The sequence below is a fragment of the Hyperolius riggenbachi genome, chromosome 3 (assembly GCF_040937935.1).
Source record: "Hyperolius riggenbachi isolate aHypRig1 chromosome 3, aHypRig1.pri, whole genome shotgun sequence".
NCBI classification, from domain to species: domain Eukaryota; kingdom Metazoa; phylum Chordata; class Amphibia; order Anura; family Hyperoliidae; genus Hyperolius; species Hyperolius riggenbachi.
In genome coordinates, this window is record NC_090648.1 from 457,565,010 (window position 1) to 457,709,188 (window position 144,179).

General features: G+C 45.5%; 1 protein-coding gene across 1 annotated transcript; it reads right to left on the bottom strand.

Annotated features, from left to right (window-relative positions):
• Positions 1-33,501: 33,501 nt before the first annotated feature.
• STING1 (stimulator of interferon response cGAMP interactor 1) lies at positions 33,502-81,693 on the bottom strand. The gene is made up of 7 exons (XM_068273005.1): positions 81,604-81,693; positions 76,320-76,570; positions 75,496-75,682; positions 67,727-67,835; positions 63,270-63,508; positions 43,671-43,857; positions 33,502-33,945 (listed from the first exon to the last, which is right to left on the bottom strand). The coding sequence occupies exons 2-7, from the start codon at positions 76,568-76,570 to the stop codon at positions 33,839-33,841; spliced, it is 1,080 nt and encodes a 359-aa protein (XP_068129106.1). The 5' UTR covers positions 81,604-81,693; the 3' UTR covers positions 33,502-33,838.
• Between the last annotated feature and the right edge of the window lie 62,486 nt (positions 81,694-144,179).

A 144,179-nucleotide genomic window follows, 5' to 3' on the forward strand; every position in this document is an offset into this window, starting at 1 on the left:
GGCCGGGTGGGCGAACAGAGCTCACTCTGCTTCCTACTTTCCTGCTACCTATATGCTGACTGGAACCTCTAAGTATTTCCATTGTATATGTAATCTGATATGATGTATGCTGTACATAGGTAGTCTAGAAGATGTAACGTAGTCTAGAAAGAAGGTAACTGACTAACATTCAGGAGGAAGGTTAGTCAAGAGCTGTAACGCCAAGAACTTAAACAAAAGAAGTTGCTTTGCTAGGATATGATGAACTGTATCAGTATATTTGTTTCCTGAATAAATAACTTGTACTTTGAAGAAACCTGAGAAAAGTCTATCTCCTGCTTGCTGTGTTGAGAGTCAAGGTATCTCACAGTCTGTGAGGCGCAACTATAAGAAGTTGCTGGTGTCGAAGCAAAAAGGTGAATTATAACACTAGGCACTGTACATACACATGTCTATCTTATCATGTCAAATGTCAGTTCGGGTATCCTTTAAATGAAAGCACCGCATGCTGCTGTTGCTTGCTGAAATTGTGCTGAATGTGGGTTCCACACTAGTTTTATTTAAAGAGAAACTCCGACCAAGAATTTAACTTTATCCCAATCAGTAGCTGATACCCCCTTTTACATGAGAAATATAATGATTTTCACAAACAGACCATCAGGGGGCGCTGTATGACTGATTTTGTGCTGAAACCCCTCCCACAAGAGGCTCTGGTACCGTACGGTACTCTGGGCAAACTGCCACAATGTAACAATGTTCACAGACAGGAAATGGCTGTTTATAGCTGTCTGCAAGGCCAGAACAGCTAGAAACAGCTACATAACCTGCCCACAGTAACAATGTCACCATGTAATACATGTCAGAATGTGAATCTGGGAGAGGAAAGATTTTACAATGAGCAAACACTGACTAAATCATTTATACATAATTATTGTAAAAATGAAGCACTTTTTTTATTACATTATTTTCACTGGAGTGCCTCTTTAATAAAGGTGAAAGTTGATTTTTTTTCTGTACAGTGTGTGAATTATTATTCATTTTCTTTTAAGAAAGAGTGCTGTAAATGATCAGCTGTTACATTTTGATCTCTCAGTTAATAAGGATGTAAATGAGCCCATTCAGGTGGAAGGGTGTACAGGACACTGATTTAATGCAATAACTGCAATGTTTTAAGTAGTATTTTTTTTACTCCTATGAATAATTCACCAAATTGATCAATTTTTCCCTCCAACAATTATGGTCCCTGGATACAATTACATTCCACTATGGCATAATTACCAAATTAATTTTCTTCTGGTGAAAACACATTTATATGCTTAGAGAGAATTTAAAAAAACAACCCGATAATATGGAGCAGAAGTTTCTTGTGGTCTCTTGAGTCCAATTAGGAGCTATTCCTCATCTCCCTTGTTAATTCCGGCCTGACTTTTCCATCAGAGCATCCACCTTGCTATCTAGTAATCTGTTCACTATCTGCAAATTACTAGATTACTAAACAGTCTGGAAACCTGAAACTGGTTGATGGAAGTTCATAAAAGTAGAAACTGTAGTATCTCTCACATAAACCAGTATGTTCTGGCGCACATGAGGATTCTAATATTAGTTTTGAGGCGGGTTTCACACTGCGGATTGGCAGCAGCGGTGTGGTACGGCCCCCAAAAACCAAAAACAAGCCTTCAGGGATTACCGCGTTAATGCGTGGTAATCCACTTCTGGCTGACAGCCAAACAGGAAGTGACGCTTGCTTGTGCTCACTTCCTGTTTTGGAAACACTGCAGTGAATGGAAGCGTACTGTAAAAAAATACGATACCGCGTATGCCCGACGCACCGCCACCACCATCATTTTTTACATCACCTGTGTTGCCATAGACTTACATTACTTCCGGTCTGCCGCACGTCGCTGCAGCTCAATGCATAACTGCGCAGTAACGTAGGTGTATCCGAGTGGCAGGGACAGGGCGAGAAAGTCTGTCACATTGCACTGTACTGCGTCAAGATGAAAGCCCTCATAGACTTTCATTGCCCTGCGGTGGGGTGTGGTAAAATTGCCGCCCGCCCCAGGGTAAGAGGGTCCTAAAGGAAATCAAAACTAAATTTATGATTTATGGCTTCTTGCAGCCCCCCGCAGTCATCCGGTGCCCGCGCCGTCCTTCCAAGATCCTCCGGCCAGCAGCGATGACCCTCTGAAAGCTGGCCCGGCCACACACCTCCTCGTTGCTTCCCCATGTACAGCAGCATTCTGCGCATGTGCAATACAGGAAAAGTCACAGAACGATGCTGGCAGTAGGAGCCTGATCAGGTTGCGTGAGGATCCGGGCCGTGCATGTGCAGTAGCCTCCAACTACCCTCGCCCAGACAGTTTTCAAAGGGTTGACGCTGCATGCTGGAGGGTCCCAGAAGGACAGCATAGGCACAAAATGACTGCAGGGGGTTTCAAGAAGCCCCAGGTAAGATAAACTGATTTTTCTTCAGGCTTAAGTAACGCTCTAAATATACATGCTAGATTATAGTCAGCTGAGGAGGCCGATAATATCCACCTCTATGTGTGTACAGCAGACAAATGCCACCTGGTCATTAATCCGCCCGGGGCATTAACTCCACTGAACAATGACCGATAGGTTTGTTTTTGCCGCTCGCCCTGCCCACAGAGTGAAGTCACATCAACGCAGCTCCAATCGGCCCTTCTCCCCCTGCATTGCAACAGAAAGCATTGTTGGCCACAGTCTTGGCCCCACGATGCCGCCCGAAAGATTGCGTCCTGATCCGACGACATCGATCTAATGTGTGTATGGGCCTTTACTAATACATTGTCTGAAGTCCTTTACTGTTTTCCTGTACAACATGTGTTAAAAAAAAAAAAAGTTATTTATGGAAATGAGGCAGTCAACCAAAACGTCATATTTAGTTTAGTGTTCCGAAAAGTAAATAGAAGGCAAAACACTTTTACCTGGCTGAGGAAACTCTACTGATAAGGGAGGGTTCAACTTTTATCAGCTGGAAATACAAACGATTTCTCACATGCGATTTTTCAATCAATAGCGTGTTTTTCTGCATTATAAATGCGGGCGGTTCTTTACAGCAGCAATGATTGATGAAAAATAACCTGCAGCATGTGGAAAAAGAAAAAGAAGCTGCGCCATCTCACCACATAATGCTGTGCTGTGTGTAGAAGGGTGCAGGAGACAGGAACACCACTCCTAACGACCATATAAGGACAAGTTGTCCACACTCCTTCATCATATTAAAAATCCATATCTTTATTCGACCATTATTAAAAGGTACAACTGTGGTACATGGCAGCACAAGAGCTCTTGCACTGCCATGTACCACTGTTGTAATTTTTAATGATGATCGAATAAAGATATGGAATTTTAATACGATGAAGGAGTGTGGACAACTTTGCTTCATAACGTGCTGCGTGTGAAAAAGTTTTTAAAATGCTGAAAAATCACTGATGCTTTCTGAAATCCTGGAAGGGCCCACAGAAATCCATTACTGATGTTTTTGCATGTGATTTAGCCAAGTGCTACTCCTGCCTTGAGGTGCAGACACACATTAAATTTTGATTGACCAACGATTGCCCAATTTTACCACCTCCATATGGTATGAGGGTTAACAGATATCGGCCTTTGTTCACAATATCATTGGCCTTTATTTACAATAACATGTGCGGTAATAAATATAGTTTCAAAAATATTGAACAGGTTGGCCTTTATTCACAATAACATGTGTGGTAGTAAATAGAGTTTCAAAAATGACTGTAATCGGTAACTACCGGTTTTTCCCAAATTTACATAAATTTTAACAAGTGGAGTTAAGTTTAGTAAAAGATTGAGGTAACATTGTGTTAACAGTTAAAAAATAAAAGTTTGATAAGAGTTCGATAGAAATGTGTAATAAGTGTATAAAATACTGTTTAGCAAACACAGCTCAAAAGGCTCTATACTACATGTGATTGGATGGGATGTGAAAAATAACACCAGGAACTTAAGGTACCAATACACCTAGCAACTTGGCGGCCGATCGACCATCCAATTTGATAATTATTATTGTATTGGATGAAAATCAGTGCCGCCATGTGCATGCCTGATTGACAATGCGACCAATTTCGGGGCGAGGATGTCGATCGGACATGCTGCAAGATGTTGGGGCGTGGTAATCGGTCAGGTGTGCGACGTTAGGGGCGAGCAATATCGGGACGAGCAAAAAACACAACGAAACCCCCAACGCTGCCCCCCTAATGTTCAATGTGCCCCCTTCTCTTGCCCAGTGCACTCTACTTTACCTTTCCACATCCGCCACTGGCTCCGAGTGCCGTCTTCCATCCATACACGTTCCCCATGTGGTTGGTGGCATTCACGTGGGCATGTGTCTGACATCACACACGTGCCCATGTTACTCTGGCAACCACGTAGGGTGCGTGTATCGATGGAGGACGGCGACCGGCGCCAGGCCAGAGCTAGCGGCAGACTCGTAATGTATAGTGCACTGGGCACTAGGGGATACATTAAATATTAGAAGGGTCAGTGCCGGGCCGGCGAGTTGGCGGATGTGGTGTCACAAGGCCGATTTTGGATCGATTTCAGCATGATATTGATTGGGAATCGGCCTGCGGTGTGTGGGCAGCCGACAGATCTCTCACCGATCAGATTTGATCAGAAAGCGATCTGCTTCTTGGTTGATCTGCCCATACTGTACATCATCTGATATATGGGCACCTGTACAGGAGCGAATCAGTAATTAACAATAAAAAAGTCAATTTTTCATGGACTTTTACAGCCATGTTACAGCGCTTTTATTCCATTATTATCATATTTTTGTATGCAAACAGTCATTGCGGGCAGAAAATATTGTGAATTTTAACATGTTATTACCGTAATCTGTAATTTACCAACATATGGTTACTGAATGTGTTAACTCATTGAGAATGGCGGCCATTGTGTAGGTGAACTCTCATACTACAAGAAAGTGGTAAAATTGGCTAATGATTGGTGGCCAATCAAAATTAGATGTGTGTATACATCATAGAGGTTGTTCGGGCAATCAGAGAATTGTGATCAGATTGACAGAAAATAAAGTTAGTGGATGTTCCCAATTGACCTTGAATAATTCCTTAACAATTTGTTTGATGGCAATTTTTGTCGATTGGAAAACATTTTTTATTATTGGTTGTGATGCATAGGACGTACAGATTGGTTCGTTTGCTGGTGAAATAATCAAAGTATTACAACATGTTATTTCCGATTGAATTTATCCAATCACTCGAATGATTCTAAAAATTGGACCATCAGTGGCCACCTTTGGGGTGCATACACACATCCAATTTTTATTGGCCAATGAATGACCAATTTTATCACCTCCAGGTAGTATGAGAGCACAATCTACACAATCTGTTCATAAAATTGAAAATATATTGACCCTAATGTTACAGTCATAGTGCTAGAGACAAAAATGGTTGGCACCAGATTCTGGCTGTGGATTGACAGTGCAATTTACCACCCTGAGTTGTGCTCATGTGAAGCAATTCAATCAGTTGTGGAGAAATGGATGACGGAGCACCAACTCTGCTCATAGGATTTATTTGGCATACAGACGACAAGCAAGTTATAGGATAAAGATATTGGCCTTACAGCCATTTCACGGCAACTGCTGCTTCCTCAGAGACCAACAAAGGTATGTTACAGTCATGGCCAAAATATTTAAGAAAGGCACAAATAAGGGGTTTCAAAGTTTGCTGTTTTAGTGGTTTTTTGTGTGTTTTTGTAGATTTTTTTGTCAGTTGTTTCTATGGTGATTAAAGAAAAATTACAAGCATTTCATACATTTCAAAGACTTGTATTGACAATTACATCAAGGTTATGCAAACAGACATTGGGCTTGATTCAGAAAAGAGTGCTAGCTGATAGCATGGCCGTTTTCGTGCAAATTTTTGCGTTACGCGAGAAAACGTCGTTTTGCGTGCAAACGCGAAAATTTGCGCAAAAACTGCCGTGCCATCAGTTAGCACTCTTTTCTGAATCAAGCCCAATATCTGCAGTGTAGGCCCTTTTTTTTCAAAACCTCTGCTATTCACCTGGAATGCTGTCAATCAACATCTGGGCCATATCCTTACTGATGGCAGCGCATGCTTTCATAATCAATGCTTGGAGTTTGTCAGAATTTGTGGGTTTTTATTTGGCCACCCGGCTCTTGAGGATTGACCACAAGTTTACAATTGAATTATTTTCTGAGGACTCAACATGTCAATGTTCCCTGAGTCACTTAGTTATCTCTTTGGCCTTATGGCACGGTGCTCCATCATGCTTCAATAGGCATTGTTCTTCACTGTTCTTGGATGGTTGGAAGAAGTTGATGTCAGAAGATGTTTTGGTACCATTCGTTATTCATGGCTGTGTTCTTAGGCAAAATTGAGCCTGTCCCTTGGATGGGAAGCAACCTCACACATGAATGGTCTCAGGATTAGAGATGGCCCGAATGGTTCGCCTGCAAACTTCGGTGGTTCGCGTTCGTGAATGAATGGTATTTCAACCCGCCCCCTATACTACATCATTAGGATCAACTTTGACCCTATACAGTACATCACAGTCAGCAGGCACAGGGTAGCCAATCAGGCTACACTCCCTCCTGGAGCCCCACCCCCCTTTATAAAAAGCAGGCAGCGTCAGCCATTTCACTCACTCGTGTGGCTGCAGTAATTAGAGAAGGGAGAGGTGCTGCAGAGACATTAGGGAAAGCTTAGTTAGGCTACAGTTAGGCTTGTTAGGTTGCTCTTTCTTGCTGATACTTATTGCTAAAAAGCACTCCTCATCCTCAACAGCTCTTTTGAGAGCTAATGTTGTTCTTGTGATCTATTTTGTGTGTGTGTGTGTGTGTGTGTGTGTGTGTGTGTCCCACAGACACTTGTGTTGCATATACATCCCTGTCAGTCAGTCTTAGCTGCTGGACCTTGGCCCCTTGGTAATTCCTACTGTGCCACTGCCAGGCCCAGCACATTCAGTGACTACCTGTGTGTGTGACAGCAGCACATTTGTAATACCCATCACTGCATACCTACCTGTTGTTCAGTGCACCCACCTACCTACGTGACCGCACACAGAACACCTCATCTTCCTCAGCTTCCGCACGGAAACATGACATATCTTCCTCCTCTTGCTCTGATTCTTGCACCCAGGGGCGTAGGAATAGGCCCTGCAGCCCCTGCGCCCGCGGGGGGGCCCGCCCCCCCCCCTGGGGCCCGCTTGGGGCCGTTTTGTGGGTGCTGGAGGGGTGGCAGCATGAGGGGAAAGCCTTGCCCACAGTCGGCGGGGAGAGGGGTAGTTCCCCCCTCTCCCTCACCTCGGGGCTCTCCCCTCTGTGCTCCCCTCCAGCTCGTAAGTGTCTGTGGGGCTGTGGTGGGCAGCGAGCGGCGGGCAGATACATACCTGCTTCCGTGCGTTCCATCGGAGACTTCTCCCTCTAGCGGCTGACGTCACTTCCGGAAGTGACGTCAGCCGCTAGAGGGAGAAGTCTCCAATGGAACGCACGGAAGCAGGTATGTATCTGCCCGCCGCTCGCTGCCCACCACAGCCCCACATTACTGCTGCCCTCATTACGATTTTCAGGTGTCTGCTGCCCTCATTACGATTTTCAGGTGTCTGCTGCCCTCATTACGATTTTCAGGTGTCTGCTGCCCTCATTACGATTTTCTGGTGTCTGCTGCCCTCATTACGATTTTCAGGTGTCTGCTGCCCACATTACGATTTTCAGGTGTCTGCTGCCCTCATTACGATTTTCTGGTGTCTGCTGCCCTCATTACGATTTTCAGGTGTCTGCTGCCCACATTACGATTTTCAGGTGTCTGCTGCCCTCATTACGATTTTCAGGTGTCTGCTGCCCTCATTACGATTTTCAGGTGTCTGCTGCCCTCATTACGATTTTCAGGTGTCTGCTGCCCACATTACGATTTTCAGGTGTCTGCTGCCCTCATTACGATTTTCAGGTGTCTGCTGCCCTCATTACGATTTTCAGGTGTCTGCTGCCCTCATTACGATTTTCAGGTGTCTGCTGCCCACATTACGATTTTCAGGTGTCTGCTGCCCTCATTACGATTTTCAGGTGTCTGCTGCCCTCATTACGATTTTCAGGTGTCTGCTGCCCACATTACGATTTTCAGGTGTCTGCTGCCCTCATTACGATTTTCAGGTGTCTGCTGCCCTCATTACGATTTTCTGGTGTCTGCTGCCCTCATTACGATTTTCAGGTGTCTGCTGCCCACATTGCGATTTTCAGGTGTCTGCTGCCCACATTGCGATTTTCAGGTGTCTGCTGCCCACATTGCGATTTTCTGGTGTCTGCTGCCCACATTACGATTTTCTGGTGTATGCTGCCCACATTAGGATTTTCTGGTGACTGCTGCCCACATTGCGATTTTCTGGTGACTGCTGCCCACATTGCGATTTTCTGGTGACTGCTGCCCACATTAGGATTTTCTGGTGTCTGCTGCCCACATTACGACATTCTGGTGACTGACTGCTGCCCACATTAGGATTTTCTGGTGACTGCTGCCCACATTACGATATTCTGGTGACTGCTGCCCACATTAGGATTTTCTGGTGACTGATGCCCACATTGCAATTTTCTGGTGACTGCTGCCCACATGGCGATTTTCTGGTGACTGCTGCCCACATTGCGATTTTCTGGCCCACATTACGATTTTCTGGTGAACACTGCCCACGTTACGATTGTCTGGTGAATGCTGTCCACGTTACGATTTTCTGGTGAACGCTGCCCACATTACGATTTTCTGGCCCACATTACGATTTTCTGGTGAACACTGCCCAAGTTACGATTGTCTGGTGAATGCTGTCCATGTTACAATTTTCTGGTGAACTCTGCCCACATTACGATTTTCTGTCCCACATTACGATATTCTGGTGAACACTGCCCACATTACGATTGTCTGGTAAATGCTGCCCACGTTACAATTTTCTGGTGACTGCTGCTCACGTTACTATTTTCTGGTGACTGGTGCCCACATTACGATTTTCTGGTGAACTCTGCCCACATTATGATTTTCTAAAGGCCCACATTACGATTTTCTGGTGAACTCTGCCCACATTACGATTTTCTGGCCCACATTACGATTGTCTGGTAAAATGCTGCCCACTTTACAATTAATTTACAGTGAAACGCTGCCCCATTACGATTATTTGGCACCTATGGGGGGGGCCCCATCCAAATATTCGCAGGGGGGCCCAGTGATTTCTAGTTACGCCCCTGCTTGCACCCCACTTAACACTCAGTCGGCCGCCACCACCAAAGTGGCATCACCCCAGGGCTCAGCGGTGTGGAAATTTTTTTGTGTGTCTGCCTCAGATGAGAGCAATGCCATCTGTACTCTCTGCCACCAAAAATTGAGCCGTAGAAAGACCAAGACCCAAGGGACAACTTCCTTACGAAGGCACATAATGACAAAGCACAAATTGCATTGGGATGACCACCCCAAAAGCAGCACACAAAAGCAAAGCCACACACCGCAGTGTAAGATACCAGGCCGCAATTATTTCTCAAATAAGGCGATACCCAAACTGTACCGTGATGTTGAAAGGCAAGTGGTGTCATCTCTGGCACACAGCGTTGGGTCACGGGTCCATCTGACCACGTGGTCTGCAGAGCACGGTCAGGCCTGCCTGAAGACTAAGTCAGTCCCCACACACAGCATCTCTGCCTGCACCCCGTGTGACTGCCTGCCCCAAGACTAAGTCGGTCCCCACACAGCATCTCTGCCTGCAGGCCACTTGACTGCCTTCTCCGCCACCACCAACAGGGTCCAGGACTCCAGGTGGATTTACTGCATTTTTAAGGCCGTTGCTAGCAGCGGCCGCTATAATAATTTTTCTGGTGCGTGTACATGCCTGCCTAATTTTTCTGGCTGCACTGCAGCTGCAACAACAAAACAAAAGGCATGTGCCAATTCCCCTTCGTGATCATTACCTTGCGACGGTGTAATAAGGTCGTTGCTTCATTGTGGACAGACCAAATTCGATCAGCTGGACAGTCACTGTTCTGTCATTCAGCTACCTCAGCCTGGCGACAATATGGGCTTGAAAACCGCCATGGCCTACACTCTCGCCATGGTGCACACCAGTCCAGCAAGGACGTCACTACACAAACGGCTGTTTGCGGTGCGTTACACAGTGAGTTTGGTGTGTCAGTGTGAAGCAGTACTCTAATTACACTACCTGATTGATGTATACACATGCAAGATGTTTTAAAGCACTTTATGCCTGCAATTCAGCATTGCAATGTGATTTCTTCCCTTAAACCGCTGCTGTGCGTCAAATCCAGATTTTTCCCTGGGACTTTTGGCGTCTATTCCACTCATCCATGCAAAAACTCAGATATTAGACCCCTTGAAACATCTTTTCCATCACTTTTCTGGCCAGAATTAATGTTTCTTGTTTTCAAAGTTCACCTCCCCATTGAAGTCCGCGAAAGTTTGCGCGAACCAAACTTTTGCGGAAGTTCACGTTCGAGGTTCGCGAACCGAAAATCGGAGGTTCGTGCCATCTCTACTCAGGATGCTTTACTGTAGGCATGAGAAAGGACTGATGGTAGCGCTCACCTTTTCTACTCTAGGCAATCATTTTACCTCTCATAACTGACAAGCAGTGTTTTATGCCCAACACATTTCCCACACTCAGAACATGGATAGGGCTTATTTCGAGTGTGAAAACTACCATGTAAAACAAGCTCTGATTTCTGTGCAAAACATTTCCCACACTCAGCACATGAATAGGGATTCTCACCACTGTGAGATCTCTCATGTGTGACAAGTTGTAATTTCTGTGCAAAGCATTTCCCACACTCAGCACATTAATAGGGATTCTCACTACTGTGAGATCTCTCATGTGTGATAAGTCGTGATTTCTGTGCAAAACATTTCCCACACTCCAAACACAAATAGGGCTTCTCACCAATGTAAGATCTTTTGTATCTGACAAGTTGTGATTATGTACATAATATTTCCCACACTCAGCACATGAATGTGGGACTACATGAAAAGGGCGCCGGTAAAAAAGGGCGCCTGGTGGAGCCCATATATACCAACTTCGGCTACAAAAAAGGCGCCTGGTGTAGCCCATATAAAAACTTCGGCTACAAAAATACTCCGGGATGTGTTAATTACTATTCCTCCTCCAGGCCGCCATGGATAGTGGGGGAATGAAATAATTCGGCTTCCAGCACTTGTAGCCCATATAAAAACTTTGGCTACAAAAAAACTCCGGGATGTGTTAATTACTATTCCCCCTCCAGGCCGCCATGGATAGTGGGGGAATGAAATAATTCGGCTTCCAGCGCTTGTAGCCCATATAAACACTTAGGCTAGAAAAAAAGGCAATAATATGGGCTACAAAGGGGCACCTTACTGTAGCCGAAAAAAATACGGGCTACAAAGGGAAGCCCGCTTGTAGCCGAAAACCTTGTAGCCGAAAAAATATGGGCTACAAAGAGGAGCCCGCTTGTAGCCTATATCAAAACTCGGGCGCCCTTTTCTACACCTTGTAGCCCATATTTCCAGAAATAACATTGATGTCTAAGGCGGCGCCCTTTTCATACAGGCAGCTCGGGCGCCCTTATCAACCGATCCCATGAATGTTGTTTCTCACCAGTGTGAGTTCTCCCATGTTTGACAAGGTGTCCTTTGTTGCCAAAATATTTCCCACAGTCTGAACATTTCCACCTTAAACTGAAATAAAAACACAACCATGAAAAAGTCCTTTAATGATCTTAGTTAACCATAAATAATTACCTTTTGTTATTTCCAAGACCGTATCCTCGAAAATGATCCAGCGCCATATCCTCTTGATACCCAATGAATGGAGAATGCAACACATGTTGATCCCTTCCCCAACAACAGACGAACAGCAACGCACATGTCAATCCCATTTCCACCACTGAATTTTCTATACTAAGTATAGCAAGCCTCAATGGCATTCTGAATTCTGCTGCAGAATGCGATTTTGCTGGCTTAAAAAAAACATTTTTTCTTTGACGTATTCAATTTTTTTTTTCAACAACTAGAAGGTCTTTTTGAAAAAATGTTTTTCTCTTGTTCCCACAGTTCTCCTTAACATACCATGCAAATTGGGTGATACATATTTTTTTGCAAAACATTTTGCCATTGATCCCCCTCTGTCTAGGTTTTTGGACACTTTGTACACCTTTTTCAGATACATTTTAGCTGTAGTGATGCCCTTTATCACCACAATATTTCTGAACATTTCTTTGAAGTAATCAATATCTATTTTCTCAAAAACGACAGGATCTTTTTGAAAAATGTTTTTTTCCCTTATCCCCACTCCTCTACATACTCTGAAAATGTGCTGATTTTAGCATGCATAGGGGCTTTGATGGAGATGTAATTCATGGTCTGGCAACCACCTTTCACGCCCCACACAGTATTACATTACTGCTATGGGGTGCCATGCGCCGAAACCACCTGCTTTGATCTCGTGGGCATCCTATGCAATGGATAATTCTGAGTTTACTGTTAGGCCTGGAACTGGAGTAATGCTAGGTACACACGATTTAATTTCCCGTCCGATTGACAGGAATTGGACTATTATTTCTTACATGTCCAATATGCTTTTGATCGATAATGGGATCTATTTTGTGAAATTATCATTGGAAATTATCATTATCGATCCTGGTATTGATCAGGAGCAGTTTGGACATGTATAATACTACTTCCTTAAGATTACCCGTTGATCGGATGGAAAATTGAATCATGTGTACCTAGCATAATAGCTGTATCCTATGATCAGAGCAGGATCATGCGCCAGACAACCTAAGCAGGTGCCTGGGGCCTAGTGGATGTCAAGGGGCCCACTAACGACTTGCTCTGACCACAAGGGGGGCCCAAATCTACTACATTGCTTAGGGGCCCATTACATCTTAATCCATCTCTGCTATGATGGTGGCCCTGTCTGTGTGTCTGTGTTGCATGTGGGTGTGTCTTTCTAGGTACAGGAAATTACATTACAACTGCTTCTGCCTGACACAAGGTCCTCCGGGAGAGGAACAGGAAATGCTCCTCCCAAATAATAAGTATTGTGTTCATCATTAATAATTGTTAAAGCGCAGCACTCTACACCTGTCAGTAGTGTAATGTTCTACCCATCAAATATAGAGCTGCCAATAATGCAAATGTCCCTGTATTGCAGGCTATCGCAAATGTCCATGCACAGATGCCAAAAATAGAAAAAACTTTCCCAAAGTCCACTTCTCAACATCCAACATGGGCATAGAACCATCACATTAGTAGGTATCTCTCTCACCAGATAGGTTGGCTGATTAGGTACAGTCAGCATATAAAGCATGATACTATAGTTGAGCCCCACGTTCCCAGTTCTTCCTCCTGTTTATGGCTCAGAAACAAAAAGCACACACATAGCGTAATACTGTTAGGAGCTAGAAGCCTTAGTCCTCCACCAGTGTGAAAGCACCAACTGTGCTAATAGTGAACCACACCACTGCTCTGTGTATCCACAAATAGTAAAACTCAAAGCTCACCAGATATCAAGGCTGACCATGACAGTCCAGCTATAAGCACTTCATAATCCTTCTTGCTTTAATGTAAACAGCCTTCTCCCTTCATAAACTCAAATAAAAGGTGTCATAGCGTAACTCCGTTTGTTAAAATATATATCAAATAGTAGTGCACTCACATTCAGAAATAAAAACATGCGCATATAGTATAGGTAGTAGCAGGACGTCCTCACCGCCGCCATTCTAGCGTCTCCACAAGCGCCATGAGGCCACGCCCTACCGGTTTCGTCATGTGATTCATCAGGGGCTGTGTGTTGTGTTCATCATGACTGAGGGCTGGTGCACTTTTAAAAACGCTAGCGGTTTGAAAATAGCTTGGGTAATGTATTTCAATGAGATGGTGCACACCAGATCGGTTCAATTTTTCTACAAACGCAAACTTGGGGGCTGCAGCATTTTTTAGATTTCTGAGGCGTTTCTGCCTCAATGTTAAAGTATAGGAAAGGGGAAAACCGTTCTGAAAAACGCTACATCAGAGCGGTTTTCCAAGAATTTTTGTTACAGAAGCTATTCAGTAACAGCTATTTGTAATCTGCTACACAAAAACGCTCCAAAAACCGCTAGGTATGTTTAGAAAACGTCTCTAAACATGCCTAGAATCGCTCTGAAAATCTGCTTCAAAAACCTCTAGCGTTTTGCGGATCTGCTAGATGTTTTTGGTGTACAATGGGCCTAAATCCATCTGTATGGCCTGGTGCACACCAGAGGAGTTTTTCTGTCCAGTGTGCACAGACACATAGGATAACATTAGCAGCAGATTTAAAAACTCAAAACGCTCAGAAAAACTCCTCTGGTGTGCACCAGGCCTTTGAGCACATTACAAATGGCACAGGCAAATTTGGGATTAGGGTAAAGCATGCCATACTGTATATACTATTCCATTAATGGGAAATTTGCCATTTCCTGGTGGCAAAATTACCTTGTTTTTTTTTTTGTTGCTAATTTGAGTTTCGGCTATTGCCGTTGTAATAACAGTTGATGCTGCTCAGCCCACTCAGCCTAAATGCTAAACGCCATCACGTGCTTACGCTCCGACACCCACGTCATCTCCTTTCGACAAATTACTGTGCATGCTTGATATAGTGCTGCTGCACAGTAATTTCAATGTCTCTGTCTGCCTCCGCCCCCCAGCTAGCGACATTGTAGAATCCGCCCACCGTTGTCCCCACCTGCATCTGTCCCTCTAGTTAAAGGGAACCTAAATTGAGAGGGATTTGGATTTTTCCTTGTAAACAATACCAGTTGCCTGGCAGCCCTGCTGATCTCTTTAGCTGCAGTATTGGCTGAATAACACACCTGAAACAAGCATGCAGCTAATCCAGTCTGACTTCACTCAGAGCACCTGATCTGCATGCTTGTTCAGGGGCTGTGGCTGAAAGTATTGGAGACACAGGATCAGCAGGAGAGCCGGGCAACTGGTATTATTTTAAAAGGAAAAATCCATATCCTTCTCAGTTTAGGTTCCCTTTAAAGAGACACTGAAGCAAACTTATTTTCTCCATTTTACCTTATAAGTCGCTTCAGTGCTCTCAAGCCAAGTAATCCGCTGTGTCCACACCGCTAAATGAGCGCTGCAGAGACACCAAATCCATCCGCAAATATCCACAACCAACTTGATCGTGGATTTTCTGCGCTGAGGGGCAGAACTTCCAGCTGTAGCCAGTGCAGTTTCTAGGCTAAAATGCACCCAGGGCGAGGGTGTGAAAAATTGCGCCCCCCCCCCCCACATCCCCGAAGCAAGGTATGGGTGCCCGCAGTATAGGTTAGCCAGGTCTAGTTGCACTCAGTATAGATTCCCCCAGTATAGGTAGCCCAGAATAGGTACCCCAGTATAGGTAGCCAGCTATAGGTCCCCCCAGTATAGGTAGCCAGGCATAGGTGAGCCAGTATAGTTGTGTCCAGTATAGGTTAGCCAGGTAGGTGCCTCTAGTATAGGTAGCCAGTATAGTTGCCCCCAGTATAGGTTAGATAGGCAGGCACCCCCAATACAGGTTAGCTAGGTGGGTGCCTCTAATATAGGTAGCCAGAATAGTTGCCCCCAGCATAGGTTAGATAGGTAGATGCCCCCAGTATAGTTTAGTTAGGTAGGTGCCTCCAATATAGGTAGCCAGTATAGTTGTCACCTGTATAGGCTAGCTAGGTAGGTGCCCCCAATACAGGTAAGATAAGTTAATGTTCCCACTATAGGTTAGATAGGTAGCTGCCCCCCAGTATAGGTTAGATAAGTAGGTGCCCCCCAGTATACGTTAGATAGGTAGGTGCCCCCCAGTATAGGTTAGATAGGTAGGTGCCCCGCAGTATAGGTTAGATTAGGTAAGTGCCCCCCAGTATAGGTTAGATTAGGTAGGTGCCCCCCAGTATAGGTTAGATTAGGTAGCTGCCCCCCAGTATAGGTTAGATTAGGTAGCTGCCCCCAGTATAGGTTAGATTAGGTAGCTGCCCCCCAGTATAGGTTAGATTAGGTAGCTGCACCCCATTATAGGTTAGATTAGGTAGCTGCCCTCCAATATAGGTTAGATTAGGTGGCTGCCCCCCAGTATAGGTTAGATTAGGTAGGTGCCCCCCAGTATAGGTTAGATAGGTAGCTGCCCCCCAGTATAGGTTAGATTAGGTAGGTGCCCCCCAGTATAGGTTAGATAGGTAGCTGCCCCCCAGTATAGGTTAGATAGGTAGCTGCCCCCCAGTATAGGTTAGATAGGTAGCTGCCCCCAGGATAGGTTAGATAGGTAGGTGCCCCCCAGGATAGGTTAGATAGGTAGGTGCCCCCCAGTATAGGTTAGATAGGTTGCTGCCCCAGTATAGGTTAGGTAGGTGCCCCCCATGATGGAGGGGGGAGCCACAGCCGCGGGGAGGGCAGCCCGACCTCTCCCTCCCTTCCTCTCCCCGGCCGCCCTCCGTGCTCCCCCCTCCAGACTGCAGACAGCAATGGGCAGGGAAGCGCTATACAAAACTACTCACCTCCCTGGTTCCAATCGCTGCTCTCTCGCCGCCAGTCTCCTCTCTCCATAGACGCTGATACACACGCTGCTTCCTGTTTAGCCGTAAGCAGCGTGTGTGTGTATCAGCGTCTATGGAGAGAGGAGACTGGCGGCGAAAGAGCAGCGATTGGAACTAGGGAAGTGAGTAGTTTTGTATAGCGCTTCCCTGCCCATTGCTGTCTGCAGTCTGGAGGGGGAGCACGGTGGGCGGCCGGGGAGAGGAAGGGAGGGAGAGGTCGGGCTGCCCTTCCCGCGGCTGCGGCTCCCCCCTCCATCACAGCGCCCCCCTTTCAACAGCGCACAGGGCGCCCGCACGGGCCGCACGGCCCTAGAAACGGCCATGGCTGTAGCTCTGCCCCTCCTGACGTCAATCACCGCATGGATCGCCGCCTCTCTCTGCACCTCTTTGTGAAGGAAGAGTGAGAGGGGAGGGGAGAGGCGGCGATGCGCCGCGATTGACGTCAGGAGGGGCAGAGCTGAAGCTGAAAGCTCTGCCCCTTCCAGGAAATGCCGGCCAGATTGCCCCCCGGGGATTTGGGGGCTCTGCAGCGCTTGTTTTGCGGCGGGGACACGGCGGATTACTTGTGATGAGAGCACTGAAGCTACTTATAAGGTAGAATGGGGAAAATACGTTCGCTTCAGTGTCTCTTTAAAACCCATTTTATTTTAATAGATTTCAGCATGAGACACAGAGAAAGCCCAGTGAATGAGGGTGGTGGCTGGGGGTGGAGCCTAATGGTGATGAGGGGAGGGGTCTGTGATGTCGCTGGTGGAGGGGTATTGTGGAGCAGCACAAATACAGACATGCGCAGTGATACGTGCGCACGCAGCAGCACAACGTGCAGGGCAGCACAAGCCGTTACGACGCCGGCACCCAAATTAGTCACTGACCATCGCTATAGTCATAATTCCGTCCAAATCATCGACGCCGTGCTATGCTGAAATTAGCTGTCCCAATCGCTTTGAAAAAAGTACCAATACTGAATTTTTCCGTGCCATTATCTCAAAGTCAAAAGTTGTACAGGATGCTGTTAACAAACTTTGTTTACCCGCAGCAGAATGTGTTGAGTCTGTACTGCTGTTATCAGCACTGGACAAGGAGATATCTATCAAAATAAGTCTCGATTTCCTGTGATGCATAACGCCATTCTGTATTTGAAGTTTAGGGAAATTCAGAGAGGCATCATTCATCAAGATATGTAGCCACTGATACAAAAATCCAATTCACTTTAACATTACTCATCTATCTTCCTCTAAGGTGACAGAGAGTGTGGCACCAAAAGGCAAACTTTGAATAAAGCAGCCTTTAGATGAGACACCCATTTGCTTGAAGAGTTTATGGAGGAGTTTTATTTTGCTGTTAAACCTGGTTTATGACAATTCCGAAGGAATAAAATGATTCAAGATTGTGTATGGCCTATGCAGAGCTATTTCATCAGAATAATGAAACATTAACTTAGCAAGAAAAAATGGAGGCTGCTTGGGAGGAAATGTAATGAAAGCTCTTTATTAGTAGCTGTTGCGGAATAGCTGCAGTATTTTTCTACAGGCGTTTGTACACAGCGTGACACTCACAATGCTGCAGTGAAAACAATGACATTCTTAAAGGATCAGTCCACTGAAAACCGATCACTTTGCTTTAAAGAGAAACTGTAACCAAGAATTGAACTTCATCCCAATCAGTAGCTGATACCCCCTTTCCCATGAGAAATCTTTTCCTTTTCACAAACGGTTCATCAGGGGGCTCTGTATGGCTGATGTTGTGCTGAAACCCCTCCCACAGTATGATGTCAGCACCAGGGTTTTGACATCACACTGTGGGCGCCTTGTTGCATTGTGGGAAGTAACAGCTGTTTACAGCTCTTTCCAACTGCCAAAAAAAAGCAAGCAACATCTCCTTCCACTGACATCACCTGCCAGCAGTTAAAATGTCACCATGTGATAAATGTCAGAATGTAAATCAGGGAGAGGACAAACACTGACTAAATCATTTATAGATAATTAGTGTAAAAATGAAGCACTTTATCATTACATTACTTTCACTGGAGTTCCTCTTGAAGTGGATGCCAGGGCATACATCAAATAAGGGTGCCAGAAAAAAAGGGCGCGGGTATACACAACATTTTAAAGAGAATCTGTACTGTAAAATTCTTACAATAAATAAATAAATTATGTTCTCTTGGGCCCCTCTGTGCTGTTTCTGCCTCTCCCTGCTGCAATCCTGGCTTGTAATTGCCATTTCTATCCAGTGTTTACAAACAAAAGACATAGCAAGTGATACGCTGACAGTAGCTCAGTGTGTGAGTCATACAGAGTGTGCAGGGGGCCTGGAGAGGGTGTGTATAGCTTCTATCCAATCACAAGCAGCACAGCACATTCCAGTCTGACTGCCTCAGCTCGACAGAGCTGACAGAGGGGAGAAGATTAGATCATATAACAGAGATAACGCAGCCACTGTGCAAATAGGAAATGCTGCAGTTAGACAGAGCACATTAGATCAGGTATAGGAACTTATAGGATAGAAGAAATAAGGATAAAAATGTTGTTACAGAGTCTCTTTAAAATATTGTCAATAACAATATTTTTTTTATCATTTCTTCATCTTATTTGAGATAGAATAATAAATATGTTAAAGTAACGGAAGTAAAAAGGGCACTGGGCGAAGCCAAAATCGCTAACTATCGTCTATAACAATGAAAATGAAAATATATTTACAGTTGTAATAAGCATAGTAAAACACTAGTAAATACTACCGATATTTTACTACTACAAAACCTAACCATACTCTCACACAGAACCCTCCCCTTACCAATGCCTAACCCTAACACCCCCTGGTGGTGCCTAACGCTAAGACCCCCCTGGTGTTACAACCCTAAAACCCTGATTCCTAGGACGTATCTCTTAAACTCCCTTATCGATGCCTAATGCGAAAATCCCCTTCGCTGAAAATAACGTTAATACAAAAAAAACGATGCATTTCTAAGATAATGATTTTCAAAACAATAATTTACAAAATTATAATTCTCAAAACGATCTTCAAAATGATAAATAAAAACTTAAAGCGATAATTTACTAAATTATAATTTTCAAAACGATATATCTTCAAAACACTAATTTTCAAAACGAAAAAATTCAGGCTGTTTTATAAGGAAGCAGGCAATTTGGGCACCCTCAAAACTTCAGAAGTTTTGGTGCCGCCTTAGGCAGCATGGTGGCATAGTGGTTAGCACTCACACCTTGCAGCGCTGGGTCCCTGGTTCATATCCCAGCCAGGGCACTACCTGCAAGGAGTTTGTGTGTTTCTCCCTGTGTCTGCACGGGTTTCCTCCAGACACTCCATTTCCTCCCATATCCCAAAAACATTTAAATAAGTTAATTGGCTTCCCCCTACATTTGCCCGAAACTACGATATAGACATATAACTGTGGTAGGGACTAGAGTGTGAGCCCCTCTGAGGAACACATAAAGCGGACCCAAACCAAACATTTTTTTAATTCACAATATTTAGTTGCACCACTCTGACACATACAAAGATAAATAAACACTCCTTCAAGCCTATGAGCATTTCAGTACATGCTTTTCACCTTTCTCTTTTCATAACTAGGGTTATACAGGTGGCAGCCATTACTTCTGAGCTTAGTAGGAGGTTTTAGATCATGGGTGTGTTTGTCATCAGCTACCCTCCCTCACAGGGGCGTCGTCTATGTGAAATCTCACACAAGCTGAGATCACCTCCCCTGTGACATCATCAGTAGCATCCTGTGTTTTGTTTTTTATCTCCTCCACCAGTCTGATGGATTCTGTCCCAGCAATATGAAAGGAAGTGAGGGGTTCCTTCAATAAATGTAAAATATTTTATATTCGTCATCATGCAGCTGAAAAAAGGATGCTATTTATTATTATAATTTAGAAAATAGATTTTATTTCTAAAATCTTGTATTTTTAATTTGGGTCCACTTTAAGTGGCAAAACAATATACTCTGTACAGTGCTGCGGAATATGTTGGCACTATATAAATACTAATAAATAATAATACAAATATTGTTTATAGCAGGAAATTCGGGCGCCGGAGCAGTGCTTGATATTTAGTGTTTTACTATAAACAATATTCAATATTTAGCTTTGTTTGAAGGGGGGGGGGTGTTAAAGGTTAGGCATTGGGGAGGTTAAGGCTAGGCATCAGCAGGAGGGTTGGTTAGAGTTAGTTATCAGAGGGAGGAGGGGTTAGAGTTAGGCATTGGAGGGGGGAAGGTTCTGTGTGAGAGTAGGGTTAGATTTAGCTGTAGTAAAATATCGGTAGCATATGCAATATCTTACTAAACTGAACTGAAAGTTCATGCTGTAAAGTAGTAAAATAATCGTAAATGTTACCGGCTTTATTTTGCATATGCATACTCATATTATGAGGACTATATAATAATTTTCAGCGCACAAAGTTTTGTGCATTTCTCAGTAACTTTTGTATTGTTTTATTATTTTGTCAAGTTTTCAACATGGTCATCCTGTTCCAATGTCAGATGCTTTGCATCTAACAAACTCCTTCCCCTATTCCATTATCAGCCATTTTAGGCAGCCAAGGAGGACCTGGGAAGGGGCACCAGCAAGACTTTTATTATGCACATGAGCTAATCGCCTGTCCCCACCCACTTTTCTACTTATATGGCTAAGGGATTAGCACTTTGTGGTCAGCACTGCAGCTCTGGAATATCTCATCCTCAATTTCTGTCTTTTTCCTCCCTACTTGTGGTGTGTAGTAAGGCATTTATCCTTTCTAAAACCTCCCCAGTGTTTTTCTTTCTGAAAAAAAGGTTAAAGGACCACTACCTAAAAAAAATGTAAAGTATGTGTAAGAATGTGTGTATGAATACATAAAAAATGCAGTGTGAATTACTCGACTTCTACGTCATTGTTACTTACAGTAGATTGTAAAAATGTGACAGAACAGGTTTTGAAATAGTGAATGGTAGTTCCTCAATCCAACTGCCAAAAAAGTGTGCAAGTGAGTGTGGAGGATAGCCAATATCTTTGTATAGATCCTTTCTAGGAAGTACTTTTGAAAGGAGATACTGAAAATCCCCCATGAAGAGATATACTAGTCCAAAACCTGCCAGTTCTATAAGATTGTTACTACCTACTGTAGTGAAAGCAACACAGGAGAAAAGTAATTTATATTGCATTTCATCTGGGAGGAATGTATATCTTATAAATATGTGTACACATGTATTTTAATGGTTACAATTTTATGCAACATTATCACCATATTGCGCATAATATAAATAAATGGTCTATACAGAAAATGCGTTCAGATTCAGAGCACCACAAAAGATGAATGGTGCTCCTATATAGGGTACATTTAAAAAATACATTTTGATTAGATAATTTCGTTCAATTATCCTGTTAGAGCAAATATAAAGATTTTTCTAACATGTCCAATTGGATTTTTATTGAAAAAAACCGGATACTCGTTTTTCTTGATCGAAAAAAAGATTATTTTCAACTTCCATTCGATTTGATCGTTTTGGTCAAATAAACTGGAAAATCTAACGTTTGATTGTACTGTGTATGGGCACCATTAGGCTAGGTTCACAGTGGTCAGGTGCATAAGCCAAGTGTTATAATAAGTGTGAACTGCAATGTGAGTTAAAACAATGCAATCAGTTACAACACAGTGCTGTGGACTGCTCCATAGAAGTGTATGGGCAGTAAGTTGACAGGCAGAATTATTCTGCAATGCAAGTGATCATCGCTGTGAAGCTAGCCACTGTAATGCCTGGCAGATCTCCTTCTTTCTTTCAGCTGCTATACCCCAATCTATCACCACCTGCTTCAACCCAATGTGGCACGTCCCTGCTTGAATGGGAGGTGAGTAAATAACACCTGCCCGACTTCAGTTACATCTAGGCCTTGGAGGTGCAAGATATAGCAGCTGAGGCCTAGAAAGCCAGAGTACCACCAGAGGTCACCATTGAGGCTAGCAACACAGTTCTGCAGTATCACATACACAGTTTAGCCAGAGCAGTCCAAGTAATATATTTTCATGCAAAACTATTCAACAGCAATAGTAATTGTGATAAGAGTTATTGAAGTAGTTCCAGTGGACTTGCAGGCAGAATAGCAACAGATGATAATAGATGTGAATAGTGCTTTCCCGAGCGCTTTTATGAATAAATGTATTGTATTTATTCATTCCCGGGTTAAAGAATTTCTTCCTGACTAACGTCAGGAAGTGAAAAAATCATTGCTGAGCAAAAGCGCTTAGAAAAGTGCTTTTCTAAGCGCAGATCGCTGGAAAAAGCTCTTCAAAAATCAAAGTATAAACTGTTCAGCGCATTCGATAGCGCTGGCGATATATAATGTGAACAAAGACTTTAAGTACACTATACAGGTGTCCGATCTAACAGGAGAAAAGAGGCGCCAGCAGGATAAAAATTACATAAAATTCTTAAAAGTAGGAGGGCAGTATTGGGCTTACCCCATCCCAAGTATACCAAATACATGTGATGTTTTATTAAACAACATAATTTATTTCAAAACTCCATACAAGACTTGCAACGCGTTTCGCAGGCGTGACCCCGCTTCTTCAGGCAATAAAAAAGGGGAGCAAAGAACTTTTAGCATCCAGGTCCACGTAAAGCACCTCTGGGTGTCCAATCTAATTTCGATTATTCTGAACCAGGATTCATGCCTTGCTAGAGGCGTCTGAATTCATCCACACAATGCATAGGAACTTCAGTACTTATTTGGTATCAGTCATGTATAAACTCAAACTGCTCTTCTGTAATAATAAAGGGTAAGAATGGGTCCTCCTCTTGAAGTCTGTTCCTTCACCCCTCCCTCTGTCTGTGCCAACTCGTTGCCAGCCATGGACATGCAAGAAGGAAAATAAGGTTAGGAACTCTCCTCAATGGGGTAAGTAATGAAAAAGCAGCAAATCCTTTATTGAAATAAAAGTGAATGTTACTTACATTATGAGTCTTAATGCCAAAAAGACTCAATAAAACCATAGCAAAGTACACATCAATAGTAACCATTATACACGTGCAGCACGGTGGCGTAGTGGCTAGCACTTTAGCCTTGCAGTGCTGGGTCGCTGGTTCAAATCCCAGCCAGGGCACTAGCTGCAAGGAGATTGTATGGTTTCTGTGTGGGTTTCCTCCGGGTACTCTGGTTTCCTCCCACATCCCAAAAACATACAGGTAAGTTATTTGGCTTCCCCCCTAAACTGGCCCTAGACTACGATAAAAACCCTTCTCGATACATACATAGACATATGGCTATGGTAGGGATTAGATTGTGAGCCCCTCTGAGGGACAGTAGTGAAAAGACTATTAACATACTCTGTTCAGCGCTGCAGAAGATGTTGATAAATACTTAAAATAATAATAGACTCTTAAGTCTCGACCATTTTTTTCACCATTAGGCGTTGTCAGGGAAGGCTGGGACCTCGTTTACATACATTGGGCCGTATGCAATTCACTTTTTCACCTGAGTTTTTTCCTAGGAGATAATATTTCATTTTCTACTTAAAATAATTTTCAGCACTTTGCAACTGAAAAAGTACCATAAGGTTGGTGAAAATGTATTATCAACATTATTTTTAGTATTTTCTTACTTGCTGGTGTTTTTACATATATTTTATTCACAATTTTGAATATATCACCTAGGAGAAAAATTAGGAGAAAAATCAGGTGAAAAAAAGTGCATATGGGCCATTGTGTGAGACTGGGCAGCAACGCATAATTTATGGTTTATTAGGTTTGATTGACTGCTGGGCATCGGTTTCTGGAGGAGTAGCACATGCAGATCCTTATCAAGGCAAAACAGGAATAAGAGATCACTTGCAAGGAAATACTGAGGTCTGCACAGATTGGATTTAAAGGTGAATGAATGTGTTTATTTACAGAAGTGAAAATTAACCCTTTCTGGACCAGCACCCTTTGCCCCCTTAAGGACCAGAGGGTGCTGGTCCAGCAAACTGCCGTTTCCCGACGAATCGCCGCAAGTTACCGTCGCTCCCGCCGTACATGCCGCTCTGTCCCCGCCGCAGGCTGCTCTCTCTGCCGTAGCTATGACGGCAGAGCACTGTGCGCCGGTCAGGAGCCGCTTTCATTGGCTCCTGACCCTGTCACTCCATGTAAGCCAATGGGATTGGCTTATAGGAATGACAGGGCCAGGAGCGATGCGGACGGGCTGGGGCGCGCGGTCAATGGGACGTAGAGTTTACGTCCTGTCAGGACCGCAGCGCCCCCTGCCCGTCGTAGATTCGCACTTGCTCGGTCCGCAGGTAGTTAACACATATACACACATACAAACAATATGCATGCAATCGTACAATATGACCACAGTGCCCCGATATCACCCTGACTAACTAACAAATAATTACAATAAATATGCAAAGACACGGGTCACACAATATATACAATATATACAATGGCAGCACTCAGGAACACGGATCACACAATATATACAATAGCAATAATAATACAATATATACAGACACGTATCAGCAGAATCAGCACACAGGAGAATTGTCGTACAGGCCAGAATCAACGATCGGAATATCAGAAGTGTACAGACAGTGGGCAAGAGAATAGTCAGACAAAGCAAGAGGTCAATACCGGGAGATCAATACAAAATACAGGAGGCAAGGAGCTAGGAACAAGGATGGGTGACCAGAGCACAAGGCCTAGAGCACAAAATGATCTAGCAATGTTCTTCTGCTAGAGGCAGCCTTAAATACTGCACAATGGTCAGGTGACTGTTTACAGAGTTCCAAAGATGAGGTGAGACCTCTGCTGGTGGACAGCGGAAGTTCATGTAAAGTCCATAGTGTGACACCAGCAGGAATTGAAACAGCAGGCAGCATGACAGCTGTATTGGAGTCATCCTTAAAGTGAACCCGAGGCGGTGCAGGGGGCAGATGGGACACAGAGGTATGTTCCCCGCTGCAGGACATGTCACTGTGTCCCCTGCGCTGCTCTCTGCCCCCCCCCGCCACGCTATCACCCCCCCCCCCCCCCCCATATTGATGGCATGCGATTGTCGACAATTTTGAGGGGAAAGGGAGGAAAGGTATTACCTGCTGAAACCCCCACTGGGGGCGTTCCTGCAGGCCTTCCCCAGCTACTATTGGGCAGCTCTGTCTCTCCCTGGCCGCTCCCCCTGTCACTCCCCCACCTCTCTGCACGCTATTTTGTGTAAGACACACAGAGCAGCTCTTCCAGTGTTGTGACCCCAGGGGTCACGGTATTGAAAGTAATGTATGACAGGCCGCTGGAGCAGGGGAGATTGCAGCTACCTGACCTGCCAAGCTCCCCAGATCAGGTAGCAATTCTTTTTTTTAATTTTAATCCTCACCTTGGGTTCACTTTAACTAGTGTTGAGCATAATGAGTAATTTCGATTTTAGTGCAATTTTGTGTAATTTAACTACAGTACTTTTGTTTTCGTGAGTAATCTTGATTTTGCATAATTTATAATTTTGCATAATTTTCGCACAAATGCATTCAAGTGTACGAGGCATTAAAAAAAATGGTTGCATATGAAAAAGGAGGAGGAGCAAGCATATACTATCACCTGCCTTCAGGGCTGGGCCGAGGCAGAGGCGAGAGAGGCTCCAGCCTCAGGGCGCAGTGTAGGAGGGGGGCGCACAACTCACTCAGCTATCATTCCCCTATTGTGTTTGAAGCAGAGAGAAATAAGAAAATGGGATACATGGCAGTGACTGCAAGCCAGATAACTAGAGAATAAGATGTTAGGGGGATTAGGGGCCCTGGGGCACCTCTTAATCTAATAGCAATCAGTGTGTGATGGCTGCGGTGGGAGGGATGGAGGGGCACACTTTGGTGTCTCAGCCTTGGGTGCTGGAGGACCTGGCCCCGTCTCTGCTGGTGCATCAATGTTGTTGAGGGTTCATGCATTGTGAAGAAGAGGGTCTGTACATTAAAGTATACTGTATTAAAGGAAATATACATTAATTTAAACAATTGCTAAAACTGAGGCGCCAGGTAAGGATAAAATAGTTAAAAACTGTTTACAAAGGGAGTTAGTGGTGAACTTACCTCCCACAGATGGACTCGAAAGTCAATTTTAACTGTAAAATTTGTTTTATTCAAGAAAATCTCCAAAATATAGCAACATGTTTCAGGAGTAATATCCCGCTTCTTCATGGCAGTACAGGGAGTTTGTCACCAGTGCAGCCAGGTATGAGCGCCTCTGCCTGAAGAAGCGGGATATTACCCCTAAAGTGTGTATTGGCTGTCGAGTCCATCTGTGGGAGGTAAGTCCACCACTTCCTCCCTTTTTAATCAGTTTTTAACTATTTTATCCTTATCTGGCACCTCTGTTTTACCAATTGTTTATTTTGTGTTTCCACCCCTGGTGAAGGGGTATCACCCCATTTTCCTTTTCTACAGAGAGCGGCATTCTTAAAGTGGTCTGAAACTCCGACATAACATTCAATAAAAATGTGTTTTCCTACTTTTTATTACTTATACATTTAACGTTTTATTTTGTGCATAAGTAATATTGTCTGTTTACAAATTACACGTTTCCAAAGTGCCCTAAAAGCTGTCATTGCATATTATTCAAACTGCTTTTTATTATATATTAACATCTTCTAATGAGTTATTCTGAACTGTGTGTGTGTCTGAAGCACAGAGAGCTTCACAGAGAGCTCATATTCACTTGTTACGCTGTGTTTACACACATTGTAACAACATTGGAATGTAAACAAATATACTGTTATATCCAGTTTGGATGCGGATTGAAGCTGAATAGCAGGACAAAGTGCTTTGTTTAACCATTTCAGTGATGTTCTGCTAAAAACAAATTCTGGGATAGTAGCTTTCAAGCCATGAGGAATCTTTTAGAGCTAAGTAGAAATGTTGGCTTTCAGACCACTCTAAACCGAGTGGGGTCGGGTGTAATCTCCCCAACTGCCGTCACAGTGGTTACCAGTGGTAACCCACCTTTATGAGTATACTACCACATTCATTTATCTTATGAAAATTGCATCAACATATTGCACTATTGGGGTTATCAATTACGTTTGTCTTTCATATACATTAATTTGTGTAACTCTACTTTAAAAACAAAATAGCACGTATTTCATAGTTTTTTTTTTTAATTTATTGGCATCAATTACAGTCTTTAAACAAGTTTTCACTTTCCAAAACACCAAAAATAATTATTATTATTTATACAGCGCTGTACAGAGTATATTGTCCCTTAACTGTCCCTCAGAGGGGCTCACAATCTAATACCCACCATAGTCACAAGTCTATGTATATATACTGTAGTGTATACATCATAGTCCAGGGACAATTTAAGGGGAAGCCAATTAACTTATCTGTATGTTTTGAGGATGCGAAGGAAACAAAGGAAGCATACAAACTCTGTGCAGATAGTGCCCTGGCTGGGATTCAAACCGGGGACCTGGTCTATACCACCTGCTATTCTTCCAATCATAGTAACAGTCCAAGAAAAGTAAGGGCCCGTTTCCACTGGCGCGGTTCCAGCGCCGAATCTGCAGAGTTTCCCCGCATGCAAATCGCGCAGGGAAAGTCTGCCATAGGTAACAATGGCACTGCCGGCTAAATAACTTGCTCTAGCGATACGGCCAGCATTTTCATCCGAAATGGTGCAGGAGGCTGTGAATCCTATAGCCGAGCATTGCACGGCTGATGGGATTCATCTCAGGATCCACACACCAGGAAGTGACGTAGCGCGTCTTGCAGATGCGTGCGTCACTAGTGGAAACGGGCCCTCATGAACTCTCATGTCATTGTTTCAATGCATTTTTAAAAGTATGCCAAGAGTAGGAAGTAACATTTTTTACATCACCTGCATGGCCTTTGAGTTTACAGCAACAAATATTTAATTCACACAAATAGGATGCAAGGGATGTCTTATTTTACGCCAGTGGCGTAGCAATAGGGGTTGCAGAGGTTGCGACTGCATCGGGGCCCTTGGGCCAGAGAGGCCACGTAGGGCCCTCCCTCAACTACAGTATTAGGTCTTTATTGGTCCTGTGCTCATAATAATCACTTCTATGGATGCTTTGAATAGTAGTTATCATTAACAAGCTGTTCCCCATCCTGGTAGTGGGTAGGTCAATACAAAATGCCTTGATAGCATAGGGATAGAATATAGGCGCTCTCTTTCCCCTATGCTATCAATGCATTTTGTATTGACCTGAGGAAGCAGGCCATAACCCGTGAAACGCGTTGTCAGATTGCAGATTGCTTTTTGGATAAAAACTTTTTTCCGGTTGAACTGGTGTCTATATCTTCTGGATAGTTAAGCAATTACCTCTCTTTTTATTATATAATTTTTTATTTGCATTTAAAAATACCAAACTAGAACATATATTGGGTGCCTCCATCCTACCCACTACCAGTTAAACCTCCTTTGGAGGTAATAGCTTTGCAGTTTTTCTGAAAGGTCTATCGTACTGCATGAGAGCGACCATCCAGTATCCAGCAGCACCTGGAGTACCGAGCAGGGATGGTTAATTTCATGCAGGCCTATACGGCGGTTGTGAGTATGTATTTATATAAGTTTATCCTCCCTATACCTGACGATACTGCACCATTGGGCTCCCGGTCTTTCCCTACTTCTCACCTAGGTATTCTTGGCCCTTACAAGAATCACCAAAAGGAAAAAAAAAACCCTATATGTCCACTATCCCCTTCTTGCACCTCTGACACTGTGTTGCCCTTGGCAGGTTTTAGTGAGCCGTATCAATTGTTATGTATATAGTGCTGGGGGGAGGTGTTATGTAAAACTCACACCGGGGCCTATAACTCCTTAGCTACGCCACTTTATACGCCAAAATGTAAAAAAGCAAAAGCATGCAGTAAAGCTTGCTAAACTATTTACATTAGAGTATAAATTTGATCTGATGAACAAATGTTAAAGAGACACTGAAGCAAAAAAAAAAATATGATATAATGAATTGGTTGTGTACTATGAATAATTACTAGAAGATTATCAGCAAAGAAAATATTCTCATACTTTTATTTTCAGGTATATAGTGTTTTTTCTAACATTGCATCATTCTCTAATATGTGCAGATTACACAACACTCAGCATTCAAAATGAGTCTTTCAGAGCAGTCAGTGAAGTAATGAACTCTCCTCTGGCAGAGGAAAAGTAAACAGTTCAATTACAGTTGAGATAATAAAAGTCAGATAACAGCCCTCTCCACGACTAACTTAAGGTGCCCATACACTCGTCAGATTGGCAGCAGACAGATAAGAAATGCATCTGATGATCTATCTGATGCGTTTTTAGAACATTTTTTACCAGGATAGAATTCCAATAGATTTCAGTTTGAAATCTGTTGAAATTCGATCTGATGGCATTTTTTTGCCATCAGATTTCCATTAAGGCCAATGCAAACTGATAAGCAATCTCATCAGATCGACCTAAATTTTCCACCCTGCTAGTTCGATGGAAATCCATCGAAATCGATCGAAATCGGCCGTCGATCGGTCGATTGGCCAACCGATTTGCGATCGATCGATCGATCGATCGCGATCGATCGGTCGGCCAGAAAATCGGCTGAGTGTATGGGCTGCTTTAGTCGGAGAGCTTAGTAGCTTTTTTGCATAGAGATAACAACTGGAGTTTCTCAACTCTTCCTGTACTGGAAACAATTAGACTGATGTATCTGATCTTAATGTTTTATTTCTTAGCTGTACTACACATACAAATCATAATATCATCATTTTTTTTTCGCTTCAGTGTCTCTTTAAGAAAAAAATCAATGTTAAAATGTATTTACATTTAAAGGGCATCTGAAGCCTTAAAAAAAAAAAAAAGTAAAAGTAAGATAATATGACAAATGGAAAGGAAGCAAAATATCCTAAGCAAAAATAAAATAATTCAATCATTTATTATCACATTATTTAAAGGTCTCTGGGGGAGCGCCTTAGTGAGTGGGTGGATTCGATGCTGCAGCCTTTGGTGAGACGCCTCCCGGGTTTTATTAGAGATACTAAGCATCTCCTTTCGAGCTTGGAAGGTCTTGTGTGGAAGGAACGTTATATATGGATTACCATTGATGTCAAGGCCCTGTATTCATGTATTCCTCATGACCTTGCCATCAAAGCCATTAGGTATCATCTCTTAAGATATTCTGCCTATCCTGAGGATCTTCGGACCTTCATTTGTTTAGCCGTCGAGTATCTCCTGACCCGCAATTATTTCATGTTTGACGGCGGTTTCTTCCTCCAGAGGTGTGGCGCCTCCATGGGGGCCAAATTTTCTCCGTCCCTAGCCAACCTCTATATGGGGTGGTGGGAGGAATGCCACATCTGTGGGGGCCGCCGTCTGGGGGATGTTGCGTGGTACGGGAGGTACATCGACGACCTTCTCCTGGTTTGGAGGGGGGCATCTGAGGATATTCCCGCATTCATAAGTCATTTAAATTCTAATGCTCTTAACTTACAGTTCACTTCCAATTGGGATGTGAACTCTATAGATTACTTGGACGTCACCTTGGTAGGTGATCCCACTAGCGGGACAGTACACACTAGGACTTATCGGAAGCCCTGCAGTGGGAATACCATCCTCCGAGCCACGAGTTGTCATCCTAAGCATACCATCCGCGGGGTCCCTGTTGGTGAGTTCATCAGGGCCCGTCGCAATTGCTCAGAGGCAGCCTGGCTCGGAGAGGAATTTGGAAAGGTGGAAGAGAGATTACGTGAAAGGGGCTATCCCGAGTGGATGATTAGGAGGGGCAGAATGCGGGCCAACTCCAGGGGTAGGGACCAGCTTTTGGAGAATGTGGATGGCAATAGCGGAAATAATCCTAAGCCCACATTCGTCACCACCTATAGTGTTGAGTATAACAAGATCATATCGATCCTCAAGAAATACCTCCCAATTTTGGAGGGGGATGAGGATCTACGCAGTGTCTTACAGCAGGGTGTACGCTTCGCAAATAGGTGTCCTCCCACTTTGGCCCAAGTGTTATCCCCGAGCCTATATGATTCCAGGCCTAGGAATACTACTTGGCTTAACATATTGGGTTCTTATAGATGTGGAGTGAGGACATGTCGCTACTGTAATGTTCACACTCGAACACAGGAGGCTATCTCCACCTCCAACGGACGCAGGTTCCCCATTAAGCAATTTATCAATTGTGGTACTCGATATGTTATATTATATCTTGTTACGTGTAGTGAATGTGCCCTGCAATATGTAGGGTGCACCACTAGACCTTTACGTACTAGAATAGGGGAACATTACTGCGGTCCAGGTTGGTTGAGTGCGAATGTTTCAAATGTGGCGAAACATTTTCGCCAGGTACATCATGGCGACATGTCCTCTTTCTCTTTTCATGGTTTGGAGAGGGTATCTCAGAGTACAAGGGGTGGCGATATATCCAAACAACTTAAGAGCCGTGAAGCCTTATGGATTTTTAGGCTGGGTACCAGGCTTCCTAGAGGTTTGAATTCTCGCTGGGATCTAGCTCTGATTACTTAAATGTCCTTATTTCTAGCCGCCGCTGTTCAGTTTAAGTATATACTTATTGATTTTATTTATTTTATGTCAGGTACGCTTAATAGTTCGGTGATTGTTTGGGTATCGGTCTTTAGGTATGAATGATGATTGATGAACTTGAATTTCTATTCCCGATATCTACTATCACGCCATTTGTGAATATCTCCTTCTGTCTGTGGAGGGTGTGTCTATGGTTGATGGGGCCGCCCTCTCCACAGAAGGAGGGTATATAAGCTTATTCTGTGTCAGTCTACCTCAGCTATGATTAAGGACCAATTGGTCTAAAACACGTCAGCTGGAGATGCGTGACTATGTGATGTGAATTTTTGGATACGTCCATAATAAAGGATTTTGATTTTAGGACATCGTGCGGGCCTTCCCTCTTTTTCACATTATTTAAAATAACACTGTAAAACCATAATCTGGCATATCAGAGGGAAAGAACATCTGTAACAGTGACCACTGGTATATAAAGAATATAGTTCCGTATTTCAAAAGGAAACTCCAGCACTTCATAAGCCAAAGAGGACAATTTGTAATCCACAAGAGTATAGGATAAGAAGCACAGTAAAATATTTACATCAGTGGGGGGAGCATCGTACTACAGATAGTACTGAGATGTCTCTGATCTTCCTACACTCCTTTGTTCCTCCTCTGTGACTTTCTGAAAATCTTAAACATTAATCCGCGCTCTTACATGGAGGGGAGTGTGGCCACAAGCACAATATTCAATCATGGTGCTTGCTGTCACGCTCCCCTCCATGTAAGTGCGCGGTTGAAAAGTACGGGCTGCACCTCTGCAGTAGAATGGAGCCACTTGTGTAGTGTTTTTTCCTCCATGCACAAGCACTACAAGTGCTTCTGCGCAGGTGTGAACCCTACAGTTCAGCCACGCTAGTACATGGAGAGGAGCAGGGGAAAAAGGTCCCAGCTGGCAGCAGAGGCTGGTTACGGCTATTGGGCAAGCCTCTGAAACATCCAGAAGTTTCCCCCTACAGTGGTAAGTATCTAACTTTTTTTTAACACTTCAGTGTTGCTTTAAAGTGTACCTGAGACTGGAGGATAGAAAAAAATGTATACATACCTGGGGCTTCGTCCAGCCCCCTTTGGCCTGATCGCTCCCGTGCTGCTGTCTTCTGGATCCGCTATAAGGGCTCCTGTAAGTTCGGCCAGTCGGGCCAGTTGGCGCATGTGCAGTGCAGCTGCGCATGCTCCCCCGTCGCGCTCCTATAGCTGGGGGCGTTCTGCACAGGCGCAGAATGTTCCCAGCCATTGGAGTGCAAAGGGGGGCGTGTGTGGCCAGGTATGTGCAGTAAGCCCCGACTGGCAAAACTTACAGGAGCCCTTACGGAGAATCCAGAAGGCGGAGGATGGTGGCAAGGGAGCGATCAGGCTAAAGAGGGCTGGAGGAAGCCCCAGGTATGTATACATGTCTTCTATTCCCCTAACTCAGGTTCCCTTTAAGGAGCTAAAGAATAACTAGGAGGAAAAATGTGTCTTTATATTTCTTGACATTTAAATTAAAAACCTCTTCAACTGTCTTCAATGAGATGCCAATGATTCCATCTTTCACAAACATCCTGCAAATTGCATGCAGCTTGGAATTGGACCAATTAAATCAATCAGGATGTGTGTTTGATTGGCCCAATTTCAATCTGCATACAATTTGCATTAAATATGCATAAAAAACTGCAATTATTTTTATCGTATTGGCCTTCTCCACTGCTCTTCGGTGCACACCTGCTTATAGTAACTCAGCTCCATTCTAGTTCATGAAATCATGTTCTCAAACAGAGATCATACTCTTCGGAGCGTTGCTGCTTTAAATGCTTCAGTATTTCTTCGGACAGCGTGTGCTCACCATTGCCTTCATATTGCCGACAATCTGCAACAATACAAAAACATCATTTTATTACAATAAACTCAGTGCTGCGTTTTGGCATCTATCACACTCAGATAACTTCTCTGGGGAAAAACGCCCACAGCTGTACATATGTTTGTTGACGCCGCTACATTGCAGAGGGTTAAAGAGGAACTTGAACTCAAGATTGAACTTCATCCCAATCAGTAGCTGATACCCCCTTTACCATGAGAAATCTTTGCCTTTTTTTGAATAGATCATCAGGGACCTCTGTATGGCTGATTTTGTAGGGAAACCCCTCCGACAGTATGATGTCATGACCATGGTCCTGACAGTTTCCTGTCTGTGAACCTCATTGCATTGTAGGAAATAACAACTTTTTGCAATTGCCAAGCAAGCAGTATCTTTCTCTGTGCATAGAGCTCTAATGGTGCCCATACATGGTACAATTGTTTTTATTTCTTTACGATTAGATCATTTTGTTTGATTATTCCGTTAGATCTAATAGAAAGATTTGCGATCATATTTTTATTGAAAAAACGGGATAATCGTTCATTTTTCTTGATCGAAAAAAGGAATTCTTTATGACTTTCCTTCGATTCCATCCTTTTGGTTGAATTAACTGGAAAAATCAAACGTTTTTATTGTACTGTGTATGAGAACCATCAGTAATGTCACCTGGCAGAACTAAAGATGTCACTGGAACTGATAAATTTCAGAATGTAAATCAGGGAGAGTTTACAATGGTCAAACACTGACTAAATAATGTATAAATGAATATTGTAAATAAAAAACAAAAAACATTTTATTCATTATGTTATATTCACTACAGTTCCTCCTTAACCACTTAACGACCAGCTAATGCCGATAGGCGGCGGCTGGTCGTTTGTGGTTTTACATGGAAACGGCCGCTGCATGTCAGTTCACGGAGGGTGTCTCCGTGAACAGCCTTCAAGCCTCCGATCGCGGCTCGCAGGCTAATTGTAAACACGCGGGGAAGAAATCCCCGCTCTTTACATCAATACGGCGCCGCTGGGAGCGAAGGGGAGGGAGGGAAGAAGAGAGAGGGAGGAATCGCGCTGCGGAGGTGGGCTTTGAGGAGCCCCCCCCCCCCAGCTGGGCCACGCGGAGAGGCGGCGATCAGACCCCCCTAGCAGGTCATCCCCTAGTGGAGAAAAAAGGGGGGAAATCTGATCGCCCTGCTTCAATCCTGATCTGTGCTGCGGGCTGGAGAGCCCACGCAGCACAGATCCTGCAAAACACCCCTGGTTGTTAAGTGGTTAAAGGATACCCGAGGTGACATGTGACATGATGAGATAGACATGTGTAGGTACAGTGCCTAGCACACAAATAACTAGGCTGTGTTCCTTTTTTTATGTCTCTGCCTGAAAGAGTTAAATATGTATGTAAGTGGCTGACTCAGTCCTGACTCAGACAGGAAGTGACTACAGTGTGACCCTCACTGATAAGAAATTCCAACTATAAAACATTTTACTAGCAGAAAATGGCTTCTGAGAGCAGGAAAAAGATAAAAAAGGGTAAATAGTTCATAGATTTTAGCTCTGGCATACTTCAATGAATGTGCCATTGAGCAAAAACAATAAAACTGTTAAAACTTAAAAAGAAGATTTAAGCATAAAATAAAACTGGAATATCTTAAAAAGTCATTTCAGGAGAAGGAAGATAGATACAATCATTTATTTCATTAGTTTATTTTAGCCGTGGGTGTCCTTTAACTTTCTGCTTAGTCTGTGGTCAAAGGGAGCCCACCAAGATAATTTTGCTGGGGGCACAGACCACTAACTTTATGCTTTACGCCTCTCGTCATAGTGGTCCTTTGCATTAAACCGAGGTAAAAGTGATGATTGTTTATAAGAAGGCTACATGTGGCTATGGTAGGGATTAGATTGTGAGCCCCTCTGAGGGACAGTTAAGTGACAAGACAATATTCTCTGTACAGCACTGCGGAAGATGTTGCGCTATATAAATACTAATGAATAATTAGTAGTAATTACAGAAGTCCCAGTACTGTAGTTATGTAACGATGAGGACATCTAGTGAGATTTTATCTCACATTTCTGCTGAGTGAGGACCAGGAAAGGTAGGCTGTGCCATTAATGACATTATAAGCTAACCTATGAATTTGGAAGACTTCAGTGTACTGGCATACAGGAGGGTGTGTACTGAAAGCAAGCACACTTCCTTCCCATAGTCATTCAGCCTGACATATATTCTTTTCCTCTTAACCCGATGACCCTCACTATTTGGATAAAACACAATAGCACAAAACCACAGGAATTACGGAAATAGAAATGCCTTCCAGATGTTTCAGAATATGATTCATTATCATGCACCCAGAGAAGATCAGTGATACTATAAGGTCTCTCTTTCAAGATGTCATCGTCGAGATACACGTTAAGAAGCAAATCAAAAAGAAATACAACTACTTTTTACTGGTTCTTAGTTAATAATAATAAACGTCATAGAGAAACAAAATAATATATGATGTGATTTAATGTTTGGAAAGGCAAGATTTACAGTCAGGAAGTTAAGAGGGAGCTCAGATGTCATTAACCTCCTGTCACCAAATTTCAACATTAATACACTAAATATCAAAATATTATAGATTTCTAAATAGAACTTTCTTGGATTCCCTAATTCTTATTTTGGGTTTAAAGGTTGAAAATAGCTGAAGTCTGAGCCATGTGTAACATCACACTTGCATTACTACCATACATGATGACCTACAGAACTTTTAATCACTATCCGCTTAAAAAAAAAAATAGCAGCCAAATTGTAAGTAGAATTCAAAGTACAGAATATGTTTACATGTTTATCTCATGATGCCATATCACTTAAAGAGACCCTGAAGCCTCTTAACATTTATCTTTTTATTTAAAGCGGAATATAACCCTGCATTTCAACTTTGCTCTAAAACATTATTTACAGTATATTATATGCAACCAGCATTTTTTTTTTACTAGACCAGCATTGGAAGGGTTACACAGGGCTTTAAAGTTCCTGGAGATTTCTGCAGACGCATCCGAACCTGAAATAGATACATTTTGTTTACATAAATGTATCTAAGTGTGGCATGTGACTCATCTCTCTCACTGAGAAGGAGTTGGAGGACAGCCAAAGAGTGTGTAAAGTTTATCAATAGATACATCTAACTAAATAGAATGTATCTATCTGAACTTCTGCATATCTCTCCACGGAACTTGAAACCTCTGTGTTTAACCCTTCCAATGCTGGTCTAGTAAAAAAAAAATGCTTTTTGCATATAATATGCTGTAAATAATGTTTTAGAGCAAAGTTGAAATGCAGGGTTATATTCCGCTTTAACAATCCCCTTCTACACTATCACCCCATCTAAAACGCCGCTATCCCGTGGCAGACTGCTGTGTTTAACACCCCCCCCCCCCAAATCTCCGGGGCAATGTTGGGGGAGCACTTCCTTGTAGAGGCAGATTTTAGCGCTGTAGTTCTGCCTCTACTTGCATCAACCATCGCATCTCCCCGGCCCTCTCAGTCTTCTTTCACGTAGAGGGGCGGGGGAGAGGCGGCAATCAGCAGTGATTGAAGCTAATGGAGGCAGAGCTCAAAGCTCTGCCTCCCCGGGCAGCAAAATCCATGACCAGGAAAGTCGGATTTTTGCCCCAGTGTTTGGGGGGGGGTTTAAACACAGCGTTCTGCAGCGGGATAGCGACATTTTAGATGGGGTGATAGTGTAGAAGGGGATTGTTGGATAAAAAGATGAATTTTAAGAGGCTTCAGAGTCTCTTTAAAGCACACTCTAAAACGTAGGTTTATGCAAGTAAAAAGGGAAAAACTTTATAAACTGTGAAAGATGCCCAAATAATTGTTGTTCAGTCAATATTCAGTAATGTGTGACCATAGCATGCCAGTCCTTTCTATCCTCTACTACCTCTTGAAGCTTATCCAAGCTTATCCAAGCTCATATTTGTTGCTTCCATGATACTATCGAGCGTTCTCATTCTCTGTTGTCCCCTCCTACTTTTGTCTCTTACGAGAAAACTTGCAGAAAAATTGGATCGGGACCTGTGTGTCGAAAGTATTTCCGTTTCTGTTGCATTGCTCCTTCAAATAAACAGTCTGGGTTAATTCCTTTAAGGATTGACTGATTGGATCTTTTTGTAGAAGTTCAAGGGATTCTCAAAAATCTTCTCCAGCACCACCTTTGGAAGGCATTGATTTTCCAGCGCTCAGCCTTCCCTATGGTCCAACCCTCACAAACATACATTACTTTTGGAGAAACCATAGCTTTAACTATACGAACCTTTGTTGACAAGATCTTTCAATAGTATATCAGCACACCAATTTAAAATGTCTTCTAAAAAAGGATGTTATAAATGTATGAACTGCAACATTTGCATTGCTATAATTGTTGGCCCCGAATTCCGTCATCCGAGGAGTGGAAAGAAATATTTGATGAGAAACGATTACAACTGCAACACTTACTATTGCGTTTACATGCTGAAGTGCCCCCGCGGTTTGGCTTATGTCGGTAAAACCACATCCTCGTTTAAGAAAAGGTTTCAGAAACACAGGAGTGATGTTAATGTGGCATGGAGAGCAAAAGAAATGCCACAACTCTGTGCAGGGACGTAGCTACTACGTCCCTCCCCACTGCACGTTCCAGCTCACCCCCCTGCACTTTTTACCGCTGCCGATCGTTAGCACTAGATCAATGAACACAGTTCCCATTCATTGATCTAATTCCCCGTGTGAAGGACCGTAGCCGTCTATGAGACGGCTCCGCCATTCACAAAAACCCTCCACGCATCACTTCCTTTATGCTTACTAATACTATGCATGAGAAAGTGAGCGGTGAGGACATCTTGTGGCCAAAAAGTAAAACTACATCTACATTTTTTTTTCAATAAAGGACATATTTTAAACATATTCTTACATTTAAAATATTAACCCCTGACCTCCCACCTCCCATTAGCTACCAAATGTATGTATTTAAAAAAATAAATAAAAAAATACATTTACAAATTAAAAAAAACATAAATAGTTACCTTAGGGACTGAACTTTTTTAATATGAATGTACAGAGGGTATTTTACTGTTACTTTTTAAATTATGGGCTTGTAATTAGGGATGGATGCAAAACTGAAAAAAATGCACCTTTATTTCCAAATAAAATATTGGCACCATACATTGTACTAGGGAAAAATGTTAAATGTTGCAATAACTGGGACAAATGGGCAAAAAAAAATGTGTGGGTTTTAATAAGGGTAGCATGTATTATTTTAAAACTATAATGGCCGTAACTGAGAAATAATACATTTTTTCAATTTTTTTCTCATTATTCCCATTAAAACGCAGTTTGAATAAAATAATTCTTAGCAAAAAGTACCTCCAAAGAAAGCTTAATTGGTGGCCAAAAACACAAGATATAGTTTTGTTGTGATAAGTAATAACAAAGTTATAGGCGAATGAATGGAAGAAGAGCTGACAGGTGAAAATTGCTCTGGTTTTTTAAGGGAAAAAACCCTTGGAGGTGAAGTGGTTAAATACCTTGACCCATAAATAGGATCGAGGATATGTTAATTATTACAGTGCTAGAAGCATTTTTTACTATAGTCTCCTCCTCCCCTTACTACTTTAGTTTTTGACATCAAATTCAAAATGAGCCTAAAATTGACAAAAAAGAAAATAACACTTCTCAGTTTTTGAATTCGGCTATATTATCGTTGCGTTATAAACAATTACAGTAAATAGTGAGTTCATGCAATTGAATTCTCACATTCTGTTGTTGTTTACATTTTATGCAGCGTCCCAAAATTTTGTTGGAATTGGAGTTATTGCTTGTTCATCCGAGAGCTACACAGACACTATTTCTGATCTGCTCTATTATATCTGCAATCCAAGTACAATCAGCGCCGCCGATGTTTGCCGCTAGTGCACTTTGTGTTACTCCGTTGTGCGTAAAGGCCTGCCGCTGTTCTGTGTCTCAACAATGTAAGTGCATTAAATTACGGCTTTCAGTGCAATTTTGAGTAATTTAAAATGAAGCTATTAAGTGCAGCTATACTTTATCACTCCCTGGTCCTGAATCCTGATATATTATTGCCGTAGTAAGTGGCAATCACCGGTGATAGGGAAAAAATCCAGATTGCGGTGAACCCATGACTCAGGATGTCACGTTGCGGACTTATTAACCCTTGGCCAGCCGTCCGCTGTGGTTTTATGCTTCAGGCGATACCTGCGGTGATTGCTAGAAAGTAGGAGACGATGCTGTTTTTATCCATAGATTTTGTTGAGAATTTATTTTTTTTGAAACAACAATTTTTCCTAACATAAATATATTCATATTTAACAGTAATAATAGTAATAATATTTATTATTATTACCATTAATATATTTTCATGTTTAACCAGGACACTTAAAGAGAACCTGTAACAAAAAAAAATTTCGGTAGGGGGAAGCCTCAGGGTCCCAATGAGGCTTCCCCCTCCGATGTAGCTGCAGGCAGGGGCGTAGAAATAGGGGTTGCAGAGGTAGCGACTGCATCGGGGCCCTTGGGCCAGAGGGGCCTCGAAGGGCCCTCCCTCAGCTGCAGTATTAGCTCTCTATTGGTCCTGTGCCCATAATAATCACTTCTATGGATATTTTGAATAGTGGTAATCATTAACAAGCTGTTCCCCATCCCCTTCTTGTATCTCTGACACTGTAGTTGCCATTGGCAGGTTTTAGTGCATCATATCAATTGTTCTGTATAGAGTGCTTGGGGGGCCCCATTGTAAAAATGGCATCAGGGCCCACAGCTCCTTAGCTACGCCACTGGCTACAGGCAATCCAGCACTGGCTCCCCCGAAGTCTCCGGCAATCCAGGCTCAACAAGCCTGACAAGCTACATTTATTTACCTTCCCTGGCTCCAGCGGGGGCGCTGTTGCGGCTCTCAGCATGGAGATAGGCGGAAATAGCTGACCTCCGTCAGGTCCGCTCTACTACGCAGGCGCAGGAGGCTTGCCCCTTCGCAGTAGAGCTGACCGACAGCGATTGGCTATTTCCGCCTATCTCCGAGCGGAGAGCCGATACTGCGCCGGAGTCGGGAAGGTAAATATTTACATCCCCGCCGTTCGGAGGGCCAGAGCGACACTGCCGTGGGACACAAGAGGAAGGAGGCTTCCCCCTAACGAGATGAGTACCCCCAGGGGAACTTTTTGTCGTTACAGGTTTTCTTTAAGGACCAGAGACTTTTAAGGTAAAAAAACGGGGCTCAAATAAATCTTTGCCGATATGTAAACTTACTTACAAAAGTAGGAACTGCCCTAAAGAATTTGAGGGAGTCTGGTCGTCTTGGTGCGACAAATATCATAGAAGTATATTCACTGACATGTAAATCCCCATAGTTTTGGTAATATAATATAAATACTGTACATGCTAGGCTCTGGAGGCAAGTGCAGCCAGTATGATCAGAAATGTGCAATTTCTTGTACGTATTTCAGATACACCATGATGCTTGTCTACTGTAATATTGTCCTTTAATTGGGTTCTCTGTGTCACTACTAAGATTACATACTATTTAAAGCTATAAAGGTATAATGATATATTAATTATCTCCTGTTCTTTTTCTTTTCCTCCTCTTTCTTTCCTACATCACCGATATCAAAATAATAACTTCGAACATAGGATTATCTCTTCCTTCTTGCTTTTACTTACCTTTCCTTCCCCTCCACCTTTTAAGGGTGGATTGCTGGGGTGGTCATGTTGACCTGCGGTTGACCTGTATGTTAATGTCTTGTTGCTATGATAAAACTCAATAAAATTTAAACTGTTAAAAAAAAAATGGGGCTCAACGATTTCACGTCACACAGACTTGTCTCTCGCCATTCACACTGCTCTCCTGTCACTGCAACCCACTCGCTGTGCTGTCAGTATGACAGCAGAGCTCTGTGAGCCGGTCAGGAGCTGATTTCATTAGCTCCTGACCCTGTGATCACTGTGAGACAATCATAGCCAATCCCAGTGATCACAGGGTCAGAAGCCAATGAAATCGGCTCCTAACTGGCTCACAGAGCCTTGCTGTCATACTGACAGCAGAGCGAGTGGGCTGCAGCGGCAGGAGAGCGTAGAGATCGGTGGGAGCGTACGGCAGGGATAACAGGTCCCAAACAGGGCTTATTTCATTTCCTGTGGTCCAGAAGCAGATAAAAAGCACAGCGCAGTCTCTCTCTTTTTCAGACATCTTTACGTCTTACCTAGCCATTCATGTTGGATGGTCATTGGATAAAAACTACGACGAGTCCAAAACCCAACAGATCTGTTCGATTTTTACTATCTACTGTAAATGACAGCGACATGAGAAACAAAAGTAATTTACTCTACAGCAGTGTTTCTTAAACCTGTCCTTACTACCCAACGGTGCATGTTTTGCAGGCAACCTCACCTATGCACAGGTATCCCCATTTCCATGAGAATCTGCCACAGTCTATCATGCTTTACACATTCAAAAGTGTTTGATTAGTCAATAAAGCAAAAGTAAGCATTCTTTTGGAATTCCCTTACTTTCTCTATTTTCAATTGAATGCTGGAAATATGGTCCCTTGTGCCTCTCCCTCTTCTAAAACCAGCTTCCTTATTAGTGGAAGTAGAATGAGCGGCGCTGGACACAGAGAGGACCGACTGCATGTGGAGCTCGACTGCATAAAGACGCAAGAGGTGAGTGTAACCGATGCCCGCTGCTCTGCAATAGAGGGGGGAGCACAGAAGGGGGGCTCAAAGTGAGGGAGGGACGAATCGGTCCCCCCTCCCCGCAGCTCCCTCCCTGGCATCAGTAGAGTCTGAATCACCAGATTTCAGTCAGAGCACCTGCTCTGCATGCTTGTTCTGGGTCTATGGTTAAAAGTATTAGAGGCAGAGGATCAGCAGGACAGCCAAGCAATTTACATTGTTTTGTAATTAAAAGAATATGTCAGCCTCCATATCACTCTTACTTCAGGTTCCCTTTAAAGCAGAATAAAACCCTGACATAATATTCAATAAAAACATGTTTTCCTACTTTTTATATGCCATACGGTTAGCATATTTGCTTTTGTGCATAAGTATTATTATTCATTTAGAAATTATACATTCCTAAAGTACACTAATTTTACTCTGAGAGCTGACTTTGCATTTTATTTATAACTACTTTATTCATCCTCTAACTTAATCAGAAAGCATCAGAAAGCATTTATGCTTGCCTCACTGTCTTTGTGAGACCCAGTGGTGTGAGAGAAGGCTTTGTTTACATTCCTGATTTGATACAATTAAACACTAGATAACGTTATGTAAAGTTTCGGAAGCGGCCAGCTCTGCTGGAATGGCAAGCTACTAAAGCCTGTGTTAACCCTTTGAATGTAGTTCTAGTAAAAAAAATGCTGGTTGTATATAATATGCTGTAAATAGTCTATTAGAGCAAAGTAGAAATGCTGGGTTTCATTCCGCTTTAACAGGAACACTCACTGACAGGTGCCCTTAGCAAGACTCCAACTCCAACAAGTAATAGAGATCTTTGCAGGTGTAGAAATGATAGAAAGTCAGATACAGGGCATCCTATAGATAGAACTCAGGCACCAACGACCAGTTTTGTTTGAATGAACTAGTGAAAGCTGGCTATGATAAAGCTAAAGCTTAGTTTACTAGCATATTCAACACGCTTAAAACCAAAGTTGAATAGATCTAAATTATTCCTCCCCCAACTCTAGTTGATCCCACGCTGCCCAGATTTCTCTTACCATCATAAATGACAAGTCGGAAAGCATTGTGGCATTCCACTGAATTTTCAAGGATATCCTTCAGGGTGCGACAGAAGAGTTTGGCTTGCTGAATGCGATCCTCCTTACTGAAGGCGGCACTGGCTACATCCGACATTTCATACAGAGACGCCAGAGGTGTAGCGTATTCCACTATACAATAATACGGCTGCGAGAAAGAGACAGAAAGGAGAGAAAAAGCATAAAACAATGATAGTCCATCAAGCAATGCACAATGCAGCGGCAATAATTCATTACAAATCCAAGCATCCCAGTTCAAATATTTCCTTTTTTAATTCCCTGAGGGAGTTACCTGATGGGTGGAGGATTCCAGAATTACTAGGAAGGTAAAGGCCACTTGCAAATGTCTGAGATCATAAATTATGCCATATTATATAAATATAACGTATTATTGGTTAAGGTGGACCTGAACTTGGCATGCATCTGTTCTGTGTTCTTAGGAAAGATTAGCCATTCCAAAGAATACATTTTTAAAATGCTGCGTGCTAATTTAAAAGCTTGGCGGATTAGCTTTTTGTCCCTAGGTTTTCACAAAGGACTAGAGGTCATGATCTGTGCATAGAGGAAAAACGTTTTAGCCATTTATTTAGGAAAGGGTTCTTTACAGTAACAGTGATTAAGATGTGGAATGCATTGCCACAGGAAGTAGTTATGGCAAATTCTATATCTGCATTTAAAGGGGGCTTAGATGCTTTCAGAATCAGAATCAGAATCAATTTTATTTCACCAAGTAAGTTTGCACCTACAAGGAATTTGTCTTGGCAGTTGCTTAACAAACACAAACAAAAAACAATGCAAGGACAGACAGTATGTATATTACAAGTCAAGGACATTATGCAAGTATAGTGGCAGTAAGCAATGTGCGAATTGTTCATTTACAGTTCTGTGCTGATTACTTTCAAGTCCTAGCAGCTCTAGCGTCGTTCAGCATTAAGTATGGCTACCGCTTGAGGTAAAAAAGCTGTTCCTGTGTCTAGAGGTTTTGGTAGCGATTGACCGGAATCTTACTACTGAAGGAAAGAGCTGGAAGATGGAGTGAGCTGGGTGAGTGGGGTCAGAGGCAATTTTGGTTGCTCTCTTTCTGCACCTGCTAGCGTAAAGATCCTGCAGGGAAGGTAAGCTACAGCCTTGTGTTGAAAGACATCCATGGCTATGTGTATATCTGATTGCCATCTGGAGTCGGGTAAGATTTTTTCCCTTTTGTGGCTATTTGGACCATGCCTTGTAGGGGTTTTTCGTCTTCCTCTGGATCAACGGGAATATGTGAGGGAGCAGGCTGGTGTTGTACAGAATGCCGCTGCCAGACTGTTAACAAGCCAACCCCGCCATTGCCACATAACACCAACCCCTCGCTCACTCCACTGGCTACCCATAAAACCCACTCCTGCTTCCCTACTGCAATGTCCTCTATACAGGCCTTTCAAATAAAGACCTACACCGCCTGCAGCTAGTACAGAATACCACTGCAAGACTGTTAACAATCCCCCCCCATTGCCATATAACACCACTCCTTTGCTACACTGGCTACCCATAAAATGGAGAATCGAACATTGGCTTGCTAATATTCAAATCTACATGACCTAGGCCCCGGATACCTGAAGGATTTGTTGCAACTGTGTCACGCCTCCCACAACCTCAGATCAAAAGGATGCAATAACTTGACCACCCCCAGAGTTCAACTAAAAACCTTTGGAGCCAGAGTTTTCTGTCATGCTGCCCCTACCCTTTGGAATCCCTTGCCAAACGTATTCAATACAGCTCCAACCCTGGACACATTTAAATCAACTGAAAATCCACCTATCTAGCCTGGCATTTATAATCACATAACTTCTCCACCTGTACACATCTCTAGGTACTGATCTGAGACAAGCTTATGCACTTTGGGTTCTACGGGAGAAAAGCGCTTTACAAATGTTTCATTGTTGCTGTTGAACAGTATAGAATGCCATTATTTAGCGATTTGATATAATTTAAAATGTACCCAAGGGGACGTGTGACATGATGAAACAAACATGTGTGTGTACAGTGTGTATACAGTGGCTGGATAGTGTAATGGTTAAGGGCTCTGCCTCTGACACAGGAGACCTGGATTCAAATCTCGGCTCTGCCTGTTCAGTAAGCCAGCACCTATTTCAGTAAGGTGTTTCTTGGACAAGTCTCCTTAACACTGCTACTACCTACTGAGTGCGCTCTAGTGGCTGCCTCGCAAGCGCTTTGAGTCCGACAGGAGAAAGGCGCTATACAAATACTGCAATTATTATTTTTAGTACAGTACACAACATACAAATAACCAGGCTGTTTTACTTGTTGTATTTTGCAGCCTGAAAAAGTTCATTTTTAGGCACAGCTTCAGTCTTTTCCATACCTTGTCAGGAATATTGTAAACCACACTGATAAGCAGATTACAGCTATAAACGTTTTCCTGGCAGAATACAACTTCTGAGAGCAAGGGAAGATAGAAAAAGGTCAAGAGCTCATGTATTTTAACTCTGGGACACTTAATAGACTTCCGCTGAGCATAGACAGCAAATCATTCAATCTATTTTGCAAATGTTTAAAATTAAAATAAAACCATGGGATGTCTAAAAAAGTCATTTTTAGGAGTAGGAGGATAAATACAATTGTCTATCTCATCAGTTTATTTTCACCTCAGGGTCACTTTAAGGCAGGGGTGTCAAACTCAAATACAAAGTGGGCCAAAGCTGAACAATGGGACAGAGCCGTGGGCCAACCTCAATGTCTACTGGCCTCCTTCCTCCCTTGTAAAGTTCCCTGGTGTCTAATGGCCACCTTCCTCCTGTATACAGTTCCCTTGTGTCTTGTGGTCCTCCTCCCTTCCCTATACAGTTCCATGGTGTCTAGTGACCCCCCACCCTCCCCTATACAGTTCCCTGGTGTTTAGTGCTGTCCCCCTACCTCCCCATATGACTTTTCTGGTGATCTAGGGCTTCACCTCCAATATAGCTTCCCTGGTAGTCTAGAGAGGGCCAAACATAATGCAAAGTGGGGAAACCACTTGGGGGCCAAAATGAATGGTCCTGAGGGCCAGATTTGGCCCACGAGCCGGAGTTTGACATGGATGCTTTAAAGCATTCAGAAAACAGAACTGGCGTAGAGTATATTTTGTTGCATCTAACACAACTATTGTACAATTCCACCATTCCCAGCACAGCACTTTGGCTGTCTATACTGTTTTTAAAGTTTCTTTTTTCAAAGAAGAGAATTTAAGTCAAGCATCACACGGTCTTGCGGTTGATATAATGTCTCCCAGGCATGCTGCATATGTCAGAGAAGAAACCTCTGGTACTTCTGACAGCAGACAGAAATTATTGGAAATAACAATACAACAGAGACTTCTACATTTATCAGACCACGAATTGTCAAAACCTGAAAACTCCGTCCTTTGAGGGTTCTGACATTTCTCCTAACTGCTAAACTGGCTCTTATATAATTATTCCAGATAGGGAGGGAGGAACGTGTCCACGGACCGTAAATGCATATTATTCAAGGATAAGGGTGAATACATTAATGACACTGATAATTTGATAATGAACTCAGAGAGAATGAATACCATTATAATGCTGATAATTTGATAATGAAGTGAAAAAGTATCTGCTTCTCACCATCATTAGAGCGGAATGGCATAACAAATGAAGAAAGAAACTATTAAATGATTTAGCTGATTGATAAAGAGATTTGATAAAAGTTTAGTGTTGTGCTAATGCTAGAAAACTTTATGTCAAGCAAACCTCTGCACCAAGTATGCCCCAATTTTTTATTTTTTTTTCAATTTGTACACCTGTTAATTTGAGCACCAGTTGAGACCAGTATTGACCATTTTTGGGCACCAGTTGAGTTTAGTTTTGCTGAAGAATGGTCGAAGTGTCGGGGCTCTTAAGATTTTTGGCGGCAGGTGAGTGGGTGAGGTTACTACCACAGAATGTGACGGGGGGAGGGGGGGGGGTGTTTCGCACAGCCGTGGGGAAGCATGACTGGCTGCAAATGGAAGATATGCCTGGAGAGACAGTGGAGGAAAGGAGGGCCCAGGAGGACGGTGATAGAGCCCATGGCCTACATGATTCTGGAGGAAGTCCCAAGTAAATATAAAAGCTGCTAGATTAAATTAGAGATGGCACAAACAATTCGCCAGCAGACAGTTCCCGGCGAACTTAGGCTGTTTGCGTATAATGTAATTAAAAAAAATAAAATTCGCGTTTTCCATTAAAGTCAATGCCTGCCAACTTTAGCGGTTAATAGCAAAGCCCCCTGTAATGATCTGCTCAGCTGTCTGCACGGGCAGACAGCTGTTTGACTATTCTTTAGGTCGGAATGCTACAGGTCTCTGGAAAAGAGACCTGTCTTTCTTCGCTTTGCAAGTTTCAGAGTTGCTCTGCTGAGGAATTTGCATATACTTGTCATGCAAATTGCGAAGCTGCCTCTTTTGATGGCTTGATGTATAAATACCTTTTGCTCCCAGAATCCCTGGCTGGTCATGATGGTTTGTTCCTGCAAAACTCTTGGAGTATCAGCCTTGCTATCGTTTGCTAAAGATTACCTTAGAGTAATTCCTTGGTACTGCACTAGGCATCCCTTCTAGTGCAGTCAGGTTGTATTATCTGTATTGCCTTGTTCTGTCTCTCTGTCTCGATTGTCTTGTCGCCAGCGGTGGTCGACAGGAAATCGTTCTGTTTGTCTGGGAGTGTAGGCCAGAGCTGCGGTTGCTACTGGCTGCTCCATCTGTCTGGATTGCATTAGCTCTAGTGGTAGTGGCAGTGCTTCTTTCTGTATTCTGCCTTAGGGGTGCTAACCAGAGCAGCGGTTGCTACTGGTAGCCGCATCTGTTTGTCTGTCTGGATCGCATCCGCTCTAGCGGTAGAAGCGGTGGTTCCTTCTGTGTTCTGCCTTAGGGGTGCTAGCCAGAGCAGCGGTTGCTACTGGTAGCCCCATCTGTCTGTCTTGTCTGCTATGAACGCTTGCTGTAGGCTCGGTGAGGTAACTGTTTAGCAAGCGTTCGCGTTCTCTATTTCGTGTTTGTGGTTTATTGGTTAGTTAGGATGGCACGCTTATCACTGGGCGCCTAATGCGCGGTGATCGTGTTTAAACGCGTTCACTGTTGTGAATGAGTTCGGTGTTCGCGTTTAGCTAGCGTTTGTTATTTTCCTTGATGTTCTGATTGTTCTTGCTTGCTGTGCCTTTTGCTACTCTCGTGTTCTGTCCTGCTCAGTCTTGTGTCTGTTGGCAATCGCCTGTCTTGCGAATGCGTTAGTACTTTGTTTCTACGGATGTGTGTTCCCCGTTGCTGGGTGGCGACTAGATTGGTGGACACACATTCGTTCTGTTTCTGTGCTCTTTCTCTACACTTGTGCTCTGTTTATTCGGTCTTGTGTCACTTTTGGCAATCGCCACTCTTGCGATTGCGTTCCCACTTCGGTTCTGTTGTTGTGTGTTCACCGTCGCTGGGTGGCGACTAGATTAGTGGACACACATACATTCTGTCTCTGTGTTCTCTCTCTTTAAGGGCTATCTTGCCCTGCATTGCTGCAACTCGTACAATTCCCATCTGGCATATGTGGCCGTGCAGAGGCTGTGCTCGTCTGCACTCCACAGCTCCATCTGCCGGTGGGAATCTCCCTCTACAGGTGCATAGCACCATAGCTGGGTTCTCTCAAATTACACGCTTGTGGAGGATTTCCGCAGTGTCAGCGCGTCCTGTGCGCTGATTAGACCAATGGGGATCCTTGAAGCCAAATTCAAAGATGCTTTAGCTCTAGCTATACTTAGTATAGCTAGAACTGCGTGGGGAGCGGCTGTGTGTGGCGACAGGTGCGCAGTGATCCTCAATCAAGGAAAGAAGGTTGCAAGATAGAGGATATTGGCGTGGGATCATTTTTTTTAAAGGTACAGGTAAGTATTTCTGGTTAATTGAGAATATTAGGGACTTCCATGTTGTTGTATTTTTATTTTACTTAACCTTTTGAGAAAATGGGTAAGGGGTACTATACCCATTTCTCCTAAGAAGGGGCTGGCATCTGGGGGTCCCCTTCTTAAAGGGTAGTACCAGATGCCACCATGACCCACCCAGGCCGTCGCCGACCCCCACCTCCTCCTGGGTCACCGGAGGTGGGGAAGAGACCATTGTCCAAGGATTGAATTTTTTTTCCTTTTCTTCCCACTGCTCTCCTTAACATACTCTGCAAATTTGGTGTTTCTAGCACATAAGGGGCTTGATTCACAAAGCGGTGCTAACTGTTAGCACGCCTGTGAAAACCCCCTTAGCACGTCTAAACAAGCTTTTCGCGCATAAAACTTTACGCGCGCAAAACTTTATGCGCGTAAAACTTTACGCGCGTACTGCACAGAGCACAGGGCGCTCCGCGCGAAGTGCCCATTAAAGCCTATGGGACTTAGCGCGCGTAAAACTTTGCGCGCGCAAAGTTAGCGCACGATCTGATTGAGAAATCCGGTGCTAACCTACTTAGCACCCTGGTTAGCACGTCTAAACACTTTAGACGTGCTAAGTAGGTTAGCACCGCTTTGTGAATCAAGCCCAAGGAGGCTTGGCTACTAACCGCTAAAGGTGGCTGCTGTTCACCTGCCATTTAAGTCTATGGAGCCCGTTGCGAACAGCCGGTTTGTGAACATTTGCGGTAAATTTGCATTCTCAAACTGAAAATTTGATGTTCGCTACTAGATTAAATGTCTCAGGCTTTCTTTAAAGGGCTTACACATTATAAAAAAAGCACTTTTTAGTTTCATAAGTTTTTATTAGTTTGAAGTGCAATTATAAAAAAGTGCATAAAAAAAATCAAACATCAGCCATTATGTACAACGAAGGGCACAAAGCTTGGAACAGTTTAGCACAGTAGCTAATAAATACATTTGGTACTGCTACTTTCGTGGGATTTTTGTCACTCTTTCCCCTTTATTGACTATCCCTGCATTTCACCCTTCTTCTACCTAACCTCGAACCCTAACTTCCCCCTAAAGTAACTTCCTTCTCCTAATGTTAAGTCCCTCCTGATGCCCCCAACATCAGTACCTTCATAATGCCTAAACCTAACCACCCCTCCAACATACAGTCCTGTCTTACATCTGACCTTAAAGTGGACCTGAAATCTTGCACAGGACAGAAGGAAAACAAAGAGAAATGCACCCTGTATGCATTTAGAGTGTTTAGCCTGTCTAATTCCCCTCATCTGTGTCTAATCACAACTGTAATTTGATCTCTTCAGCTGTGTAAGCTCAAAGAATGTCTTCTGCCGCAACAGAGCTGCTAGTTTGTAAACACAGGATGTTAACCCTATGTCCTCTTCCATGAAAGCAGGCAGTAAAAACAATGCATATTTATTGCAGGATTTGTATCAGCTGTAAGAATTTTTTTTCTTTTAGGGTCCGTTCACACTTAAAACCGCAAAACGTCGGCGATTACCGCAAGAGTTTTGCGGGAGTGATTTCTCAGCGATTAACACGGAAAAAAAAAATCACTGGACACTGCAGCGGTTTTGGAGCGATCGCGATTAGCGATGCTATGCATGCTAATCACGATCGCTAATCGCGAATCACTGGCAAACCACTGCATGTAACACGTTTCCAGTTAACGCTAACCGCAAACGCGGCAGTGAGAACACTGCCATAGTGTTACATGTGCTAGCGGTTTTTAAAAACCGCTAGCGGTTTGCCTTGAGTGGGAATTGCGTGATTCCTGCTCAAGTGAGAATGGACCCTTAATGTTATTATGCTGTTGCTTATCTTTCAGTGCAGAGAGGAAGTTCTGCGTATTAACTTCCTAACTGTAATTGATACTTGTAACTCCCCCTCAACCCGACCCCTAACCGCAACACTCCTTACATAGTGACTTACCATAAGTTCTCACCCTAAGCTAGACTCACCTTCTATTATCTTAGTTTCCGGTTATCTCATCTAGGTTTTGGCACTTTTGGGTTGGCTTCAGCTAAACAATAGCCAAAAGCCATCACCCAAATCAAACACCTGGCACCCAAAGTAGCATATAGCTGTTAATGTACATTAAGTTAATAGCAGTGCCCAAATTATCAGCTAGGGCTAGGCTATTTGCCTGCTTTGCTTTGCCATGAAGAGACTTCTTAAACGGTAACTAACGCACTGATAATGATAGCAAAACCTGCCATGTCATCACAACCACTATGGGTGAGCTTCTAACATTTTTAAAAACAGAACCAGTTCTAAGACATTGGCCTGACAGAGGTTCACACATACTTTATATGTCCAGACTTCATTTTTTTCTGGAGTTATTGTAAGAACACCGTGTATGGGAGCAACCCACATCATTACACATCACCACTGTAATGCATAATGTAACTGGTGACAGGTGTATTGGTGAAATATGGTGAGATGTCAAAATGTGCATAGAAGAAAATTGAGGTCACCTTTAGCACTAAGACAAATAGCATGCCTTATCAGAGTTGACAGACCTTATCAGAATTAACATGCTTTATCAGAGTTGGGACACCTTATCAGAGTTAACATGCCTTATCAGCATTAACGCGCCTTATCAGAGTAGCATAGCGAGTGCTGCAAACTTCTGCCTGCTAATTGGCAATGACGAGAGCTCCACTCAGGGTCGGACTGGGACACTGGGGGCCCACCAAAGAAATTTCAACCTGGGGCCCACACATCCCATGATTGCGGTGAAAAAGGGGCGTGACCATGCACCGGAAGTTGGGCGTGGTCATGATGTATTATTGACAGGGCCAAATGTACATGATCTTAGCAGCATTGTAATTCAGAGACACTGCTGCCCAGCAAAACTTTGCATAGAGTCCCCTCCTTCAATATAAAGTAATGTCCTACTTTGCAGAGGTTGCGACCGCAGAGGTTGCGACCGCAGAGGTTGCGACCACATCGGGCCCTTGGGGCAAAGGGGCCCCTGAGGGCCCTCCCTCAACTACAGTATTACCTCTCTATTGGTCTAGTGGTCATAATAGTAACTTCTATAGATACTTTGAACAGTGGTAATCATTAACAAGCTATTTCCCATCTCCTTCTTGCACCTCTGACACTGTAGTTGCCATTGGCAGGTTTTGGTGCGTCGTATCAATTGTTATGTATAGAGTGCTTGGGGGGCCCCATTGTAAAATTTGCATCAAGGCCTACAGCTCCTTAGCTACGCCATTGGTCTCAGCATGAGTGATTACAGCACTGAGAAGAGAATTTTTGTGCTGCAGGCAGCAATTGGAGCTCTGTCAGACAAGGAGGGGGGCCCACCAGAGACCTGGAGGTTGGGCCCACCGAGGGAAAAAACTGTACTACTGTGGCCCAGTCCGACCCTGGCTCCACTCGTCCTGCCCTGAGCCCCTGCTGGTCCAATTACTTTAAAGGACATTATTTCTGCACTTTGTTTGGCCCAGTAGGCTGCCTGTCTCTTGACAGGAAACTTGACAGGCAGCCTATTGGGCCAATCAAAGTGCGGGGATAATGTCCTTTAAAGTGATTGGACCCGCAGGGGCTCAGGGCAGGACGAGTGGAGCTCTTGCCATTGCCAATTAGCAGGCATAAGTTCGTAGCGCTCGCTATGCTACTCTGATAAGGCATATTAACGCTGATAAGGAATGGTAACTCTGATAAGGTGCGTTAACTCTGATAAGGTGCGTTCCTTCTGGTGAGGCTTGTTAACTCTGATCAAGGGGCCGTCCACTATAGGGAGTCCTGGTGTAGGTTGTTCTCTTCTAAACAAGATAAGCAATAGTGGGAACCAGTACAGGCCCAGATTTACATCACAAGAGCCTATAGGCACAGATGTCCTGGCACCCCAGAATTCACCCTCCATGAACCTACAAACACCCAGCGAACCGCACTGCAAGTGTGCTGGCTGACCCAGCTATCACTTCTCCCTTACTTCCCTTGCCTGTCATAGGTATCTACAGGTGCCCCCAAGTAATAGGTAGCCAGCGCTATCCTCAGTATTGAGTAGCTAGAAGTGCCCCCAAGTATTAGGTAGCTAGAGGAAACTCAGTATTAAGTAGCTAGAGGTGCCCCTGACTGAAGGAAGATCTTGTCAGTGGAATGCCGAGAGCTGGGTGAGTAACCTCTCATTTACACTCTGTTTGGTACTCTGCATAGGGAAGGAGGGAGGGAGGCACTAGGGTAGGAGACTTTCCACCTTTCCATCATCAGCACCTGTAGGCACATGCCTACAGTGCCTCATGGTAAATGCATCTCTGAACCAGTATTTTGCTCTCCAGGGAAAATAAACTGAGATATGGAATCCTAGCCACAAGCAAGAGGCATCCTAAATGTTAAAACAATTAAAAGTATGAAATTTGGGGTAAAAGCATCTCCCGAATGAAAAAAAAAATGTACACATGTGCAGACCAGATTTTATCCACAACCTGTTCCTCAAAGGGAAAAAAAACACAAGACCCGCTCTACACAACTAGACTGTGCAAGAGATATGCGAACCTCCACTTTCCACTCATATGTATGGAATCCAAACAGAAACAGCCTGTGGGCAGATAAGTGATATTACTCCTAATGAAAACAGGTATTTCAAGCTATGTGTGTAGTGCAGATTCTGGGTAAGAAGAGCTTACCCGGAAATTTGCATTCATTTTCGAGCAACGCAAGGCTGCACAATCTTTTTAACTGCATTACTGTTTTCTGTACTGCCATAAAGAATGTACAAATTGTACATGTTTAGTGAATACCAAAATACTGTTTAATAACCGCATATGGTGTTTAAATGGAACCTTAAAGGGACACTATGGCGAAAAATTTGGAAATGTAAAATATGTACAGACATATACAAATAAGAAGTACATTTTTCCAGAGTAAAATGAGCCATAAATTACTTTTCTCCTATGTTGCTGTCACTTACAGTAGGTAGTAGAAATCTGACAGAAGCGAAGGTTTTGGACTAGTGTATCTCTTCATGGGGGATTCTCAGGGATTTATTTATTTTCAAAAGCACTTAGTGAATGGCAGTTGCTCTGTCCAACTGCCAGAAAACTGTGTAGCGAGCAGGGAAGCTGGCCAGCATCATTGTTTAAATCCTTTTTAGGGAATATCTTATACAGAATAAAAGCCTTGCTGAGAATCCCCTATGAAGAGATGGACTAGTCCAAAACCTGTTGCTTCTGTCAGATTTCTACTACTTTCTGTAAGTGACAGCAACATAGGAGAAAAGTAATTTATGGCTCATTTTATTCTGGAAAAAAACATGCCTTTAAGTGACGTGACATAATGAGACAGCTATATATATATGTACAGTGCATTGCACACAAATATGCCGTAATGCTTTTCTTCTTTCTCTGCCGGAAAGAGTTAATATTCTGCTATGCAACTGACAGTTTTTCCCCAGTCGGAGTACTTATAAAGAATTACAGCCATAAAATATTTTTCTCTACAAGCCCAGTTCTCTTCCAGGAGAGGATAGATAAAAAAAGGTCAATAGTTCATATATTTGAGCCACAGAGACAGACTGCTTCATTCAGCTGAGACAAAACAATAAATCTTTTTTTTTTTTTTAAAGAAAAAAAAGTTCCCATGAAGGGTACTCACCTCGGGAGGGGAAAGCCTCAGGGTCCCAATGAGGCTTCCCCCATCCCTGTAGCTGCAGGCAGTTCATTGCTGGTTCCCCCGAAGTGTACCGGAATCCTCCCTCGACAAGCCTGACAAGTGCTGATTTATTTACGTTTCCTGCCTCCAGCGGGGGCGCTGTTGTGTCTCTCCGCACGGAGATAGGCGAAAATAGCCGATCTCCATCGATTCCTCTCTACTGCGCAGGCGCAGGAGACTTGCGCCTGCGCAGTAGAGCGGCCCGTCAGTGAACGGCTATTTCCGCCTATCTCCGAGGCAGAGAGCCGATACTGCGCCTGTGCTGGAGCCGGAAAGGTAAATATTTACATCCCTGCTGTTCGGGAAACTTTATCTCCACCGCCGTAGGACCGAGGAGGACGGGGGGAGCCTCAATAGGATCCAGAGGCTTCCTACACCGCAGGTGAATACCCCCCCAGGGGAGGTTTTTCTCAATACAGGTTTTCTTTAAAGTTTTTAAACATAAAATAAAACTGTGGGATATCTAAAAGTCATCATTAATATTGGGAGGATAGATACAATTGTTTATCTCATAACTTCCTTTTCATTTCAGTGTCACTTTAAAGTGGCGAATTATGCAAGAAAATAAGAATAACTGAAGAAGAAGATATCTAGTGGAATTACATTAAATCCATCCAGACGTCTTGAGTAATGTATGTGACAGTTCTTTACTCATCCAAGCCACATCATATTTAGAGAGTACTCAGGAAGCCCAGCTGAAGTTAATTTATGTCCGCAAGGTACACCAGAACCTGCGTAAAGGAGCGCATTCATAGAGGCAGAGAATGACTAAGCTTTTACCTAGGAAAGACACTTGAAAAGAAGAGGTGTCTGGAATTCCAGAAACAATTACAGCCTCTGTATTGTTTCATATTCTCAGGAAACCTCAGCGACAACCAGACGAGACATAAGCACAAGGCAGACCTATAGCTGGCAGAGGCCTGCCATTTCAGTGCTTGAATAGCAATTTGCTGCATGCCAGGCATGAAGGAGCCTTCAGCTTATTTAGGACTTTTTTTTTAGTGCTTAAAGCGAGCCCGAGCTGAAAATAAACTGATGAGATAAACAATTATATTTATCCTCCTACTCCTAAAAATGACTTTTTTTTAGACATCCCAGGATTTTAACATTTAGAAAGTAGATTGAATATTTTGTTGTCTCTGCTCAGTTGCAGTCTATTAAGTGTCCCTAAATGAAAATACATGAACTATATTGACCCTTTCTCTCTCCCTCTGCTCTCAGAAATATGTAGAAAAAATGTATGCTGTCAGGAAAACTTTTATGACTGTAATTTGCTTATCAGCGATGTTTACTATATTCCTGACAAGACAGAAGATATCACCTCCAGCCTTAAAAATTAACTCTTTCAGGCAGCAAAATAAAACAAGTAAAACCACCTGGTTATTTATATGTTTAGTACTGTACATACACATATTTATCTCATCATGTCGCTTCGGGTACACTTTAAAGTCGGATAAAACTCTAACATAACATTCAATACTACTTTTTTTTTACCCCTACATATACTTTATTTGCTGTTGTGCACAAGTAATATTGTCTTTTTACAAAATACAAGTTCCTAAAGTACAGATTATCTGCCCTGAAAGCTACAATTGCATTTTTTCATACCTGCTGTAATTATATATTAAAATCTTCTAGTGATCATTTCTCAACTGTGTGCATGCTTGAAGTAGAGACAGCTCATTTTCAGCATAGCTAGGAATGTAGCTGTAATGCTGGGGGGGTCATACTTTCTGACCACCCAGCACAACAAGGCTAAGAGCTGGATAATGGAAGAGGTTACACAGGCTGCCCAGAGAAACTGCAGCTCTGGGCTTCCGCTGATATCGCTACAAATAAAACACAATGGCAGCGCTGTGCGATGTTGCGCTGCCTTAGCTCGCACTGTGCTGCTCTAGCGATACCAAGCTTTCAGACAGATACAAGACAGGACTATAGATTGGAGTGTAACTAGTAGCAACCACAGCTCACAGTCACGTCCACAGAAGCAGAGCAAGCAGGCTAACAACAGTCACCAGCAAGCATCCACCAAGGCAAGACTACAGGATAGAACGTAACTAATAGCAACTGCAGCCTATAGTTACGTTCCCAGAAACTAGAGTAGCAGGAATACTACAGTCACCAAGGTGGTGATGGCAGAATCCAAGCTATCTGGATAATGGACTTCACTGATCCACCGCGAATGCAGCGAACGTCCATCAAGCATGGAACTAGGCAATACACAATAATAAGGAAAATAACAAATGGCTGAACTAATTGATACATATATATTAGCAAGTCTGCATGTATATTTATCAGAAACTAGCTAAAGCACAAGTAATAAGGTTGCATAAAACTACAATAACAGAACTATACAGAGTAACAAGGTGCCCAGTAGATCAGCGTAGTGACCACTATGACGGGAGGGGTATAAAATGGGAGGCAGACTTTTATCCTGGCATCAGCCAATGGACGCAGGAATGCAAATCTCCACACAGCTGAATGGTAATCACTCAATCCTGAGCTGGCTTGATTACCATTTGCTAGCTGGCTGTGAATGCAAAGGACCCCCATAAGAAATACATGCAGAATTATGTAACAACATGCATGCAGGAAACCCAGGGCTATCTGGCCACAGCTCAGCTGCCACAAGCAATTGGTGGAATGATGACAGCATCCTGAGCTGCCCAGAACTGTAGAGCGATTGCAAATGACAATGAGACCCATTGCAGATGCACAACCGAATGCAAGCGGGTAAGCCAGAACTGTCCGTTTGCAGCTCCACTGCAATGGACAGAATATGCCACAGTAGGGATCCTTACAGTACCCCCCTCCTTCAAAGGTGGATTCCATTGCTTCTGGATGTAACGCATTTTCCTCAATAAAAAAATATTAAGTACCAAAAAAAAAGGACGATTCCAGACGCCTATAGAAACTGGCATAATTCTCTTGAACCACCCAAACCAGAAAATTAGATGTAGAAAGTCCAGCAAACTGATCTGACTGATAACTCATCGGAACCAGAACCTTCAGAACCATGCCCATCAGCACTACAAGCCCCAGTGTGATACCCATCAGAACTGATTTTCAGGAAAAAGCCCCCTGAAACTCTCTGAGCGATACCCACCACCTTCCAGGGACTGTCCAAAAATGCCAAACCTTTTAATGCAATGACCACCGGAACTGTTCTTTCCAACACAGTACCCAGTGTCGAACCAATGCAAGGCACCAGGACATACCTCCTGCATGGTAATAGATGGAAAACATTTGCAACAATTATGCAGGTCCCACGAATGTTCAAAGGAATATTGTCAAATGTTTAAAGGAAACACAAAGTGAATCTAAACTGATGAGATAAACAATTATATCTATCCTCCTTCTCCTAAAAATCCTTACACTGTTAATGGCAGAGGCCTCAGACCTGGTACAGTCGATCATTGGGTGACTGGGGTTCAAATTCACTAAACGGGGTGGAGCCACAAACAGCCAATCTGATTTATTTGCTGGAGAACTGAATATAACTTAATTTATAAGTTTTTTTATATTATTTTAGAAATTATTTAGCCAGTATTTGCCTGGTGTAAAATCTCTCTTCACCTTAATTTACATTCTTAAATTTATCTCAGGTGGGAACATCTTTAGTGCTGGCAAGATACATCACTGCGGAATGTTTTTGTTGTGTGTTGTGTGCAAAAACAATACCTGGGCCCATATGCAATTCACTTTTTCCCCTGAGTTTTCTCCTAGGAGATTATTTTTCATCTTTAAATGAAAATAACTTTCTGACACTTTTCAAATAAAAAGTACCAAAAAGTAAATGAAAAGCACTATCATAATTATTGTGAGCCATTTCTTGCTTTCAGATGGCTTAAAATGCATTTTATTGACAAATTTAAAAATATCATCGGAAAAAACTCAGCATAAAAAAGAGAATTGCATATGGCCCCTGGGCCCACTTTTTCTCCTTAGTTTTCTCCTAGGTGATATTTTTTCATCTTCTCTTAAAAATATCTTTTCAGCATTTTGCAATTAAAAAAGTAGCAAAAGTAGTAGAAAAAAAGTACTATCAAAATAATTTTGTCCAGCTTCCTGCTTGCTGGGGATATAAAAGGCAGTTTATTTACAAGGCCCCAGGGCCCATATGCAATTAAATTTTTACCTCAGTTTTCTCCTAGGTGATATTCTCACAACTCATCAAAAAAAGTGTCTTTTAACCACTTCGCATCCAGACCTTGTTTTCCCCTTATTGACCAGAGCAGTTTTGACACTTTGGCGGTGTCCCTTTTTAATCAGCAATAACTTCATCTGTACTCGTGCCACTTAAGTTATCTATATATCATTTTTTTCAAGACAAACTAAGCTTTCATTGGGGGTATTTGGTACAAAGTAAAATGTTCCTCTCTATGCATTTTAATGGGAAAAAATTGGGAAAATTTTTAAAAAATGCATTGTTTCTCAATTTTGACCAATTCCTGTTTGGAAATAAAAAGTGAGATTGACATAAAAACTGTGCCGCCAGTTAAAGTCGCCCCAGTATAGATATCCAGATGTGTCCCCAGTATCACCGCCTCCCCCAGTATAGTCAGATGTGTCCCCAATATCAGCCCCCCTAGCATAGCCACATGTGTCCCCTGCGTTTGACAGCCCCAGAATAGATTGACAGACGCACCCCCAGGAATAGTGCCCATCTTTATAGCCATATGTGTCCCCGGATCATGATTAACCCTATTATGGCCAGATGTACCCCCAGGATTAGTGCTGCCCCCCCCCCCCCATTATAGCCAAATGTGCCCCCAGTATATGATAACTCCCCCCCCCCCCGTTGCCCAGATGCACCAAATTAGTAACCCCCCCTCCCCTTAGTCAATTAGATGCCCCCAACAAATATCTAAACCCCCCCTTTTATTTGCTACCCCCCACCCCCCAGGATCGATAGCCAGATGCCCCCCCCCCCATGAGGCAGCCCCCTCCGTGCAGAAATCCTAAAAAAAATCATCCAGAAAGCAGCCTCACTCACCTACCTCGTTCCTGCGACGATCCTGAAGCCTGATCCTCTGTTCTCCGCTCTGCAGTCAGCCGCATATTGCTGGTAACCCGGGTCCCGGCTTGATGACGTCATCAAGCCGGGACCCGGGTCACCGGCAATACGCGGCTGAATGCAGAGCGGTGATCGGAGGATCAGACTTCAGGAGCGTCGCAGGAACCAGGTAGGTGAGTGTGGCTGCTTGCTGAATGATTTTTTTTAACTCTTTGTGCGCCGAGGGGGACAGATGAAGGATCGCTGCAGTTCACTACTGCAGCGATCATTCATGGGAGGGGGGTGGACTAATTGGCCAAAAGGGAACATGTTCCCTTCCACCAATTAGTATTGCAGCTGACAGTGCCGGAGGGTGCGCTCTGAAGCGCACCCGACCGTGCACAGCAGGGCTGCAGCCAGGTCAGTATATCTACGTCGCTGTGGCTTGGAGGATGCCACAACTGACGTAGATATACTGTAGCGGTGGGGAAAGTGGTTAAACTACTAGCAAGCAAGAAAATACAATTTTGACAGTACTTTTTCACCTACGTTATGGTACTTTTCAGTTGCAAAGTGCAGAAAAGTTATTTTAAAAAGGGGATGAAAAATGATCTGCTAGGAGAAAACTTAGAAGAAAAAGTGAATTGCATATGGCCCCAGGGGCCATATGCAATTCACTTTTTCACCTGAGTTTTCTCCTAGGAGCTAATTTTTCATCTTCGATTTATAACAACTTTTTAGGATTTTTCAATGGAAAAAGTACCAAAAAGTAGGTGAAAAAATATTATAAAATTTATTTTGAGTATTTGTTTGCTTGGTGGTTGTGTAAAAGGCATTTTATTTACAAGTTGTGAAAATATCACCTGGTAGAAAACTCAGGAGATAAAGTGAATTGCATATGGCCCCAGATGTCTTCCACACCTTCATGTGGTTCAAGCATTAGGGCCCCTATGCAATTAAAGTGAACCAGAGACGAAGCACCCTCGTGTATTTCACCATATATATCAGTGGGAAATTTAGAGAAAACGCCTAACCTGCTCTCTGTTTCATCCCTCACTGCCCAGCCTGCTTGTTATGAGCATTTGGTGAAATGCTGACAGATTACATCTATTTTTGGGGGACACACTACGGCAGAGCTCAAACTTCCCTGGCAGACATTTTACATCACTGCTAAGGTCATGTATATTTGGCCCCACCCATGACCACGCCCATGTTATGCTTGACCACACCCATTTTTTGGCACGCAGGGGTTTTAGGGTGAGTCCACTCACCTCCTTTCCCAGGACTAGACCCCTGGACAAGACTATATACTCTGTACAGCACTGCAGAAGATGTCAGCACTATATCTATATGTATAAAATCGTGTGTGTGTGTGTGTGTGTGTGTGTGTGTGTGTGTGTGTGTGTGTGTGTGTGTGTGTGTGTGTGTGTGTGTGTGTGTGTGTGTGTGTGTGTGTGTGTGTGTGTGTGTGTGTGTGTGTGTTATACAGATCCCTTACTACTTGGAAAGATATTTTCTGGGGGTTTCGTTTCCCCCCTGCACACCTGGGAAGAACCACAAACAGCTAATCAGATTTCGCCCATTCATGTCAATAGAAAAAATGAAAAAGGCTGCCATTCTCACCGTAATAAATCCAGAGTCCCCAAACTTGGCAGAGTTGGTCACTTGGTGACCGAGGTGAAAAATTAAGGGAAAGTGGGTGGAGCATAAACCAGACGATGAAATATCAGCAATTCATTTTCAATGGGAAAATGTAAACTGCAGACAATCTTACATTGTTAATAGCAGAGGCCTCAGACCTGGTACAGTCGGTAATTGGGTGATTGGGTTCAAATTCACTAAACCACAAACAGCCAATCTAATTTCTTTGCTGGATAAACTGCTTCCATTCACACGATTTGGAAGCCAGGAACCAAAAAGCTCACAAACGTGGTCATTGAGTGACTGCGTGTCAAGGTTACAAAATAGTGGGCGGAGCCAAAATAAATTTTACTGGGACAAATGTAAACTGCAGCCATTCTTACACTGTTAATGTCAGGGTTCTCACACTTTGCACAGTTGGTCACTGGGTAACTTGGATTAATATTCAGGAAAAATGGGTGGAGCCTACAAAAGCCAATCAGAATTCACCTATTGATTTTCAAAGGGAATATTTAAATTGCTGCCATTCTTGCACTGTAAATGGCAGAGGCCTCAAACCTGGTACAGTTGGTCATTGGGTGACTGGGGTTCAAATTCAGAAAAGGGGGTGGAGCCACAACAGCCAATCAGATTTGTTTCCTTTCAATGGGAAAAATACAAATTATTGATGCCAAGAACCCCAAAGCTCATAAACTTGGTCATTGAGTGACTTTGTGTCAAAGTTAGAAAATGTAGACAGAGCCAACAATAACCAAACACATACCCGGGATATGCCGGGTCATCAGCTGGTGGAAAATAGTAATACCATTATTAGAATATTGGTAACAGCACTTGACAGATGTTCTAACCATCAGCCTTACCCAACTCTCAAATTAACAGGTATACAAACTTTGAAAACCTTTTATCATGTTTGATGTATGTTGATGTATGCAGGCCCTTTTGTGTCCTGTAATGATCTTCAGCGTCAGAAAACTTGAGTCATTTAGAACTTGATGCAGTTAAGTCTGGCAAAGTTGCTGTACGAAGGGAGCTCACGGCAATTTTACCATTTTTAGTTCAAGGGGAACAATGGCTGTTAACCCTTAGCGCCACGTGCATTACCACGGTAATGCGTGCATTGATGTGGTAGCATGCATTACGCTGCACGCTACCATAGCAGCATGCACATTACCATTAGCATATGGCGCTAAGCGTTAATGTTCTGTGCTTCCCCTTCGATAGAAACGGCATAATGTCGGCAAATGTGACGTGCACTCCCCGGCACATTTGCCAGACTTTACTGCATCCGTCCCTTAGTGCCTTTGTTTATAGAATAAGTTAAACTTAAATACCCTGTGATCTTCATCCAGAATGCGATAAACATTGTTTTTAAAAACTCTCTTCTTGATGCCTCCCCGGTCTTTGCAGAGCGGAGGGACCTCCTTGACAAATGTTAAATTCTTATCCCCCTCCTTCAAGTCTCCATGAATTCTGCAGCTTAGAGGTATCAGAATATGCAGCCTGCCAGCCTCCGAAGATTTCAGTAAGTTGTTATTTTCTTCATTAAATGCTCTCACTGACTCCTTTAAAGCTGTAAAACACATGTGCAATATTAAGTAAGCTTGCAAAATCCAAAGAGCAGTCATAAGTAGACCACATTACTCAAATAAAGATGTTACTGTCACTTGTATTTACACTATATACAGGAAAAACAGGAAATAAAACCTATAAACAAAACCTTGCCACTAGATGTGCAATTAACTATAAGATAAGTTAAGAATTCTTTTTGCTGGGCGCAAACCTAACATTTGTCCCAAACAAACAGAAATGATTTTACAGGCACAAAATACAAATACCTTTTGATCAGTCCAGCACAAACATTCGGTTCCCAGAGCAGGATTTTTTGAATTTACCAAATTAACCTTTCTCACCTAAACACCTGTCTCAGAGAGAAAACCAAATCCTAGAGTCGATTTGCTAAAATGGCAATGTAGAGGAGAGAAATTTAAGACACACGAACACTTCATGCATCATTTTTCCAAACTATATACCTTTTGTAATGCTTCTGTCAGAGGAAAATAACCTTGAGTTGCCAGAACATATCTCTAACTAGGGTTTACTGGCCAGAATAGTGGGCTGACAGTTAGATCCGGTTATCCTGCCGGATACAGTATGTATTATAGGCGCAGTTAACCATGCTACTGTAAGCCTATTGAAATTAATGAAGATGGCTGAATTTTTCAGGTAATACAAATGTCTTTGACACATTACAGCTAAATAGAGACGGGCAGTGAGGTACAATTTTTCTGATGTGCAGACATATTTAATTCAATTTGTACACAGCTTGGAATAGGGTCAAGCCAAAAAAAAATATCACCTCATTGACCATCACCGCTGGAAAAGACAATACAGTGTTCCTGAAAGTATAAAGTGAGGCTCCGCCCCATTTTTCTTTATTTTAGCACCAGATAAACTGAAGAAGGGTTAATATCCCTGTAAGGTATTTACTGTATTCTTGTCCGAGTCCTATTTAGCAAGCATACTTACTGTATGTGTCATCAGAAAGATTTAGTCACATAGGGCCATATGCAATTAATTTTTTCACCTGAGTTATCTCCTAGGGGCTAATGTTCATCTTCTCTTTAAACTAAATTTTCAGCATTTTACAATTAAAAAAGGACCCAAAAGTTGGTGAAAAAGTACTATCAAATTTATTTTGAGTATTTTCTTGCTTGTTAGTGGCTTAAAAGACATTTTGTGACAAGTTGTGAAAATATCACTTAGGAGAAAACTTAGGTGAAAAAGGTGATTGCATATGGGCCATAGTCTTTGGTCACAGGTAAGAAGAAGTAAAGAGAATTTCTCTAACAAGGCTGCAGACAGCCAAACTGACAGATGATCTAATCGCATCTGACCTTTTCTCACTGAGGACACAACTAAAATGTTAAAACATGCTCATATTATATCTTGCCTGGACTATTGTAACATACAACTTTGTGGACCACAACTAACAGACTAGCACCACTCCAATCTGTACTGAACTCTGCTGCTCTTCTCATTCATCTTTCTTCTCGCTCTTCCTCTGCTGCCCCTCTCTGCCAAGCTCTACATTGGCTACCAGTTAACCAGAGGATCCAGTTCAAACTCCAACTTACAAAGTTCGCCACAATCTTTCACCTGTGTATATATCCTCACTAGTTTCCAGATACCAACCCAACCGCAATCTCAGATCTTCACATGACCTTATATTGATCCTCCTCTATAATTACCTCCTCGCATTCACGTATACAAGATTTTGCACGTACTTCACCCCTCCTCTTGAATCCCCTGCCACATGACTTACGTCAATCTCCAACTTTTGATATCTTTAACCGTGCCATCAAAACTCACTTTTTCCGTCAAGCATACACTCTACCTTAGGCCAGTTTACCTGTTGACCACTGGCCAAGTTGTACTTCTTACTAGATAACCTAAAACACACTTCCTCTAGGTGTGAATGTTGTATACTACCCCACCTCTTGTTCCTTTAGATTGTAAGCTCTTAAGGGCAGGGCTCTCTCAACCTTTTGTGTTTTGGATTTTGTTACACGTTTATTCATATTAATTCTGTCACAGTTATTTCCGACTCTGTACTTTGTACTGATTCTGTATTAAGTACCAACTCTGTATTTTGTATACTGGTCTACATCATTGTCTGTATTATTATGTACCCCATGTTTGTTTTTTACTTTGTACAGTGGCATGGAATATGTTGGCGCTTTATAAATTAATAATAATAATAATCTTTCCTTACCCAATACAACCCAATACAAGACTAATAAAAAAGACAAGGCTTTGACCAGACTTCTACTTGTGTGTTCTTCTATCTTATTTGTTTTTTTGTTTTCTTTTTTCTTCCCACCATTCTCCTGACATCTATGTGGCATTGGTGTGATCACATTTTGTACAGTATTATGATTTTCATTATGCTTTGTATATATATATATATATTTGCCTTCATTCATTGATTTATTGGTCACAATCTCTCTCCAGTCTGGGTCTGTGGGCGGAGCAGGGTCTCTGGAAGTCAGCGCGGTCAGTAGTGTGGCTCTTCAAGAGAGTTTGGCGTCTCAGCAGCTCCCGTGGGCTCACATGGACGGATTTAGCGTTGCCGGGCGAAGGGGACACTTGGCATACACTCTCCGATGCAGTCTCTGAACCAGCAAGTGGTTGACTCATGCAGAGTTAATCACTAAAGACATATCTGGGTTCCCATTGGCTGGCTGCAGTTAGATTTCCTGATTGGCTGTTGCCAGTATTTAAGTTAGGACAGTGCACTGGGTAATTGCCAATGATAGCTTTATGTTGCTAGAGCTAGCTGCTGGGCTTCCCTTGCTGTTGCCGCCTGTTACTTACCCAATACTTTGCCTGGATTTGCCTGTTTGACCACTCTCCTGTCTTATCCCTGTACCTGTCTGATCTTGTGTGTCTGACCTTTGGCTTGCTGACTATTGATTGTTCACAATTAGGATTGACTGTCATCTGATACATGTGTATGGCCCCTGGCTTCCTGACTATGAGATTGTATACAACAGTCATCTGTCATCTGCTACTTGCCTGTATCATAGCTTTGTGGGAATTTGTGGTACCATTGCCTTAACGCCTTCAATCCCTATACCTTGCGCATTAAGGCCTGGGTGTAACCGTAGTCGGGCAGACACACTTGTCTCCCGTTCAAGCGGGGATGCACCTTACAATTTATTAAGCTGAGCTGCTAAAGCAGCAGAGCTTAATGTGAGGGATGCGAGATGTGCGCACACTACGCGCAGTAGTCAAGTGACAGGCAGCCTATTGGGCCAATCAAAGTGCGGGGATCACGTCCTATGAAGCCACTGGACCCGACAGGGCTCGGAGCATCTGTTATGTGAATGGAGTGTGCGTAAGTTACCAGCGCACCCCACGCTGCACTACTGCGTGAAGTGTGCGCACAACTCGCGCTCTTTACAGTAAGCTGCGCTGCTTTAGCAGCCAAGCTTAATGAATCAACCCCATGGCGAGGATTGTGGAGGTAGATTGGGGCTTAGGGACTGCTATAAGGTGGTGGATCTACCAGTCCTTCCATTTACTCTGGGACAAATTTCCATCTTATATATTTTTTTAATTTTAAGATTTTTCATGACAGTGGTCCTTTAAGAGCAGCAGCAAGAGAGCGCCGTATAATGGATTTCTTATGCAAAACTGTTTAGTTTTGACAAACTGCTGTAAAAGACACGGGCCCATATGCAATTCACTTTTTCTCCTAGGTGACATTTTTACAACTTGTCATAAAATGCCTTTTAAACCACCAGCAAGCAAGAAAATGCTCACAATCATTTTGACAGTTTTTTTCTTCACCTACTTTTTGGTACTTTTTCATTTGTAGAGTGCTGAAACGTTATTCTAAATTGAAGATGAAAAATGATCTCCTAGGATAAAGCTCCAGGATAAACAGTTAATTGCAAATGGCCCATGGGGTCCTTATTCAATTCACTTGTTTTCCTGACTTTTCTCCTAAGTTAAAATAACTTTTCAGCGCTCTGCAAATGAAAAAGTACAAAAAAGTGTGTGAAAAAGTACTGTTTTTTTTTATTCTTGCTTGCTGGTGGTTTAAAAAGGCAATTTATTGTGAAAATATCACCTAGGAGAAAACTTAGGAGAAAAAGCAACTTGAATAAGGCCGTGGAATTCTTTGGGGCCCAATTTGATTGGAAAGTTTGATTCCCGTTTAACACTGATACAATAGTAATAGCAAGACTCCACTATGCCATCACTGGTCTAGGCTGTGCCTTACCTGGCAGAACAAACTTGAGGTAGCCGACGTAATAAGACCAGGCAAGCCCGTGGGCGACATTCAGGTGCTTCTTTTCTGTAATTTCAGAAATAGCGGCAAGTGATGGATCCTGGAGTAATAAAGGGAATGTGCATTGTTTATATTTCTTTACACAGCATGGTTGTTTTGCACTAGGTTTATTCAGATTCATCTCGTTCTACCAGTGGTGTAGCTACGGAGCCATCAGCACCATTGCAAATTTTACATTTGACCCCACTGTCCCTTCCTTTCCCCACCAACACTGTGTTTTATAAAAATAACAATGTGGTACAGACCATGACAACTGACCTTTTGGATGACATCATCAAGCCGGGTCACAACACTAGAGGCAGAGTGGTGCTGGAGCCAGTATGAATCATTGGTTCAAAATTGGCAAAGGAGTGCGACAAGGTTACATACTGTCTCCTTAATTATTTAACTTATATTCCGAATACGTAATACAGAAAGCTGGTTTGGATGAGTCACATGCTGGCATTAAAATAGCTGGTAGGAATATTAACAATCTGAGTTTTGCTGGTGATACCACTTTGACGGCTGAAACTGAGGAAGAATTCAAGAGCTTAATCTTGAATGTCAAACAAGAAAGTGCCAAAGATGGTTTAATGATTAAGATCAAGAAAACTAAAGTCATGTCATCTGCTCCAATGAACAATCTACACATAGATGGAGAAAAAGGTGAAGTTGTAACAGATTTAATCTTCCTGTGATCGAAGATCTCTGCAGATGGTAACTGCTGCCATCAGATCAAGAGATGCTTGATACTGGGGAGGAAAGCTATGGCAAATTTGGACAAGATACTTAAGGATAGAGATGTAACCTTACCAACAAAGATCAGGATAGTTAAAGTTATAGTCTTTCCAGTAATAACATATGGCTGTGAAAGTTGGACTATAAATAAGATAATGTGAAGAAAATTGATACTCTCAAATTGTGGGTTTGGAGAAAGCTACTAAGAGTTCCACGGACTGCGAGACGATCTAACCAGTCAATACGTAAATAAATAAGGCCAGAGTGTTCATCAGAAGGGCTGATACTACGATTAAGATGCAAATACTTAGGACACATTGTAATTGTAATATTAAATACTTTATGCAGAATGAAGTGAAGGTAAGACTAAATAAATTAAAAATAGATAAGGCACTTGGCCTGGATGGCATGCATCCTCAAGTCCCAAGGTAATTAAGTTCAGTTATTGATAAACCCCTTTATCGTATCTTTTGTGACTCGCTTTCAACTGGCAGAGTTCCAATAGATTGGTGTACAGCCCATGTTTTCCCATTATTTAAGAAGGGCAAAGAATTAGATCCAAAAAATTATAGACCTGTAAGCTTAATGTCAGTTGTGTGCAAACTATTTGAGGGGTTACGAAGTGATATTATACAAGACTTCATAGCAGAAAATAATCTTACTTCTCAGCATCAGCATGGGTGTACTAAGGACAGGTCTAACAGGACTAACATGCTCAGCTTTTATGAGGTAGTAAACGCTAATAAGGATATTGAGAATGCTATAGATGTGATATACTTGGACATTGCAAAGGCCTTCAACATTGTTCCCCACAAAAGTCTGGTGCAAAAGTTGAGGATGCAAGGACTGGGGAAGAGTCTGTGTGCATGGACAGGGAACTGACTAATGGACAGAAAACAAAGAGTTGAGGTCAATGGATATTATAAATAATGGGTGATTGTTAGTAGTGGGGTCCCACAGGGGTCAGTATTGGGTCCAGTGCTCTTCAATTTATTTATTAATGACCTAGTAGATGCAGTAGAAAGCAATGTTGCTATTTTCGCAGATGAGACAAAATTGTGCAGTATCATCAACTCTCATGAAGATAGTAACATTGCAACAGGATCTGGATAGGATGGCTATATGGGCACATAAATGGCACATGAAAATTAATGTTGAAAAATGTAAAGTCATGCATTTTGGTCATACCAAGGGTCTAGCACCATACAAAATAAACAGGATACAGATGGGGACATTAAACTTGTAGAAGGACTTAGGAGTACTTATCGAAAACAAGTTAAATAATCGTATTCAATGCCAAGCTGCTGCAGCTAAAGCAACATGGCCGTTTCTACGGCCGTGCGGGGCGTGCCGCCACCCGGGGCGTTGCTGGAAGGGGGGCGCTGTGATGGAGGGGGAGCTGCAGCCACGGGGAGGGCAGCCCGACCTCTCCCTCCCTTCCTCTCCTCGGGTCGCCCTCCGTGCGATCCCCCCTCGGAGTGCAGAGTAATGCTGCAGGGAAGCGCTATGCAAAACTACTCACCTCGCTGGCTCCAAGCGCTGCTCTCTCGCCGCCAGTCTCCTCTCTGCCTACACGCTGATACACACACACGCTGCTTCCTGTTTAGCAGCGTGTGTATCAGCGTGTAGGCAGAGAGGAGACTGGCGGCGAGAGAGCAGCGCTTGGAGCCAGCGAGGTGAGTAGTTTTGCATAGTGCTTCCCTGCTGCAGCATTACTCTGCACTCCGAGGGGGGATCGCACGGAGGGCGGCCCGGTGAGAGGAAGGGAGGGAGAGGTCGGGCTGCCCTCCCCGCGGCTGCGGCTCCCCCCTCCATCATGGGGGGGCACCTACCTAACCTATACTGGGGCAGCTACCTATCTAACCTATCCTGGGGGGCACCTACCTATCTAACCTATCCTGGGGGGCACCTACCTAATCTAACCTATCCTGGGGGGCACCTACCTTATCTAACCTATACTGGGGGCACCTACCTAATCTAACCTATACTGGGGGCACCTACCTACCTAACCTATCCTGGGGGCACCTACCTATCTAACCTATCCTGGGGGGCACCTACCTAATCTAACCTATACTGGGGGGCACCTACCTAATATAACCTATACTGGGGGCACCTAGCTATCTAACCTAAACTGGGTGGCAGCTACCTATCTAACCTATACTGGGGGGCACCTACCTAATCTAACCTATACTGGGGGGCACCTACCTAATCTAACCTATACTGGGGGCACCTACCTATCTAACCTAAACTGGGTGGCAGCTACCTATCTAACCTATACTGGGGGCACCTACCTAATCTAACCTATACTGGGGGCACCTACCTATCTAACCTATACTGGGTGGCAGCTACCTATCTAACCTATACTGGGGGCACCTACCTAATCTAACCTATACTGGGGGCACCTACCTAATCTAACCTATACTGGGGGGCAGCTACCTAATCTATACTGGGGCAGCTACCTATCTAACCTATACTGGGGCCCTGGGGGCAGCTACCTATCTAACCTGGGGGGCAGCTACCTAATCTAACCTATACTGAGGGGGCAGCTACCTAATCTAACCTATACTGGGGGGCACCTACCCAATCTAACCTATACTGGGGGGCAGCTACCTATCTAACCTATACTGGGGGCAGCTACCTATCTAATCTATACTGGGGGGCAGCTACCTATCTAACCTATACTGGGGGGCAGCTACCTATCTAACCTATACTGGGGGCACCTACCTAACCTATACTGGGGGGCAGCTACCTATCTAAGCTGGGGGGCAGCTACCTAATCTAACCTATACTGAGGGGGCAGCTACCTAATCTAACCTATACTGGAAGGCACCTACCTATCTAACCTATACTGGGGGGCAGCTACCTATCTAACCTATACTGGGGGGCACCTACCTATCTAACCTATACTGGGGGGCAGCTACCTATCTAACCTATACTGGGGGGCACCTACCTAACCTATAGTGGGGGGCAGCTACCTATCTAACCTATAGTGGGAGCATTAACTTATCTAACCTGTATTGGGGGCACCTACCTACCTAGCTAGTCTATACAGGTGACAACTATACTGGCTACCTATATTGGAGGCACCTACCTAACTAACCTATACTGGGGGCATCTACCTATCTAACCTATGCTGGGGGCAACTATTCTGGCTACCTATGTTAGAGGCACCCACCTAGCTAACCTGTACTGGGGACACCTACCTATCTAACTTATATCGGGGACGCCTGCCTATCTAACCTATACTGTGGGCAACTATACTGGCTACCTATGCTGGAGGCACCTACCTGGCTAACCTATACCGGAGGCAACTATACTGGCTCACCTATGCCTGGCTACCTATACTGGGGGGACCTACAGCTGGCTACCTATACTGGGGTACCTATTCTGGGGGAATCTATACTGAGTGCAACTAGACCTGGCTAACCTACACTGCGGGCACCCATACCTTGCTTCGGTGGGGGGCGCAATTTTTACACCCTCGCCCTGGGTGCATTTTAGCCTAGAAACTGCACTGTAAAGCAAATTCAATTTTGGGAAATAAAACTTTGGGATGCTAGCATAATATTTCCCCTGTTTAACTCTCTAGTAAGGCCACATCTGGAATAAGGAATTCAATTCTGGGCACTACATTACAGGAAAGAAAGTGCAGTTTTAGAGCAAGTGCAGAGACAAGCAACAAAATTGATGCAAGGGATGGAAAGTTTTGCTTACCAAGAAAGGTTAGATAAACTGGGTTTATTTAGTCTGGAAAAAAAGACGCCTTAGAGGAGATCTAATTAACAGAGGGAAATATAAAAGCTTGGTGGATGAGCTTTTTGTCCTTAGGCTTTTACAAAGAACTAGGGGACATGATCTGCACATGGAGGAAAAACGTTTAAGCCATTTATTTAGGAAATAAAGGGTTCTTTACAGTAAGAGTGATTAAAATGTGGAATGCATTGCCACAGGAAGTAGTTATGGAAATTTCTATATTTGCGTTTAAAGGGGGCTTAGATGTTTTCCTTGCGTTGAAAGAAATTCATGGCTATAATTACTAGGTTATGCCCGGTGGTGTTGATCCAGGTATTTTATCTGATAGCCATCTGGAGTCGGGAAGGAATTTTTTCCCTTTTGGGGCTAATTGGACCATGCCTTGTAAGGGTTTTTCGCCTTCCTCTGAATCAACAGGAATATATGAGGGAGCAGGCTGGAGTTGTACTTTACTTTCTGGTTGAACTTGATGGACGTATGTCTATTTTCAACCCAAATGACTATATACTATATAAATTGGGCCATATGCAATTACCTTTTTTTCCTGAGTTTACTCGTTGGAGATATTTTTCATCTTCTATTTAGAATAACTTTTTAAATTCAACACTTTGCAATTGCAAAAGTACCAAAAAAATAGGTGGAAAAGGACTATCAAAAGTATTTTGCTGGTGGTTTCAAAGGCATTTTATTGACAAGTTTTAAAATATCACTTAGGAGAAGTGAAAGTAAAAATTTCACTTTGTGATATTCACTTTTTCTCGGTGGTATTTTCACAACTTGTCATAAAATGCATTTTAAGCTACCATTAAGCCAAAGAATGTTCAAAATAATTTTGATAGTTCTTTTTCACCAACTTTTGAGTACTGTAAAATTATTGTGAAGAGAATATGAAAATGATCTCCTAGGAGATAACCCAGGAGTTAATTGCATATGGGCCATTCTGAGAAAGCCAGATTCTTCAGAGAAATCCTCGATGCTTGGAAAAATTGATAGTAAAAGAAGAAGAGGACGGCAGAGGCTAGGATGGATAGACAGCATATGTGAAGCTATGAACATGCCTATGCAGCACCTGAAAGAAGCTATGATTGACAGACACATCAGGCTCGCAGAAGTACATATGCTCACAAAAAGGCTTGTGTAATGATCCGCTCAGCTGCCTGCGCATGCAGGCAGCTTTTTGACCACTGTTCAGGTCTGCATTCTGCAGGTCTCTGGAAAAGAGACCTTTTGTCAGTTTTGCAGCTTGCTGCTGCTGAGGGATTTGCATACGTTTGTCATGCAAATTGCCTAGCCACATCCTTTGCAAGCTTGCTCTATATATACCATGTGATTCCACAGTACGTCGCTGGTCATAACGGTTTGTACTGTGAAACACTCCTGGAGTGTCAGCCATGCTTATTGTTTGAAGATTAGCTTAGAGTAATTCCTGGGACTGCATTAGGCATCCTTGCTAGAGCAGTCAGGATTGTATTATTTGTATTGCCTGTTCTGTCTGTCGTGCTTGGATCACACTAGCCTCTAGCAGTAGCAGCTGTGGATCCTTCTGATCTACAACTCGCTCTGTTTCAATACTTGGATCACACTCGCTCAGGCAGAAAGAGCAGTGGATCGTATCTCTCACTTATTCCTGTTTTTGTGTATCTGTCTTGTCTGATACGAACGCTTGCTGGAGGCTCGGTGAGGTAACCGTTAAGCAAGCGCCCGCGTCCTCTGTTTCATGTTTGTCTGTCGGTGGTTAGTTAGGCGTGCTTGTCTCTGTTGTGCTTAACACGCGGAGACCACGCAGTAAACGCGTTCGATGTTGCGAATGAGTGCGGTGTTCGCGTTTAGTTAGCGTTTGTTATTTTCCTTATCTTCTCATTGTATGATTACTGTGCCTTTGCTACTCTCATGCCCTGTCTTGCTTCAGCCTTGTGTCACCTCTGGCAATCGCCGCTCTCGCGATTGCGTTCCTACTTCGTTTCTGCTGTTGTGTGTGCACCGTCGCGGGTTGGCGACTAGATCGGGGCACACACATACATTCTGTCCCTGTGCTCATTCTCTTTCGCAATCGCTTCTCTTGCGATTGTGTTCTCACTTGGTTTCCTTTGTTGTGTGTCCACCGTCGCAGGTTGGCGGCTAGATTGGTGGACATACATACATTCCTCATCTGTGCTTATTCGGTCTTGTGTCGCTGTTAGCAATCGCCATCTCTGGCGATTGCCTTCTCACCTGGTCTTCATGGTTGTGTGTTCATCGTCGCAGGGTGGCGACTAGATTGGTGGACACACATACCCTCTGTTGCTTTGATCTCTCTCTTTCAGGGCTATCTTGCCCTGCGGTTCTTCCCTTCGTACAATTCCTGTCTGGCGTCTGTGGCAGGGCAGAGGACCTGTTCCTCTGCACTCCACAGCTCCACCTGCCGACAGGAATTTCCCTCTACAGGTGCGTTGCACCTTTTGTTGGGTTCCCTCAAATTATACGCTTGTGGAGGTTTTCCGCAGTGTCAGCGCACGTCCTGTGCGCTGATCACGGAGAGAATTCCACAATCGTTACAGCTTGCTCATAGCTAATGGAAATCTTTGTATGTGGGGAAACACCTGACAGCCTGCTCCATTTTTTCACACATAGAGCATTATATCCATTTTTAACATTAGCTACTGTAGAAAAAACGCACCTAGAAATATGTAGTTGGTAGTAGAAATACCAACACAGAACAAGCAAACAATAACAGTGCAACAATGTGAAAAATGTGAAAAGTTTTTGCAGCAGTACATTATAAGAAATGATTTAAACATAAGAACCTTGTTCTCATTAATACTATGTCGCAGGCACAATAAATTGTAGATATGTATGATAATATCTACAAGATAGGGTCACCAAACACCCTAAAATAGAAGAAAAAAAGGGGCAAAGGCCTTATAAAGGCCCTCTGTATCTGGATCTGATACAACTCTGGCAGTTTATTTGGCCTGAGGAAGTGGGCGCAGACCCACGAAATGCGTTGCCTGCACTTATTATAATTCATATTTATATGAATTTGTTGTTATTGAGATAAGCCACCTCTGTTTTTATATTTTCAGCTGTTTTTAACTCAGTTTTATCTACTTCTGGGTGCCTCTTACCCCATTTATGATAATATCTAGGTTTGCACATCATCATATTCATCAGTTACAGTGATAAGAAATCAATAGCCTATTATAATCACTTGATGAATTATAGAAATGAAGATATAATTGTATATATCATACCTGAAGACCAAAATGCTTGCACAGCAAATTGCAGACAAGTGTGATAAGCAAGTTCATCCTGAAGGAGAATCGTGGAAATGCCACTTCCTCAGAAAACGTATAGGTAATGATGCTGATTAAAGTGACAAGAGATAAGTGTCTCACATTCAGGCTTGATTTTAGCACGTTGAAGTAATTTCCATGATACCTTTAAGAAAATAATAGATGGATATTATTTTTCTTGAATTACTGTTCAACAGATAACAACAATATATCAGCTTGCATTAAACCAGTACTTGAAAATCTCTGCACCTGCGCAGGACGCTCCCGGCAACGCAAGGATGTGCGCCTCCAGGACCACTCAGGTGCAGTGGCCATTGACTGACTTGTTGGTGTAAACCGAAACTTAGCCACCGCGGGGGACCGGAGGATCGTTCCAGGACAGCGTGGGCACAGGACGTCTGCTAGGGGCTGCTAGAACCCCTTAGGTAAGTGAAACTTTTTTTTTTCATTTTGATTTAGGTTTCCTTTAACAATGACCTGTTTGGCCATTAAAACAGGGTGATGGCCAAGTCTGTAAACTACTTCTTTGCTACTGCTGTAGGTGTCGCCTCTCATATGTTTGACAGCTCATCATTACCAAGCTCATCCACTGTCTACATCAGGGTGTCACCATCTAATGATTGGCTGAACATCAAACGAGCAACAAACTTAAAAAAGAATTATCAAAAATAAAAAAATGAATTATGACAATTAATGAGAGATATGAGCTGCATAAAGAAAATCCTTCATTTTCCATGCCTCATCTAATCATCTAATGATTTGCACTATGTTTGTATAATTACCTTGTATGCACATGTGCAATTTCTTCAAAAAAATCACAGAGGCTGGCAATCAAATGACAGACTTGAGTGATGATAAAAGTCACTGCCATGCTATAGGCAAACTGAATGCTGGTATAATGTTCAAGTCCATGAACGTACAGGATTGCAACACACATGAAAATAAGGAACCAGGTAGCCTTAATAGCGCGGATCCCTCTAGGTAGAGGAATAATGGAGATCATTTGAGATTTACGTTGTATCAGGGAATCCATCTGAAAAAAAAAAAAACATGCACATAAAAAGTATTAGCTGCGTATAACAGTAAACTGCAGATACATTCATCACTATCACACATTTTCTTTTAAGAAATCAGTTTATTGATTTGAACAGATGCCCAGTGGGCACAGAACAAAAAGTACAATATAGTACAAACATAGTCATATATACAGTACAGTGTAGAAGTATAGTCATGGCCAGATTTACCAGAAGGCACTATAGGCACGTGCCTACAGGCGCCTGATGATGGAAAGGTGGGTCACTCCCCTCCCCAAGTGCTTCCCTCCCGCCTTACCGATGTAGAGTCCTGAGCAGAGTGTAAATGAGAGGTTACTCACCCGAGTCTCCGCATTGAACTGACCAGATCTCCCTTCAGTCAGGGCACCTCTAGCTACCTAATACTTGGGGAAAATCTCTAGCTACTTTAACACTGAAGATAACTCTAGCTACCTTATACAAAGGAGCACCAGTAGCTACCCATGATTGTCAAGTGAACTAAGTGACAGCTGGGCCAGCCAGCACACTTGTAAGTTCATGGAGGACGAAGTCTAGGGTGCCAGGACATCTGTGCCTATAGTCTCCTGTGATGTTAGTCCGGGCCTGAGTATAATGGACAGCAGAGGTAGAAAGCAATCAGAATTGCCCGCATGTAATATTATCAGTTATGACAAATACAAAATGATAATCTGTAGTTTATTTCAGACAGGCAAAAGCAGGTATACAGGTAGTCCCCGACTTACGAACGCCCGACTTATGAACGCCTATACGAACGGCATGGATTCTGTGTTTCCATGGGAACATGTAAAATAAACAATTTTTTAAATTGGACTTCTAGTTTTTGAGAAAAACGATTTTAAAAAATTCAAAGAAAAAATGGCTTTTAAACTGGTATAAGCAGATACAGAGGGAAGGGGTGACACAAAGGGGGATATTGGAGGCGCAGGGGGGCACAGAAGAGGTACAGGGGCAGAGATGGCATAATGTTCAGACTTAAGAACAGATTCAGGTTAAGAACGAACCTACAGTCCCTATCTCTTTCGTTAACCGGGAACTACCTGTAATTGCAGATAGATACCACATTGAAGTCTTAACGATGGCTCAGTATTTAACCAGAAAATCCCCAAGCTTCTGAGAATTAGAAGGGAGAACCAGACAAGAAAAAGACTAGACAGAAGAGAACGATATCACACTCCATATTCTTCAAAACATTGATTCATGAGCCACTCTTTAGCGTTATTAAATTACCTTTTCATTTATTTTTCTGTTCACACTAAATTATTTAGATTATGCTTCCTTGCAACCATAGAAATGATCCACCAATGATCCATTTTTTTCCTATTTCTGCTTGTCTGCGTAGTCCAGGTTCAGGAACTTTAGCATTCCCAGTGATGGGGAACATGTGGATAGCCAAATACCAATCACAGCCAAATAGCCACAACCAGCTAAAGTGTCCAGACCTCAACCCTATAGAAAATCTGTGGCATTGCTAGCCGAGGTGCAACCAAGAAACCTAAAGGATTGAGGGCTGGTTCACACCAAGAGTGCTTTTGAGCACTTTTAAAAGCACAAGCATTTCAAAACTTGGCTAAAGTGTTTGAATGGGCTAGTTCACACCAGAGCGATGTGATTTTTTACCCCCAAATGCAAATGAGTGTCCTGCAGCATTTTGGAGGCATTTACACCTCAATGTAAAGTATAGGAAGACTGTAAAATTGCTTTAAAAATTGCTGAACAGAGCAATTTTCAAAGTGTTTTTTTTTTTTTCCAAAAGCTGTTCACTTCCATGTAGACTACTGGAAAGCACTGCTGCAGTGTAGCCTAGGATATGCTGATGATTACACTTCTACAGAGCAGCTCTCTTCAAAAACATGGAGATTACTTGATCATATCGTAAGCAAGCATGAATGTGCCCATACATCAGGCTTCCCTGTGCCGGTGCCCATGCTCTGAAAATTCTCACCTGTCTGCCGGCGCGACTCCTGGCCACTCCTCCACCATCACCTTGTGTCCACCATTACCTGTATCATTTGGCTTGTGTACCACATGGCATGTGTGTGACATGAGGGGTGACACAGGGGTGACGGCAAAGGAGTGGCATGGAGTCGCGCCAGATTGACCATGTGTGATCAAGAATTTTCAGCATGTCTGGTTGATGTTTTTTAATTTAGACCAAAAATCGATTGAATCATGGATCGGGTGTACATGTTGCAGCACCAGTTTTTATTTAATTTGATAAAATGATGGAATCAGATGGTTGATCGGGTCTGTATGTAATGGGTAAATATATGGCTAACTTCAAGCAAACCTGGAAAATCAGCCATGCCAAAATATGGATACTTACCGCAGGAGGGGGAAGCCGCTGGTTCCTGGTAGTGCGAATGCGCAAGCTGTCAAGACAAGCATTGACATTCCGGTTTTCGGGGGTCCCAGTGCTGGTACGGAATGGGGAAAGCCACTCCAGGATCCAGAAGCTGAGTATCCCCTGTAGAGGCACTTTTTTCCATACAGGTACACTTTAAGGCTTCTTTTAGTTTGTTATTTTATTTTTGATAATGCTCACATTGTGTAAGCAAGCTTTGTAATAAAACAATTTGGAATGTGGACACCCAAAACTCAACAGGCAAAGAAACTAATTGTTATCAGTATCTCAGTATCACTTTTTTTTAGATCCAAAGGACACAAGCAATATGAATTAAAACGTTCTATTGATCTCTGCACTGATGGATGGTGTAAACTCAAAGGGTGAATTTACACTGCAATATGGAAATTCATGTGCAATTTTGCACATGCAAAATAAAAACACGCTGCTATGCAATTTTGGACATCATGGACATTTTTGTGAATAAAAGTGCATATTTTTTGCACACCATTTTCCATCTGAGGGACCCATGTGGTTTGCAGAAAAAAATCAGAGCAGAGTTATGAGTTTTGGTAACAGAAATTTGTGTTCCCCTTTTGTAACTCCTGGCTTATAAAGAGAACCAGAGATGAAGCACCCTCTTGTATTTTACCTTATAAATCAGTGGGAACATGACAGTAAACACCTAATCTGCCCTTTGTTTCATTGTTCTCTGTGTAATCTGACTGTTATCACCTCTGATAAGAATCCCCGACTGAGCAGTCAGGCTGCTCCGTCTAGCTTTGCTACAGAAAGATTATAGCTAAGTCTGTCTTCTGTGGTGTTATTTCAAGCCCAAGCTTGCCCCCTTCTGGCTCTGCTATAATGACTCAGCAATAATCATTCCCAGCAAAGCAAGATTTAATTGCTCAGTCTGGGATTCTTGTGACTGCTGATAACAGACACTTTTAGCAGTGAGGATGAAACAGAGAGCATGGTAAGTGTTTTCTCTAATGTTCTTACTGATATACATGGTAAAATACACAAGGGTGCTTCGTCTATGGTTCCCTTTAAAGAGAACCAGAGATGAAAGCTCAGAATAGATTTATACATACATGGGGCTTCCTCCAGCCCCATCAGCATGCATCACTCCCACGCCGCCCTCCTCTGCCGCCTCTATTGCCAGTACCGGGTCCTGTCACTTCTGCCAGTCAGGGCCAGTCGTCTCTGGTTTTCCTTAAAGTGTACCTGAGACTTTGAAATGAAAGGGAATTATACTTACCTGGGGCTTCCTCCAGCCCCCAAGTAATCTGTGGGCTCCCTTGGTGTCCATCCGCTCCAGGGGCAGACTGACCATTAGGGCACTCGGGCATGGACCAAGGGCCCATGGTCAGTGTGGGGGGGTACCTACCTATCTAATCTATGCTTCGGGCACCTACTTCTCTAACCTATACTGGGGGTAACTGTACTGGCTACTTATATTGGAGGCACCTATGCCTCCGCCGTGCAAGTGGGTGTGGCTTGCGGGTGTACGGGGATCCATTATCTCCTATTGCCTGGGGGCCCCATGAGTTGTCAGTCCGCCCCGATCCACTCCCACAACTGGCAGTCCAGGTAAATCCCCGGACTAAGCCAGTCAGGGACTACTTCGCATGCGCAGCCCTGGCGCCTCCTTGGTCACGGTCCCTGCTGTGCAGTTACTAACTGTGCAGGGACAGAATGATGGGGCCGCACATACATAGGAGTTTCCAACTACCTGGGCTGACACTGGGAGAATAGATGGGACAGGATGGACATGGAGGGAGCCCAAAGCCTACAGGGGGCTGGAGGAAGCCCCAGGTAAGTATATAAATCCTGTTAATTGTAATGGCTCGGGGATCTTTTACACTACATGCAATTCCGATTGTGTTTTCCTTCTTGTGCTGCTGGCATCCAGTGAAAATCAGAGATGAAAGTAAACTAATGAGATAAACAATTGGATCTGTCCTTTTACTCCTAAAATGACTCTTTTAGATATCTCAAGGTTTTATTTTATGCATAAACATTTACAAAGCAGATTTATTGTTTCATAGTCTCTGCTCAACTGCAATGTCTCAAGAGTCCCAGAGTGAAAATACATGAACTATTGACCTTTTTATCTTTTGTTCTCACAGTAAAAAACCCAGGTATCTGCTTAGGAAAGTGTTTTAAAGCTGTAATTTGTTATCAGCGAGCCGACTGACTCCTGACTGGAGAAAAACTGTCAGTTCCATAGCTAATTATAAACTCTTTCAGGCAGGGAAAAAAGAAAAAAAAGCACATCACAAGTGTCTGTATGGTTGCCACTGTATATGAACATGTCTATTTCATCAAGTCACATGTCATCTCTGGCATATATTTTATAATTCAGAATAACTCTTTCACTGTTGATTGTTTTTTGTTTGCAGTATTTATAAGACACATTCATCACAATGCACACGTAATAAAACGATTCAGCAATTACTGAAAGTTTTTCCAAATATTGCTTTTTTTACTGCAAAGTTGTAGTTACAATAACAGAAACCTGCCCTGATTACAACCAGGAAGTAGAGCACAAAAGGTGGATGTACAGAATGCACACGTTATTACATGTCAGATTACAGGTCATATACTATAAACGTTTACTTTTCTAATTATCCATGTTTAATCATTGACAAGCATTTATCAGCTTACCTTGACTTAGGTGATCTTGTCCCTTAAATCCCCTGCATAACAAAGCATTAGAAAACCAGAAATGTATGTAGCTGTGTGATTCTCAAATTCCCGAGAAATGAAACCAAAAGCAAAACTGTCAGTACAGGGAGTGTGACACTGAACTGCAATCTGTTATGTATGCAGTGATATCCTGTAATGTACACTTTGGAAATCGGAGAAGAGGAAGTTCTCATATTAACTAATATGATGCTTTTGGATTTCATATACCAACATGTGCTGAAAAAGATCAAAAACATTTGCTTGGTGATTGGTGGTAATGCAAAACAAAGGCATCCTTGTTTCACAGCTCACTGTCTAATTTTTTTTAGGGAAATCCCCCACCCCTCTTTCCTCTTCTAAGGCTATGTTCACATGGGGGTGTTGCATTGTGTTGCGTCAGACCAAATAATTGCATTGTCACTGCAATGCAAGAATTATATTGTAATGATACGTTCACATCGGTGTGTTAGAAGTATGGTGTGACTGAATCCGTAACACAATGCATGTTCTGTGGTACCACATAACGTGTGTGTTGACCAGTTCCAGGCTCCTGGCACTGGAGATTGGTACGGGCATGGAGTCTAAAGGTGGCAACACACGGTACAATAAAATGATCCGATTTTACGGCAATTCGATAAAACCGATCAGATCTTCCCAAAAAATCAAAAGCTTTTTTTTCATTCGACTGAAAAATCCGATCGGATTTCCCACTTTCTTTGATTTTTATTGATCCGGAATGCCAGATATTTTTCTTCAATCTTTCTAAAGATTGTATGGTGTGTGTTAGATTGTCAATTTATTTATATACACACCTTAGCAATTTTATCAGAGTATCCAATCATTTTTATCATAATTGGGGAAAAATTGAACATAGGTGTGTGGTACATTGGTCATATTTTTGAAAAGTTACAATCAGTCAGAAAAATTGATTGCAATTCTTGAATTTAACAGATATTTAAAAATTGTATGGTGTGTGGCCACCTTAAGTGAGCATGCGTCTTCACCAGCACACCTCGCCAGTGATGATGGGCCATCACCCCTAATAGGTGGTGGACTACTTTGCTGCTGGTGCCCAACAGGTCACGACCCCTAGAACTGCCCCACCAGAGACAAGAATAACAGAAGTACTGAAGTAATAGGACTGTCTGGACAGGACTGACTGGACAGGAAAGAGTGGGCAGGGCAGACTGCGTGACAGGGCAGGAACAGCGTGGACACACGCCACCGCTGTCTCGATGCATCAGCACTGAGCAGCAATCGGTCGGGGTTTCAATACCCTGACCTTCGCGCCAGTGCTGAGGCTACACCCCCCGACCTGTCGCCAGCATAAAGCAATACAGGGTGCACACACGCCTATACATATATATATATATATATATATATATATATATATACCATAAGATGCTCAAGAGCATAAGATGCTTTAGAGGAGTAAAGAAGTTACTTTAGAGGACAAAAACCAGGGTAAAAAAAATATACTAAACCTGGTGCATCTATGGTGCGGAGACGTCTTGTGTATCTTCTCCCTAAATACCTCCCAATTAATATGTCCCCCTAGTGCCTTATGTTCCCCTTAATACCTCTTGTGTCCCCTTTGTATATTGTGTGTCCCCTTTGTACCTTTTATGTTCCCCATGTGTCCTCCTGTGCCTGTCCCCAGTGTGTCCCCCGACCCTCCTGTTTTCCCACAGCAGAGGGCACAGTAATCCCCAGCAGAAGCGGCAGCTCACCAGCTCTGAGCACCTCCATGTAATGAGCACTAGAGGGAGCCGAGTGGGAGAGAAGACACTGCTCATTAGGTTTAGGTGCCTGGAGCAGGTGTGCTGTTGCTTCCTCTGCGTAATACTCTGCACCGGGCAGGAGGAGCACAGTGCAGGGAGACCCCAACATGGGGACTCCCTGTATTTGGTCCATAAGACGGACTGACTTTTCCTCCCCACTTTTTGGGGAGAAAAGGTGTGTCTTTTGGTCCGAGATATATATATATATTCATTCACATTGTGCTGGCTAGGAGCTATACTCCTACAACCTGATTGTAGAACCTATATTCATTCTTTTCACATCTATATAGTATAAATACACATGAACATTTTTTTGTAATTATATCCAGTATGTGGCTCCTCATATTACAAAGATGTCAATTAATGGAAGGAGCGAGGTACCCCAATTATAACTCATGATTAAAACACAAAAACTTACCTCCAACACGAGACAGACCAAGTATCTGAACTTTTATATTAAATGTAGTGGGTGAGATCGCTCAACCTCTATTACCCAAGGCAAGGTGCTGGAAACCAGTGCGGCAGATCAGGATACAGGAGGAACAGAATCCGCACACCCGCAGGTAGAGTCCAAGGGTTTTTATTCAATGCAATTCACAATGTTGCGAGGCACTACAGGGAGAGGCATGGTTGCAATATGGAGGGTTTCTCATTTCAGGGAATTGAGAGGGTTACTGCCCCTTTTAGACGTTGTGATCTCTATATGAAATTACGTACACGGGAGGCATTTTGGATCCTACAGATGGGCACTAGGGAACCTAATGGCCTCAATGCTAGGTGGGATATTAATTTTATATACTGATATCGCTTTAATCTTGACTTTTTGCATTTTTGTATTTTTGTACATCTGTAGTTTTATATTACTGTATTGTATTTTTCTATTATGTACTTTGTTTTTTAATTAGTGTATTTGATATACATTGGAATATCGGGACGGTGGATTTCCCATATATATATACCCCATTTATACTCCTGTGCAGGTTTTTACTCCTGCAGCTTTAAGTCCTCTTGGCCTCTTGTGTATACACACCCTGGGGCGGAGCCGGGCTAGTATATATGGTCCACCTTGATCTCAGTATGTTTAGGCTATGAGTAAGGATATGATCCGAAACATGTCAGCCATTTTACTGCCTTTGTGAATTGCATTGAATAAAAACCCTTGGACTCTACCTGCGGGTGTGCGGATTCTGTTCCTCCTGTATCCTGAACTTTTATATTACTTGGTGTATCTTGTGTTTGAGGTAAGTTTTCTTATCTTTGAAAATCTTTTTACCAATTTATATATTTTTGGGGGCATGTCCTCCCATTGATTAGTTCCTCAACTCCTACAGAGGTTGTTTTATGTGGGGTGTTTTGTTTTTTTTCAATTTCCCTAAATACCAGTAAGTGGATTTTGGAGAGCTAATGCATCTATCCAGGAGTAGGTGTGCCAGTCAATTGGCCAATTACTACTAAAGACAAGAGCTTTACTGTTGGAAACCAGGGAAAGTGAGTCCCCCCTTTTGTGAGCTTGTATATTACCTCCTATCATCAGATATACTACACTATATGGCAGGGGTCCCCAAACGTTTTGGGTGAAGGGCCGGGTCAACATACTTCAGACTGCTGGGGGGCCCGGAGTATACATACAATGATGTAGAAATCTTTGCGGGCCAGACAGTAAAGCATACCCAGGTGACAACCTGCAGTCCAATTGGACAACAGTGTCACCTGATGTGGCATTTGATTGGAAACCAGATAATTACTGCTTTCTGGCTTCATTCTATATGCAGACCACCAATATTTAAAGATGTAGTTGACTGCATCTTTAATACATTTTGTGTGTGGGGGGCCGGAAAAAAAGCCTCAGGGGGCCACATTCGGCCCGCGGGCCTTAGTTTGAGGACTACTGCTATATGGGGATCCTGGCCTTTTTCTGTCTTTTTTTTTCCCCTCTGGAAGACCTGCAGGTCATTCCAGATATCTTTATGATTGGCAAAGTTTGGGTAGTCAGACTGTATAAAAAAATTGGTAAGCTATTTGCCAGAATGGCCATAGACTGTGCTAGTGACATTAGTGGCATCACCCTGCAATTGATGAATCATTGGTACCTAAATGTACTTTTATCTGAGGAATAAAAACACAGACAAGGGTAAAGTTTAATACATTTATTATAGAGAAAGAAATACAGATACATAGCTAGAAAACAAAATAATTAAATAAATAAAATGTACAAAACTGTACTGTACCCTCCCATATCGCAGTTGATCCAGAGGCAGGTGAAAAACCCTTACAGGGGCCAATTAGCCTTAAAAGGGAAAAAATTCCTTCCCGACTCCAAATATGGCAGTCAGATAAAATCCCTGGGTCAACACCATTAGCCAGAGGTACCTGCCACCCTGTATAGGTAGCCAGATGCAGCCCCTCCCCTCCCCGTATAGGTAGCCAGAGAGCCCCCCACCATTTAGTTAGTTAGAGAGTGATGGAGTAGAACATGCAGCGTGCACAGCGGGGATCCGCACACACTGCATCTCCTACCTGCTTCTAGGCATCCTGTCTCACTAGTAATAGCGCCACCTAGAGGCAATGTCCTACCCATAGGGAGCCAGAGAGCACCCCTGTAGAGAGCCAGAGTGCCAACCTGCAGGTAGCCATAGTGTCCCCCCATTTAGGTAGCCAGTGGGTGATGGGGGAACTCATGCAACGTGCACAGCGGGGATCCGCACACGCCGCATCTCCTACCTGCTTCTAGGCATCCTGTCTCACTAGTAGTAGTGTTGGGCGAATACCTGGATGTTCGGGTTCGCGAACGTTCGCCGAACATGGCCGCGATGTTCGGGTGTTCGCGCCGAACTCCGAACATAATGGAAGTCAATGGGGACCCGAACTTTCGTGCTTTGTAAAGCCTCCTTACATGCTACATACCCCAAATTTACAGGGTATGTGCACCTTGGGAGTGGGTACAAGAGGAAATTTTTTTTTAGCAAAAAGAGCGTATAGTTTTTGAGAAAATCGATTTTAAAGTTTCAAAGGGAAAACTGTCTTTTAAATGCGGGAAATGTCTGTTTTCTTTGCACAGGTAGCATGCATTTTGCCGCCATGCAGTCATAAATGTAATGAAGATAAGAGGTTCCATAAACAGGGACCGGCAACGCTAACCCAGCAGCAGCACACGTGATGGAACAGGAGGAGGCGCAGGAGGAGAAGGCCACGCTTTCAGACACAACAACCCAGGCCACAGAGTGGCAGTAAACACAATGCTATATAGTGTGGGTGAGCGGTGTACTACTATTCCCAGCAGCGACACAGAGCACAATGCTATACAGGGTGAGCGGTGTACTACTGTTCCCAGCAGAGAGACACAGAGTGGCAGTAAACACAATGCTATATAGTGTGGGTGAGCGGTGTACTACTATTCCCAGCAGCGACACAGAGCACAATGCTATACAGGGTGAGCGGTGTACTACTGTTCCCAGCAGACACACAGAGTGGCAGTAAACACAATGCTATATAGTGTGGGTGAGCGGTGTACTACTATTCCCAGCAGCGACACAGAGCACAATGCTATACAGGGTGAGCGGTGTACTACTGTTCCCAGCAGAGAGACACAGAGTGGCAGTAGACACAATGCTATATAGTGTGGGTGAGCGGTGTACTACTATTCCCAGCAGCGACACAGAGCACAATGCTATACAGGGTGAGCGGTGTACTACTGTTCCCAGCAGAGAGACACAGAGTGGCAGTAAACACAATGCTATATAGTGTGGGTGAGCGGTGTACTACTATTCCCAGCAGCGACACAGAGCACAATGCTATACAGGGTGAGCGGTGTACTACTGTTCCCAGCAGACACACAGAGTGGCAGTAAACACAATGCTATATAGTGTGGGTGAGCGGTGTACTACTATTCCCAGCAGCGACACAGAGCACAATGCTATACAGGGTGAGCGGTGTACTACTGTTCCCAGCAGAGAGACACAGAGTGGCAGTAAACACAATGCTATATAGTGTGGGTGAGCGGTGTACTACTATTCCCAGCAGCGACACAGAGCACAATGCTATACAGGGTGAGCGGTGTACTACTGTTCCCAGCAGACACACAGAGTGGCAGTAAACACAATGCTATATAGTGTGGGTGAGCGGTGTACTACTATTCCCAGCAGCGACACAGAGCACAATGCTATACAGGGTGAGCGGTGTACTACTGTTCCCAGCAGAGAGACACAGAGTGGCAGTAGACACAATGCTATATAGTGTGGGTGAGCGGTGTACTACTATTCCCAGCAGCGACACAGAGCACAATGCTATACAGGGTGAGCGGTGTACTACTGTTCCCAGCAGAGAGACACAGAGTGGCAGTAAACACAATGCTATATAGTGTGGGTGAGCGGTGTACTACTATTCCCAGCAGCGACACAGAGCACAATGCTATACAGGGTGAGCGGTGTACTACTGTTCCCAGCAGACACACAGAGTGGCAGTAAACACAATGCTATATAGTGTGGGTGAGCGGTGTACTACTATTCCCAGCAGCGACACAGAGCACAATGCTATACAGGGTGAGCGGTGTACTACTGTTCCCAGCAGAGAGACACAGAGTGGCAGTAAGCACAATGCTATATAGTGTGGGTGAGCGGTGTACTACTATTCCCAGCAGCGACACAATGACCGGGGGACCCTGGCTAGCCTGGCTGGAGAGAGAACTACCCTGCCTGCCTACCCAAAGCTAAACCCACAGACAAATGGCGGAGAAATGACGTGGATCGGGTATTTATTTACCCGAACCACGTGACCCGTTCGGCCAATCAGAGCGCGTTCGGGTCCGAACCACGTGACCCGTTCGGCCAATCACAGCGCTAGCCGAACGTTCGGGTAACGTTCGGCCATGCCCTCTTAGTTCGGCCATATGGCCGAACAGTTTGGCCGAACACCATCAGGTGTTCGGCCGAACTCGAACATCACCCGAACAGGGTGATGTTCTGCAGAACCCGAACAGTGGCGAACACTGTTCGCCCAACACTAACTAGTAGTAGCGCCAACTAGAGGCAATGTCCCACCCGTGGGGAGCCAGATAGTACCCCTGCAGAGAGCCATAGTGTCCCACCATTTAGGTAGCCAGAGAGTGATGGAGGAGTGCATGCAGCATGCACAGCGGGGACCGGCACACGCCGCATCTCTTACCACTCCTAGACATCCTTTCTCACTGGTAATAGTGCCCCCTAAAGGCGATGTCCCACCCGTCCCTAGAAAATGCGCACCCAGTACTCCATAGCCCTCCCAGTATGCCCCCAATATAGGTAGCAAATACCCCCACACCCCTGTAAGGGCCCCCTGTTTTAGGTACACCCCCAGTTTAGGTAGCAGATGGAACCAGCCCCTATAGGTAATCAGGGCCGGATTTAAATACTTAACAGGCCAGATATGGCCCACCGGTCAGTTTCCCCATGATTGCCCTGATCCCTGTATCCCCAGCTTATAAGACAGAAAGAGAGAAAGAAAACGATATACTATAAATTATATAAAAACTACAAACTATATAGAAGAAGACCTGATGAAGTCCTGTCATCCAGCGGCGCCTCAGATGTCCTCCATGGCGGGATAGGGTGCGTCGATGCTGCGTCGGCAGAGTGGACATGTTTGGCTCTCCCTCAGCCAATGGTTAATGCAGGCCCGGTGGAAGAGGTGGCTGCAGGGAAGTCGTCTGCAGAAATAGAAGAAATTTACATTAATAACCAGACTGACAGAGGCTATACGTAACCATGAACACATCAAAACCAATAGAAATGTATAACAGAAATGAGCAGCACATTACTTACCCCACACTCTCTTCCTCCTCAATATCCGAGAGACAGAGGGTGCACGTCTCTACATCTTCCAGCTTCCAGCTTCCTCTGTGTATAGAGAAAATGCTTATTAGCACAATAAAGGCTGAATATACATATATTACTTCCTGCTAATGTCAGCTACATTTTATCTATTAGTGCTGGAAAGTGTTTGAGTTAGAGACATGACTATATATACTTTGTAAAGCGATGTGGAAGATGTCGGCAATATATACTGTAAATAAGAATAATAAGGGATTATTATAATTATTTATACAGTGCCGATATCTTCCGCAGTTCATACAGTGTATATATAAGTCACTTTCCCGCAGAGGAGCTCACAATCTAATCCCTACTATAGTCATTTGTCCACTGCGGTCTAGGGCCAATTTTAGGGGGAAGCCAATTAAATTATATGTGCAGATAGGGCCCTGGTTGGTATATGAACCATGGACTCAGCATTGCAAGGAGAGAGTGCTGTCCACAACGCCACCATGCTGCCCTCATAACATGGTGCTCAGCATGAGCATTAAAGAGAACCTGTACTGAAAATAAACATACACATGCTTGCCTCCTGTGTAGTCTGCTCATCAATCTTTCTCCTCTCCTGCATCCTGTTTGTCCACCATGTTCGATGGAATTCTCTGTCCTCCATTTTGAAAATGGACATTACCCCATAACAGCTTTCTGGCCAGCATACTGTTAAACTGTTATATTGCCCACTTGAGCCATAGGGAAACATGGACATTACCTTGCACATTCAGTTCTAACTGACAGCAGCTGATATGTAACTGACAGCAACTGTTATTTTTCAGATGGAAGGGATCACTGTAAGAAGAAAATGGTGAGCTTCTGAGAGGAACTGATGGCGAGGTAAGTATGTAATATTCATTTGCAGCTACATCATGTGTTTATTTTAAATAATTTTACTCTGTTCAGGTTCCCTTTAAGCCCACCTCTCCTGATCTTGTGCAGAACTCAGTGGCAGGGCTTTTGTTTATATGGAGATGGAGAGGTTTCTTTATAAGCAGATGTACAATAAATCATGTTAAAATGCTTGTTCACACCTAACACTAACCTCCCCTCTCTCCACACCTAACACTATCCTCCCCTCTTCTCCACACCTTTACTAACCTCCCCCCTCTCCACACCTAACACTAATCTCTCCCCTCTTCACATGTTACACTAATCCCCCCCTCTCTGCCCACCTAACACTACCCTCCCCCCACATACACCTAACACTATCCTCCCCTTTCTCTCTACACCTAACACTACCCTCCCCCCCCCCCACATACACCTAACACTATCCTCCCCTCTCTCTCTCTACACCTAACACTAACCTCTCCCCCCTCCACACCTAACAGGAACCTCCCCCTATATACACCTTACACTAACCTCCCCCTGTTCACACCTAACGCTAACCTCCCCCTCTCCACACCTAACACTACCACCCCTCCCTTTCCACACCTAACACTGACCTCCTCCCTCTCCACACATTCACTAGTCTCCTCCCTCTTTACACTTAACACTATCCTCCTCTCTCTCCACACCTAACACTATCCTCCCCTCTCTCCACACCTAACACTATCCTCCTCTCTCTCCACACCTAACACTAACCTCCTCCCTATATACACCTAACACTAGCCTTCCCCCTACATACACCTAACGCTATCCTCCCTCATCTCCACATCTAACACTAACCTCTCCCTGCTCCACACCTAACACTAATCTCCCCCCTCTCCACACCTAACACTATCCTCATCTCTCTCTCCACACCTAACACCATACTCCCCATTCTCCACACTAGACACTAATCTCCCCCTTCTCCACCCATAACACTAATATCCCCCAACATACACCTAACACTAACCCCCCCCCCCTCCACTCCTAACACTATTCTTTTAGGACGATATCGGCTCACCTTCCTTTGATCATTGTAGCACCCAGTCCTCTTCTGTAGGGTCATCTCTCCAGGGGTGCTAGGCCACAGCTCCAGTGGCTCCACCTGTGGCTGCTCCTCATCCTCCAGCTGTTCCTCCTCCTCCGGCTGCTCCTCCTCCAACTCCCCCTCTTCTTGCTCCTCCTCCTCTTACTGCTCCTCTTCATCTAGCTTTTCCTCCTCCTCTTTCTGTTCCTCCTTCTCCAGCTGCTCCTCTTCTTCCAGCTGCTGCTCCTCCTCCGGCTGTTCTTCCTCCAGCTGCTGATGAAAAACCGACAGGAAACATTCCTGTAACATATAGAAGTAGAAAAGAGTAAGCATTCGGAGTTCTTACTTTTGGCTAATGGGACACAGTACTAAGGGGCTTTTCTTGGACCCCTTCAGCAGCCCACTTGAAACTGAAGCAAAACATCTTCATGTGACAACGTTACCCATCACTGGAGCTCTTTCCATTGAAAATATGGAAATAAAATCTCTTACCAGAAGGAGCCTTCTGAACATCAGCTCCAGATCATCTGGCAGCTGATTATACCCACGTGGCCTAGACCCATGGGATGTTTCTCTCAGTTCGGCAGGGGGCGCTGCAGGGGCTCCAAAGGATAACAGCAATTCCAATGGAGAGGCGGATTCTACAATGAAAAGGAACATTTATTATTTAATGTGAAACTTTTCCAAAACCTTTTGAGATTTAAAGAGTTTATATTCATGTTAGGGAGCTTTACTTTCTCTTCCTGCCCCAAAAGCATGATGGGAAGGGAGAGGAAATCTGCCCAGGGTACACTATTTGTCTTTACAGAGTGGGGTAATAGACAAAGTATATCTTACTATAGGTACTTGTTAAGCCCTCTTGGGGGTGTAAGCAATAAACTGCGTTAAGCAAAATTACATGTGTAAAGTTTTATGCATGATGAGCAGAGCGTAATGCATTGCATGTAATGTATTGCATTCTGCGCTACTGATCGAGCGGAAAGACTTAACGCACATAATTCTGCTTAACACAGTTTCTTGCATACACCCCAAGAGGTCTTAAAAAGCATCTACAGTAAAGTAGTAGTATAGTTCAAAAATTAGAAAAAAGGTATAGGGAGCACAGAGCTGGTGTAATAATATATATTAATTTATTGCAACTTTAAATAGCCTATAGACATACAATAGGCTAGTAGTAGTATAGTTCATTTACTCCTCATTGTCCCCAACAAAGGATTGACATTATTCTTAAACCCCGCCACGCCTACCCGCAAAATTGCAGTGGTAGTTTTTGCCTGAAGCCTCGGCGAAGAAGACCGGAGAGTGGCCACTCCCACCTGTGTGGCCTTGGCCCGCCCCCAGCTCGGCGACAGCTAATCAGGCTGAGCTGACACAGTGGTTTTGTGAAAGGAAGGGCAGGGTTTAAGAATAATGCCCATTTTCCATCCAATGGGTTAGTTATTAGGGAAGTAAATTAACTATAAGTTATACCATACTTTAGATACTATAAAAAAGAGAACCTGGGCCCAAATAAATTTCACATAAAATTCACAAAGCAAATACTTACCTAAAGAGAGGGAAGCCTCTGGATCCTTCCATGCTGTCCTCCGAACCTTCGCCACTACCCGGGACCCTCCGTAACCCCGTGGCTGCTCTCCTCTCCTGGCACGAGTGAAGCCAGGCGGCACCCACACAAGCACGGCCGCGTCTGCAGTTTTTCCAATTGTACGATTTCCATTTTCTGATTTCCAACTTTTCGATTTCCGAGGAGTATTTTATTAGTCATTTAGTCCAATGCTTCTGAGTTCTGTGATTGGACTAAAATCACTGAGTTGTTGTAAGTCATATTTCGATGGAATTCAGAAACACAGATTTACGATCGGAAATGCGGAAATGTAAATTCCGCGGAATCAGTATGAGCATCCCTAATTGCATATACAGTGACTTACCCAGTCGAACATTTACAGTGATCTAGGAAAGTGAACGGATGACTGCCAAGGTGAAGTTACGTCCTGTCCAAAAGGTCGTCACGCCCGCACTGACATCGGGTCCAGGATCCTCTTCAGAGCCACCCTGGGAATGAAAAGCAGGCTCTGGATCCCCTTCAGATGGATACATAATGTTAAAACTAAAGGGGATGTTGCTGGAGTCCGAGACGCTGGTAGATTGCTCATCACTCTCCTCAGTGTCAATGAGTGATGCCTGGCCATCCTCCTCGGCTGCTCCGGAGGTGGCGGAGGTTAGAATGTCCTCAACTTGGTCTTCCACTGGAAAGGGGCAAGAGAATATATGGTCAGAAGTCATTATGTTATCGGTCTTCTATCTGGTCAGAATGCTTTACTGGTAAAACAGTCATGACCTCCATTATCTTACAGGGATATTACTGGAAACAATGAGGAAAAAATAATGGTCTTTCAAGTGCTGCATGTTTATAAACTGCTTCTGCATAAAGGAATTTAGAAATTGAATTTCTCCTACTTTATTGCCTTCCATTCAATCTGAATGATCCGATCAAAAATACGATATGTTATTAAAACCTTGCCTTAATGCTGATATTAATTATATATCTTTATTATTATTTTATATTCTTTTCACCCTAAATGGTTTAATGAGATTAACACATTTGTCATTAAATCCAGTACAATAAAAAAATCAACATATCTTGTCACTTAGTTGGATCTGGTGTGTCACAGAAAGGAGCAGCATATGGTTATATGGTGGGACTCCTGGTAGGAGCCATCACTTTCGGACCACTAGGAGATAGGTAAGAAAAGTTGCTAAAATCACCGCATCTGGGAATGTTATGTTATTGATCATTTTTGGAATGATGTCCTAATATTTGCAAATATCACTCAAAAGAGAAAAAAAGCAAGCGTGTGGCACTTTCCACATACATGAAGGTATTCCTCAGTGTTAACTACACAGGCAAATGGCTACATGCCCCACTACATGCACTTCGTAACTATATGTCACTGGACGTGTGCTCCGCATGGAATAAAGAAGAAAGAACCTATTCACAAGTATGCAAAAAATCACAGGAGCGTGCTCTGAATTTATTTCCACAATAGTGACAGTGAAATAGTACAACAGACTTCTTCATTTTTCAAAGTATACTGCATATAAACATTCGTGCATGGTTGGATCTTACATGTCCTTTGGTTAGTGGGTCATCGTAGTGGAGGTGGGTAGTGGGCATAAGGGTGGCAAGTGACGGCCGTTTCGCGTCTCCTGACGCTTGGTCACGCTGTGTACCACTGTGAATGGAGGCCGTGAGCTTCCGGGTTTAAGACGGAGCTCCAGGCTCCGCTTCTTCCGGCCGCACCACTTCCTCCATACTCGAGCTGGTTGTCTAGGCAGCGGGGACGCTAATCCGAGGGCTGGAAGGCGGAGAATCAAGTTCCGCCTCCATCACGCTGACCAATCGGTGGGGATATCCACCATAGTAGCACATATTGTAAACACAATATTAAATATAAGACGGCACAATCATCCAAGTGCACAGTGCAGCCCTAGACGGGGCACCTGTACAGTGGGCATATTATTACAGCCCGCACCGCGTTAATGCCACAAAAAGGTCGTCATATCCCTCTAAGATATAAGCGTCTCCGCAGTCATGACAACCGTGAGAAAAGTGTTATGTGACAAAAAGTGGGCCTTAAAAACACCTGGGGGTATTAAATACGGGTTACACTGGAGTATTTCATTTGTTACAAACAGGTTGGGCATCTATTCAAGGGTCACACAGCAAAAAAGATAAAAGATCACATAAATCCTACACTGCCAATCTTAATGCTCTCGGGACCATAACTAGACCATACCTACTGGTCATATATTTTATCACTCCATGGTCCTCAAGACAAATCCTATACGACAGTGTATATCTCATATATTCATAAAGATCACAGATAGTACCCGTCCTTGTTATAGATATACAAATACTGATTAATACATAATATCAGCTGGTCTTTATCATAGCTAATAATTTAAGGGTCCAGCATGCAAGAAAGTTTTTCATTCAGGCCTGAAGGGCCCATTGCTTCAGTTCTCAAAATTAGCTTTGTCTCTCTCCTCAACAACAACCTCTCCCTATCCCCGCCCCTTGAAGGGATCTCTTGTTTTTCCAGGGCTATGAATCGCAGGTTAAATCTTTCAGTAGAATGCTCATTTCTCATGTGCTCAATAAGTCGGGTACAGCCCCTTCCCGATTTTATAGAACTCACGTGCTCTCCAAATCTTATTTTCATTGGTCTATTGGTCTGTCCTATATAGAACCGACCACAAGGGCATATCAAAGCGTACACAACAAAATCTGTTTGACAGGTAAAAAATCCCCTTATTTGTATCAATTCTCTAGCTATTTTTATGGTCTTTTGAATAATCAGCTTTTTACACCATTAACAATTCCCCGTGGGCAACGTAGCAGTCAACCAGTCCTTATTTTTGGGAGAGACAAACTCACTGCTAGTTAGTATATTGCCCAGGGTAGGGGCTCATCTGAAAGCTACACTGGGGATACTGTACGAGATGCACGCCAGATCAGGATCTCTTTCGATCATAGACCAGTTGGAGTGTATGGCCTTCCTGATTCGATCGGCCATTGATGAATAATCAAATGTAAATGTCGTTCTTACGACATTGGTCTCATCTTTCTCCCTCGGAGTCAATAACGACCTCCTTGCCTGTTTCCAGGCTCGATGTCTAGACCTTTTAAGTAAGTCCAGGTCATACCCTCTTCTCTGAAATCTAGCAGTGAGTTCATCAGCTTGTACAGTAAAATCTTTATCTCTGCTATTATTGCGCCTCAACCTCAAATATTGACCATAGGGAATGGCATCTATCACGTGCCTAGAATGGAAACTTTGTGCATGAAGAATAGAATTAGTAGCTGTGCTTTTTCTGAAACCCTTCGTGATCAGCTGTTTATCCTCAATCATTAGCTTGACATCCAAAAACGTCACTTCACATTCATTGATCTCGGAGGTGAACTGCATGTTCACTTCGTTAACATTTAAATATTGCATAAACTCCATAAACTCATTTTCTGTCCGCGACCACACCACCAGGACGTCGTCCACGTACCTGGATCACCGTCTGACGTGTCTCCTGAATGGATTAAGATCCGAGAGCACGGCAGACTCCTCCCACGCCCCCAAGAAGAGGTTAGTGTAGGAGCAGGCCACGGGGGTCCCCACAGCCGTCCCGGACACTTGATGGTACCAACTGCGGTCAAACAGGAAAGCGTTATGTGTCAACATAAAAATAAGGCATTCAAGAATATATTCAACAAACTTCTCATCTTTATTGGTACGCAAGAGATACTGTCTGACCGCAGCTATTCCCATGTCGTGCGGGATCCTGCTGTACAGACTGACCATGTCAATCGCGGCCAGTCTGTCACCGGGCACCCACGTGGCCTGCTCCACCATCCTTAATACCTCATGCCCCTGAGGTAGGCTGGCACCCCCTCCAACAGGGGGCGCAGGAGGTGGTCCAGGTACCTGGACAACCTCTCCGTGAGGGACCCACAGCCGGAGACTATGGGTCGCCCCAGCGGTGAGGTCAGGGACTTATGGAGTTTGGGTATATGATACCACACTGGTCGTCGTGGATAGAGTGAGAGCAGATCCGTGGCCAACTTATACGAAAGAAAACCTTGCTCTACGCCTATTCGCAAAAGAGTGCGTAGTGTATTTTGTATTTTGTATTTTGATATCGCGAGGTGGGATCAGAAGGTATGGGGTGATATATCTCTCTGTTATTGAGCTGTCTCAAAGCCTCAGTACAATACTGTGCATTGGACATAATGACAAGGTTACCCCCTTTATCCGCCTTTCTGAGTACCACCTCACGATTCTTTTTTAGCCAATTCAGAGCTCTTCTCTCCTCCACGTTAAGGTGAGATTCAACTGAATCATAAATTACAGCCTTTACATCTCTGAGTGTGCACTCCAAAAAATGCTCCAATGTGGAGCCTGGAACTGTGGGAAAGGGCTGTACCGACCTGCATGCCCTAAACGAGCCAACATCTCCTAAACTCAATACTCTAGAGTCCATATTTTCCAAATCTTCTTTTTGATCGGTTTCCATTAACAGATCTTCCAGTACCTGTAAGATCTCCTCATCAGTGGGGTTCAACTGCACCGAAGGAAAGAAACCAAGAGTGCTCGTATCATTAACCCATATCATTTGAGGGAGAGAGGGAGAAAAATCATAGTTAGATGGTAAAATCCCCTCAATAGATGTCCGCAGGGGATTAGGGATATTCCCATCCACACCTGCTACATTCTTTAGTATCATTGGGGCAATAAAGGGAGCTTGCTGTGTCGACCCACTGTACGTTTTCTTATGACTCGTAGGCTGGAGGGGTCATCTTGTTTGAATTTTTGCGCAATGACCAATTTGCGCACAGACTTAAATAAATCTATAGTGAAAGAGACAAAATCAAAATTCTGTGTAGGACAGAAATTAAGTCCTTTCTTCAGGAGTACATAACATTCCGGTGGTATATCAACCCCTGAAATGTTTACTACTTGTAAATCCTCCTTCTCTAATTCTTGGCTTTCCGTTTCTTTTTGACCGGTTTGAGGATACTCGAACTCTCCCAACTGACTGCTTTCAGTCTTCTTACTAATTCTTCTCCTTCCTCCTCTTCTGATTCGTTTCCTAAAGGGGCTGCTGCACCTGATCATTCTTCTTGCTCACTTGAACCTTTTTTCTTTTCCTTATTTTTGTTGTTATATTTCTTAGGATGTCTCTTTTTAACTGGTGCTTTGCCTGCTTTCCCTTTATTATCTTCACTATCTGACCCAGAATCTGTGGTCCAATAGCCTTTTGTTCTAGGGTTCCTCCTTAAAGGGGCTGGTGGTCCCCAACTAAAGATCTTTTTCCTGTCAAAATCTTCCTTATCTCTAGGGGCTTGGCCGCCCCTCTCCCCCCCCCCCCCCCGGAGCACCTCCATACCATGGACCATGCGGGCTGGTATAGCTCAGGGTGCTAAGCCCTAGTCGGGCGGGGCTCCGCATTCTGGCTATCCCAGCCTGCATGGGGGACAAGGGGTTACAGAGGCTTGGAAGGGGGGTACCCACGCCATTTTTTTTTCAGATTTCCCACACACAGCACATAAAAATGATAAAAAAGAAATACAATTTTTTTTTAAAGGACTTCCGAGGCCACAAATGTGAAAAAAAAGTTAAATACCTTTTCATAATCCAGATCCATTGAGGACGCCATCCGCACCCTCCCGTTCATTCCGCCATGGCTCCCGCACTAATAACAGCCCTGGTCCAGTCCCGACCCCTCTAAACGGGTCAGGTTCTCATTCCCCCTCAAAATGGCCACCACAGATTGCCGCGGCTGCGCAGTCCGCATAGACACAATTGTGGCTGCGCAGCTCTAGGACCTCCTCCCGGTGTGTCCGATATATGCACACATATTGATGACGCGGCAGGAGGAGGGCCTAGAGCTCCGCAGCCGCAATCGCGCCTATGTGGACTGCACAGCAGCAGCAATCTGTGGCAACCATATCGAGGGGGGAATGAGAACCCGACCTGTTTGGAGGGGTCGGGACCCGACCAGGGCCGGTATTACTGCGGGAGCCATGGGGGAATGAACGGGAGGGTGCGGATGGCGACCTCCATGGATCTGGATTATGAAAAGGTATTTAACTTTTTTCACATTTGTGGCCTCGGAAGTCCATTAAATATTGTTTCCTGCTATCTTTTTAACGTATCCTGCACATTTGGTGTTGCTAGGATGTAAGGGGCCTTTGCTATTAACTGCTAAAGTCGGCGGGTGATGATAACCAACCAGAATTATAGGGGCGCAAAAGTGCTGAATTCTGCCATAGGCTTCCATTAGGCTCCCTATTTCACTTTCAAAAATCTCAAATCTTTTCAAAGGGCGATGGCACAGCAGTGGAAAATTTTCTAGCATTGTAGGAACTCTTAGGGGGATCATAACTGGTGAGTTTCGGGCCCCTAGGCCAAAGAGGTCATAGCTTAGGGTCACAAAAACCTGTTTATTTGGGCACTGTCAATGGTGGAGATTCTGACGAACATAAATCGCAGCCATGACCGTTAGCAACGTCTGAATCTCACGTCATGTCTTATGCAGGTAGAAGGCATATTGTTATACTTTTACTCCAAAGTTGGGTTCCATACATCTCTGCAAACCAGAGTTACAGGGGTGCAAAAGTGGTAAAATCCCCCATAGGCTTTCATTAGGCCCCTATTTCACTTTCCAAAATCTCAAATCTTTTAAAGGGTAATGGCTCAGCAGTGGAAAAATTGTTAGCATTGTAGGAACTGTTAGGGGGATCATAACTGGTGAGTTTCGGGGCCCTAGGCCAAAGAGGTCATAGCCTAGGGTCACAAAAACCTGTTTATTTGGGCAATTTCAATGGTGGAGATTCTGACGAACATAAATCGCAGCCATGGCCGTTAGCAACGTCTGAATCTCACGACATGTCTCAAGCAGGTAGAAGGCATATTGTTATACTTTTTCTTCAAAGTTGGGTTCCATACATCTCTGCAAACCAGAGTTACAGGGGTGCAAAAGTGGTAAAATCCCCCATAGGCTTTCATTAGGCCCCTATTTCACTTTCCAAAATCTGAAATCTTTTCAAAGGACAATGGCTCAGTAAAAGTATAACAATATGCCTTCTACCTGCATGAGACATGTCGTGAGATTCAGACGTTGCTAACGGCCATGGCTGCGATTTATGTTTGTCAGAATCTCCACCATTGAAATTGCCCAAATAAACAGGTTTTTGTGACCATAGGCTATGACCTCTTTTGCCTAGGGGCCTGAAACTCACCAGTTATGGCCCCCCTAACAGTTCCTACAATGCTAGAAAATTTGCCACTTACTGAGCCATTGCCCTTTGAAAAGATTTGAGATTTTGGAAGGTGAAATAGGGGCCTAATGAAAGCCTATGGGGGATTTTACCACATTTGCACCCCTGTAACTCTGGTTTGCGGAGATGTATGGAACCCAACTTTGGAGTAAAAGTATAACAATATGCCTTCTACCTGCATTAGACATGTTGTGAGATTCAGACGTTGCTAACGGCCATGGCTGCGATTTATGTTTGTCATAATCTCCACCATTGAAATTGCCCAAATAAAACAGGTTTTTGCGACCCTAGGCTATGACCTCTTATGGCCTAGGGGCCCGAAACTCACCAGTTATGATCCCCCTAACAGTTCCTACAATGCTAGAAAATTTTCCACTGCTGAGCCATTGCCATTTGAAAAGATTTGAGATTTTGGAAAGTGAAATAGTTAAATACCTTTTCATAATCCAGATCCATGAAGGACGCCATCTGCGCCCTCCCGTTCATTCCCCCGTGGCTCCGGTCAGGTCCCGACTCACGACCCCTCCGAACGGGTCGGGTTCTCATTCCCCACTCAATATGGCCGCCACAGATTGCCGTGGATGTGCAGTCCTCATAGCCGCGATTGCGGCTGCGCAGCTCCTGCCGCGTCATCAATATGCGTGCATACATCAGACGCACCGGGAGGAGGCCCTAGAGCTGCGCAGCCGCAATTACGTCTATGTGGACTGCGCAGCCGCGGCAATCTGTGGCGGCCATATTGAGAAGGGAATAAGAACCCGACCCATTTGGAGGGTCGGAACCTGACCGGGGCCGTTATTACTGCCGGTGCCATAGCGGAATGAACGGGAGGGCGCAGATGGCGTCCTCCATGGATCTGGATTATGAAATGGTATTTAACTTTTTTCATACTTGTGGCCTCGTAAGTCCGGGCTTGTTTGCGCTGATCTGTGCAGCGTGGGCTCTCCAGCCCACAGCACAGATCAGCAGACAGCCAGGGCGACCAGACTTATCCCCTCCACAGCGATTTTCCGCCTCCTTCCCCTTCCCTCCCTCTCTTCTTTCCCCTGGGTGGCGCAGGACGGAGATCCATCCTGCACCGCCTCTAATAGGCTTCAGCCTATCAGCTGCCGGTGATCCCCGGCCAATTAGAGGCCGGGATCGATGGTCACCTTTACGGTGCTGCTGCCGTATGATGTGAAAAGCGGGGATTTCTTCCCCGCGTGTTTACATTTCGCCTGCGAGCCGCGATCACGGAGACACCCTCCATGAACTGACATAGAAAAGCCGCTAGAACAAGCGGCCGTTTCCATGTAAAACCACTTAACACCTAGGTCCGCCGATCGGCTGACCGTGGTTGTTAAGGGGTTAAAAAAATAAATGATATATATATATATATATATATATATATATATATATATATGTATTTTATTATTTTTATGTGCTGAGTGTGGGAAATCTGAGAAAAAAAATGACGTGGGGTTCCTCCTCCCGAGCCTCTGTAACCCCTTGTCCCCCATGTAGGCTGGGATAGCCAGAATGCGGAGCCCCGGCCGGCTGGGGCTTCGCACTCTGAGCTATACCAGCCCGCATGGTCCATGGAATGGGGTGCTCCGGGGAGGGAGAGGGGCAGCCAAGCCTCCCCCCCCAGAGCCCTTGTCCAATCCATGGACAACAGGCTCTTCCCCACCTCTGGTGCCCCAGGAGGAGGTGGGGGCGACGACTCCCTGGGGGGGGTTCATGGTGGCATCTGGGTGTCCCCTTTAAGAAGGGGTCCCCAGATGCCCACCCCCTCCCAGGAGAAATGAGTATAGGGGTACAAAGTACCCCTTACCCATTTCCACAAAGGGTTAAATGAAATAAAAACACAACCACGAAAAAAGTCCTTTAATTTTCTTAATTAACCAGAAATACTTACCTGTACCTTTAAAAAAAATGTCCCACGCCAATATCCTTGGTAAATGTTCCCACGCCAGCATCCTCTTATGTTGCGATCTTCTATTAAGTTGATTGAAGATCTCCGAAGCCCCCCACCCACATAGCAGAGAATGCGTCCTTTTGGACGCATAGCTGCTAGCTCCCGCTGTCTCTCCCCACCTGCCTGCCTGCACCTGTCAACCCCCACCAGCCTAGGTGGGGGTTGACAGGTGCAGGCAGGTGGGGAGAGACAGCAGCGAGAGCCAGCAGCTTCACGTCCTGCCGAGGACGCATTATCTGCTATACTAACGGCTCATGAATGAGCCGGATCTTTTTAATGAATCGGTTCTTTTTTTAATGAATCGACTCTTTTTTTTAAACTTTAAAATCGATTTTCTCAAAAACTATAAATAAGATCTTTTTGAAAAAAAAATTCCTCTTGTTCCCACTGTTCTTCTTAAAGAGAACCTGAGGTGGGTTTGAAGAATGTGATCTGCATAGTGAGGCTGGATCTGCCTATACAGCTCAGCCTCTGTTGGTATTCCAAACCCCCTAAGGTCCCCTTGCACTCTGCAATCCCTCATAAATCACAGCCGTGCTGTCGACACACAGCGGTTGTGTTTTTCTCTATAGTGTCAGACAGTCTGCTGCTCTCCCCACCTCTTGCAGAACTCCGGTCCCCGCCTGCCTCCCTTCCCTCCTCGCTGATTAGAGGGAAGGGAGGGGGGCAGGGACCGGAGCTCTGCAGGAGGCGGGGGAGCAGCCGAGACTGACACTACAGATGTAAACACAGCTGCACAGCATGGCTGTGATCTATGTCTGATTTCAGAATGCAGGGGGACATTAGGGGGGTTTGGAATACCAACAGAGGCTGGGCTGTATAGGCAGATCCAGCCTCTGTATTCAGATCAAATTCTTCAAACACACCTCGGTTTCTCTTTAACATTCCCAGTAATTTTGGTGTTTCTAGCTTTTAAAGGGGCTTTGCTATTAACTGCTAAAGTCGGTGGGCGTTTAATTTTCCCACAGTCAGAAGGAGTTACTTTAAAATGATTTTCTCAAAAACTATAAGGTATTTTTGTAAAAAAAATTCCCCTCTTGTAGTCACTGAAAGATCTCAGGTGTTAGACACCTTGAAACATCTTTTCCATCACTTTTCTGGCCAGCAGAAATGTTCCTAGTTTTCAAAGTTCGCCTCCCCATTGAAGTCTATTGCGGTTCGCGGAAGTTCGTGCGAACCGAACCTTCCACGGCAGTTCGCGAACAGGGTTCGCAAACCGATAATCGGAGGTTCGGCCCATCACTACTCGTTAGGCCATGCCTGAAAGTTAGCCTTTTGCTGCATATGCACTTGTGCGTTTTCAGTGCATTTCCAATTTGCGTTTTTGTTCCGCACATGCATTTTGCTTGCATTTTAATGTGTTTGTGTTTCACATATATAAATCGTATATTCTTTATGTATGCATTTTCTATGCATTTTTGATACGCATTTTGTGCTAATTACTAGGAAGTCAACATGAAGCAGAAACACATCCTTACAATTGTTTTTTTTTTTTAAATACAAGCTTTAAAAAAACGCAATAAAACGCAATACCTCTGCGTCACCATTGACATTCATTATGTGCGGTTTAGATGCATTTTGGGAAAAAAAGCAGCAAGTTCTGCATTTGAAAAAAATGCACATTGCAGAATGCAAACATATGTGTTTTTCTAGGTGGCCCATTGACTTGCAGTATGAGCATTTTCTGCTGCGCTTTCCACAACGCTAACGTTTCTGCCTAGTGTGTTCCTACCCTGAGTGTTTGTTTTATTAGTTAGTGGTAAATACAACTATGATGGCTAATTTGTGATATTATTCAGGAAATAAACTTGATGTCATGGGGCTTGATTCACTAAACCGTGATAAGTCATATCACGTCCGTTTTCCTGCGCATTTTAGCGTTTATGCGGGATTGCAAATTATTCGGCGCAATCAGGAATTATTGCGCACAATCATGAATTTTTGCACAAAAATTATATCATTTTTGCACGAAAATTTGCGACTGTGCACAATATTTCACGATTATGCACGCAAATCCGCGGTCGCATGCAAACGCGAAAATCCGCGCGAAAATGGCCGTGATATGACTTATCACGGTTTAGTGAAGCAAGCCCATAGTGTATAGCAGGGGCGTGAGAATGTTCCAGAATGTGGGTGTGGTCATGTGAGGAGGTCACAATTGGCTCCCTCCCTCCACAGCTGCAGCAACCATTGTGACATCAGCATGTTTATCATATATTGGCTTGTCTTGGCCCTGAGGGCTCATTTCCCGTGAGATTGGCAGGTGAGTAACTGCTTGTCGCTCATGTCTCCTATTCTAGGATTTCCTCTATTCTTCTATAGGTGTCACTCATATGTAATGTTCCCCACCCTTATATCAGCTGGTCACTGGGGAATCAGCAAAGGGGTTTTATGGGGGTTATACATAATATGATTTATTCTGATGTTTATATAATAATTCAAGCCGATATTTAACTACCAGTGATACACTTGGCAGGGAGGGTGGGAACACACTAGGCCAATGCGTGAAAGTTACCGTTTTGCTGCATATGCACTTGTGCGTTTTCAGTGCATTTCTATTTTGCGTTTTTGTTCCGCACATGCATTTTGTTTGCATTTTAATGTGTTTGTGGTTCACATATATAAATCGTATATACGTTTTGTAAGCATTTTCTATGCTTTTGTGAAGCGGAAACGCATCATAAAAATAGTAAAAAAAAAAGCTTTAAAAAAAGCACTAAAACGCAATACCTTTGCGTCACCATTGACATTTATTGTGTGCGTTTTAGATGCATTTTGGAAAAATATGCAGCAAGTCCTGCATTTTAAAAACCGCACATTACGTGCATTTTCTGCTGCCCTGAGTGCTTGTTTTTTTAGTTATAAGCGGTAAATACAACTATGATGGCTAATTTGTGATATTATTCAGGAAATAAAATTGATGTCATGGGGCTTGATTCACTAAACCGTGATAAGTAATATGACGTCCATTTTCACACTCATTTTAGCGTTTACGCAAGATTTCGAATTATTGGGTGCAAACGTGAATTATCGCGCGCAATCAAACATTTTCACACAACACGATATCATTTTTGCACGATATTTTGCGATTGTGTGCGATAATTCGCGATTGCGCATGCAGATTCGCGGTTGCGTGCAAACCAAAAATTGGCGCGAAAATGGCCGTGATATGACTTATCACAGTTTACTGAATCAAGCCCATAGTGTATAGCAGGGGCATGAGAATGTTCCAGAATGTGGGTGTGGTCATGTGATGATGTCACAATAGGCTCCCTCCCACCACAGCTGCAGCAAGCAACCATTGTGACATCAGCATGCTTATCATATATTGGCTTGTCTTGGCCCTGAGGGCTCATTTCCCGTGAGATTGGCAGGTGAGTGGCTGCTTGTGTTATGTCTCCTATTCTAGGATTTCCTCTATTCTTCTATAGGTGTCACTCATATGTGATGTTCCCCACCCTTATATCAGCTGGTCACTGGGGAATCGGCAAAGGGGTTTTATGGGGGTTATACATAATATGATTTATTCTGATGTTTATATAATAATTCAGGCTGATATTTAACTACCAGTGATACACTTGGCAGTGAGGGTGGGAACACACTAGGCCAATGCGTGAAAGTTACCGTTTTGCTGCATATGCACTTGTGCGTTTTCATTGCATTTCCATTTTGCATTTTTGTTCCGCACATGCATTTTGTTTGCATTTTAATGTGTTTGTGGTTCACATATATAAATCGTATATACGTTTTGTAAGCATTTTCTATGCATTTTTGAAGTGGAAACACATCATAAAAATAGTAAAAAAAAAAAGCAGCTTTAAAAAAAGCACTAAAACGCAATACCTTTGCGTCACCATTGACATTCATTGTGTGCGTTTTAGATGCATTTTGGAAAAATATGCAGCAAGTCCTGCATTTTAAAAACCGCACATTACGTGCATTTTCTGCTGCCCTGAGTGCTTGTTTTTTTAGTTATAAGCGGTAAATACAACTATGATGGCTAATTTGTGATATTATTCAGGAAATAAAATTGATGTCATGGGGCTTGATTCACTAAACCGTGATAAGTAATATGACGTCCATTTTCACGCGCATTTTAGCGTTTACGCAGGATTTCAAATTATTGGGTGCAAACGTGAATTATCGCGCGCAATCAAACATTTTCACACAACACGATATCATTTTTGCACGATATTTTGCGATTGTGTGCGATAATTCGCGATTGCGCATGCAGATTCGCGGTTGCGTGCAAACCAAAAATTGGCGCGAAAATGGCCGTGATATGACTTATCACAGTTTACTGAATCAAGCCCATAGTGTATAGCAGGGGCATGAGAATGTTCCAGAATGTGGGTGTGGTCATGTGATGATGTCACAATAGGCTCCCTCCCACCACAGCTGCAGCAAGCAACCATTGTGACATCAGCATGCTTATCATATATTGGCTTGTCTTGGCCCTGAGGGCTCATTTCCCGTGAGATTGGCAGGTGAGTGGCTGCTTGTGTTATGTCTCCTATTCTAGGATTTCCTCTATTCTTCTATAGGTGTCACTCATATGTGATGTTCCCCACCCTTATATCAGCTGGTTACTGAGGAATCAGCAAAATTGTTTATAATAAAAAAGCTTTAAAAAACGCACTAAAATGCAATACCTCTGCGTCACCATTGACATTCATTATGTGCTTTTAGATGCATTTTGGAAAAATATGCAGCAAGTCCTGCATTTTAAAAAATGCACATTGCAGAATGCAAACGTCTTTTTCTATGTGGCCCATTGACTTGCATCATGTGCATTTTCTGCTGCGCTTTCCACAACGCTAACGTTTCTGCCTAGTGTGTTCCTACCCTGAGGCAGGGAACACACTTGACTTTCAGTTTTCCACACGCATTTTTCTGCATACTTTTTCTGCACACCAAGTGTGTTTCCATGCAGGAAAACGCATGTGTTTTTTCACAGCAGCTAATGTAATTGATAGAGAAAACTTCCAAAATGTGCTGAGTCATCATGCAGAATGTCAGGTTTTTTTTCTGTGCGCGAACAACTCAGTAAGTGTGTACTAGCACATTGATTTTCATGAGTTCTCAGTTTTTCTGTGCAGAAAACGCGTACGAAAACAGTCAAGTGTGTTCCCTGCCTTAGTGTTTGTTTTATGAGTTATAAGTGGGAAATACAGCTATAGTGGCTAATTTGTGATATTATTTAGGAAAAAAAACTTCATGTCCTGGGGCTTGATTCACTAAACCGTGTTAAGTCCTATCACGGCTGTTTTGGCGCGCATTCACGAATTATCGTGCGAAAACTATATTGTTTTTGCATGATAATTTGCGATTGTGCCCGAAAATGCGCATAAAAACCGCCGTGATATGACGTATCACGGTTTAGTGAATCAAGCCCATAGTGTATAGCAGAATGTGGGTGTGGTCACGTGATGATGTCACAATAGGCTCCCTCCCTCCACAGCTGCAGCAACCTTTGTGACATCGGCTTATGTCTCCTTTTCTAGGATTTCCTCTATTCTTCTATAGGTGTCACTCATATGTGATGTTCCCCACCCTTATATCAGCTGGTCACTGGGGAATCAGCAACGGGGCTTTTCTGGAGGTTATACATATTATGATTTATTCTGATGTTTATATAATAATTCAGGCCGATATTTAACTACCAGTGATACACATGGCAGGGAGGGTGGGAACACACAAGGCCAATGCGTGAAAGTTAGCGCTTTGCTGCATATGCACTTGTGCGTTTTCAGTGCATTTCCATTTTGCGCTTTTGTTCCGCACATGCATTTTGTTCACGTTTTAATGTGTTTGTGGTTCACATATATAAATCGTGTTTACGTTTTGTAAGCATTTTCTATGCATTTTTGAAGTGGAAACACATCATAAAAATAGTTTTAAAAAAAACCTTTAAAAAACGCACTAAAAAGCAATACCTCTGCATCACCATTTACATACATTATGTGCGTTTTAGATGCATTTTGGAAAAATATGCAGCAAGTCCTGCATTTTAAAAACCGCACATTGCTGAATGCAAACATGTTTTTCTATGTGGCCCATTGACTTGCAGTATGAGCATTTTCTGCTGCGTTTTCCACAACGCTAACGTTTCTGCCTAGTGTGTTCCTACCCTGAGTGTTTGTTTTATTAGTTATAAGTGAGAAATACAGCTATGATGGCTATTTTGTGATATTATTCCAGATATAAACTTGATGTCATGGGACTTGATTCACTAAACCGTGATAAGTCATATCACGGCCTTTTTCATGCACATTTTCGTGCACAATCACGAATTATCGTGCAAAAACGATATTGTTTTTGCATGATAATTTGCGATTGAGCGTGAAAATGTGCGTAAAAACCGCCGTGATATGACTTATCGCGGTTTAGTGAATCAAGCCCATAGTGTATAGCAGGGTCGTGAGAATGTTCCAGAATGTGGGTGTGGTCATGTGATGATGTCACAATAGGCTCCCTCCCTCCACAGCTGCAGCAAGCATTGTGACATCAGCATGTTTATCATATATTGGCTTGTCTTGGCCCTGAGGGTTCATTTCCCGTGAGATTGGCAGGTGAGTGGCTGCTTGTGTTATGTCTCCTATTCTAGGATTTCCTCTATTCTTCTATAGGTGTCACTCATATGTGATGTTCCCCACCCTTATATCAGCTGGTCACTGGGGAATCGGCAAAGGGGTTTTCTGGGGGTTATACATAATATGATTTGTTCTGATGCTTATATAATAATTCAGGCTGATATTTAACTACTGATGATACACTTGGCTGTGAGGGTTAGAACTCACTTGGCCTTGCTTGAAAGTTACCGTTTTGCTGCATATGCACTTGTGCGTTTTCAGTGCGTTTCCGTTTTGCATTTTTTGTTCATTGCATTCATATGCATTTTTGAAGCGGAAACACATCATAAAAATTGTTTATAATAAAAAAGCTTTAAAAAACGCACTAAAACGCAATACCTCTGCGCAGCGTCACCATTGACATTCATTATGTGCTTTTAGATGCATTTTGGAAAAATATGCAGCAAGTCCTGCATTTTAAAAAACACACATTGCAGAATGCAAAACATATTTTTCTATGTGGCCCATTGACTTGCATCATGTGCATTTTCTGCTGCATTTTCCACAACGCTAACGTTTCTGCCTAGTGTGTTCCTACCCTGAGGCAGGGAACACACTTGACTTTCAGTTTTCCACACACATTTTTCTGCATACTTTTTCTGCACACTAAGTGTGTTTCCATGCAGGAAAACGCATGCGTTTTTTTCACAGCAGCTAATGTAATTGATAGAGAAAACTTCCAAAATGTGCTGAGTCATCATGCAGAATGTCAGTTTTTTTTCTGCACGCGAACAACTCAGTAAGTGTGTACTAGCACATTGATTTTCATGAGTTCTCAGTTTTTCTGTGCAGAAAACGCGTACGAAGTACAGCTATGGTGGCTAATTTGTGATATTATTCAGGAAATAAACTTCATGTCCTGGGGCTTGATTCACTAAACCGTCTTAAGTCCTATCACGGCTGTTTTGGCGCGCATTCACGAATTATCGTGCGAAAACGATATTGTTTTTGCATGATAATTTGCGATTGTGCCCGAAAATGCGCATAAAAAGCGCCGTGATATGACGTATCACGGTTTAGTGAATCAAGCCCATAGTGTATAGCAGGGGTGTGAGAATGTTTCAGAATGTGGGTGTGGTCATGTGATGATGTCACAATAGGCTCCCTCCCTCCACAGCTGTAGCAACCATTGTGACATCAGCTTATGTCTCCTATTCTAGGATTTCCTCTATTCTTCTATAGGTGTCACTCATATGTGATGTTCCCCACCCTTATATCAGCTGGTCACTGGGGAATCAGCAACGGGGCTTTTCTGGAGGTTATACATAATATGATTTATTCTGATGTTTATATAATAATTTATATAATAATTCAGGCCGATATTTAACTACCAGTGATACACTTGGCAGTGAGGGTTAAGCTGGCCACTAACGGTCCAATTTCTAGCGAAAAATCGTTCGAGTGATCAGAAATTCTGATCGGATTGGTTGTAAATAATCTCCATTGGTGGACACAATCGATTATGAATGAGTGAAAAAAATGTCGCCCGAATGAATTTTCGTCGAATGAAAATTTGGATTTTCTTGGTGGTCGTGATAGATAGGAAGCAATGATTGGTTAGTTGATGGTGTAGTGAACGATTTTTCATCCGATCAGAATTTCTGATCGCTCAAACTATTTTTCGCTAGAAATTGGACCGTTAGTGGCCAGCTTTAGAACTCACTTGGCCTTGCTTGAAAGTCACTGTTTTGCTGCATATGCGTTTTCAGTGCATATCCATTTTGCGCTTTTGTTCCGCACATGCATTTTGTTCACGTTTTAATGTGTTTGTGGTTCACATATATAAATCGTATTTACGTTTTGTTAGCATTTTCTATGCATTTTTGAAGTGAAAACACATCATAAAAATAGTTTAAAAAAAACCTTTAAAAAACGCACTAAAAAGCAATACCTCTGCATCACCATTTACATACATTATGTGCGTTTTAGATTCATTTTGGAAAAATATACAGCAAGTCCTGCATTTTAAAAACCGCACATTGCTGAATGCAAACGTGTTTTTCTATGTGGCCCATTGACTTGCAGTATGAGCATTTTTTGCTGCGTTTTCCAGAACGCTAATGTTTCTGCCTAGTGTGTTCCTACCCTGAGTGTTTGTTTTATTAGTTATAAGTGAGAAATACAGCTATGATGGCTATTTTGTGATATTATTCCGGATATAAACTTGATGTTATGGGGCTTGATTCCATAAACCGTGATAAGTCATATCACGGCCTTTTTCATGCACATTTTCGTGCACAATCACGAATTATCGTGCAAAAACGATATTGTTTTTGCATGATAATTTGCGATTGAGCGTGAAAATGTGCGTAAAAACCGCCGTGATATGACTTATCACGGTTTAGTGAATCAAGCCCATAGTGTATAGCAGGGTCGTGAGAATGTTCCAGAATGTGGGTGTGGTCATGTGATGATGTCACAATAGGCTCCCTCCCACCACAGCTGCAACAAGCAACCATTGTGACATCAGCATGTTTATCATATATTGGTTTGTCTTGGCCCTGAGGGCTCATTTACCGTGAGATTGGCAGGTGAGTGGCTGCTTGTCCCTCATGTCTCCTATTCTAGGATTTCCTCTATTCTTCTATAGGTGTCACTCATATAGCTTGAGGATGCTGGATTAATTGAATGATCTAGCTACATTAGCAATGTATTATCAATGACACTACACAATGGATTAGCAATGACACTACACAGAAGAGAAGCATTTTAAGAGAAATTGACTGAATTGAACAGCTGCAGGAGGCAGTCTAATATCAATATGTTGATTAATCAAATCATAAAACACTGCACCACAGTTCACACAACGATTACCACTTAATACAACCAACAGTCAATGGGTTCGCTGCAGAAAGTCCAGTAATTGGATAATCAAGTTCAATTTGTACTGCTGCGCTCTCCAATCCTGTAAATAAAAAGACTCCACATAGGGCAATATTGTTCGGTCTTTTTATTCCACTATTCCATCTCCTAAAAGTCACCAGTGTCTTGTGCTCCCCAGGTGATTAATCACATCTATCTCCCTCTTCCCCTCTCACTAGATGCTCACCAGATTGTAACCACCTCAATTTTCAGGTGGGACTTAGGCAGAGCGTTGTACCAAATTTGCTTGTTTCTGTAGAAAAAGAATCTCCACATCGGGTAATACAGTTCAAATAGCAGAGCAGTTCAATTATTGCAGACACCGTGCCTCTATATTAACACCCGTTGTCCGTGCCACTCCAACTCAATACATGCCACACTGCTCACCAGATGTAGCCCACCTCTTTGCATAGGTGGAAACTGCACTCTGTATTGATCCAATCAATTGAACGATCCCCAATTGTTTGCAAAAGCCTCTTGCAAGGACTTTCCTTTATTCTCACTGTTTAAAATGCTCAATAAAAACATAAAAGAGAAAAGAGACGCATATAGCGTAATACTGTTGAGAATGCCTCTGTGCGCAATAACAACATCTCACTTACGCCTTCAGAAGCAGTCTGCGCATATCATGTACAGATGGATGCCAATGCCCATCCGTCTGGCTCCCGTGTGCCTCTCAGCAAGTCTTCCTCGTTCCACCTCCTCATGCAGTCGCCGGGTCTGATTCTGTGCGCTTCTCGATTGTCCGGCCGGTCTGAGCGCTTCCTGGATCCGTACGACGTCAGACGTATAGCTCCGCCCTATGCGCGTTTTGTCCTCACGCCAGACTCATCAGGGGCTCCGCCTCCTGACGCCTGACATCTAACTACATAGTACCTGCCGCCTGCTGATTGGAGGATCATTGTCACTGTTCTCGGATGGGCATTGTTTATAAAAACACATAAAACTCCATTAAAATTATATTCTATTATCCACAGTTATCACCCTTTATTACATATATTTGTTTAATCATAAATTGCACAATCCCCTTACTTGCGTATACATGTGCACCATCTTGTGGCTCTTCCTGGTAGTATCCACACTGTCTTAATTACACAATGCCCCATGCTTTGCAATCTATAGTGCGCCCTCTTGTGATCATTACTAATATTATTGGGATTAATATAAATCCTGTCACTTCTGTACATAATTCATAATTGTGATTGTGCTTACTCGTGAGTACTATTCTCATGGCCAGACCTCTGTCTATTCTCATGGCCAGACCTCTGTCTATTCTCATGGCCAGACCTCTGTCTATTCTCATGACCAGACCTCTGTCTATTCTCATGGCCATACCTCTGTCTATATGTATTCCATGTGCTCTAGCCTCTATATGTCCAAAGTGCTACGTGCCATTCATTTCAAACCGTATATTGTGTTCATTTAAAGTGCTAATGCCAACATCCATGATAAATATATTAGTGTGACTAAACTTTAACATTACCAATCCACTGCCCAAACTACCTCACTTGCCATAAGTTTGTATTCTCAAAGTGCTACGTGCAACTTGATTCTAAGTATTGCTCTCAATTAGCTGAATACTTCCCTATATTGATCATGCCAGTGCCACATATAATTGCTTAATCATAAATTACACAATTCCCTTGCTTATACACACGTGTATCTACCATTTTATGGCCCTTCCTGATAACATGAGTAGTGTCATGTGTATACATATGTTGATTGTATACCCTGGCAGTTTGAAATCTAAACATTGCGCGATGTTTTGCGTTATTATAAACCCTGGAAGAATATCAGCTTTTTGGCCTAAATATAGCGTGGAAGAAGAATACCACTAATGATGTAAATCATAAAAAGGAGGAAGGTAACTGACAGATTTATTTCACTGGAGAAGTTAATTGAGGACGCTGGATTAATCAACTGATCTAGCTGAAAGCATTAGCAGTGAGACAACACAGAAGAGGAACATTTTAAGAGAAACTGACTGGATCAAACAGCTGCAGGAGACACTCTAATATCAATATTTTGATTCCATGCCCTTGCAGTTTGCAATCTAAGTATCGTGTGATTTTTTGCGTTATTATTAATATTATTATTTATTGTATTTATAAAGCGTCAACATATTACGCAGCGCTGAACAATAAATAGGGATACATACATTGCAACAAGGGGTGACAGACAGAGAGGTAGCAAACGGTTATACAACATAGCACAAGGTTATACATACAATCAGGGTATAAAATGCGGTTTACAGAGACCCGGGAAAACAAGTACGAGTTAGTCCATGAGAAGGGTGTAATTGCCGGGGTAGTAAAATTAAGAAGGACACACTAACCCTGGAAGAATTTAAGCTTTTTGGCCTCAATGGAGCATAGAAGAAGAATACCACTTATGATTTAAATCATAAAAAGGAGGAAGGTAACAGGTGACAGATTTATTTCACTGGAAAAGTTAAATGCTACATAGCTTGAGGATGCTGGATTAACCGACCGATCTAGCTGAAAAGATTAGCAATGACACTACACAGAAGAGGAGCATTTTAAAAGAAATTGACTGAATCGAACAGCTGCTGGAGGCAGTCTAATATCAATATTTTGATTGTATGCCCTTGCAGTTTGAAATCTGAGTATCGTGCGATTTTTTTGCGGTATTATAAGCCCTGGAAGAAATTCAGCTTTTTGGCCTAAATATATCGTGGAAGAAGAATACCACTTATGATTTACATCATAAAAAGGAGGAAGGTACCTGACAGATTTATTTTACTGGTGAAGTTAAATGCTACATAGCTTGAGGATGCTAGATTAATCGACTGATCTAGCTAAAAGCATTAGCAGTGAGACAACACAGAATAGGAACATATTAAGAGAAACTGACTGGATCGAACCGCTGCAGGAGGCAGTCTAATATCAATATTTTGATTGTATGCCCCTGCAGTTTGAAATCTGAGTATCATGCGATTTTTTGTGGAATTATAAACCCTGAAAGAATTTCAGCTTTGTGGCCTAAATATAGTGTGGAAGAAGAATACCACTTATGATGTAAATCATAAAAAAGAGGAAGGTCCCTGACAGATTTATTTCACTGGAGAAGTTGAATGCTACATAGCTTGAGGACGCTGGATTAATCAACTGATCTAGCTGAAAGCATTAGCAGTGACACAACACAGAAGAGGAAAATTTTAAAAGAAATTGACTGGATCGAACAGCTGCAGGAGGCAGTCTAATATCAATATTTTGATTCTATGCCCTTGCAGTTTGAAATCTGAGTATCATACGCATTTTTGCGCTGTTATAAACCCTGGAAGAATTCAAGCTATTTGGCCTAAATGGAGCATGGAAGAAGAATACTACTTACCGTATGATTAAAATCATAAAAAGGAGGAAGGTACCTGACAGATTTATTTCACTGGAGAAGTTAAATGCTACATAGCTTGAGGATGCTGGATTAATCGACTGGTCTAGCTAAAAGCATTAGCAGGGACACAACACAGAATAGGAACATTTTAAGAGAAATTGACTGGATCGAACAGCTGCAGGAGGCAGTCTAATATCAATATTTTGATTGTATGCCCTTGCAGTTTAAAATATAAGTATCGTGCAATTTTTTGCGTTGTTATAAACCGTGGAAGAATTTCAGCTTTTTGGCCTCAATGGAGCATGGAAGAAGAATACCACTTATGATATGAATCATAAAAAGAAGGAAGGTACCTAACAGATTTATTTCACTGGAGAAGTTAAATGCCTCATAGTTTGAGGACGCTGGATTATTAGACTGATCTAGCTGAGACAACACAGGAGAAGAACATTTTAAAGAGACTCTGAAGCGAGAATAAATCTCACTGCAGAGCTCAAAGTTAGCAGCTAAAGCGCTGCTATCGCGCCGCTAAACGGGGGTCCCTTCACCCCCAAATCCCCCCCCTGCATGACTTGGTCGTACATTTGGTCGCTCCTGGAGGCAGGGCTAACTGCTGCAGCCCTGCCTCCAGTCGCGTCTATCAGCGGCGCATCGCCACCTCTCCTCCGCCCCTCTCAGTGAAGGAAGACTGAGAGGGGCGGGGGAGAGGCGGACATACGCGCTGACAGACAGACAGGCGGCGGTTAGCCCTGCCCCAACCAGGAAGTGCTCCCCCGCTTTACGGAGGGGATTTGGGGGATCAGGGACCCCCGTTAAGCTATTTATGAGGTCTGAAGCGAGATTTATTCTCGCTTAAGACTCTCTTTAAGGAGAAGTTTACTTAGATGGAACAGCTGCAGAAGGAAGTCTCTGAACTTTGGCAACCGATTAGAAGAACGGTTGCATTTTTCTTCCCTCTTTTTGGAGTTTGATGGGACTCCAAGAATAAAAGCTTTGGATTCGTTTTTGAGATGACAAACACACCAGCTTTATGTCGCATTAATCATGGTACAGAAGGTGAAAGAGAACAGTTCTTGAAGTTGCTCAGGCATTTAGGTCAAGAAGTAGCCTAGGTCATGTGAGTAGACTCTCCTTAAATATTTTTTTTAGAATCATAATGCCCAACTGTTTTTATCTGTTTAAAAAATACTAAGATTGAGGTTTTTGTTAAAATGTTAATAAATGTGGTAACATTTTTGGTCATCCATTCCAAGTGGAATAATGAATGTGCCAAAAACTACTACTTATCTGGAGAGGACTGGTATGGCATTGGGGAGGAGGAGGCCATACAAAGTGAAAGAGTAAGTTTGCACCTGTTTTTTTGCGGTAAAATCCAACCTTGAAGAATTTCAGCTTTTTGGCCTTGATGAAGCGTGGAAGAAAAAGAGCACTTATGTAGCATTTCCTAAAAATAAGGAAGGTGCTTGACCAATGTATTTTACTGGAAAAGTTGAATGTTACATAGCTTGAGGACGCTGGATTATTAAACTAATCTAGCTGAAATCAGTAGCAGTGAGACAACACAGAAGAGGAACATTTTAATAGAAGTTGACTGGATCGAACAGCTGTGGAAGATGCAAAACGGAAGACGCAAGACGGAAGACTGAAGGCGGAAGACGGAAGATGGAAGACTGAAGACAGAAGACGGAAGACGGAAGACGGAAGACGGAAGGCGGAAGACGGAAGACGGAAGACAGAAGACGGAAGACGGAAGACGGAAGACGGAAGGCGGAAGACGGAAGACGGAAGACGGAAGACGGAAGACGGAAGACTGAAGGCGGAAGACGGAAGACGGAAGACTTAAGGCGGAAGACGGAAGACTGAAGGCGGAAGACGCAAGACGGAAGACTGAAGGCGGAAGACGGAAGATGGAAGACTGAAGACAGAAGACAGAAGACGGAAGACGGAAGACTGAAGGCGGAAGACGCAAGACGGAAGACTGAAGGCGGAAGACGGAAGATGGAAGACTGAAGACAGAAGACAGAAGACGGAAGACGGAAGACTGAAGGCGGAAGACGGAAGACGGAAGACTGAAGGCGGAAGACGGAAGACGGAAGACTTAAGGCGGAAGACGGAAGACTGAAGGCGGAAGACGCAAGACGGAAGACTGAAGGCGGAAGACGGAAGATGGAAGACTGAAGACAGAAGACGGAAGACGGAAGACTGAAGGCGGAAGACGCAAGACGGAAGACTGAAGGCGGAAGACGGAAGACTGAAGGCGGAAGACGCAAGACGGAAGACTGAGGGCAGAAGACGCAAGACGGAAGACTGAAGGCAGAAGACGCAAGACGGAAGACTGAAGGCGGAAGACGCAAGACGGAAGACTGAAGGCGGAAGACGGAAGATGGAAGACTGAAGACAGAAGACGGAAGACGGAAGACTGAAGGCGGAAGACGGAAGACGGAAGACTGAAGGCGGAAGACGGAAGATGGAAGGCTGAAGGCGGAAGACTGAAGACGGAAGACTGAAGGCGGAAGACGGAAGATGGAAGACTGAAGACAGAAGACGGAAGACGGAAGACTGAAGGCGGAAGACGGAAGACGGAAGACGGAAGACTGAAGGCGGAAGACGGAAGATGGAAGACTGAAGGCGGAAGACTGAAGACGGAAGACTGAAGGCGGAAGACGGAAGACTGAAGGCAGAAGACGGAAGATGGAAGACTGAAGGCGGAAGACGGAAGATGGAAGACTGAAGGCGGAAGACTGAAGGCGGAAGACGGAAGATGGAAGACTGAAGACAGAAGACGGAAGACGGAAGACTGAAGGCGGAAGACGGAAGACGGAAGACGGAAGACTGAAGGCGGAAGACGGAAGATGGAAGACTGAAGGCGGAAGACTGAAGACGGAAGACTGAAGGCGGAAGACGGAAGACTGAAGGCAGAAGACGGAAGATGGAAGACTGAAGGCGGAAGACGGAAGATGGAAGACTGAAGGCGGAAGACTGAAGACGGAAGACTGAAGGCGGAAGACGGAAGACTGAAGGCGGAAGACGCAAGACGGAAGACTGAAGGCGGAAGACGCAAGACGGAAGACTCAAGACGGAAGACTGAAGGTGGAAGACAAAAGACTGAAGGCGGAAGACGCAAGACTGAAGGCGGAAGACGCAAGACTGAAGGCGGAAGACGCAAGACTGAAGGCGGAAGACGCAAGACGGAAGATGCAAGACGGAAGACTGAAGGCGGAAGACGGAAGACTGAAGGCGGAAGACGCAAGACGGAAGACTGAAGGCGGAAGACGGAAGACTGAAGGCGGAAGACGCAAGACGGAAGACTGAGGGCAGAAGACGCAAGACGGAAGACTGAAGGCGGAAGACGCAAGACGGAAGACTTAAGGCGGAAGACGCAAGACGGAAGACTGAAGACGGAAGACTAAAGGCGGAAGACGCAAGACGGAAGACTTAAGGCGGAAGACGCAAGACGCAAGACTGAAGGCGGAAGACGCAAGACGGAAGACTGACGGCGGAAGACGCAAGACGGAAGACTCAAGACGGAAGACTGAAGGTGGAAGACAAAAGACTGAAGGCGGAAGACGCAAGACTGAAGGCGGAAGACGCAAGACTGAAGGCGGAAGACGCAAGACTGAAGGCGGAAGACGCAAGACGGAAGATGCAAGACGGAAGACTGAAGGCGGAAGACGGAAGACTGAAGGCGGAAGACGCAAGACGGAAGACTGAAGGCGGAAGACGGAAGACTGAAGGCGGAAGACGCAAGACGGAAGACTGAAGGCGGAAGACGCAAGACGGAAGACTGAAGGCGGAAGACGGAAGACTGAAGGCGGAAGACGCAAGACGGAAGACTGAAGGCGGAAGACGGAAGACTGAAGGCGGAAGACGCAAGACGGAAGACTGAAGGCGGAAGACGGAAGACTGAAGGCGGAAGACGCAAGACGGAAGACTGAAGGCGGAAGACGGAAGACTGAAGGCGGAAGACGCAAGACGGAAGACTGAGGGCAGAAGACGCAAGACGGAAGACTGAAGGCGGAAGACGCAAGACGGAAGACTTAAGGCGGAAGACGGAAGACTGAAGGCGGAAGACGCAAGACGGAAGACTGAAGGCGGAAGACGCAAGACGGAAGACTGAAGGCGGAAGACGGAAGACTGAAGGCGGAAGACGCAAGACGGAAGACTGAAGGCGGAAGACGCAAGACGGAAGACTGAAGGCGGAAGACGGAAGACTGAAGGCGGAAGACGCAAGACGGAAGACTGAAGGCGGAAGACGCAAGACGGAAGACTGAAGGCGGAAGACGGAAGACGGAAGACGGAAGACGCAAGACGGAAGACTGAAGGCGGAAGACGCAAGACGGAAGACTGAAGGCGGAAGACGGAAGACGGAAGACGGAAGACTGAAGGCGGAAGACGCAAGACGGAAGACTGAAGGCGGAAGACGCAAGACGGAAGACTGAAGGCGGAAGACGGAAGACTGAAGGCGGAAGACGCAAGACGGAAGACTGAAGGCGGAAGACGCAAGACGGAAGACTGAAGGCGGAAGACGGAAGACTGAAGGCGGAAGACGCAAGACGGAAGACTGAAGGCGGAAGACGCAAGACGGAAGACTGAAGGCGGAAGACGGAAGACGGAAGACGGAAGACTGAAGGCGGAAGACGCAAGACGGAAGACTGAGGGCAGAAGACGCAAGACGGAAGACTGAAGGCGGAAGACGCAAGACGGAAGACTTAAAGCGGAAGACGGAAGACTGAAGGCGGAAGACGCAAGACGGAAGACTGAAGTCGGAAGACGGAAGACTGAGGGCAGAAGACGCAAGACGGAAGACTGAAGGCGGAAGACGCAAGACGGAAGACTGAAGTCGGAAGACGGAAGACTGAAGTCGGAAGACGGAAGACTGAAGTCGGAAGACGGAAGACTGAAGTCGGAAGACGGAAGACTGAAGTCGGAAGACGGAAGACTGAAGTCGGAAGACGGAAGACTGAAGTCGGAAGACGGAAGACTGAAGGCGGAAGATGGAAGACTGAAGGCGGAAGAAGGAAGACGTAAGACGTAAGATGGAAGACTAAAGGCGGAAGACGGAAGTCTGAAGGCGGAAGACGAAAGACTGAAGGCGGAAGACTGAAGGCGGAAGAAGGAAGACGGTAGACTGAAGGCGGAAGACTGAAGGCGGAAGAAGGAAGACAGAAGATTGAAGGCGGAAGACTGAAGGCGGAAGAAGGAAGACAGAAGACTGAAGGCTGAAGACTGAAGGCGGAAGAAGGAAGACGGAAGACTGAAGGCAGAAGACAGAAGACGGAAGACAGAAGATGGAAGACTGAAGGCGGAAGACTGAAGGCGGAAGATGGAAGATGGAAGAATGAAGGCGGAAGATGGAAGATGGAAGACTGAAGGCGGAAGACGGAAGAAGGAAGACTGAAGGCGGAAGACTGAAGGCGAAAGACGGAAAACGGAAAATGGAAGACTGAAGATGGAAGACGCAAGACGGAAGACTGAAGATGGAAGACGCAAGACTTAAGACGAAAGATGCAAGACTGAAGGCGGAAGACTCAAGACGGAAGACTGAAGGCGGAAGATGAAAGACTGAAGACGGAAGACAGAAGGCGGAAGACTGAAGGCGGAAGACGCAAGACTGAAGACGGAAGACTGAAGACTGAAGGCGGAAGACGCAAGAAGGAAGACTTAAGGCGGAAGACGCAAGACGGAAGACTGAAGGTGGAAGACGCAAGACGGAAGACTGAAGGCGGAAGACGCAAGACGGAAGACTGAAGGCGGAAGACGCAAGACGGAAGACTGAAGGCGGAAGACGCAAGACGGAAGACTGAAGGCGGAAGACGCAAGACGGAAGACTGTAGGCGGAAGACGCAAGACGGAAGACTGAAGGCGGAAGACTCAAGACGGAAGACTGAAGGCGGAAGATGGAAGACTGAAGACTGAAGACAGAAGGCGGAAGACTGAAGGCGGAAGACTGAAGACGGAAGACTGAAGACGGAAGACTGAAGGCGGAAGACGCAAGACGGAAGACTGAAGGCGGAAGACGCAAGACGGAAGACTGAAGGCGGAAGACGCAAGACGGAAGACTGAAGGCGGAAGACGCAAGACGGAAGACTGAAGGCGGAAGACGCAAGACGGAAGACTGAAGGCGGAAGACGCAAGACGGAAGACTGAAGGCGGAAGACGCAAGACGGAAGACTGAAGGCGGAAGACGCAAGACGGAAGACTGAAGGCGGAAGACGCAAGACGGAAGACTGAAGGCGGAAGACGCAAGACGGAAGACTGAAGGCGGAAGACGCAAGACGGAAGACTGAAGGCGGAAGACGCAAGACGGAAGACTGAAGGCGGAAGACGCAAGACGGAAGACTGAAGGCGGAAGACGCAAGACGGAAGACTGAAGGCGGAAGACGCAAGACTGAAGGCGGAAGACGCAAGACGGAAGACTGAAGGCGGAAGACGCAAGACGGAAGACTGAAGGCGGAAGACTGAAGGCGGAAGACACAAGACGGAAGACTGAAGGCGGAAGACGCAAGACGGAAGACTGAAGGCGGAAGACGCAAGACGGAAGACTGAAGGCGGAAGACTGAAGGCGGAAGACGCAAGACGGAAGACTGAAGGCGGAAGACGCAAGACGGAAGACTGAAGGCGGAAGACGCAAGACGGAAGACTGAAGGCGGAAGACGCAAGACGGAAGACTGAAGGCGGAAGACTGAAGGCGGAAGACGCAAGACGCAAGACGGAAGACTGAAGGCGGAAGACGCAAGACGGAAGACTGAAGGCGGAAGACGCAAGACGGAAGACTGAAGGCGGAAGACGCAAGACGGAAGACTGAAGGCGGAAGACGCAAGACTGAAGGCGGAAGACGCAAGACGGAAGACTGAAGGCGGAAGACGCAAGACGGAAGACTGAAGGCGGAAGACTGAAGGCGGAAGACGCAAGACGCAAGACGGAAGACTGAAGGCGGAAGACGCAAGACGGAAGACTGAAGGCGGAAGACTGAAGGCGGAAGACACAAGACGGAAGACTGAAGGCGGAAGACGCAAGACGGAAGACTGAAGGCGGAAGACGCAAGACGGAAGACTGAAGGCGGAAGACGCAAGACGGAAGACTGTAGGCGGAAGACGCAAGACGGAAGACTGAAGGCGGAAGACGCAAGACTGAAGCTGGAAGACGGAAGGCGGAAGGCAGAAGACGCAAGACGGAAGACTGAAGGCGGAAGACGCAAGACGGAAGACTGAAGGCGGAAGACGCAAGACGGAAGACGCAAGACGGAAGACTGAAGGCGGAAGACGCAAGACTGAAGGCGGAAGACGCAAGACGGAAGACTGAAGGCGGAAGACGCAAGACTGAAGGCGGAAGACGCAAGACGGAAGACTGAAGGCGGAAGACGCAAGACGGAAGACTGAAGGCGGAAGACGCAAGACGTAAGACTGAAGGCGGAAGACGCAAGACGGAAGACTGAAGGCGGAAGACGCAAGACGTAAGACTGAAGGCGGAAGACGCAAGACGGAAGACTGAAGGCGGAAGACGCAAGACGGAAGACTGAAGGCGGAAGACGCAAGACGGAAGACAGAAGGCGGAAGACGCAAGACGGAAGACTGAAGGCGGAAGACGCAAGACGGAAGACTGAAGGCGGAAGACGCAAGACGGAAGACAGAAGGCGGAAGACGCAAGACGGAAGACTGAAGGCGGAAGACGCAAGACGGAAGACGCAAGACGCAAGACTAAAGGCGGAAGATGCAAGACGGAAGACTAAAGGCGGAAGACGCAAGACTGAAGGCGGAAGACGCAAGACGGAAGACTGAAGGCGGAAGACGCAAGACGGAAGACTGAAGGCGGAAGACGCAAGACGGAAGACTGAAGGCGGAAGACGCAAGACGGAAGACTGAAGGCGGAAGACGCAAGACGGAAGACTGAAGGCGGAAGACGCAAGACGGAAGACTGAAGGCGGAAGACGCAAGACGGAAGACTGAAGGCGGAAGACGCAAGACGGAAGACTGAAGGCGGAAGACGCAAGACGGAAGACTGAAGGCGGAAGACGCAAGACGGAAGACTGAAGGCGGAAGACGCAAGACGGAAGACTGAAGGCGGAAGACGCAAGACGGAAGACTGAAGGCGGAAGACGCAAGACGGAAGACTGAAGGCGGAAGACGCAAGACGGAAGACTGAAGGCGGAAGACGCAAGACGGAAGACTGAAGGCGGAAGACGCAAGACGGAAGACTGAAGGCGGAAGACGCAAGACGGAAGACAGAAGGCGGAAGACGCAAGACGGAAGACGCAAGACGGAAGACTGAAGGCGGAAGACGCAAGACGGAAGACGCAAGACGGAAGACTGAAGGCGGAAGACGCAAGACTGAAGGCGGAAGACGCAAGACGGAAGACTGAAGGCGGAAGACGCAAGACTGAAGGCGGAAGACGCAAGACGGAAGACTGAAGGCGGAAGACGCAAGACGGAAGACTGAAGGCGGAAGACGCAAGACGTAAGACTGAAGGCGGAAGACGCAAGACGGAAGACTGAAGGCGGAAGACGCAAGACGGAAGACAGAAGGCGGAAGACGCAAGACGGAAGACGCAAGACGGAAGACTGAAGGCGGAAGACGCAAGACGGAAGACGCAAGACGGAAGACTGAAGGCGGAAGACGCAAGACTGAAGGCGGAAGACGCAAGACGGAAGACTGAAGGCGGAAGACGGAAGACTGAAGGCGGAAGACGCAAGACGGAAGACTGAAGGCGGAAGACGCAAGACGGAAGACTGAAGGCGGAAGACGCAAGACTGAAGGCGGAAGACGCAAGACGGAAGACTGAAGGCGGAAGACGCAAGACGGAAGACTGAAGGCGGAAGACTGAAGGCGGAAGACGCAAGACGCAAGACGGAAGACTGAAGGCGGAAGACGCAAGACGGAAGACTGAAGGCGGAAGACGCAAGACGGAAGACTGAAGGCGGAAGACGCAAGACGGAAGACTGAAGGCGGAAGACGCAAGACTGAAGGCGGAAGACGCAAGACGGAAGACTGAAGGCGGAAGACGCAAGACGGAAGACTGAAGGCGGAAGACTGAAGGCGGAAGACGCAAGACGCAAGACGGAAGACTGAAGGCGGAAGACGCAAGACGGAAGACTGAAGGCGGAAGACTGAAGGCGGAAGACACAAGACGGAAGACTGAAGGCGGAAGACGCAAGACGGAAGACTGAAGGCGGAAGACGCAAGACGGAAGACTGAAGGCGGAAGACTGAAGGCGGAAGACGCAAGACGGAAGACTGAAGGCGGAAGACGCAAGACGGAAGACTGAAGGCGGAAGACGCAAGACGGAAGACTGAAGGCGGAAGACGCAAGACGGAAGACTGTAGGCGGAAGACGCAAGACGGAAGACTGAAGGCGGAAGACGCAAGACTGAAGCTGGAAGACGGAAGGCGGAAGACGGAAGGCAGAAGACGCAAGACGGAAGACTGAAGGCGGAAGACGCAAGACGGAAGACAGAAGGCGGAAGACGCAAGACGGAAGACGCAAGACGGAAGACTGAAGGCGGAAGACGCAAGACTGAAGGCGGAAGACGCAAGACGGAAGACTGAAGGCGGAAGACGCAAGACGGAAGACGCAAGACGGAAGACTGAAGGCGGAAGACGCAAGACTGAAGGCGGAAGACGCAAGACGGAAGACTGAAGGCGGAAGACGCAAGACTGAAGGCGGAAGACGCAAGACGGAAGACTGAAGGCGGAAGACGCAAGACGGAAGACTGAAGGCGGAAGACGCAAGACTGAAGGCGGAAGACGCAAGACGGAAGACTGAAGGCGGAAGACGCAAGACGGAAGACTGAAGGCGGAAGACGCAAGACGGAAGACTGAAGGCGGAAGACGCAAGACGGAAGACTGAAGGCGGAAGACGCAAGACGGAAGACTGAAGGCGGAAGACGCAAGACGGAAGACTGAAGGCGGAAGACGCAAGACGGAAGACTGAAGGCGGAAGACGCAAGACTGAAGGCGGAAGACGCAAGACGGAAGACTGAAGGCGGAAGACGCAAGACGAAAGACTGAAGGCGGAAGACGCAAGACGGAAGACTGAAGGCGGAAGACTGAAGGCGGAAGACACAAGACGGAAGACTGAAGACGGAAGACTGAAGACGGAAGACTGAAGACGGAAGACTAAAGACGGAAGACTGAAGGCAGAAGACAGAAGACAGAAGACGGAAGACAGAAGACGGAAGACGCAAGACGGAAGACTGAAGGCGGAAGACGAAAGACGGAAGACGAAAGACACAAGACGGAAGACTGAAGACACAAGACTAAAGACGGAAGACTGAAGACGGAAGACTGAAGACGGAAGACTAAAGACGGAAGACTGAAGGCGGAAGACGGAAGACGGAAGACTGAAGACGGAAGACTGAAGACGGAAGACTGAAGGCGGAAGACTGAAGGCGGAAGACTGAAGACGGAAGACTGAAGACGGAAGACTGAAGGCGGAAGACGGAAGACAGAAGACAGAAGACGGAAGACGCAAGACGGAAGACGGAAGACGGAAGACCGAAGGCGGAAGACGAAAGACGGAAGACTGAAGGCGGAAGACGGAAGACGGAAGACTGAAGACGGAAGACTGAAGACGGAAGACTGAAGGCGGAAGACTGAAGACGGAAGACTGAAGGCGGAAGACGGAAGACAGAAGACGGAAGACGCAAGACGGAAGACGGAAGACGGAAGACCGAAGGCGGAAGACGAAAGACGGAAGACCGAAGGCGGAAGACGGAAGACTGAAGGTGGAAGACGCAAGACGGAAGACTGAAGGCAGAAGACACAAGACGGAAGACTGAAGGCGGAAGACGGAACACTGAAGGCGGAAGATGCAAGACTGAAGGCGGAAGATGCAAGACGGAAGACTGAAGGCGGAAGACTGAAGACGGAAGACTGAAGGCGGAAGATGCAAGACGGAAGACTGAAAGCGGAAGATGCAAGACGGAAGACTGAAGAGGGAAGACTGAAGACTGAAGACGGAAGACGCAAGACGGAAAACTAAAGGCGGAAGACTGAAAGGCGGAAGACTGAAGGCGGAAGACGCAAGACGGAAGACTGAAGGCGGAAGGCGGAAGACGCAAGACGGAAGACTGAAGGCGGAAGATGGAAGACTGAAGACGGAAGACAGAAGGCGGAAGACTGAAGGCGGAAGACGCAAGACTGAAGACGGAAGACAGAAGGCGGAAGACTGAAGGCGGAAGACGCAAGACTGAAGACGGAAGACTGAAGACTGAAGGCGGAAGACGCAAGACGGAAGACTGAAGGCGGAAGACGGAACACTGAAGGCGGAAGATGCAAGACTGAAGGCGGAAGATGCAAGACGGAAGACTGAAGACGGAAGACTGAAGGCGGAAGACTGAAGGCGGAAGACGCAAGACGGAAGACTGAAGGCGGAAGACGGAAGACGCAAGACGGAAGACTGAAGGCGGAAGGCGCAAGACTGAAGGCGGAAGACGCAAGACGGAAGACTTAAGGCGGAAAACGCAAGGCGGAAGACTGAAGACGGAAGACTAAAGGTGGAAGACGCAAGACGGAAGACTTAAGGCGGAAGACGCAAGACACAAGACTGAAGGCGGAAGACACAAGACGGAAGACTGACGGCGGAAGACGCAAGATGGAAGACTGAAGGCGGAAGACGCAAGACTGAAGGCGGAAGACGCAAGACTGAAGGCGGAAGACGGAAGACGCAAGACGGAAGACTGAAGGCGGAAGACGCAAGACGCAAGACGGAAGACTGAAGTCGGAAGACGCAAGACGCAAGACGGAAGACTGAAGTCGGAAGACGGAAGACTGAAGGCGGAAGACGCAAGACGGAAGACTGAAGTTGGAAGACGCAAGACGGAAGACGGAAGGCAGAAGACGCAAGACGGAAGACTGAAGGCGGAAGACGCAAGACGGAAGACTGAAGGCGGAAGATGGAAGACTGAAGGCGGAAGACTGAAGGCGGAAGACGCAAGACGGAAGACGCAAGACGGAAGACAGAAGACTGAAGATGGAAGACGGAAGACTGAAGATGGAAGACGCAAGACTTTAGACGGAAGATGCAAGACTAAAGGCGGAAGACGCAAGACGGAAGACTGAATGCGGAAGGTGCAAGACTGAAGGCGGAAGACGGAAGACGCAAGCCTGAAGGCAGAAGACGCAAGCCTGAAGGCGGAAGACGCAAGACTGAAGGCGGAAGATGGAAGACTGAAGGCGGAAGACACAAGACGGAAGACTGAAGGCGTAAGACGCAAGACGCAAGACGCAAGACTGAAGACGGAAGACAGAAGACGGAAGACTGAAGACGGAAGGCGCAAGACGGAAGACTGAAGGCGGAAGACGCAAGACTGAAGGCGGAAGACAGAAGACTGAAGGCGGAAGACAGAAGACTGAAGACGGAAGACTGAAGACGGAAAACGCAAGACGGAAGACTGAAGGCGGAAGACGCAAGACTGAAGGCGGAAGACGCAAGACTGAAGGCGGAAGACGCAAGACGGAAGACTGAAGGCGGAAGACGCAAGACTGAAGGCGGAAGATGGAAGACTGAAGGCGGAAGACGGAAGACGCAAGACGGAAGACTAAAGGCAGAAGACGCAAGACGGAAGACTGAAGGCGGAAGACGCAAGTCGGAAGACTGAAGGCGGAAGACACAAGACGTAAGACGCAAGACGGAATACTGAAGATGGAAGACGCAAGACGGAAGACTGAAGATGGAAGACGCAAGACTTAAGACGGAAGATGCAAGACTGAAGGCGGAAGACGCAAGACTGACGGCGGAAGATGGAAGACTGAAGACGGAAGACAGAAGGCGGAAGACTGAAGGCGGAAGACGCAAGACTGAAGGCGGAAGACGCAAGACTGAAGGCGGAAGACGGAAGACGCAAGACGGAAGACTGAAGGCGGAAGACGCAAGACGCAAGACGGAAGACTGAAGTCGGAAGACGGAAGACTGAAGGCGGAAGACTGAAGGCGGAAGACGCAAGACTGAAGACGGAAGACGCAAGACGGAAGACTGAAGGCGGAAGACGCAAGATGGAAGACTTAAGGCGGAAGACACAAGACGGAAGACTGAAGACGGAAGACTGAAGGCGGAAGACTGAAGACGGAAGACTGAAGGCGGAAGACGCAAGACGGAAGACTGAAGGCGGAAGACGCAAGACGGAAGACTGAAGGCGGAAGACGCAAGACGGAAGACGGAAGACGGAAGACGGAAGACGGAAGACCGAAGGCGGAAGACGAAAGACGGAAGACGGAAGACGGAAGACTGAAGGTGGAAGACGCAAGACGGAAGACTGAAGGCAGAAGACACAAGACGGAAGACTGAAGGCAGAAGACACAAGACGGAAGACTGAAGGCGGAAGACGGAACACTGAAGGCGGAAGATGCAAGACTGAAGGCGGAAGATGCAAGACGGAAGACTGAAGGCGGAAGACTGAAGACGGAAGACTGAAGGCGGAAGATGCAAGACGGAAGACTGAAAGCGGAAGATGCAAGACGGAAGACTGAAGAGGGAAGACTGAAGACTGAAGACGGAAGACGCAAGACGGAAAACTAAAGGCGGAAGACTGAAAGGCGGAAGACTGAAGGCGGAAGACGCAAGACGGAAGACTGAAGGCGGAAGGCGGAAGACGCAAGACGGAAGACTGAAGGCGGAAGATGGAAGACTGAAGACGGAAGACAGAAGGCGGAAGACTGAAGGCGGAAGACGCAAGACTGAAGACGGAAGACTGAAGACTGAAGACGGAAGACGCAAGACAGAAGACTGAAGGCGGAAGACGCAAGATGGAAGACTTAAGGCGGAAGACGCAAGACGGAAGACTGAAGGCGGAAGACGCAAGACGGAAGACTGAAGGCGGAAGACGCAAGACGGAAGACTGAAGGCGGAAGACGCAAGACGGAAGACTGAAGGCGGAAGACGGAACACTGAAGGCGGAAGATGCAAGACTGAAGGCGGAAGATGCAAGACGGAAGACTGAAGACGGAAGACTGAAGGCGGAAGACTGAAGGCGGAAGACGCAAGACGGAAGACTGAAGGCGGAAGACGGAAGACGCAAGACGGAAGACTGAAGGCGGAAGGCGCAAGACTGAAGGCGGAAGACGCAAGACGGAAGACTTAAGGCGGAAAACGCAAGGCGGAAGACTGAAGACGGAAGACTAAAGGTGGAAGACGCAAGACGGAAGACTTAAGGCGGAAGACGCAAGACACAAGACTGAAGGCGGAAGACACAAGACGGAAGACTGACGGCGGAAGACGCAAGATGGAAGACTGAAGGCGGAAGACGCAAGACTGAAGGCGGAAGACGCAAGACTGAAGGCGGAAGACGGAAGACGCAAGACGGAAGACTGAAGGCGGAAGACGCAAGACGCAAGACGGAAGACTGAAGTCGGAAGACGGAAGACTGAAGGCGGAAGACGCAAGACGGAAGACTGAAGTTGGAAGACGCAAGACGGAAGACGGAAGGCAGAAGACGCAAGACGGAAGACTGAAGGCGAAGACGCAAGACGGAAGACTGAAGGCGGAAGATGGAAGACTGAAGGCGGAAGACTGAAGGCGCAAGATGCAAGACGTAAGACGCAAGACGGAAGACAGAAGACTGAAGATGGAAGACGGAAGACTGAAGATGGAAGACGCAAGACTTTAGACGGAAGATGCAAGACTAAAGGCGGAAGACGCAAGACGGAAGACTGAATGCGGAAGGTGCAAGACTGAAGGCGGAAGACGGAAGACGCAAGCCTGAAGGCAGAAGACGCAAGCCTGAAGGCGGAAGACGCAAGACTGAAGGCGGAAGATGGAAGACTGAAGGCGGAAGACACAAGACGGAAGACTGAAGGCGTAAGACGCAAGACGCAAGACGCAAGACTGAAGACGGAAGACAGAAGACGGAAGACTGAAGACGGAAGGCGCAAGACGGAAGACTGAAGGCGGAAGACGCAAGACTGAAGGCGGAAGACAGAAGACTGAAGGCGGAAGACAGAAGACTGAAGACGGAAGACTGAAGACGGAAAACGCAAGACGGAAGACTGAAGGCGGAAGACGCAAGACTGAAGGCGGAAGACGCAAGACTGAAGGCGGAAGACGCAAGACGGAAGACTGAAGGCGGAAGACGCAAGACTGAAGGCGGAAGATGGAAGACTGAAGGCGGAAGACGGAAGACGCAAGACGGAAGACTAAAGGCAGAAGACGCAAGACGGAAGACTGAAGGCGGAAGACGCAAGTCGGAAGACTGAAGGCGGAAGACACAAGACGTAAGACGCAAGACGGAATACTGAAGATGGAAGACGCAAGACGGAAGACTGAAGATGGAAGACGCAAGACTTAAGACGGAAGATGCAAGACTGAAGGCGGAAGACGCAAGACTGAAGGCGGAAGATGGAAGACTGAAGACGGAAGACGCAAGACTGAAGACGGAAGACGCAAGACGGAAGACTGAAGGCGGAAGACGCAAGATGGAAGACTTAAGGCGGAAGACACAAGACGGAAGACTGAAGACGGAAGACTGAAGGCGGAAGACGCAAGACGGAAGACTGAAGGCGGAAGACGCAAGACGGAAGACTGAAGGCGGAAGACGCAAGACGGAAGACTGAAGGCGGAAGACGCAAGACGGAAGACTGAAGGCGGAAGACGGAAGACGGAAGACTGAAGGCGGAAGATGGAAGACTGAAGGCGGAAGACACAAGACGGAAGACTAAAGGCGTAAGACGCAAGACGGAAGACACAAGACTGAAGATGGAAGACAGAAGACGGAAGACTGAAGACGGAAGGCGCAAGACGGAAGACTGAAGACGGAAGACGCAAGACTGAAGGCGGAAGACAGAAGACAGAAGACTGAAGACTGAAGACGGAAGACGGAAGACTGAAGACGGAAAACGCAAGACGGAAGACTGAAGGTGGAAGACGCAAGACTGAAGGCGGAAGACGCAAGACTGAAGGCGGAAGACGCAAGACGGAAGACTGAAGGCGGAAGACGCAAGACTGAAGGCGGAAGATGGAAGACTGAAGGCGGAAGACGCAAGACGGAAGACTAAAGGCGGAAGACGCAAGACGGAAGACTGAAGGCGGAAGACGCAAGTCGGAAGACTGAAGGCGGAAGACACAAGACGTAAGACGCAAGACGGTAGACTGAAGATGGAAGACGCAAGACGGAAGACTGAAGATGGAAGACGCAAGACTTAAGACGGAAGATGCAAGACTGAAGGCGGAAGACACAAGACGTAAGACGCAAGACGGAAGACTGAAGATGGAAGACGCACGACGGAAGACTGAAGATGGAAGACGCAAGACTTAAGACGGAAGATGCAAGAATGAAGGCGGAAGACACAAGATGGAAGACTGAAGGCGGAAGATGGAAGACTGAAGACGGAAGACAGAAGGCGGAAGACTGAAGGCGGAAGACGCAAGACTGAAGACGGAAGACGCAAGACGGAAGACTGAAGACGCAAGACGGAAGACTGAAGGCGGAAGACGGAAGACTGAAGACGGAAGACTAAAGACGAAAGACTGAAGACGGAAGACTGAAGGCGGAAGACGCAAGACGGAAGACTGAAGGCGGAAGACGCAAGACGGAAGACTGAAGGCGGAAGACGCAAGACGGAAGACTGAAGGCGGAAGACGCAAGACGGAAGACTGAAGGCGGAAGACGCAAGACGGAAGACTGAAGACGCAAGACGGAAGACTGAAGGCGGAAGACGCAAGACGGAAGACTGAAGGCGGAAGACGCAAGACGGAAGACTGAAGACGCAAGACGGAAGACTGAAGGCGGAAGACGCAAGACGGAAGACTGAAGGCGGAAGACGCAAGACGGAAGACTGAAGACGCAAGACGGAAGACTGAAGGCGGAAGACGCAAGACGGAAGACTGAAGGCGGAAGACGCAAGACGGAAGACTGAAGGCGGAAGACGCAAGACGGAAGACTGAAGACGCAAGACGGAAGACTGAAGGCGGAAGACGCAAGACGGAAGACTGAAGGCGGAAGACGCAAGACGGAAGACTGAAGGCGGAAGACGCAAGACGGAAGACTGAAGGCGGAAGACGCAAGACGGAAGACTGAAGGCGGAAGACGCAAGACGGAAGACTGAAGACGCAAGACGGAAGACTGAAGGCGGAAGATGCAAGACGGAAGACTGAAGGCGGAAGACGCAAGACTGAAGGCGGAAGATGGAAGACTGAAGGCGGAAGACGGAAGACTGAAGGCGGAAGACGCAAGACGGAAGACTGAAGGCGGAAGACGCAAGACGGAAGACTGAAGGCGGAAGACGGAAGACTGAAGGCGGAAGACGGAAGACGGAAGACTGAAGGCGGAAGACGCAAGACGGAAGACTGAAGGCGGAAGACGCAAGACGGAAGACTGAAGGCGTAAGACGCAAGACGGAAGACACAAGACTGAAGATGGAAGACAGAAGACGGAAGACTGAAGACGGAAGGCGCAAGACGGAAGACTGAAGACGGAAGACGCAAGACTGAAGGCGGAAGACAGAAGACAGAAGACTGAAGACTGAAGACGGAAGACGGAAGACTGAAGACGGAAAACGCAAGACGGAAGACTGAAGGTGGAAGACGCAAGACTGAAGGCGGAAGACGCAAGACTGAAGGCGGAAGACGCAAGACGGAAGACTGAAGGCGGAAGACGCAAGACTGAAGGCGGAAGATGGAAGACTGAAGGCGGAAGACGGAAGACACAAGACGGAAGACTAAAGGCGGAAGACGCAAGACGGAAGACTGAAGGCGGAAGACGCAAGTCGGAAGACTGAAGGCGGAAGACACAAGACGTAAGACGCAAGACGGAAGACTGAAGATGGAAGACGCAAGACGGAAGACTGAAGATGGAAGACGCAAGACTTAAGACGGAAGATGCAAGACTGAAGGCAGAAGACACAAGACGTAAGACGCAAGACGGAAGACTGAAGATGGAAGACGCAAGACTTAAGACGGAAGATGCAAGAATGAAGGCGGAAGACACAAGACGGAAGACTGAAGGCGGAAGATGGAAGACTGAAGACGGAAGACAGAAGGCGGAAGACTGAAGGCGGAAGACGCAAGACTGAAGACGGAAGACGCAAGACGGAAGACTGAAGGCGGAAGATGGAAGACTGAAGACGGAAGACTAAAGACGGAAGACTGAAGACGGAAGACTGAAGGCGGAAGACGCAAGACGGAAGACTGAAGGCGGAAGACGCAAGACGGAAGACTGAAGGCGGAAGACGCAAGACGGAAGACTGAAGGCGGAAGACGCAAGACGGAAGACTGAAGGCGGAAGACGCAAGACGGAAGACTGAAGACGCAAGACGGAAGACTGAAGGCGGAAGACGCAAGACGGAAGACTGAAGGCGGAAGACGCAAGACGGAAGACTGAAGACGCAAGACGGAAGACTGAAGGCGGAAGACGCAAGACGGAAGACTGAAGGCGGAAGACGCAAGACGGAAGACTGAAGACGCAAGACGGAAGACTGAAGGCGGAAGACGCAAGACGGAAGACTGAAGGCGGAAGACGCAAGACGGAAGACTGAAGGCGGAAGACGCAAGACGGAAGACTGAAGGCGGAAGACGCAAGACGGAAGACTGAAGGCGGAAGACGCAAGACGGAAGACTGAAGGCGGAAGACGCAAGACGGAAGACTGAAGACGCAAGACGGAAGACTGAAGGCGGAAGACGCAAGACGGAAGACTGAAGGCGGAAGACGCAAGACGGAAGACTGAAGACGCAAGACGGAAGACTGAAGGCGGAAGACGCAAGACGGAAGACTGAAGACGCAAGACGGAAGACTGAAGGCGGAAGACGCAAGACGGAAGACTGAAGGCGGAAGACGCAAGACGGAAGACTGAAGACGCAAGACGGAAGACTGAAGGCGGAAGACGCAAGACGGAAGACTGAAGGCGGAAGACGCAAGACGGAAGACTGAAGGCGGAAGACGCAAGACGGAAGACTGAAGGCGGAAGACGCAAGACGGAAGACTGAAGACGCAAGACGGAAGACTGAAGGCGGAAGATGCAAGACGGAAGACTGAAGGCGGAAGACGCAAGACTGAAGGCGGAAGAAGGAAGACTGAAGGCAGAAGACGGAAGACTGAAGGCGGAAGACGCAAGACGGAAGACTGAAGGCGGAAGACGCAAGACGGAAGACTAAAGGCGGAAGACGGAAGACTGAAGGCGGAAGACGCAAGACGGAAGACTGAAGGCGGAAGACGCAAGACGGAAGACTGAAGGCGGAAGACGCAAGACGGAAGACTGAAGGCGGAAGACGCAAGTCGGAAGACTGAAGGCGGAAGACGCAAGGCGGAAGACTGAAGGCGGAAGACGCAAGACGGAAGACTGAAGGCGGAAGACGCAAGACGGAAGACTGAAGGCGGAAGACGCAAGACGGAAGACTGAAGGCGGAAGACGCAAGACGGAAGACTGAAGGCGGAAGACGCAAGACGGAAGACTGAAGACGCAAGACGGAAGACTGAAGGCGGAAGACGCAAGACGGAAGACTGAAGGCGAAAGACGCAAGACGGAAGACTGAAGGCGGAAGACGCAAGACGGAAGACTGAAGGCGGAAGACGCAAGACGGAAGACTCAGGCGGAAGACGCAAGATGGAAGACTGAAGGCGGAAGACGGAAGACGGAAGACTGAAGGCGGAAGACGGAAGACTGAAGGCGGAAGATGGAAGACTGAAGGTGGAAGACACAAGACGGAAGACTGAAGGCGTAAGACGCAAGACGGAAGACACACGACTGAAGACGGAAGACAGAAGACGGAAGACTGAAGACGGAAGGCGCAAGACGGAAGACTGAAGGCGGAAGACGCAAGACTGAAGGCGGAAGACAGAAGACTGAAGACGGAAAACGCAAGACGGAAGACTGAAGGTGGAAGGCGCAAGACTGAAGGCGGAAGACGCAAGACTGAAGGCGGAAAACGCAAGACGGAAGACTGAAGGCGGAAGACGCAAGACTGAAGGCGGAAGATGGAAGACTGAAGGCGGAAGACGGAAGACGCAAGACGGAAGACTAAAGGCGGAAGACGCAAGACGGAAGACTGAAGGCGGAAGACGCAAGTCGGAAGACTGAAGGCGGAAGACACAAGACGTAAGACGCAAGACGGAAGACTGAAGATGGAAGACGCAAGACGGAAGACTGAAGATGGAAGACGCAAGACTTAAGACGGAAGATGCAAGACTGAAGGCGGAAGACACAAGACGTAAGACGCAAGACGGAAGACTGAAGATGGAAGACGCAAGACGGAAGACTGCAGATGGAAGACGCAAGACTTAAGACGGAAGATGCAAGACTGAAGGCGGAAGACACAAGACGGAAGACTGAAGGCGGAAGATGGAAGACTGAAGACGGAAGACAGAAGGCGGAAGACTGAAGGCGGAAGACGCAAGACTGAAGACGGAAGACGCAAGACGGAAGACTGAAGGCGGAAGATGGAAGACTGAAGACGGAAGACTGAAGACGGAAGACTGAATGCGGAAGACGCAAGACGGAAGACTGAAGGCGGAAGACGCAAGACGGAAGACTGAAGGCGGAAGACGCAAGACGGAAGACTGAAGGCGGAAGACCCAAGACGGAAGACTGAAGATGGAAGACGCAAGACTTAAGACGGAAGATGCAAGACTGAAGGCGGAAGACACAAGACGGAAGACTGAAGGCGGAAGATGGAAGACTGAAGACGGAAGACTGAAGGCGGAAGACGCAAGACTGAAGACGGAAGACGCAAGACGGAAGACTGAAGGCGGAAGATGGAAGACTGAAGACGGAAGACTGAAGACGGAAGACTGAAGGCGGAAGACGCAAGACGGAAGACTGAAGGCGGAAAACGCAAGACGGAAGACTGAAGGCGGAAGACGGAAGTCTGAAGGCGGAAGATGGAAGACTGAAGGCGGAAGACGCAAGACGGAAGACTGAAGGCGGAAGACGCAAGACGGAAGACTGAAGACGGAAGACGCAAGACGGAAGACTGAAGGCGGAAGATGGAAGACTGAAGACGGAAGACTGAAGACGGAAGACTGAAGGCGGAAGACGCAAGACGGAAGACTGAAGGCGGAAAACGCAAGACGGAAGACTGAAGGCGGAAGACGGAAGTCTGAAGGCGGAAGATGGAAGACTGAAGGCGGAAGACGCAAGACGGAAGACTGAAGACGCAAGACGGAAGACTGAAGGCGGAAGACGCAAGACGGAAGACTGAAGGCGGAAGACGCAAGACGGAAGACTGAAGGCGGAAGACTGAAGTCTGAAGGCGGAAGATGGAAGACTGAAGGCGGAAGACGCAAGACGGAAGACTGAAGACGCAAGACGGAAGACTGAAGGCGGAAGACGCAAGACGGAAGACTGAAGGCGGAAGACGGAAGTCTGAAGGCGGAAGATGGAAGACTGAAGGCGGAAGACGCAAGACGGAAGACTGAATGCGGAAGACGCAAGACGGAAGACTAAAGGCGGAAGACGCAAGACGGAAGACTGAAGGCGGAAGTCGCAAGACGGAAGACTGAAGGCGGAAGACGCAAGATGGAAGACTGAAGGCCGAAGACGCAAGACTGAAGGCGGAAGACGCAAGACGGAAGACTGAAGGCGGAAGACGCAAGACGGAAGACTGAAGGCGGAAGACGCAAGACGGAAGACTGAAGGCGGAAGACTGAAGGCGGAAGACGCAAGACGGAAGACTGAAGGCGCAAGACGCAAGACGGAAGACTGAAGGCGCAAGACGCAAGACGGAAGACTGAAGGCGGAAGACGCAAGACGGAAGACTGAAGGCGGAAGACGCAAGACGGAAGACTGAAGGCGGAAGACGCAAGACGGAAGACTGAAGGCGGAAGACGCAAGACGGAAGACTGAAGGCGGAAGACGCAAGACGGAAGACTGAAGGCGGAAGACGCAAGACGGAAGACTGAAGGCGGAAGACGCAAGACGGAAGACTGAAGGCGGAAGACGCAAGACGGAAGACTGAAGGCGGAAGACGCAAGACGGAAGACTGAAGGCGGAAGACGCAAGACGGAAGACTGAAGGCGGAAGACGCAAGACGGAAGACTGAAGGCGGAAGACGCAAGACGGAAGACTGAAGGCGGAAGACGCAAGACGGAAGACATAAGGCGGAAGACGCAAGACGGAAGACTGAAGGCGGAAGACGGAAGACTGAAGGCGGAAGACGGAAGACTGAAGGCGGAAGACGGAAGACTGAAGGCGGAAGACGCAAGACGGAAGACTGAAGGCGGAAGACGCAAGACGGAAGACTGAAGGCGGAAGACGCAAGACGGAAGACTGAAGGCGGAAGACTGAAGGCGGAAGACTGAAGACTGAAGGCGGAAGACGCAAGACGGAAGACTTAAGGCGGAAGACGCAAGACGGAAGACTGAAGGCGGAAGACGCAAGACGGAAGACTGAAGGCGGAAGACGCAAGACGGAAGACTGAAGGCGGAAGACGCAAGACGGAAGACTGAAGGCGGAAGACGCAAGACGGAAGACTGAAGGCGGAAGACGCAAGACTGAAGGCGGAAGACGCAAGACGGAAGACTGAAGGCGGAAGACGCAAGACGGAAGACTGAAGGCGGAAGACTGAGGGCGGAAGACACAAGACGGAAGACTGAAGGCGGAAGACGCAAGACGGAAGACTGAAGGCGGAAGACGCAAGACGGAAGACTGAAGGCGGAAGACTGAAGGCGGAAGACGCAAGACGGAAGACTGAAGGCGGAAGACGCAAGACGGAAGACTGAAGGCGGAAGACGCAAGACGGAAGACTGTAGGCGGAAGACGCAAGACGGAAGACTGAAGGCGGAAGACGCAAGACTGAAGCTGGAAGACGGAAGGCGGAAGACGGAAGGCAGAAGACGCAAGACGGAAGACTGAAGGCGGAAGACGCAAGACGGAAGACTGAAGGCGGAAGACGCAAGACGGAAGACGCAAGACAGAAGACTGAAGGCGGAAGACGCAAGACTGAAGGCGGAAGACGCAAGACGGAAGACTGAAGGCGGAAGACGCAAGACTGAAGGCGGAAGACGCAAGACGGAAGACTGAAGGCGGAAGACGCAAGACGGAAGACTGAAGGCGGAAGACGCAAGACGGAAGACTGTAGGCGGAAGACGCAAGACGGAAGACTGAAGGCGGAAGACTCAAGACGGAAGACTGAAGGCGGAAGATGGAAGACTGAAGACTGAAGACAGAAGGCGGAAGACTGAAGGCGGAAGACTGAAGACGGAAGACTGAAGACGGAAGACTGAAGGCGGAAGACGCAAGACGGAAGACTGAAGGCGGAAGATGCAAGACGGAAGACTGAAGGCGGAAGACGCAGGACGGAAGACTGAAGGCGGAAGACGCAAGACGGAAGACTGAAGGCGGAAGACGCAAGACGGAAGACTGAAGGCGGAAGACGCAAGACGGAAGACTGAAGGCGGAAGACGCAAGACGGAAGACTGAAGGCGGAAGACGCAAGACGGAAGACTGAAGGCGGAAGACGCAAGACGGAAGACTGAAGGCGGAAGACGCAAGGCGGAAGACTGAAGGCGGAAGACGCAAGACGGAAGACTGTAGGCGGAAGACGCAAGACGGAAGACTGAAGGCGAAAGACGCAAGACTGAAGCTGGAAGACGGAAGGCGGAAGACGGAAGGCAGAAGACGCAAGACGGAAGACTGAAGGCGGAAGACGCAAGACTGAACGCGGAAGACGCAAGACAGAAGGCGGAAGACGCAAGACGGAAGACTGAAGGCGGAAGACGCAAGACGGAAGACGCAAGACGGAAGACTGAAGGCGGAAGACGCGAGACTGAAGGCGGAAGATGCAAGACGGAAGACTGAAGGCGGAAGACGCAAGACTGAAGGCGGAAGACGCAAGACGGAAGACTGAAGGCGGAAGACGCAAGACGGAAGACTGAAGGCGGAAGACGCAAGACGGAAGACTGAAGGCGGAAGACGCAAGACGGAAGACTGAAGGCGGAAGACGCAAGACGGAAGACTGAAGACGCAAGACGGAAGACTGAAGGCGGAAGACGCAAGACGGAAGACTGAAGGCGGAAGACGCAAGACGGAAGACTGAAGGCGGAAGACGCAAGACGGAAGACTGAAGGCGGAAGACGCAAGACGGAAGACTGAAGGCGGAAGACGCAAGACGGAAGACTGAAGGCGGAAGACGCAAGACTGAAGGCGGAAGACGCAAGACGGAAGACTGAAGGCGGAAGACGCAAGACGGAAGACTGAAGGCGGAAGACTGAAGGCGGAAGACACAAGGCGGAAGACTGAAGGCGGAAGACACAAGACGGAAGACTGAAGACGGAAGACTGAAGACGGAAGACTGAAGGCGGAAGACAGAAGACGGAAGACTGAAGACGGAAGACTGAAGACGGAAGACTGAAGGCGGAAGACAGAAGACGGAAGACAGAAGACGGAAGACGCAAGACGGAAGACTGAAGGCGGAAGACGAAAGACGGAAGACGAAAGACACAAGACGGAAGACTGAAGACGGAAGACTGAAGACGGAAGACTGAAGACGGAAGACTGAAGGCGGAAGACGGAAGACAGAAGACGGAAGACGGAAGACTGAAGGCGGAAGACAGAAGACGGAAGACAGAAGACGGAAGACGGAAGACTGAAGGCGGAAGACGGAAGACGGAAGACGGAAGACGCAAGACGGAAGACGGAAGACGGAAGACTGAAGGCGGAAGACGGAAGACAGAAGACGGAAGACGCAAGACGGAAGACGGAAGACGGAAGACTGAAGGCGGAAGACGGAAGACAGAAGACGGAAGACGGAAGACTGAAGGCGGAAGACTGAAGACGGAAGACTGAAGACGGAAGACGGAAGACTGAAGACGGAAGACGGAAGACAGAAGACGGAAGACGCAAGACGGAAGACGGAAGACGGAAGACTGAAGGCGGAAGACGGAAGACAGAAGACTGAAGACGGAAGACTGAAGACGGAAGACTGAAGACGGAAGACTGAAGGCGGAAGACGGAAGACAGAAGACGGAAGACGGAAGACTGAAGGCGGAAGACAGAAGACGGAAGACAGAAGACGGAAGACGGAAGACTGAAGGCGGAAGACGGAAGACGGAAGACGGAAGACGCAAGACGGAAGACGGAAGACGGAAGACTGAAGGCGGAAGACGGAAGACAGAAGACGGAAGACGCAAGACGGAAGACGGAAGACGGAAGACTGAAGGCGGAAGACGGAAGACAGAAGACGGAAGACGGAAGACTGAAGGCGGAAGACTGAAGACGGAAGACTGAAGACGGAAGACGGAAGACTGAAGACGGAAGACGGAAGACAGAAGACGGAAGACGCAAGACGGAAGACGGAAGACGGAAGACTGAAGGCGGAAGACGGAAGACAGAAGACGGAAGACGGAAGACTGAAGGCGGAAGACTGAAGACGGAAGACTGAAGACGGAAGACGGAAGACTGAAGACGGAAGACGGAAGACTGAAGACGGAAGACTGAAGGCGGAAGACGGAAGACAGAAGACGGAAGACTGAAGACGGAAGACTGAAGGCGGAAGACGGAAGACAGAAGACGGAAGACGCAAGACGGAAGACGGAAGACGGAAGACCGAAGGCGGAAGACGAAAGACGGAAGACCGAAGGCGGAAGATTGAAGACTGAAGGTGGAAGACGCAAGACGGAAGACTGAAGGCAGAAGACACAAGACGGAAGACTGAAGGCGGAAGACGGAACACTGAAGGCGGAAGATGCAAGACTGAAGGCGGAAGATGCAAGACGGAAGACTGAAGGCGGAAGACTGAAGACGGAAGACTGAAGGCGGAAGATGCAAGACGGAAGACTGAAAGCGGAAGATGCAAGACGGAAGACTGAAGAGGGAAGACTGAAGACTGAAGACGGAAGACGCAAGACGGAAAACTGAAGGCGGAAGACTGAAAGGCGGAAGACTGAAGGCGGAAGACGCAAGACGGAAGACTGAAGGCGGAAGGCGGAAGAAGCAAGACGGAAGACTGAAGGCGGAAGATGGAAGACTGAAGACGGAAGACAGAAGGCGGAAGACTGAAGGCGGAAGACGCAAGACTGAAGACGGAAGACTGAAGACTGAAGACGGAAGACGCAAGACAGAAGACTGAAGGCGGAAGACGCAAGATGGAAGACTTAAGGCGGAAGACGCAAGACGGAAGACTGAAGGCGGAAGACGCAAGACGGAAGACTGAAGGCGGAAGACGCAAGACGGAAGACTGAAGGCGGAAGACGCAAGACGGAAGACTGAAGGCGGAAGACGGAACACTGAAGGCGGAAGATGCAAGACTGAAGGCGGAAGATGCAAGACGGAAGACTGAAGACGGAAGACTGAAGGCGGAAGACTGAAGGCGGAAGACGCAAGACGGAAGACTGAAGACGGAAGACTGAAGGCGGAAGACTGAAGGCGGAAGACGCAAGACGGAAGACTAAAGGCGGAAGACGGAAGACGCAAGACGGAAGACTGAAGGCGGAAGGCGCAAGACTGAAGGCGGAAGACGCAAGACGGAAGACTTAAGGCGGAAAACGCAAGGCGGAAGACTGAAGACGGAAGACTAAAGGTGGAAGACGCAAGACGGAAGACTTAAGGCGGAAGACGCAAGACACAAGACTGAAGGCGGAAGACGCAAGATGGAAGACTGAAGGCGGAAGACACAAGACGGAAGACTGACGGCGGAAGACGCAAGATGGAAGACTGAAGGCGGAAGACGCAAGACTGAAGGCGGAAGACGCTAGACTGAAGGCGGAAGACGCAAGACGGAAGACTGAAGTTGGAAGACGCAAGACGGAAGACGGAAGGCAGAAGACGCAAGACGGAAGACTGAAGGCGGAAGACGCAAGACGGAAGACTGAAGGCGGAAGATGGAAGACTGAAGGCGGAAGACTGAAGGCGGAAGACGCAAGACAGAAGACGCAAGACGGAAGACAGAAGACTGAAGACTGAAGGCGGAAGACGCAAGACGGAAGACTGAAGGCGGAAGACGCAAGACTGAAGGCGGAAGACGGAAGACGCAAGACGGAAGACTGAAGGCGGAAGACGCAAGACGCAAGACGGAAGACTGAAGTCGGAAGACGGAAGACTGAAGGCGGAAGACGCAAGACGGAAGACTGAAGTTGGAAGACGCAAGACGGAAGACGGAAGGCAGAAGACGCAAGACGGAAGACTGAAGGTGGAAGACGCAAGACGGAAGACGGAAGGCAGAAGACGCAAGACGGAAGACTGAAGGCGGAAGACGCAAGACGGAAGACTGAAGGCGGAAGATGGAAGACTGAAGACTGAAGACAGAAGGCGGAAGACTGAAGGCGGAAGACTGAAGACTGAAGACGGAAGACTGAAGGCGGAAGACGCAAGACGGAAGACTGAAGGCGGAAGATGCAAGACGGAAGACTGAAGGCGGAAGACGCAAGACGGAAGACTGAAGGCGGAAGACGCAAGACGGAAGACTGAAGGCGGAAGACGCAAGACGGAAGACTGAAGGCGGAAGACGCAAGACGGAAGACTGAAGGCGGAAGACGCAAGACGGAAGACTGAAGGCGGAAGACGCAAGACGGAAGACTGAAGGCGGAAGACGCAAGACGGAAGACTGAAGGCGGAAGACGCAAGACGGAAGACTGAAGGCGGAAGACGCAAGACGGAAGACTGTAGGCGGAAGACGCAATACGGAAGACTGAAGGCGAAAGACGCAAGACTGAAGCTGGAAGACGGAAGGCGGAAGACGGAAGGCAGAAGACGCAAGACGGAAGACTGAAGGCGGAAGACGCAAGACTGAAGGCGGAAGACGCAAGACTGAAGGCGGAAGACGCAAGACAGAAGGCGGAAGACGCAAGACGGAAGACTGAAGGCGGAAGACGCAAGACGGAAGACGCAAGACTGAAGGCGGAAGACGCGAGACTGAAGACTGAAGGCGGAAGACGCAAGACGCAAGACGGAAGACTGAAGTCGGAAGACGGAAGACTGAAGGCGGAAGACGCAAGACGGAAGACTGAAGGCGGAAGACGCAAGACGGAAGACTGAAGGCGGAAGACGCAAGACGGAAGACTGAAGGCGGAAGGCGCAAGACGGAAGACTGAAGGCGGAAGACGCAAGACGGAAGACTAAAGGCGGAAGACGCAAGACGGAAGACTGAAGGCGGAAGACGCAAGACGGAAGACTGTAGGCGGAAGACGCAAGACGGAAGACTGAAGGCGAAAGACGCAAGACTGAAGCTGGAAGACGGAAGGCGGAAGACGGAAGGCAGAAGACGCAAGACGGAAGACTGAAGGCGGAAGACGCAAGACTGAAGGCGGAAGACGCAAGACAGAAGGCGGAAGACGCAAGACGGAAGACTGAAGGCGGAAGACGCAAGACGGAAGACGCAAGACGGAAGACTGAAGGCGGAAGGCGCGAGACTGAAGGCGGAAGATGCGAGACTGAAGGCGGAAGATGCAAGACGGAAGACTGAAGGCGGAAGACGCAAGACTGAAGGCGGAAGACGCAAGACGGAAGACTGAAGGCGGAAGACGCAAGACGGAAGACTGAAGGCGGAAGACGCAAGACGGAAGACTGAAGGCGGAAGACGCAAGACGGAAGACTGAAGGCGGAAGACGCAAGACGGAAGACTGAAGGCGGAAGACGCAAGACGGAAGACTGAAGGCGGAAGACGCAAGACGGAAGACTGAAGGCGGAAGACGCAAGACTGAAGGCGGAAGACGCAAGACGGAAGACTGAAGGCGGAAGACGCAAGACGGAAGACTGAAGGCGGAAGACTGAAGGCGGAAGACACAAGACGGAAGACTGAAGGCGGAAGACGCAAGACGGAAGACTGAAGGCGGAAGACGCAAGACTGAAGGCGGAAGACGCAAGACGGAAGACTGAAGGCGGAAGACGCAAGACGGAAGACTGAAGGCGGAAGACTGAAGGCGGAAGACACAAGACGGAAGACTGAAGGCGGAAGACGCAAGACGGAAGACTGAAGGCGGAAGACGCAAGACGGAAGACTGAAAGCGGAAGACTGAAGGCGGAAGACGCAAGACGGAAGACTGAAGGCGGAAGACGCAAGACGGAAGACTGAAGGCGGAAGACGCAAGACGGAAGACTGTAGGCGGAAGACGCAAGACGGAAGACTGAAGGCGGAAGACGCAAGACTGAAGCTGGAAGACGGAAGGCGGAAGACGGAAGGCAGAAGACGCAAGACGGAAGACTGAAGGCGGAAGACGCAAGACGGAAGACTGAAGGCGGAAGACGCAAGACGGAAGACGCAAGACGGAAGACTGAAGGCGGAAGACGCAAGACTGAAGGCGGAAGACGCAAGACGGAAGACTGAAGGCGGAAGACGCAAGACTGAAGGCGGAAGACGCAAGACGGAAGACTGAAGGCGGAAGACGCAAGACGGAAGACTGAAGGCGGAAGACGCAAGACGGAAGACTGAAGGCGGAAGACGGAAGACTGAAGGCGGAAGACGCAAGACGGAAGACTGAAGGCGGAAGACGCAAGACGGAAGACTGAAGGCGGAAGACGCAAGACGGAAGACTGAAGGCGGAAGACGCAAGACTG

Bases quoted from the DNA above. Each gene is read 5' to 3' on its own strand.
- STING1 (XM_068273005.1), bottom strand. From the start codon at position 76,570: ATGGATTCCCTGATACAACGTAAATCTCAAATGATCTCCATTATTCCT. The intron at 63,509-67,726 runs GTAAGGCACAGC...TGTGTTTTACAG, and splicing joins CCTCAAGTTTGTTCTGCCAG to CTTTAAAGGAGTCAGTGAGA. The intron at 43,858-63,269 runs GTATTTAAGTTT...TCTTTCTCGCAG, and splicing joins TTCTGGATGAAGATCACAGG to CCGTATTATTGTATAGTGGA.